This window comes from Ambystoma mexicanum, chromosome 4p (assembly GCF_040938575.1).
Source record: "Ambystoma mexicanum isolate Mex_15411 chromosome 4p, UKY_AmexF1_1, whole genome shotgun sequence".
NCBI classification, from domain to species: domain Eukaryota; kingdom Metazoa; phylum Chordata; class Amphibia; order Caudata; family Ambystomatidae; genus Ambystoma; species Ambystoma mexicanum.
The window spans coordinates 59,956,354-60,100,532 of NC_090927.1; the positions used below are offsets into that span (position 1 = coordinate 59,956,354).

At 47.1% G+C, this 144,179-nt stretch overlaps 1 protein-coding gene across 1 annotated transcript; it reads right to left on the reverse strand.

The window, feature by feature from the left end:
• Positions 1-42,056: 42,056 nt before the first annotated feature.
• On the reverse strand, positions 42,057-105,618 carry LOC138452535 (NACHT, LRR and PYD domains-containing protein 3-like). Its single transcript, XM_069604982.1, has 4 exons — positions 104,960-105,618; positions 104,322-104,492; positions 72,405-72,575; positions 42,057-42,266 (listed from the first exon to the last, which is right to left on the reverse strand). The coding sequence occupies exons 1-4, from the start codon at positions 105,211-105,213 to the stop codon at positions 42,188-42,190; spliced, it is 675 nt and encodes a 224-aa protein (XP_069461083.1). The 5' UTR covers positions 105,214-105,618; the 3' UTR covers positions 42,057-42,187.
• Between the last annotated feature and the right edge of the window lie 38,561 nt (positions 105,619-144,179).

Here is a 144,179-nt window from a genome sequence, read left to right on the forward strand (position 1 = left end):
AACTCACTCGTAAAGTGCTTGAAAGACACTCAAAGTGCGCATTCACCTATGTTGCCCAAAATGACAAGTGACCAATAAATGACGCATCCAACGGGAAATGTGCATGTTGACAGCCCTCGGAGTAAAGTACGGTGACTCTCTAGAAATGTTATCAGGAAAAGTGCCTGAATAGAATACTGAATTATCTTACTTGAATTAGGATCTTCACAAAAAAAGCAGTCTCGGGTTGAATCCCATACGTTAGTCCAAGGAACCCGCGGCTCTCAAGAAGCGCAAAATGAAGCTTGCGGGCCGCGGGCCCTGATGTGCGGCTTGATGTGTAAACAAAACACGGCATACGTCTCTCCAAAGCATATCAGTGATGTATCCTGTGTTTGAATTAAGTAAAAACTGACCAATAGTGTAAGATTAATGTCAAGAATTAGACATCAATGACTGATAAGTGAAAGTAATCATTGCAACTTATAGTTGCATTGGAGTCAATGGCTACTTAGCCAAATTACAATATTTAACCTCTCCAATAGTAACGGATCTATTTAGTGAGTGCACCTCATGAAACAGCTCCTAGGAAATGAGCTGGATGCTCACACTAAACGTTCTTGAAACCTATAATGCATTCTCAGGACAAAACAGGAACCAAATTAGTTATTACTTAGCCTCCCAAATATAGACTCTTAACAGATGATTGACCAATAGGTGCAAATTAAGAGGTATGTACAGTGGAGTAATATTACTCCACTGCTTTTGCTGCTCCATCGGATCAATCGGGCATAGCTAGCCCGGGTCCGCTTTCACCTTTTCATATCACGTTCGATAGAGATGATATCCTTCTATGCATATCGCAAGCGAGTAACTCGGGAGCTCCTGGCCCAGATGGCCTTTCGAATAAACAACTCAAATGTTTCCCGGAAATCTGGGCCGACATTCTGTATATGGTATTTGAAACCATCAATGCAACACAGAATATTCCCTTGTCCTGGAAACAGTCAATTGTTGTTCCGATTTATAAAAAGGGCGAGCGGACTAAACCAGCAAGCTACCGCCCTATCTCGCTCCTTGATGTGCCTGGGAAGATATTTTCTCGAATTATTTTGAAGCAGTTGAAGGAGTGGGCATTTCGAGATTCCAAAATTGATCCCCTGCAATCGGGTTTTGTTAGCGGTTTAGGTACACTTCCAAACATTATAATGCTAAACATGCTCAAATCTAAATATGCAATTAGGAAACAAACCTTATACTTTGCTTTTATTGATTTTAAATCAGCGTTTGATTCTATAAGTCGTAAATTACTGTTTCATAAGTTAAAGACTCTTGGATGTCCTGCCTCCTTGTTAGCAATAATCATTCAGCTACATACTGACACCTCCATGCGTGTAAGACTCTCTATTGAGGGTCTTCTTTCTGCAGCTTTTGCCACTTCGCTTGGACTAAAACAAGGTTGCATCTTGGCATCGTTTCTATTTAATTTGTTTATTCTTGATATGGGTAACTCCTTTCGTCAAACACTCTCAGATGCACCCGAGATAGGTGGACAGCGCATCCCGTGGTTACTTTACGCTGATGATTTAGTGCTAATTTCTCAAACTCCTTTGGGTTTACAGAATTTGCTATCTGCGCTGTCCAAATATGCTCTGGAGAATCATCTATCAATAAATACTGAGAAATCGCAAATTATGATCTGTAGGCCCCTGGGAAAACGCAAACTACAAAACTCTGCATGGTACTTGCAGCAAAAACTGATGGACACAGTTTTAGAATATAAGTACCTGGGTATCTTCATTCAAAACAGCGTGAATGATCAATTTTACTCAAAAAAACTACAAACCAAACTCATATCTCTTGTATCTCAGGCAGAAATTTTAGTTTATAAGTATGGTAAATTTTCTTTAAATCATTTATTGTTATTTTATGAGCAAAAAGTATGTCCTATACTTACATACGGTGCTGAATCCAAGTTATATACCAATGATCAGATGTGGAATAAAATAGAGGCGACCTTTTGGAGAAAGGTGCTCCATTTGCCAAATTGCGTCCCTATGCCGCTCCTTCGACTCGAACTGGGTATTAAATCAATAAACAGCAGGGTCAAATGGAGCATGTGTGCTTTTTTTCGCAAATGCCTACTTGGAGTGTCTAATAATAACATATTAAGTACAGTTGCTAACTATCTAATCTCATCAAATCAGTACTTTCCCGATAAATGGCGTAATTTAGTTTTGAACACTCTATTGGGAGCTAACATCTCTCTACAGAATCTAATAGAGAACCCAACTAGAGCCAAAACAAGATACTACCAATGGGCGTGGATTCATAACTACGAAAATTGTGCAAGGTACAAAGATTTTAATATAAACATCTTTCGCTCTAACTGTCTAGGACAAATGACTAGCTATCTTCGGAGGTGTCCTTCGGCTAAAATTAGAAATCAGTTCTTACGTGTAAGACTGAACTTATGGCCAACAAGGGAAGTTCTGGTGAGACGAAAAATGATAGATGTGGAACAGATTTATTGTCGTTATTGTGAATCTGGCACCATTATAGAAACACTGCAACATCTGATAGTGACATGTCCTCACTTAAAAGCTTTACGATCAAAACAATTTACTGAACTTATAAATCTGTATGTGGACCGAGATGAAGAGGAGATATGGAGTATCCTAGTAAACAGTCCTAGATTCTCAATCATGAAATCAATGGTACATTTCCTGGAAACTATTTTACAAACAGAAATACATCTCTAAACTGGTATGACTAAATTTTACACAATGTATCTAATTCTATTTTGCCATAATATGGGAGAATGAAATCATTATGGGTTCGCATCGAGAAGATTTTATATAAACATGTGATTATTTGAAATTCAACGTATATATGTAATTTTAAATTGCTCGCATGTCCTTTTTTATATTTTGTACCAATGTGAATTTTGTACCAAACAATGAACCCTGTATTTATTTGTAACATTCCATTTTATTAATTTTGTATAAATATGTAAATTTGAAAAGTTGATTGAATTCAGCTAAATCAAATCAAATAAAAAAAAAAAAAAAAAAAAGAGGTATGTACATTCCATTCAAATTATGGGTTGGGCATTGCCCTAAATCAGATAAGGCGAGAAGACTAATGACCTGATATATAAGGCCGGGATCAATCTACAATTGCTGATAGAATGACATGTGTCTCTGCAAGACCATAGGTAAAATAGCCATTGAAAATGTGTCAAATGATTGGCCAAGTTAACATCCTAGAACAGTGGATTCCAATAAGAAATAGGTGAGAAAGGGGCAGACAACGTCCATTGAAATTGTTAATTACCAATGGAAGTGCCACATGTAGCAAAAGAATAACCAGATTAATTTCTTAGCTAATTAGGTCATATCCGACAATATAGTCTCTTTAGACAAGTAAAGTCCTTTAGGGTTGCACATCGCCATGGAATGTCCCGGTTGACAGAGTCGTGTTACAGTAATGAGATGAAACAGAATGTATGCTACAGGTTAACACTCTTTATAGGAACACATTCATCTCATGGTCACTGTTAAGACCCTGGGTTGTACATCTAAGGAAGCAACTAAGTTTCGATTCAGCCTGTCTCAATTTCAATTAAATGTCCCCCCTCTTTTGCTCTCCCCCCCCCCCGATTTTCATAACTCCAACGAATCTCAAATCCTCCTTGTTGGCAAGCTGGTGTTCCTCTTGCGAAAGTGTGGCCAGTGGCAATTTCGGGTCAGAACGTTTAAGGCTTGCCAGATGTTCCCTGATCCGCACTCACAATTGCCTTATTGTGCTGCCCACATACAGCTTGCCACATATACAAATGATAGCATAGACAACAAAACAAGTCTTGCAGTTGATGAAATCATGAATTTTTACAGTAACACCTGAGCTGGCAGTACATGATTGACAGTTCCGATATGCATATTTACAGAAATTGCAATTACCACATTTAATGAAACCTTTCGCAGTATCAGGCCAACTAGTTATGCCAGGTTTGGAACAATTAAAAAATGATGGACTAATTTGCTGTTTAATAGTTCGAGCTTTTGTAAAAGTGAATTTAGGTTTGTCCGAGATGTATGGTAATAGATCTTTGTCAAGTTTAAGAAGATGACAATGCTTCAAAGCGAAACAATATAAAAGTGGTGAATCCCTGGAATATTAGGTGACAATGGCTATGTGTTCTGGATGGTTAGACTCTTTGCAACTTACTCCGAGCAAATCCTGTTGGTTCATGTTGGCATATTTGTTCCAGGCTTTGTGAATTGTTGCTGGTTGATAACCTCTGTTCAAAAACCTCAATTTTGAAATATGACATTCATTAGCAAAATCATGTGTCGGCTGTACCCCTGCACCAATGTGTGGAATAAACCATATTGCTGACATTTCAGAACTGTTTCAGACTACATATTGCTTATACTTTTCAATTACCAATCAGTTCGCGTGTGCCCGCCCCAACTTTCAAATCATTTTGTTTTCAATTGCTTCAGATCACTGTGGGTGGTCTGTGGGGAGTGAACACATGCTGCCGATATAGAATTATACATGCACTTTGAACCTCAAAGGTGGTAAATAGCGCATAGGCGTACTCATCGATCCCACTGATTTCAATTCATTGGGCCTCATTATGAGTCAGCCGGTCTGGAAAGAACAGTGGTGGTAAATCTGCCACCACCGTTCTTTCCGGACCGGCTGATTAAGAGTCCTGCAGGCAGGAGGTGCCACTCCTGCCAGGTCTGGCCTGGCGGGTTTAACACCACCCGCCTGTAGGCGGACATGGAAACACTGGTACCATTACAGCATGGTGCGGGTGTTTCCACTTCCCCATTCCCATGGGAATGGGGATTAACAGAATTCCGCCTACGGAATTACCGGGTCATCAGGGTTGTAATGCCTTGGTCATTCCGGCAATCACGGAGTCGTAATGGTAATATGAGTCAGGCGGTAACCTGCCGGAATTTCCGGCACGGTTACTGCCGGACTCGTAATGAGGCCCATTGTCTTATAACCTGGTCCGAGTCCGCAAGGGCGACGAATGGAAGACCGTGTTTTGCACACGACGAGGACTCTATGAATATATGGTCATGCCGTTCGGTCTGTGCAACGCGCCCGCCACGTTCCAGCGGTTTATGAACGATATCTTTAGCGACATCTTGGACGCCTTCATGATTGTCTATTTGGACGATTTTCTTCCCGTCCATACAGGAACATGTTGCACATGTTCGGTAGGTGCTTTTTCGACTCCAAACCCATGCCCTCTTCGCAAAGCCCGACAAATGCCTGTTTCACGTTAATGAAGTCGACTTCTTGGGATTCCATAAATCTCCTGGGGCTTGTCCATGAATGCTTCCAAAGTCTGTGCAGTCCTAGACTGGCCAGTCCTGACATCCGTAAAAGCCCTTCAGTCATTCCTGGGCTTCGCCAACTTTTACAGGCTGTTTATCTCTGGGTTCTCAACTATTACCGCTTCTCTCACCTCCCTTACTAGCCCTCAGAACCCATTCATCTGGACGTCCGTGCAACAAAAGGCCTTCGACATGCTGAAAACAGCGTTCACTTCTGCACCACTGCTACAACATCCCAACCCTGACCTTCCATTCCTAGTGGAGGCTGATGCCTCTTCCTATGCGTTGGGGACTGTACTCCCACAAACTTGTTCGACTACAGACCATTTGCACCCCATAGCCTTCCACTCACGCAAATTTACGGCAACTGAGATAGACTACACAGTCACAGAGAAGAAACTCCTAGCCATAAAAGAAGCCTTCCAGGTGTGGAGGCATCATCTCCTGGGGGCCAAACACCAAACCACAGTATATACTGACCACTGCAACCTGCAAGACCTGGCCTCCCTGAAATGTGCCAATAGTCGCCAAGTACTCTGGCACCTGTTCTTCTCTGCATACGATTTTGTGGTTAAACACAGGCCGGGGGTCACGCATGGGAAGGCCGATGCCCTGTCCCGTTCACCAGCGGGGTTCTCCCTTCCTATATATCCCGAATCACTGCTCAATAAGAAGCACGTGGTTATGTCCATGCACTCCCCCGACGAGTCTACTGACTTCCGTCCAGCAATGGGCAGCCCGTCATCCAGAACACTTGTCAGAATGGGATCCGGTTTTCCATGACGGCCTGCCATTTGTACAGGACAAACTGTTCCTACCCACACCAGACACACGTAGTCAGGCCTTGGAATAGTCCCTTGATGCCCCTGTCAACGGCCATCCGGGCCAAAAACGCACCTTATCGTTACTTCAACATTGGTGTTGGGGGCCTTCTATGCGAAGAGATGTCAACACCTACGTTAAAACCTGTTTGATTTGTGCGCAATGTAAAACCAGGAAAGGCCACCCTTTAGGTCTGCTTCAGCCCTTACCCGTTCCACCCAGGCCCTGGCACATGGTCACTATGGGTTTTGTTACTGATTTACCCAAGGTACAAGATTTTGATATGGTTTGGGTGGTCGTGGATTCATTCACCAAAAATGCCTGGTTCATCCCATGCTCAGGGATACCCTCAGCTCCCACTTTAGCGGGTTTGTTCTTCCGGGCTGTCTTCTGTCTCTTTGGGTTACCCAAAGTTCTCATCTCAGATTGAGGCTTTCAATTCACCTCCAAATTCTGGCGGGCTCTCAACAAGTTGCTCGGCATCGATGCCCGGTTCTCGTCTTCCTACCATCCTGAGACGGATGGGCAAACCGAGCGCGTCAACCAAGCAAAGGAGCAGTCTCTACGCTGTTTGTCCCTTCAAAACCAGCAGTCCTGGTACCAGTTAATGCATCTCGCAGAATTTGCGTACAATAACGCCCCACATTCCTCCACTGGTTCTTCCCCTTTTCATTCCCTGTATGGGCAACACCCACGTACCCTTCCATTCCCTGATCTTCCTAAATCCAGGACACCTGCTGCCTCTACCTATTTTAGGGATCTTTCACTCGTCCAAGCTCAAACTCTCACTCAACTCCACAAGGCTCAGGTGGGTATGCGGTGCGCTGCTGACAAGAAGCGTTCCCCTGCACCTTCCTATGCCCTCGGGGACAGAGTGTGACTTTCTACCAGACACCTCTGCTTGCCTGGCTGCCGCAAGCTGCTTCCTCGGTTCATTGGTCCGTATAGAATCACCAAGGTAGTGAACCCCGTGGCTTTCCGTCTTTCCCTCCCGCCTGCCTGGTGCATCCACCCTGTTTTCCCCACTTCCCTGCTCTAACCATGCCCCGCTTCCACGAGAGTGTTTCTGCCTCCCGCTCATGTTGTGCAGGGTACCTCCGACGAGTATGAGGTCAGTGCCATTCTTGGTTGCCGTGTTAATAAGGGGCGCTTGTATTATCTGGTTGACTGGTTAGGGTTTGGCCCTGAGGAGAGGTCCTGGGAGCCCGCTAGTGCAGTCACGCCCCACTCCTCGTTTGCCGGTTTCATCGGGATAATCCATCCAGCCCACGGTGTAGTGGGCCCTTGGGGGGTCTCTGTCATGCACTCACTGTCCCAGAATGCATCCCACCTGCTCCCAACACCACAGAACACGCCCACTCACAGGTTCCGCCCTACCACATTGTAGTAGCAGGTTTACGCTCTGTGGGGCCTTGGCAAACAGGCCCGTACTCACAAAGGGCTCAACATGGGACGCAATGTTCAGGGTAACTTCGGCCCTCCTGCAGTGGCAATTGCCTTGGCGTTTGACAACACGCTCATCAAGAGGCCGCGTTTCCATGACACCACAGCACCGTGTCTGTCACGTGATTCAGAAGCAACGATCATGTGACCCGGTATCCTTGGCAACACTATAAACAACTGCTGTTCGCGCCTTACCGCGCTCTCAGCTATTGTTTCACTCAGTGTTTGGCGTTCCGTCTTCAGACCTTGTTGTACTTTCGGATATTTGACCTCAGACTACGCATTCCCGGATTACCTTTGCCTCGCCCCTTTGCCTTGTTGTTTGTTTTCTGCTTCACGCCTGGAACTGCCTTGACTTCGGACCCGGATCAACGAACTGCTTTGGATTGCCCTTTTTGTACTGTGCTTCGGACTGCTAACCTGGTATCTACGGTCTTGTTTTACGTACTTGGAGTCTGTTGTTCATTCACCTTGTTGACATCCACTCGGACAGGGGCTGCTTGTCCTTCCCTGTCACTCAGGTGCATCCAGTGAGTATATACCTTGCCTTGAGTTGCTGTCACGGACGCCCCTTGCTGCTGCAACTCTGGTCACTGAGGGTACAGATACACCGGCCTGGGGGGATTCTGAAGTCAGATTTCTGTTTCTCTGTCTTCCCTTCCATCCAGCCTCCATCTATCACCCTGGTAGGTATCAGTCTTGTTACTTTGCTCTGTTGTCACGCTATCACTTGGGTCCTGCTGTATACACTGCTTAACTTGCCTGTTTCATTTTACAGTCACTTGGAGGACCCAGTGTTCCTGTTCCTGCCACCTGTGGCCCTAATAACCTAACAGCAAGTTACTTGTATCCCTCTGTTGGGTGCTTAGGGATGGAGGTATACCTAATCTACACGATTCACAAATCTTAACAGTTTTATTAACTTGGAACACGATTATTCGTGAAATTCTCTAGCCGACTGCTGTCCGGCTATCAAGGAAGCCCCATCCCTGTTCAAAAGGCTACTTCCGCAGCTGGTAAGTTTGTGCCTTTTTACCACAATATCACTACTGCGACTAAACCCCAGGAAAGCGCTTGCTTTTAGCCAATCATTGCGTGGCAATGCGTGGCAATCGGCTTGTGGCTGTGTGAATGTTGCAACTGGGACTGCGTGCCTTTCAATTAGAGTCCGACTGCAGCTTTCGGCTATGGGGTGATGGGGAGATGTTCATGCTTTGCTAATGTAAAATAATAGCGATCATGTGGTCATCAATATAAATACGCTCTACATTTTTCTAATTACTGTTAAATGCAGTTGGGTTTGAGTAAAAGTATATGGCTATGTTAGTCTACAAAGGTATATTTTGGCTTTGTTAAAGTGTAGCTACTTGTGCTCTGTTGGCCTAAGCATGAAGCCTTTTGCTAAATGGGGCTGCCTGTTTTGTCGCAGCGCACTTGTCTCACAGTACTTTCACAGTTTATATTTTCAGCAGGTTTGAGAAATTGAATTGTGGGATGTTTTTACCCATGCATCCGAGCCCTACCACAAAAACTGTGCAGTACTGGCATTGAAAACATTATGATGGCCAGAGCTTCCCAGAAAATGCCCAGGGAAATGCATGAAGAATAGGATGCCACCCATTTTTGCCGATGTTATGGGCACAAAAGGGCACTGCCTAAAACCACCATTGGACTACCCACACAGTAGCCTGAAACCATTGGGAATGGCAATGCTGATTGCCAAAAGCAACCTAGAACTGTGGGGAATTCATTTTCTTAAATCCCAAAAATGGTTGCATTACCAGTACTCACCACTATCAGAAAGCCGGCGTTTTAAAACCACCAGACTTTTGTGTAAAACTGAATAAATGAACCCAAAGCAGGCCAAAGAAAGACTTACTGAGAGGTGGATACAATGTAAAGTTATATTCTGAAGTGACTTGAATGTTCATAACAAGACTGGCTGAGCTCTGCAGGTCTGCAGCAGCCTAACTGAAACTGGATTTAAAACTACCAAAAATCGAAAATATTTAAATTAACTGAGTTAGGTATCATTAACTGATATATGCCCCAAAATAATATCACAAGGATGGAGACAAGAAACATACAGGCCAATTCATGGAATAATTAGCGCGGCGCAAGTGGGCAAAAACGTGCGAATCGCAGTGGAATTGCGAAAATCGCAGTGCAAGTGCGTAAATCGTACGAAAAGCAGCGCACATTGATTCATGGAAGGGCGTGCGCGAAAAAAACATCTGATGTGCGCTAAAAAAGTGCAAAGCGCACGTTGGCGCACAGGCCATCTAACGGCGTGCGCCAGGTCACAGCGAAAATCGCACAGGCCACAGCGAAAATCGCACATAGCGCGGCGCACGCAACAAAAGTAGGTGGAACACGGGGCGTAACACTCGGAATGGGGAACAACTTGACGAAATGTGGGCGTCACGGGGGAAGTACAGGGTGCAAGTGCGCGGAACGCCCACACGCTCGCCTACAACACGTATTCATGGAATCGAATAGGGCAAAACAGTGCACAGTCAAACCAGCGCACAGGCACAAACACGACTGCCACAAGAAAGCAGGCGGTAGCGTCCCTGCGCCTGTAAAAAATGTGCGCCAAAAGGTGCGCCAACAAATAGCACCTATATACAGCTATGATGAATGTCCTATAATGTGGCCCTCCAGGACAAATGACGTGCAAAGGGGTATCCACAAACACGGACACCCGCTGACTGAAAAATAACGTGTGCGTGTATTTCGGGGTGCACGGGAAGTTTCACACGCGAATTGGCTGGGTACGTGGATTCCAGGGGTGCACGGGAAGTTCCACACGCGATTTGGCTGGGTGCGTGGATTTGAGGGGTGCGCGGGAAGTTCCACACGCGATTTGGCCGGGTACGTGGATTTCAGGGGTGCTCGGGAAGTTCAACACGCGATTTGGCTGGGTACGTGGATTTCAGGGGAGCGCGGGAAGTTTCACACGCAAATTGGCTGGTTACGTGGAATCCAGGGGTGCGCGGGAAGTTTCACACGCGATTTGGCTGGGTACGTGTATTTCGGTGTTGCGGGGGAATGCTACACGTGATATGGCCATGTGGGTCCCCCCAGGTGTTCCCTCTACACCCTCCACGGCCCCTGCAGGCAGCCCACACCACAGGGTACTACCCTGCACCCCTGCTCATGTCCCACAGGCAACCCATCCACCATGGCCATGCCCACCAGCCAACCCACATGTCACCTTGCACCACTGATCACCAACACATGTCTCCCACCACCCCCACCCCCCAGCCACCAGGGGCAGCCTCCACCAGGCCCCCACTCATGTCTCCCACCACCCCCTACCCCCCAGCCACCAGGAGCAGCCTCCACCAGGCCCCCACTCATGTCTCCCACCACCCCCACCCCCCAGCCACCAGGGGCAGCCTCCACCAGGCCCCCACCCATGTCTCCCACCACCCCCTACCCCCCAGCAGTCAGGGGCAGCCTCCGCCAGGCCCCCACTCATGTCTCCCACCACCCCCACCCCCCAGCCACCAGGGGCAGCCTCCACCAGGCCCCCACTCATGTCTCCCACCACCCCCACCCCCCAGCCGTGTAATTTGCCTGGGTACGTGTACTTCGTGGTGCGCGTGAAGTTCCACACGCGATTGTACGTGTACTTCGGGGTGCGCGTGAACTTCCACACGCGATTTGCCTGGGTACGTGTATTACTGGGGGTGCGCGTGAACTTCCACACGCGATTGGGCCTGTGAGAGTGGGTCACATGTATTCCAGGGGTGGGCGGGGATATTTACCCGCGACTGTGCTTGTGAGAGCGTGCTACGTGTATTCCTGGTGTGGGCGGGAAGATTCACACGTTCGCCTACGACGTGCGAAAAAGGGTCCAATCCTGACACACGTACGCCAGCATAGAAGTGCGTGAAAACCACAAACAAGCTCATACGCCAGGATGAATATACCATTCCTAGCAGCAGTGGCCGTGGGTTACCAAAGGAGGAGGAGGAGGATAGTGAGGGCCCGAATTTTCACTCCCAGAACAAGCCTTTTTGGGATGCCTGATGACCAGGTGTATGGGAGGTACAGGTTTCCCCCACACATAATACTGGACCTGGTCAGTGAGTGGGAGGATGACCTCACATCACCCACCCTGTGCTCCCAAGCACTCAGCCCCCTGGAGAAGGTCCTCAATGTACTGCACTTCTTGGCCACAGGATCATTTCAGCGGACAAGTGCCATAGTGGGTGGGGTGTCACAGGCCACGCAGTCACGCTGCCTACACCAGGTCTTGAACATCATCACTGCACGCCCATCAGTCCGTAGGCACATATACCTGCCCAGGACACCTGCAGAAAGGCAGGCTGCCACCCTCGATTTCTACAGTGTGGCACAATTTCCAAAAGTGCTAGGTGCCATTGACTGCACCCATGTGGCACCACGTCCCCCCAGGGCATCTGAGCACATCTATAGGAACCGCAAGCACTGGCATTCCATCAACGTGCAGGTAGTATGTAATGCTAAGGGAATCATCACCTCAATATATGCCAACTATCCAGGGTCCACCCACGACAGCTTCATTTACCGAATGTCTACCCTAAGCCGGGATCTCGAAGCTGGGCGGCATGGTGATACATGGCTGCTTGGTGAGTATGAATGCCACTGCACATGCATGCATGTCAGATGCAGAGTTATGTCACTACCCCACTAATGATACCCATCACCTCCTCACCAGGGGACAGTGCCTACCCTCTGAGCACCCACATGATGACGCCAATTCGGAACCCCATCACGCCTCCAGAGGTAAGATACAAAACAGCCCATATTGCAACCCGGGGCATAGTGGAGTGCACATTTGGAGTGCTCAAGTCACGCTTTCGCTCCCTTGACCGGTCTGGCGGGCAGCTGTTATATGCGCCCCCAGTAGTGTGCAGGATCATAGTGACAGCATGTGTCCTGCACAATGTTGCAACACGCCGGGGCCTGGCCGTGGACATGGTGGTGCCCCCACATCCCCAACCACATGCACGCCCGCTGCGCATGGGAGGGGAGAGGACACAGGGTGAGGCAGCCCGTACGCAGCTGGTGGCTAATTACTTCACATAGAAATCACACCCCAGTGGAGTGCACACAGGCCTGGCACATACCACCTGATAAGCAATGATGACTCGACCTGACAATTAAGACGAACAAAGGGACTGTCAACTGTCAGAACCCTAGCAGCCTGAGATTGTTCATGTGGAAGTGTCACAATGTGTGCATCCCTACCTACACAAACACCACCAATGCAGTGTCATGAAAAGACACTTCCATGCTGCAGAAATGAATACCCACTTGCAAAATACTACATGAAAACAGTGCCATGTCACCCACCCCCTCCACGGCACGGCCACACAACACACCATGGCATGTCATGCAATGTGAGAGGAAATAAATGAATCCCCACAACATGCCCCAAGTGTCAGCAGCTACAGTGTCCCTAATGGAAACCTGTCCACACATGAAATGCTCACAGTAATGCAGGACCTACAGCCCACATTACCAAATACTTACCAATAATACCAATCACCTACACAACCTCCAACCCACCTTAACATGACATTACAGACTTAAAAATGAGCTAGCCTCACCACCTGATGATGACAGCGCTCCGAACACTTGCAAGTATACAGTGTTAGCGCTACGCAAGAGTGTAGGTGCACTGCTTACAACATGGACTCCAGTTCCAAGGTGGACCGCATTGTGAAGACATGAGGAATGGACCTGCAAATATGGAGGATGAGATGGATGCAGAGGCACATATAAATACACCATGCAGTGTACAATACAACAACAATATGCACTATGAATGTATACATAGTATTGACTACAGACTGCCCACACAGCTCATGGGAGTCCAATGTCACCATGTACGTCAATGTCACTTGGGCACACCCTTTGCAAGCCCATGGAAACGGGAAGCAGGAGGGGTGTGTGTGACAAAAACCCAAGCATCTGAACCAAATCCATGACAAGCCTGCATGTGCCCAGCCACAATGCAGCGTATGCCCACGGGAGCCACACAAGGCAACACACTGTCCCAAAAAAAATAAAAAAATAAAAAATAAAAAATAATTAAAAAAAATTAAAAATGGCCATTAATGGGCCCGGGGGGGTTGCGGAGGCCACTCAGGAGGTCCGAGGACAGGGTGCACACCAAAACTCACCTGTGTGGATCTTGCGAAAAAAAACACCTCCATGGGCTCATGGCCCACACGGCTACCCTATTGTGGGAGTATCACTGCTTTCGCTATTCTCACCCTGTGCAGCTGCATCCAGAGGTGGTGGCACTATGGGAGGCAGCCCACACAAGGCCCTAGTCTGTTCCTCCATGGCTGCAAGCATGCGGGTGTGGTAGGTCTCGTTCTGGAGGATGGGTTTGCGGAGGTCCCCATGCAACAACTCACGGGATGCCCGGACCTCCGCCCTAGTTGCCTGCATCTCAGCTGAGAGCGTACGGGTGAGACGCTCCAGCTGCTGTTCTGTCCTTCGGTTTGTTGAAGCCTCAAGCTCAACAAGAGTCGTCCTGAGGTGAAGGAGTTCCAGCCTCAGGGCTTCCCTGTGGCCCTGGGACTCTATGGAGATGGCTTCCTGCAGAGTCGCCAGTGCCGCCCGCCTGTCCCTGTTGGACGCCAACATGTCCTCCCTGTGTGACTGGCAGATGGAGTCGGTTGCCTGCTGTAGTCGCTCCATCAGCCTTTCGGGGGGGACAATGGAAGTGGCCACCCTATCCATGGCCTGAGCCATCATCTCTGATGATGCTGCCTGTTGGGTTGCCATACCGTAAATGGATTGCTCCCACGCGGTATTGCCAGGTGGCGTACGGCCACCACGTCGGCGGGCACCACACCTGTCTGGGGCAAGGCGAACTGCGCCTTGCTGTGCCGGCACTGCCTGAGGCTGCAGGACTGCATTCCCCCTCTGGTCTGCTGGCCCAGGAACAGGATCAGATGTCGCGGAGTGTGACCCTGCATCCGTAACCACCAAAGGCGTAGCTGCCAACACTGACATCCCCATTGAGGGTTCTAACCCTGGTGCAGGTGGGTCGGACAGAACAGAATCCCTCCCAGGAACACTCACCTGCGACGGCACGTAGGTCTCATCATCCGAATCAACACCTGAGTACAGCTCGGGGGAGGTGCAGCCAGAGACACCCCTTGAGAGCACGACCTGCAGCAGTTGTGGGTTCTCACCCACCACCACACCACGTCCCTCACTGGTGGTCGGTCGGCCCTCAGACCCCTCCTGGGTCTGCACCATCTCCACAACCCCAGCAGTATCAGGTGCGACTTCCCCTGCAAAGACATAAAAGAAAACAAATGGAAACAGGCATTAGCACCATGGCACACAATGAGGGCTGAGAGGCTACAGGAACAGTACTTGATTGACACATGCCCCACATGACTAAAACACTCCCATGCATGCACCGTCACTGCGTGTGATGGGGAGGCAGATGCCACACATTGATGACACCAAGATGGAAGATGAACACACATGCTGCAAGTCTCTCGTAACCAGGACTAATGTCTGGCAGAGGGACTCCCAGGACCCCCCTTGTTAATCTGCTGCCTAGCAGTGCCATCACACATTGGCCAGTGATTGGCAGGTCAAATACACATGCCATCACACAGATGGCATGTACCCTAGCCATGAATTGAAGAGGGAGAGGAGGTCACCAATTGTTCATTCAGTCCAGTTTGTTCATGTGATTGATTATTTTCATTGTAATGGTTCTAATGTTTGACATGCAGCTGCCAGTCAAAAATGGTCCTATAGCACAGGCACATGTCCAAACTAATCATGTCCATGAAACTGAGCCAGTCCACTGTACCATAGAAATCCCGAGTAAAAGTCGTGGTATGCAAACAATCTGCCTGAATAAGCAGAGGTAAATAAGTAACAGTGTAGTGGCAAGATGACACTCCAAGGGCAACTGGCGTGGTGTTGGGCTGGATGTCTAATGTTGGCCGAAGGGATGCTGCTATACCCAAATGCTGGTGCCAAGAATGTTCAGGAAGAGGCACATGGGTGAGCCGAACCACTCAGGCACACACACCCTCCCCTGGCACACAAACAGAAGCCCTCCCACACACAACATGCACATGGATGACACACACATGCATGTGCACTCACCGGACAATGCCTCGTAATCTGCCACTACTCCCACGCCTTGGATCTGTTCCTCCGTGACGTAGGTCCCAGCAACCTGCTCATGTGGAGTGAGTTCTATGTCGTCTGCTGGAGACCCACCTCCAGTCACTAGAGTTGCGGCATGACTTGAGGCCAGCTTATTCTTTGCCCTGCGCTTCAGGTCATTCCAGCGCTTGTAGCAATCATTAGCTGTGCGCCTCACGATTCCAAGGGCACTTATGATGTCCGCAATGGTCTGCCAGTGTGCCTGACGTTGTGCAGGTGTGGTCTTGGATCCTGCAACAATCACCATTTCGCGGTCATGTGCGGACACATACTCTACAAGTGCATTCAGTTCGGCCTCATTGAAGCTGGGCTTCCTTGACGGGCCGGACTGTGTAGCCGTGTCTGGGGCATCAGCCTCTACTGGACAAGCACTCTTCCTCTTCCGCTTGGAAGGTGGTGGGGATCCGGAGTGTCATGCGCCGCTCTGGACACTAGGGGCAGGAGCGTGGGATTGCACAGTCAGCATGGGAGTTGGTGCAGGCATTATCTCAAGTGTGATGGTGTCAGGGGGATGTCAGCATGATGGACTTGGACCGACACTGTCCTGGCTGGGTGTGTGAGAGGTGGGGTGGATGGAGCCGCAGCTGCCCCTGCAGCCTCCCCAGCCTGCCTACGCGGGGCAGCAGATGACCTAGCTGCCCCTGATCCACGTGGCCTGATGACACCAACGTTCACCGGCGCACTTGGCCTAGACCTGCTGACCTGGAAGTCAGCCATGGAGTCACCCTGTGCCAGGTCTGGTTCCACAGTGGGCTGGTCCAACAAGGGCTGAGCATGGATGGTGTCAGCCACGGTAACCTCAACCGGGGGGGCATGGGTGTCCCCGACTGCTCCTCCACACATGGGGGGCTAGGGGCACCTTGCAAGTCACGGCCACGTCCCCTACCGGATCCACCACGGCCACCACTTGGGGCTCGGCCACCTTTGCCACCCTTACGGCTTGTTCGCCTCCCAGCCATGGCACTGATGTTATTGTGCGTATGGGGGTTGATGTGAACTATTGTCCTGGGCAATTGGGGGTCAAAGGGCTTGGGTACCAGATGGTAATCATACCCTAGTGCTCTAGCAAGGCTGTATGTCACCCCTGGGGAAAGATGACGGGTCACGCAACGCACAGGCAGCCCAAAAAAGGGAAGTAAGGTGCACGCAACCCCTCCTAGACCACGTGCGTGGAAAAAAAAACCTGCACTACGCTGTGGCACCCAGGAACACAAGAATGAACGTATGCGTGTCACACACAGCCTAGAATGACCTCTGAAGGGGTACGCGACACACGGGGCAAGCACAGATGTTAGATGCGTGCGCGACTCACCGTCTGCCAGGAACAAAAGCAACACCCCCGCCAAAAGAAGAATTGTACGCTGTCTGAGGAGACAGGACAACAGTAGTAGGGAAGCTGTTTGAGGAAACAGGCCCAGGAAAAAGAGGAAAAGAGAAAAAACTGTCAGAGGTAACAGGGAGTACGAACTGGAAACGCTGTGAAGTAAATCGTGTGTGAACCGACAAGAAGTACAGATTTCATCCACTCGCTCTCCACAAAAAGCACGTACAAGGAAATGGCGTCCTACACGTACCTTTTATACACATGTCACAGACGCGCATACGCAATGAGGCCATTTCCACCAATTACGCGCTTTGACACTCGGACGTGTATCTCTTCATTTTTACACGCACCATTCTCTACGGCCATGCGCGTGACATCACAGCTGCGCATGGTGGCCTTTGGGCCAATGAAATGAAACTGCACGTCCGAGTGTCATCGCGTGTAATCGGAGGGAAGTGAGCGTACACGCGATTGGCCTGGGTACGTGTATTTCTGGGGTGCGCAGGAAGTTCCACACGCGATTGGTGGAAATCCACGTGTGCTCTGTCATCACGTGTAATGAGGGAAACACCCGCGCGCCTCACGTCACAGACGCGCTCACGCACTAAGGGCCTTTGGTCCAATGAAATCGCATATGCGTGCTGACTTGCATACGCGCTAAGGGCCTTTCCTCGATTTACACGCAGACGTGCAGGATTTTCACGTGCCAAATCACTCCGTATCAAGCTGGCCACGCGTAAGCACACGGAAGACCACGCTCCGGCCCAAAAGGCCGAATTACTGCCCCCCAGAGCCCTGAGCAGCCTCCCACGAGCCATCTGCTGCTGCCTGCCTGCCTGCTGCCACTATGCCCTGCCATTCGGTGCCTGCACATCAGCCATCTGCAGGGGTCCATTTGCTGTGTCCACCCCTGCTGGAACAGAAGACTCCCGACTGGGATACCATCACTCCACAGCCCAGCCCCAGGACCCAGTTGCCCACCCACTCCTGCCTCTGGGGTTGAGATGTCAGGCACTGCTACATCTGGCACCACTGGCAACCCCCGGCCAGAGAGGCAGAGGGGCACCAGCTTCAGTGCCACCGAAGTTGGTGTCCTGGTGGAGCAAGTCCTGGGGCAGTGTGATGCCCTCTTCGGAAGTAAGCGCGCCAACAAGGAAGGACGGGCTCGGATCTGGACGGACATCGTGACTGCCATCAACGCGGAGGGGGTGGCAGTCCGCGACTACCAACATGTCAAGAAGCGCTGGGATGACTGCAGGTCCAGGACCCTCTTGAAGGCCCGGCGCCTCGTGGAGGGGGGCCGGGGCCGCATGAGTACCATCCAGATGAGGGTCCTGGAGCGCGTAGGCCCAGCGCTCCACGGCCAGATCCTTGAGAGGCAGACCCGTCTGGAGTTGAGCGGTAAGTGGCCAAGCATTGCTGTGTGAGACAGGGTGTGTCGCAGTGTGCTGGTTGTCTGATACTTGCCTGTATGTGTGACATAGCCCATGTACGCATGTGTGTGTGCAGGGACGTCATGCATGTGAGACCAGTAATGTGTGAACCACACGGTTGGTGCATGTGTTCAAATGCAACATGGGTTGCCCTATGCGGAATGGCCACATGAAAGCATGCCAGTCTCTGTTCCTGGACATGGGTGAGGGATGGGTGCTGATGCCATGTACATATATGCTGTCCATGTCTGTGTGTCTGACCAGCGTGTCTGTGACTTGTGAATGCCTGGGATGCATGACACATGTCTGTCGCAATGTTCCGGTTCACTGATGCAGCCTAGTCTTCCTTGTATCCACTGTGTCTGTGGTGTACGAGGCCAGATGGATGAAACTAGGGTGAAGTGTGTGCATGTGATAGGCATGGCACATGATGCATGTGAGTTCCAAAACAACAGTGTATGTTTCAAGAATCACTTGGACATGTATGCTAATGTCCATAGCATGCGCCATGCCTGTTACCGCATGTGTTTTACCTGCACTGAGCCATGTGTTGTGGAGGGACATGATGGAAGTGATCTTTGACAGTGCCACTCATCTGCTATTGCTTCCTGTCTAGGGGACCATTGTACAGTACCCTGATGCTTGTGTTCTATGTCTCCCTCTACACAGCGCCACGTGAAGAAGAGGGCGGAGACGGCTCTGTGGAGCAAAGCGGCAGGGATGCCCCCACGGCTGCAGCGGAAGGGGTGGGTGAGCCCCCACAGGGGCTTGCAACGGCAGAAGACGGGGTGGAGCCATCCAGGTTGGTAGTTTCCACAGAGGAGGAGGAGGCTGCTACTGAGGCGCACATGGGGCCTGGTGGGGGCATCCCTGCTGGTGCAAGTGTTGCAGTCCAGGGGCAGGAGGCAGCACAGGTCGCCGTGGAGGGGCCTGTGAATGTCACTGTCCCTGACACTGTGACTGTACCACCATGCACCAGCAGGGATGCCCCATCCCAGGCCCGTCTGCAGGTAGGGGGGATGTCCATGTCATCTGACTCCCCTCCACCTGCGTACGAGGGGACCCCTGGTCGTATGGAGAAGGTCCTGATTGGTGTCGCGTTGCGCACAGGTGCAATTCGTGATGAGGTGCGTGCTTCCCTGGAGGAGCATGCACGTCATCACGGAGAGCACCGTGCCGACTTGGCCCAGTTGGGAACGGCCATGGTCGGGGGTTTCCTACATGTGTCGGCCAATCTGGCGACCCTCTCCTCCTCTGTGGAGACTATGCATCAGTAGTTCTCCATGCCGTCTTCCGGCCCAGATGCCACCAGGGCCCCCTGTGGACCTGCCCCGACCAATGCAGCCGGCTCAGTGGGGATCCCATCCCTGCCACAGTCGGGAGTCGGAGGTCCAGCAGGGGTGGACACACCAGCAACTGGACCCCAGCAGATGGAGGATGTGACGGCATCATCGGGCAGGGCACGTGCACGACGGCGTCGGTGGATACCATCAGCCTGGATGCCGTCGTGCTGGCACAGGCAGTTGCGTCGGAGGCAGCGGCAGGCTCGACGTGGGAGGCATCATGGCTCGGGGCCATCAACATCAGGGGTGCAGGCATCGGCCGGAGGGCAGGAGAACCCTGGAATGGGAGTGGCTTCCGTGTGGGAGCGGTTGGGCCAGCGGATAGGTGCGGAGCGGCAGCGGGCAGAGGAGGAACGGCTCACAATGGTCAGGGCGGAGAACTCCATGCGGAGGGCGCTGAGGCGGGCTGAGTGCCTCGAGGGTCTTCGCAGGGAGTTGGAGCTGGACACTGCTTTATCCCTGCAAGACCTCGGGGCCAGGGAACATGCCCGCCTCCAAGCCATTGAACAGGAGTTCGATGATGCCCTGGCCCATGACAACATCCAGTGAGCCGTTGGACTAGCCCGCTGCCCATGTACATAGTTATGTAGTTAGTGTTAGGTTTCCTTTGTTTTTGCTTTTTCTTTGGACCTTTTGGACAATGGGCCACATTTTTGTATATAGTTATTTTTTATTAGGTAGTGTCGTTAGATAGGTTTAATTTCTTTTGTTGGGATCATGGACCCTGGCTTGTTCACCTGTACATAGTTCACTGTTGGATTTTCTTTTCTTTTTACTATTTACCCATGGAGCAATGGCTTTCTATTATAATTTCACATTGGATTTTCTTTTCTGGACTGTGACTTTGGACACCATTCCTTTGGATTCTGATTTTTGGTTTTGCATTTTTTCATCGACATGCTTCTTTTTACTTTTTTACATTCCCATTTCTGTTAGATTATTTTTGATTCAAATCTTGTTTTCTTTAATACATATTTTTAGATCAAACTTCAATGTGAAGTATCATCTCATTGGTTTCATGCATATCATGATACGGGTTTGGAGATTCACTGACACCCATTGGGTGTATGTGAGGGACATGTGTTTGTTTCCAAACTTGTAATTGCAGTTCTATCATGTTATTTCCATTTCTGAGTGGGTGGATGCAATACTCGGGTGGGTGTTTTGCATTTGGAGGCTGACCATGGGGACCGGGGATCTAGATTGTGATGACATGTTGGCTGGGGAACATGAGTTGGACATGAGTGGGGGCCTGCTGGCAGGTGCCTCACGGCGCTGGGGGGGGTGGGGGTGCAGGGGAACATGAGTTGGACATGAGTGGGGGCCTGCTGGCAGGTGCCCCACGGTGCTGGGGGGTGGGGGCGCAGGGGAACATGAGTTGGACATGAGTGGGGGCCTGCTGGCAGGTGCCCCACGGTGCTGGGGGGTGGGGGTGCAGGGGAACATGAGTTGGACATGAGTGGGGGCCTGCTGGCAGGTGCCCCACGGTACTGGGGGGTGGGGGTGCAGGGGAACATGAGTTGGACATGAGTGGGGGCCTGCTGGCAGGTGCCCCACGGTGCTGGGGGGTGGGGGTGCAGGGGAACATGAGTTGGACATGAGTGGGGGCCTGCTGGCAGGAGCCCCACGGTGCTGCGGGGTGGCGGTGCAGAGGAACATGAGTTGGACATGAGTGGGGGCCTGCTGGCAGGGGGGTGGGGGTGGTGGGAGACATGAGTGGGGGCCTGGTGGAGGCTGCCCCTGCACTGCTGGGGGGTGGGGTTGCAGGGGGACATGAGTGGGGGCCTGGTGGAATCTGCCCATGGTGGCTGGGGGGTGGGGGTGGTGGGAGACATGAGTGGGGGCCTGTTGGAGGCTGCCCCTGCACTGCTAGGGGGTGGGGGTAATGGGGGACATGAGTGGGGGCCTGTTGGAGGCTGCCCCTGCACTGCTGGGGGGTGGGGGTAATAGGGGACATGAGTGGGGGCCTGTTGGAGGCTGCCCCTGCACTGCTGGGGGGTGGGGGTAATAGGGGACATGAGTGGGGGCCTGTTGGAGGCTGCCCCTGCACTGCTGGGGGGTGGGGGTGGTGGGAGACATGAGTGGGGGCCTGTTGGAGGCTGCCCCTGCACTGCTGGGGGGTGGGGGTAATGGGGGACATGAGTGGGGGCCTGTTGGAGGCTGCCCCTGCAATGCTGGGGGGTGGGGGTAATAGGGGACATGAGTGGGGGCCTGTTGGAGGATGCCCCTGCACTGCTGGGGGGTGGGGGTGGTGGGAGACATGAGTGGGGGCCTGGTGGTATCTGCCCCTGGTGGCTGGGGGGTGGGGGTGGTGGGAGACATGAGTGGGGGCCTGGTGGAGGCTGCCCCTGCACTGCTGGGGGTGGGGTTGCAGGGGGACATGAGTGGGGGCCTGGTGGAATCTGCCCCTGGTGGCTGGGGAGTGGGGGTGGTGGTAGACATGGGTGGGGGCCTGGTGGAGGCTGCCCCTGGTGGCTGGGGGGTGGGGGTGGTGGTAGACATGGGTGGGGGCCTGGTGGTGGCTGCCCGTGCACTGCTGGGGGGTGGGGGTGGTGGGAGACATGAGTGGGGGACTGTTGGAGGCTGCCCTTGCACTGCTGGGGGGTGGGGGTAATGGGGGACATGAGTGGGGGCCTGTTGGAGGCTGCCCTTGCACTGCTGGGGGGTGGGGGTAATAGGGGACATGAGTGGGGGCCTGTTGGAGGCTGCCCCTGCCCTGCTGGGGCGTGGGGGTGGTGGGAGACATGAGTGGGGGCCTGGTGGTATCTGCCCCGGGTGGCTGGGGGGTGGGGGTGGTGGGAGACATGAGTGGGGGCCTGGTGGAGGCTGCCCCTGCACTGCTGGGGGGTGGGGTTGCAGGGGGACATGAGTGGGGGCCTGGTGGAATCTGCCCCTGGTGGCTGGGGGGTGGGGGTGGTGGTAGACATGGGTGGGGGCCTGGTGGAGGCTGCCCCTGGTGGCTGGGGGGTGGGGGTGGTGGTAGACATGGGTGGGGGCCTGGTGGTGGCTGCCCTTGCACTGCTGGGGGGTGGGGGTGGTAGGAGACATGAGTGGGGGCCTGTTGGAGGCTGCCCCTGCACTTCTGGGGGGTGGAGGTAATGGGGGACATGAGTGGGGGCCTGTTGGAGGCTGCGCCTGCACTGCTGGGGGTGGGGGTAATAGGGGACATGAGTGGGGGCCTGTTGGAGGCTGCCCCTGCACTGCTGGGGGGGTGGGGGTAATAGGGGACATGAGTGGGGGCCTGTTGGAGGCTGCCCCTGCACTGCTGGGGGGTGGGGGCAGTGGGAGACATGAGTGGGGGCCTGTTGGAGGCTGCCCCTGCACTCCTGGGGGGTGGGGGTAATAGGGGACATGAGTGGGGGCCTGTTGGAGGCTGCCCCTGCACTGCTGGGGGGTGGGGGTAATAGGGGACATGAGTGGGGGCCTGTTGGAGGCTGCCCCTGCACTGCTGGGGGGGTGGGCGTAATAGGGGACATGAGTGGGGGCCTGTTGGAGGCTGCCCCTGCACTGCTGGGGGGTGGGGGTGGTGGGAGACATGAGTGGGGGCCTGTTGGAGGCTGCCCCTGCACTGCTGGGGGGGTGGGTGTAATGGGGGACATGAGTGGGGGCCTGTTGGAGGCTGCCCCTGCACTGCTGGGGGGTGGGGGTAATAGGGGACATGAGTGGGGGCCTGTTGGAGGCTGCCCCTGCAATGCTGGGGGCTGGGGGTGGTGGGAGACATGAGTGGGGGCCTGGTGGTATCTGCCCCTGGTGGCTGGGGGGTGGGGGTGGTGGGAGACATGAGTGGGGGCCTGGTGGAGGCTGCCCCTGCAATGCTGGGGGTGGGGTTGCAGGGGGACATGAGTGGGGGCCTGGTGGAATCTGCCCCTGGTGGCTGGGGGGTGGGGGTGGTGGTAGACATGGGTGGGGGCCTGGTGGAGGCTGCCCCTGGTGGCTGGGGGGTGGGGGTGGTGGTAGACATGAGTGGGGGGCTGTTGGAGGCTGCCCCTGCACTGCTGGGGGGTGGGGGTAATGGGGGACATGAGTGGGGGCCTGTTGGAGGCTGCCCCTGCACTGCTGGGGGGTGGGGGTAATAGGGGACATGAGTGGGGGCCTGTTGGAGGCTGCCCCTGCACTGCTGGGGGGTGGGGGTAATAAGGGACATGAGTGGGGGCCTGTTGGAGGCTGCCCCTGCACTGCTGGGGGGTGGGGGTGGTGGGAGACATGAGTGGGGGCCTGTTGGAGGCTGCCCCTGCACTGCTGGGGGGTGGGGGTAATAGGGGACACGAGTGGGGGCCTGTTGGAGGCTGCCCCTGCACTGCTGGAGGGTGGGGGTAATAGGGGACATGAGTGGGGGCCTGTTGGAGGCTGCCCCTGCACTGCTGGGGGGTGGGGGTGGTGGGAGACATGAGTGGGGGCCTGGTGGAGGCTGCCCCTGGTGGCTGGGGGGTGGGGGTGGTGGGAGACATGGGTGGGGGCCTGTTGGAGGCTGCCCCTGCACTGCTGGGGGGTGGGAGTAATGGGGGACATGAGTGGGGGCCTGTTGGAGGCTGCCCCTGCACTGCTGGGGGGTGGGGGTAATAGGGGACATGAGTGGGGGCCTGGTGGTGGCTGCCCCTGCACTGCTGGGGGTGGGGGTGGTGGGAGACATGAGTGGGGGCCTGTTGGAGGCTGCCCCTGCACTGCTGGGGGGTGGGGGTAATGGGGGACATGAGTGGGGGCCTGTTGGAGGCTGCCCCTGCACTGCTGGGGGGTGGGGGTAATAGGGGACATGAGTGGGGGCCTGTTGGAGGCTGCCCCTGCACTGCTGGGGGGTGGGGGTAATAGGGGACATGAGTGGGGTCCTGTTGGAGGCTGCCCCTGCACTGCTGGGGGGTGGGGGTGGTGGGAGACATGAGTGGGGGCCTGTTGGAGGCTGCCCCTGCACTGCTGGGGGGTGGGGGTAATAGGGGACATGGGTGGGGGCCTGTTGGAGGCTGCCCCTGCACTGCTGGGGGGTGGGGGTAATAGGGGACATGAGTGGGGGCCTGTTGGAGGCTGCCCCTGCACTGCTGGGGGGTGGGGGTGGTGGGAGACATGAGTGGGGGCCTGGTGGAGGCTGCCCCTGGTGGCTGGGGGGTGGGGGTGGTGGTAGACATGGGTGGGGGCCTGGTGGAAGCTGCCCCTGCACTGCTGGGGGGTGGGGGTGGTGGGAGACATGCATTGTTGATCAGTAGTGCAAGGTGACATGTGGGTTGGCTGGGGGGCATGCCCATGGTGGATGGGCTGCGTGCGGGACATGAGCAGGGGTGCAGGGTAGTCCCCCGTGGTGTGGGCTGCCTGCAGGGGCCGTGGAGGTTGTAGAGCGAACACCTGGGAGGACCCACACGGCCAATTCACGTGTAGTACTCCCCAGAACCACTGAAATACACGTACCCTGCTGAAATCGCATGTGGAACTTCCCGCGCACCCCTAAAATACACGTACCCTGCTCGCACGGGGCCAATCGCGTGTGGAACTTCCCTCGCACCTCTGAAATACACGTACCCTGCTGAAATCGCGTGTGGAACTTCCCGCGCACCCCTGGAATACACGTACCCTGCTGGAATCGCGTGTGGGACTTCCCGCGCACCCCTGAAATACACGTGCCCTGCTCGCACGGGGCCAATCGCGTGTGGAACTTCCCGCGCACCCCTGAAATACACGTACCCTGCTCGCACGGGGCCAATCGCGTGTGGAACTTCCCTCGCACCCCTGAAATACACGTACCCTGCGGAAATCGCATGTGGAACTTCCCGCGCACCCCTGGAATACACGTACCCTGCTGGAATCGCGTGTGGAACTTCCCGCGCACCCCTGAAATACACGTACCCTGCTCGCACGGGGCCAATCACGTGTGGAACTTCCCGCGCACCCCTGAAATACACATACCCTGCTCGCACGGGGCCAATCGCGTGTGGAACTTCCCTCGCACCCCTGAAATACACATACCCTGCTGAAATCGCGTGTGGAACTTCCCGCGCACCCCTGGAATACACGTACCCTGCTCGCACTGGGCCAATCGCGTGTGGAACTTCCCGCGCACCCCTGAAATACACATACCCTGCTGAAATCGCGTGTGGAACTTCCCGCGCACCCCTGAAATACACGTACCCTGCTGGAATCGTGTGTGATACTTCCCACAAACCCCTGTAATACACGTTCCCCGCTTGGCGTTTGCTGTTTGCCAGCCCTGTGAACTGGTCCTGGGTTAGTGCAGCCCTTTGCGATTATTTGAGGATTTTGAAGGCTTTTCCTTGCGCGAGGGCGTTCTTGGGGGCGTAACTGGCGCTGCTGCAGGGTCGCTGCGCCACGCTGCGCCACGGCTGGTTTTGGATGCGAAAATCCATGAATAAGCTGTGCGCGGAAATCGATTTTAGCGCACGCGGCTGGCGCAGACATTCGCACGGGCATGCTGTGCGCCAGTCGCGTGCGCCACTTTTGTGCGATTTTCTATGAATTACCCTGTAAATTCGGCAGAAGTTGGTTAACCAACATGGCATCCACAAAGTAAACAGTGTCATCCAGTCGCCTACTTTTGCAAGCCCTCCTTCCTTTTCCATGTCCAATGTCATCTGGGCCATTTGCTTGATTGCTACGGTTAATGTTCAATTTTCTGCATCATTGGGAGGGTGCGTAGGTGAAGTAGGTGCAGCAGGAGCTGCCGATCGTCTTGCAGACCCCTCACTCCATTGCTGTTATCGGGTCGAGCACCATGTGGTTTTGGAGTGCTACAAGCTTGAATGCACAAAGTTCCTTGCGCATGGCATTCAAACCGCATGTGAGATAAGCCCACAAATATAACACAAGTCATTTACCTGGGCCCTACTGAACATTTTCATACGATTGTATCACGTATTTGTGCCATCTGAGTATTGTTCGTCTAACACTACATTTACTTCTGCGCTTACTTGTCTTCTATGCCTAATCATAACGTTATTCCAGAATGCGAATACATTTTCTATTTGTGTGCCATTTTGCCTAGTACCTCTATACCCTAATCTTAGTAGTTCTGTTAAAAGGATAGAAAGGAGAGCGAAATACAGACAACATACCCCTATCAACATATTTTACCTATTTCTACGACTATTTTCTTTAGCTTCTTGCATATTTATAGTTGCACTTGTTTTGCTATGCCCAAAAGGCCTCAGTTTCATCTTATATTTGTTTTTATAATCAGTAAATACATTCAACTTTCATGGTTTATTTCCGCTGGTGGAGATCGTTGTTCATCAGAGTTGAGGTGAAGTGCTTGTGTCTTTTCGCAGGTCAGTTAGATGCACTCAGGCAGAAACATTTTTTAGCTTTGCAGCCGTTGAGGTTGAGTACACCACCTCATGTGGTCCGGTGAACTTGGGCTTCCACCATTTACGTAGGTGCTGTCTTGCATACAATTTATCACCAAATTGTAGCTGAAGAGGCACCTCTGTTGAGATGCCTAGTTGACCCATTGAAGACCGTTTTTCTGTTATGCCGTTTATCTGTGAAGAAATTAACTTTGCTCAGGTTGGCATGTTCTTGAGATACACATGGCATTCTACTAACAAATTTGAACTGCAATGCTCATCTGACACTGTTTGTGGAGGTACTGCTGGGGCAAACATTATCCTGCCTGTTACCAAGGTGCACTGCTGATTGCCATTTTGAGGTCCTTGAATCATTCTGGCATTTCCTCTTTCAATACAACTGTTCTCTTAATCTTATGGGCCTGCAATAGGGATCTAACATGTGTTGAAAAATCAAACACCCAAGTGTGGCAATAATTGCACAATCCTAGAAATTGCTGCATCTCTCTAATTGTGTTTGGCTGTGGTGTGTTTCTCACTGCTGTGGCTCTGTCTGGGCTTATTTTCCTTCCTGTTGCAGATATGATCTGACACAATTATATCACTTCTTTCTGGCAGTATTGCAACTTATCTCTGCCCATCTTGTACCCTTTGTCTGCTAGTGTTCTCAGGATGTGTATTGTGTTTTTCTGCACTGTTCTTCTGTGATGCTACACACTAACAAGTCGTCTACATACTGCAAAATGGTATTGTCCAGGTTGATGTTCCCTAAGTCCACCTGGATGATCCTGTTAAAGACAGTGGGGGATTCACAGTATCCCTGGGGGAACCTAGTGTGTTGGAATCTCTGTGGTATGAAAAGGCTGTCAAGTACTGTGAGTTTGGGTGTAATGGTATGGTGAAGAATGCATTTTTGAGGTCTACTACAGAGAAGTAGACTGCATTCACAGTTATATTGCATAATATGGATGCAGGGTTTGCTACTAGCGGATATTTTGCTTCCACTATGTCGTTCAGAGGGCAGAGATTCTGAGTGAATCGCCATCATCCCCCTTTGCTTTCTACAATGGGTACATAGCTGTGTTGCATGGTGTGTTTAAAGGCACTATGATGCCTTGGTCAAGTAATGCTTTGATTGTGTCGTAAATGCCCTCATCTGCTTCCTTGGGCAGAGCTTATTGATTCACTTTAGGGAGTATGGTTTGAGTTTGATTTTAACTGTCTCTATGCTGGTCAGTCGCCCTACATCATGTGGGTTGCTTGTCCACAGTCGACTGGGCACTTCTGCTAAGTCTTCATGTGCGTGTGTTGGTGGTGTGGTTGCTGTCTGTGGAACTTCCCTATGTTGTATTACCAAATGGCAAGGTATGTCGATTTCAAAGACTATTTCCCCATCCGTGGCCAGAATAGCTGGTCATCAGTAATTTCTTTCAATGGTAGTGTGGGGTCTATGCACAGTACACGTCTCCACTGCATCCTGTCTTTATCTGTGCCTCTTACAATGATTGTGTCTTTCCTCCTAATCACTGCATCAATGTGTAAGGTGAAAATTGTTCCTGGCACTTCCCCATGTGGTACTGCTGCTCTAATCATCATAACTTTATTTCACCTACAAGCCATAAAGGTTTCACAAATACAACAACCAACATTATACAAAAAACATCACTTAATAAAATAAATAACACTTGAACATTGCTGGTAATGCATACCAGCAATCTATGCAGGGACAATACAAATAACTATACGTTTTTATTGTTCTCAATGGACAGTAAACCTTGTTGTTCTAAATAGAGGGGACTTGCTTGGGGGCCTTTTCCCAGATATGGCAGCATTGGCTCCTGTAAGCGCAAACCAATGGGGAATGTTGTCGCAGGGCAAATGGCTCAGTACTATAGTAGAGTTTAATTGGCGACCACACAACCTAATGAAATTTAATACGCCCTCTGCTAACTGATAATTTCTAAGGTCAGTTCTGATGGAATCAAGAAAGTTAACCCATTGATGTTGAATCCTGGTACAACACATGATTTGTTCCAGGTTGACAAATGAGCATCCCCTCACAACCCAAAGCTAATAGAGACATGTATTATTGGGTTCATGATAGGTTAGAGCAAGCTTGTGGACATTGTGGACCCCCTGTCTGTAAGGCCAATGGCCTGTTGTCAATCAGATGATCTGGTTGGGGTATGGCCTATCCTAATCGATGCCTGTCCTTGCATATTGGTTACTCCCATTGCCCTAGCTACTTCACAACCCAGGGGATAAGTCGGTGAGTGCTGGGGAAGACAGTGACTGTCCCCACTGGATATATAGTTATTTGGAGCTGTATTGGGCATTACCTTCACTTCCACTAAGCCAGGTGGACCGGGGGCATTGGGTTCGGCCGTATTCATAAAGTCTCTATCACTCTGGTTAGTGTCAATTGAAATAACAGCAACAGAGCTAATTTCAGGCGCAGGTACAGGTAGACCACCCTCCACTTGGTTTGCTTGAGCCTCTCCTTTAGCCACCCGATCACTCAGGAGGCCCTCCTTAATCGTGCCTTTATTTACCAGTTCAATCAGATGTGGGACTAGGTTCTTGAGTTGGGAAATCTCGGTCAAGGCGTTGCTACATTGACCGACAATGGACGAAGGTCCTTTCGCGTCTGGATGATTTAATATTTTTGTTATCCAATCTCTCACATAAAATTGGGGGGCCACATGGATTATTAACTTGCGGCAAATCACCAGAGGATCACTGAGTCCCCCGTTCTTCAGTGCCTCTGCTTACAATCACAGGTAGGATAGTACCCTGCAATCGCCCCTTGGGAAGCCCCTGCTGCCATGATGTGTCATTGCAAGGACTATCAAAACAGGGAAAGACATTGGGTGTGAGCATCACAGGTATTACATTAACCCCAACCACCTATGATAAAATACAGGGTGCAGGGAGGGCAGGGAGGTCGTTAGAACAGCACAGAACTGAGGCATCTGGGACATCTGAGGCTGAGGAAATGGTGGTCGCAATGCAAGTGGTGGGTGCAGGCAAACCGGTAACGAAAGCAGGATTGGATGCTTCAATCCCCATGGCCATCTGTAGATGGTGGGAATGGTACGGGCCTATACGTTCGGGCAAGGCAATATTTCTGGAATGGCTGAAGCCGAAGGCAGAAAAGTCAATACTGTCACAAGTTACAGCACGCTCCCCCGGCAGCCACGTCCCCCCACCCCTGCAAATCCGAACTATCAGGGGGAGCAATCTAAGGCCCAGATGAGCCCAGGAAGTTGTTAATTCCATTCATCAAAAAATGGGCTTCACGAAAAGATCTTTCCCCAGTCTTGTGAGGGTCCTAACTGCTGTTGCGCATCTGTGGGGCTTGTCACTACTGCTCCCTCCATACTGACTTTCACTAGTTTATTTTGTATTAGTTTGGTTTCTGCTTGCTGCACTTCCTCTTCTGCTGCTCTCACCCTTGCGCTTGCAAAAGTGCACTATATTCACCTGTATTTCTCCACAGGCCTTCGTTTCCATGCCCACAATTCTGTCTAGCTCTGTTTTGTACTTCAGTGTGTAAGCCTTTCCTTAGTACATGGTTCCCACATTTCCTATGACTCCTCACACCACATTTCCTGAATGGACTGAATATATAATGTAGGGTCTTCGTCATGCTTCATTGTTCGTGCCATTAAATCACCTACATAAGGTCTATCAGGGTACCCCATTCTCAATGCATCCCATACATGGGCTCAGCAGTTATTAAATGTGCATTACTCTCTAATCAGACACCTGGGTAACCAGCTCAATCCCAAATTGTGTTTGTCTGATCTCCTATTATACTGGCTAACAAGCTCTTCATGTCCCCGATTTCATGGATAGCCCCTGTTGTATGCTGTTCTACTTCACTAATCCATTTACCCACACCTGCTGTAAGAGGTGGTAACATCTTGATCAAATTATTCTTGTCCATATGTGGTGTAGGGAAGGCATGGTATCCCAAGTATGACACTGACACAATGGATACAATTTGTAAACCCTTTATCGAAAATGTCTTGACCATCAAACAATAAACATAACAGTCCTAGTGGAGTCCATCATATCAAAATGGCCTATGCTAACAAAATCCTAATGCCTGCCCTATCTCTTGTACAAAAAGTGTAAAAAGGAAAAATCAGTGTTTAAAAGAATAAAGGTAGTTAACCCAGCTCTCCTCCTCATGTTAAACCTCATTCAGTAAGGCTGTCTTTGTAGGCAGGATGACACACTCTGGCTCAGTTTCTAACACTATAAGCAGTTCCAAACCGTGGATCAAGGCCTGCCTGGCCTTCCACGTTAAATTCTTGTTTTTGACTCAAAATTGTATTGCAGCATAAAGTTCACAAAGGTCCCCCTCTGCCGGGCTCAGACCTTATAGTACACAGTTCACGTAGGTCCCCCTCTGCCGGGCTCAGACCTCTCATGTCACAGTTCAACACAAACTTGCCGGGACTCCCTTCTCCAAGCCTATCGTACTTTGGGTTTCCCTCCATCGGACTCTGACCCCTTTCGGATGTAGAAGACTTCAAAATGTATGTGGTTCTTACAGACCACTGCAGGACCACTTTGATTCAAAGTTCACATTTACTCTTGCTTAATTCACTTTCACTTTACAGCTTCAAACAATGTACCTTTTACAGAGACTTTCGAATGGGCTACTTCCCTTCGCCGGACAACTCCTCTACTTGGTATTGCTGATAGAACAGCTGCCTTTTACTTCAAAGTTCATTCACAGGTCTGCCTTTCTTTGCATCTCATCCACACACGTGTAGCCTTCACTTGTGATATGATATTGCATCCTTGAAAAACAATGCAATCTTCACTTGTGGAATCTAGCTTTCTCCACTTGTCTTTCGCGGTCTGGAGGCAACGACCTCCAATAGGAAACCCTTGGGGTTTTTCGGGCCGCTGCTCTCGTCCCATGGTCTATTGCTCTGCTCCAGTAGGTGTTCCTTTATCTCTGAGGTTCTGTTTGTACTCATGTTCCGCCTTGCTCAGAGTGTGTCTTGAGGTGTTGCCTTTTATATGTGTGAGGAGATCTAACTGTTAACAGGTGTACACATTTAGGGTAAGGTGCCTGACTTTGCCTGGCCCAATTAACGGGACATGTCCAGTACGATGGGGAGAGTTATTCTGGTTACTCTCAGTCACCCTCTTCCTTGGCCCAGTGTTTGTGTAAAAAGTGTAGATGAACAAAAAAGGGGGAATATCGAATCCCACCATCAGCGGTCTCACCCCCACTCCCTGAATACCCCTCACCCAGGTGATCCTCCTGCACTGGTCCACCCTCAGGAACTGGATCCAAAAGTGATGGCCATGTCTTGGCCACCTGTATGACAAGTCCCTGAGGACTAGCGGGTGAGACACCCTTTGGTTTCTCACAGTGGCCATGGAACATATTGTGTTCTACCCACTCCTTTCTTTATCAATGGGAACTGCCTTCCCTGCATTTTACTACGCAGTTTCCGACCCTTCTTCTTCCCCCTAACCACTGCCACTGTTCTATGATGCAGTCTTAGTAGCTTACCCCATGGAGTTCTCTCTTCCTGGACCTCCTCTGTTTCCAATTCTCTTCACCTCCCTCTGGTTCACTCACACTTTACATTTCATCTGTCTCATAGTCTCAAAGGAAACAATTGGTTACAGCTTTCTTCAATCATGGATTGGTGTGAGTTATAGTATATGTGCTTCCATACATTACACAACTTCATTGGCCTAGTCTAAACATGTGGTAACAGTGACGTACATGCTAGTTAGCTCATGTCCAGTGAAGTCATCCTCCTCACGCTCCCTAATTGGATAACGAGTGTAAAAAATGTAACGTCTGAATCAGTTCTCTATTGGCTGTTCCAGGAGGAGTGAGTAAACAGAGAATTCTCAACCAATCATAATACGAGTTGTAACAGTGTGACGCAGAATTATAACATTTAAGTTCCTTCCTAAATTATTTAATTGGTTGGCACCAGAATACCGTTCCCATCTTTATGAACTATCAGTTTATTTTGCGATACTCTTGGTGGAAAGGCTACTTGCATGTCCTTCCCGATTCTCACAAGTTCATCAGTTTTGATGTGCTCGGGCCTAGTTGCTGACAAAAATTGTCTTTATTTTGCTAGTATACTCAAGCAGTGTGGCTTATATGTGAACTGCTATACTGACCTCAGGTTCCTGGTAAATACTGTAGTAAGAATAATATTGCCCATGTGTGGTGTAGCTTCCTACATTGTCAATATCATTGTTGCATTCACACGATGTGAGCTTTGTGTAATCTTCTGTGTCGTTCACTAATTCCTAATTGGGGCTACCCAGCAGGAAATGGAGCTCTGTCTAACCGTTTCTCAAAAGAAGAGAGTTCTGTAGATGTGATTTATCCTACAGAGGGCACTGTTGTGCTACAAACAGTCTCTCTATAAACATGTTTTTTCATGTTTTACTGTTTTACTTCTGCCAATGTGTGAGCTTCATTAAACTTTGTTTAATTATTCTGCCTAGGGACACAAGTTGTTATATTTCTAAGGGACCTATCTAAGGGAAACTGGCAACCTGACTGTGTCTGGCCAATCAGGGCACAGTGTCTTGTCAACAAGCTCTGGGGCCTGGTATTTTCTATTGCTCTTCCATGATCTAACAACAGCGACTAAACCCTGGGAAAGTGAATAAATCCTCTTGCTTTTAGCCAATCATTGTGCAGCATTCGGCTTGTGGCTGTGTTAATGTTGCAACTGGGACTGTGTGCCTTTCAGCGAGTGTCTGACTGCAGCTTTTGGGTATGATGTGATGTGTGATGTTCATGCTTCAGAACGACTAACTAAATTTGTAGTCCTACGTGTAGTGCATTCAGCTAATGTAAAATAATAGCGATCATGTAGCCACCAATATAAATACTTTTCTACATTTCTCTACTGTTGAATGCAGTTGGGTTTGTACATAGCTATGTTAGTCTACAAAGTGTATATTATGGCTCGGTTTAAGTATAGCTGTTAGTGCTCTGTTGGCCTAAGCATAAAGCCTTTTTGCTAAATGGGGCGGTTTACTTTTTTGCAGCACACTTTTCTCACAGTGACTTACGCAGTTTATATTTTCGTGCAGGTTTGGGATGTTGAATAAATGTTCCCATATTCTCATACTCTCCTACATTCTTCTTTACAAAACGTTCAACCACAATGCAGTAATTTCTTCCCAGTCCACTAACCTGCCAGGACTACCACTAAAAGGTCCCTTTTCTAGTAAACTCGCCTGCCAGGACAAAAGCTCCTAACTTGCACCTTGAAACACATTGTGCATTGGCGCAATATAAAAAAACAATAAATAAAATAACACTACTACAAGTACTCTGTGGTGAGGTTTACTATAAACCTTTTTTAAAAGTCTTAAACTTTCAACAACATCAACATTCACAACTTCTTCTGAGAAAACATGAGGCCCATTGGTGCTGTTTGTTCCACTGTTGTATTGGCCACAAGCCATGTAGGTTTTTCTCCTCTACGCCTTGATACCTTCTATCAGGAGAGCTTCTCTCCTGCAACTCCTGTTTTTTACACTTTTACATTAAACAACTGTTGACAATGATTTTGTATTAGCTTGGCTTAGACAATACTTCTTGATATCTTTCTTAACTATTGCCTCTTCTTTACTCTGGCAATAATGGTTACAATTAGCTGTCTTCAGTATTGCCCTCTCTTGGCTTTGCCAATATGTGTTTCTGTTTTGGTTTAATATTGCCCTTTCTTTGTTTTGACAATATTCTTAGCTTGGTTGATAGTAAATGCAACCTTTCCTCTTGTTCTTTAGCTAACATTGTTATAACTTAAATATGATTCTCTTTCAGTTCGATAATCAAAATAAGGGAAATTAGAAAGTTGCTGACTACTATGGAGAATTCTGAAAACTCCAGAGAGAGACCAGAGACAATCACTAAGGATAGTGAAAGAGAAATTGATGTTCTACGGTGTAAAAGCTGATGGTGGCTTGAGGAAGACTAGCACACAGTCACAAGAGTCAATGCGTCAGTGTAGTCTCTTTGCTAGGGCTACTACGACGCTGTTTATGACTACCTTTTGGAGCGTAAACCGGTTACATGGGTTGCAATTTCAATTGGCTTTGAACCAAATTTTCATAACTTTGCTGAGAAAAAATTGCCAGTGATTGGTCAGAATTGGCATGAACATTCAGGATGGAGAGGGTTTTGGAAAGGAATAGAGGTTCAGCACAAAATCCCTGCAGATAAATAGTGTCTCAAGAACTGTATATAATAGAAATCTTTTATTTAAAAATAATTTTATTGAATAAATCAACTTTTCCATTTTTAGTTTTACATAAATACATTTACAGAACAGACAAGTTAAGACTAAAAATACATGGAACTATGAAAATCTAAGTAATACATTAGAATTGCAATCACAAAATTTAAATAAAACAATTAAAATCAACTTACTAACCATAAGAAAATAATCTCATTACAAGCTCATGTGTGTTAATCGTCATCTTTTCAGTGACATTCACGTTATGATGAAACATTTTAAATATATAAGAAAAAGAAGCAAATATTATTAACTTATTTGTTTCAATTGTCTCAAATCATCATTGACATCAACGGATTGTCTTATTAATATCCACATTTCATCGACATAGAATTCATCATAATAATTGAACTTGTTAATAATTGATGTCATCAGATGAAATTATCTAGTTAATTGTTATATACTTCAGAGAATATGCATTAAGTGATCCAAAGGAAAGGGGGGGAAGCATGGTTTAACACCAAGGCCATGACGTAACCATCTAATCAACACACAACATGTCTAGATGTTAGAAGCAAGTCAAAAAGCCGTTCATATGCTATCGAGTATTAGAGAATCTGTGAACAACGCATTTCAGTAGTTCATGGTAGCTATTCTAAGACTGGTATTCAAGGTGCAAACAATTAAGAGTCATGAGCTTTCAGCATTGGTTTTTCCAAGATGATCACAGTGTTTGAAAAAATGTTTGATCCTTAAAGTGGAAAGAGCTAGACAGTCTGTTATAAGATGTCGTAGGGTCGCTCTCTGTTCTTTTTTGATGCAATAACGACAAAAATTGCTTTCTTTACTGATGATGTCTAAGCAAGTATGGTTCAATTGAGCAGTGTTTTTTTCTTTCCGAATGGATTCTCTCTGAAGTCTTTGCACTGAATACACAGTCTACGCGTAGCTATCCAGTCCGTTAGATATAGCTTTATTTTGGCCCTCTTTGGCTCTAAGATGAGAGTGTCTATAGTGACGTCAGCTCTGGCTAGGATTTCATAAACGGACATTCTCCATTGGAGTGCACATTTGTGATTAGACAGGAGCATATATTCTGAGAGTATCTTGAGCAGTGTGTTTGAATTTCCTGCCAAAAGGCACTTCCTAAACAATGCACAAAGGCGCCAATTGTACAATACATGGAGTGAAATCAGTCCTAGTTCATACCTCAGCCATGCTGTTGGTATTCACTGTGGTAATCTTAGAGTCTGTTTACAATATTTTACTTCCGTCTTTTGGAAGAGCGTATTTGTTACTATTTCTCGAATTTCCATACCATATAGTAGAACAGGAGAGATTTTCTGGTTGTAATAAGTAATGGCTGGTTTTAAGGAAAATGTGCCATATTTGGCCAGGATGATCTTGGTTTGAGAAATGACAGTTGCAAGTTTTGTTTTTACCATTTGCAGATTACATTTATTGTGGGGTTGTTTGTCAATGACCATAGCTAGGTAGGTGTAGTGAGTAACTACCTCTATCCTGGCGTTATGCAGAGTCCATGAGGGTTTGCTCCAAACATAGCGCTTACTGCGACAAGACATTTTAGTTTGTTGCAGATTTATAATCAGTTGATTGGAATCTATGTATTGTGACAAGGCATCAAGCAGTCTTTGAAGGCCCATTGTGGTCTTAGAGATTAAGACCAAATCGTCTGTATATAATAGGGCAGACAATGTTTTGGGGCCTAACTTTGGTGCATCAGCAACGATATTATGAAATGCATACTTCATAATCAAAGATGGCAGAAGCAAGTATGCAACCTTGCTTCATACCTCTGGTTGTCTGGACAGGAACAGATAGTAGACCCTCAGTTGTCAGACACATTTGAATTGAGGTATCTGAATTAAGGGCACCAACAATCTCAATCAATGTGGAAGGGCAACCAGCGTGGTGTAACTTGTTCAGTAGAAGCCTTCTCGATATAGAGTCGAAGGCTGTGTGGAAATCTACGAATGCAAGGAAAATCGGTTGTTTGGTGTATGAGGCTTGAGACTTAATTGCATTAAGGAATGTCAAGTTAACAGCAGTCCCCAGGCCGGCTACGAACCCTGTTTGGTTCAGGTCCCTCTTTTGTTGTGACAGAGTCCAGTCGTTGAAACTACGAAGTACAAAACGTGCAAAGATCTTTCCCAAAGCATCTAGCAATGCTATCGGCCTGTAAATTATGGCCTGGGAACGATTGCTTTTTTTAAATATTGAAGCTATGACTGATTGTGTCCAAGAGTGTGGTATACTGCGACTTTTAATAATCTCAGCAAATATATTATTCAGGATAGTGGATCAGATTTTAGGTTGAGCTTTTAACATTACGTTGCTCAGCCAGGGACTCTTGACCCACTAGATGTTTTTATGAACTGCTCTATGTCTGTTTCAGATGTTTCTAATTGCCATGGCTGATGGGCAAAAGGGCTAATCGAGACAGTAGAGAAAGTAAGATCAAAGTATAGGCTCGCAAAGTGCTTGCGCCACTGCAGCTCAGTAACCCCATTAATTTGCACAAGTAATTGGGATGCATGCTTGGCTTGATTTAAAAGACTCCAGATTTGAGCAGAGTTTTTGTTTTGTCATAGAGAGTAACATGGTCTCTCCATCTCGTTGGTACATTAAAGCTTGTCTATCACGAGTCCAGTTTCTATAAGTGCATTTTGCTTTTTTTAGAGCTAACAACCTTTCTGCTTCTGGCAATTGATATAGGGGCCTTTTCAAACGTTGAAAGGCAGTTTTCTTTCGCGTTAGGTCCGGGTCAAAAGTGTGCCTGTTTTTGTGCAAAGGTAGCGATGAGCCTGTGAGTGAGACTTTGAAAGGAATCAGTGCAGCCGTGTATTGAGAGTTATTGTCAATTTTCTGATTCTGTAAGATCAGGTGATTCAGTTGCCACAAATTGGCCTCGGTCCAGCAAAAACGGTTTCTGGCATTATTGACTATTAATGAAGTTTTGAATTGTTGATTAATAACTTTCATTCTTCTAGAATTCCTTGTCCAGTAAAGAATGAGCATGGAATGATCACTAAGTGATTGCTTGATGATCTGAAATGTTTCAGCTTCAGGATAAAGATGCTTATCCAAATAGATGTAGTCAATGATGCTCTGCGTTCAGCCTCTGGACCAAGTGTGATGTGGAGGCACATCTCCCGGTAGGGACCCATTAGTCATGTAGAGTTGTCTTTCTTTCATTAAGTTGTCCATCTTGCAACAGCATTATTGCCGGACAAGCTGTGTAAAGGGAGGTAATGTAAATCAAGGATCCCCTTGACAGTGGTGTTAGTAATACTAGGGTCATTCATGACGATATATAATTGTTCTAGGTCTTTAAAAAAGCGATCGTCAGAGATGCCAGCTGAATTTCTGTAGATATTTAACAAAGCAATTGCGCGACCACAACTTTGAAATTTTACTAGTTTTAAAAAAGAAATCGGAGCTTTCCATGGCTGGATGGTTAGTCCAGCACTGGTTTTGACTGCCACTAATAGGCCCAAACTGGGTCGTCCTTTCTGAGAAGGTTTAGCTGGCAGTAACACTTGGAAGATATTCATAATGCTGGTCCTGCAAAGGTCAAAAGAGGCATACGGGCGCGGATTGACATTTCCTTATTAAAGAATGATGTGAATGCTACTTCTTGCATTTCGTTGTATGGAGGTTAAGTCTTTGCGTTAAGGTATCTGTGTAGGTAAGAAGCTGTTTGTTGATGAAAGTAGGTCGCGTGGGCATCAATTTTTTCAAATGTGTCGTGTTGCAGGGAATTATGAAGGGCCTGTGTTGTAGGGAGCATTATCTGCTTTTGGCCATGCTCACATAGATTTGTGGGTGGTGTTTGCACGAGGGCTAGCGTGCCAGTCTCTGTTGTGGCGACATTTGTTTTTGGCTGAGTAGATAAATATTGGTCGACAGCTTTCCTGATTAGAAAGCACTGCTGTTCAAGAGATAGATCAACTACTGATGGAGGGAGCTGTTTAGATTGAATCTTGCTTTCTTTATGCGTCTCCCTATTTGCTTTGGAATTGTTAGTCTTACCGGCAGATTGTTCTGCCAGGACTGAAATGAGCTCATCCCGTGGCAGGTGATTTAAAGGATCAGCTTTCTTCTGGGGATGTGGTTCTTTTGTGCCTCTGACTAGGTTTTTATATTTCTTAGTGATGCCAGACACCTTGAGTTGGGTTTGGAATACCCAAAAAGTTGGTTTTAGAGTAATTTATTTTGAGTGTGGGTAAGTTGGGCGAGTCATCTCCATCAGAGTGGATAGCACGCGAAAATATAGGTAAAGCTGTATCTTTTGGAACACTTCGAGTAACTTGTGAGGGACGTTCAAAATCTAGGTTTGGGTTAAGTTGTAGATGGTTCAAAGAGGAGGGGCGAGTAATCGTTTTGTAAGGCTAGGAATGGCCATATCCATTGCTGAAAGAGTAATTGCTAGCATTGAGTTGGACTCTGGATGATTTTTTTGTAGCAGAATTGGTTTGAGTAGAGTGGGGTTAGTGTATGAATCAGATAAAGCAGAAATATCGGATGAGCCATGAATAAATGAATCAGGAGATTGTGATAGGTTCGAGACAATGTTAGCTGACAATGTAAGCTGGCATGCAGGGAGATGTTCGAGTGAGAAACCGCACTGCAAGCTTTATCGTAGTCAAAGCCAATCGATGGATGCGGAATGCACTATGAGGTTATATTTGTGCTCGTGGATAAAAGAGTGTGGTTGGATATGATTTATCCAAGAACATTTGGCAATATAGGAGAGATTGATGTCAGGCGCTCAAGTTCAGCTTGAGATGTAGAGTGATTAGTCTCAAAATTGTCTATGGTACGATTGTCTCGCTCAATAGGATGAGAGTCATGTATGAAGGATGGTGACTCAAAATGAACATGTGTTTATGGTAGACACAGTCGAGCAACGAGAGTAGTCGAAGTTGCATTCGGGTTTATTTCTAAGTTGTTGGCGGAAGTAGCTGTTACACCACGGTTTCATAAATGACAAAACCCACGGATGTCTGCTGTCATGTATTTATGGTTTTGTATAGATACAGGAGACAAACAAATTGCTTTCCTGTTAAACACGTGTGGGTGTAAGAGGACTTGTGCGTGCAGTGTTTTTCAGTGCAATGATATCTGACGGCATGTTTGTTTTCAACGTGTAGGTGCATACAGACATACAGAAACAAGGGAGTAAGTGTTCACAGCTTTGCTGTAGGAATCTGGCCTGCACATCCCTACGAAGGAGAATAGATCATAGAAGTGCTGGGGAAGAACCTGGCGCCTGCTGCTCGCTGTGCGGCGAAGCGGCAAAGCAGTACTTCCCAGGTACTTCCTCCTGGTGCGCGTGGGTGACAGAGATGAAGGCTGTGTCACGGAGTGGGTGGAGCCAAGTAATTGAGCATGTAAACTTTGTTAAAACAGCAATTCAGGTAGCAGGAGTAAAGTCCAAAGCAATAGTCCACAGAGATTAACGCGGTAAGCAGTACTTCCCAGGTACTTCCTCCAAATGGGCTCCAGCAGAGTACTTTTTTTAAAAATAGTTTTTAATTTTAACAAATTAAACAATCAAAACAAACCAAACAATAAACACGTCATAGGTGCAATATTAAAATGATAAGTCCACTGCTGTCTCGATCCTCCTTCTTTCCTCCTGGACCTACCCCACTTCATCATTCTCTCTCGTCTCCACTGGGGGTGCACAACGGTCTGCATCTGTCGAGGAGTTCTCCTCTCCGGAGACGATTTCAAACAGAGTCGCCATTAGGAGCCTCTAAGCCATTAATGACCCATCTAGGTCACCCCCCCATACACACTGCTTCCCCCATACCAGTGTCTCCGCTTCCACCCATTTCTGAAGGTCGCGCCACCACACCTCCACCCTCGGTCTATTATTTGCTTTCCAACCTATTGCGATTCTACGCTTGGCCAGATAGGCCAAGTCCTTAAGTTTGCCCACATGCTTTATCTTGCGTGGCCTGGGAAAACCCTCCCACCATGCAAGCCCACAAGGATTCCACCTCTAGTTTAATCCCTTCTCATTCAACCGGTGGGCCACCTCCCCCCAGAATCTCCCTATTTCAGGGCAAGCCTAAAACATTTGTACCATTCCCGCATTTACTTCTCCACACTTAGGGCATGTTTGTACTCCGGCATTCTTAAATCGTGCTATCCTCTGAGGAGTCATATACACCCTGTGGGTAATACACAGCTGTATTTGCTGCAATCTCGCATTTCTAGACCCCTTTTTGTGGCACCTCTGAGCTCTCACCCACAACCCGTCACTCATAGATTCTCGAGCTTCCTCCTCCCAGTCCCGTCTGAACTGGAGCACCTCTTTACCCACCTCGGACATCAGCAGTGGTTCTACAAGAGTACTTCCTCCCAATGGGTTCTACCAAACTAGCACAGAAGGGAGCTTCAGAGATTGCCATGGAGGATTCTGATGCAGGCTCAAATTGTCACATTAGAAGTAGCTTTACATGTCCAATTTCACTGTAAAACCAATGCTCTTTCAGTTGCTGTAGCTGATCAAGAGTGACTTTTTCCCAAACATTTTCTTAAATTCTTTGTCAAAATGCAATTCAGTTAGTCAGTTTGCTCTCAGTAAAAATATACAGGGAATTCTTTCATCAACAAATGAATGACAGGTCACATTGGGAAAAATGGGTTTGGATTTGGAAACGATTTTTTACATTCACATTTAACTGGAATTAATCTCTTGGTTAGGAAGAAGATTGACTTGTAGTAAGAGCAGAGGGTACTTCTTCTGAACCTGAATCTGTTCTAAAGGAGTCTGTCAACCTGCAAGAGACACAAGAAACAGCAATTAGTACAGAAACTACTGCAGTTCATACAAACACATCCCACGTCATCTCTGACGCAAGCATCACTACAGCTTCAAGCTGATACAGCTCTCATTTACACTTAAGACTACAGACCTCAAGCTCTGCGTTCAGCAATGGTGTCGTAGAAACACTTTAAAAAATGTTTTGGTACCTGAAAGGCCTAATCTGGGTCACTGGGTTAGTCCCCTGGCTTACTGATCTTTTTAGCCTCAGTGAGTCTTCATCCAATGTTTCATTGACTATATGTAATGTGTTCTTTGGGAGTCCCCAAACATCGATGACAAGGTGACCCAAAGGTACCCTATAGACTTCTCTCCCAGCAGGGACCCCAATGCTGTGTAGCTAACTGGCTGGTTGCAGCTTTTTGTGTGTTTTAGTGGCTGTACGAGGCTGCAGCCATTTTCATTTTTTAGGAATGAAAGACATGCTCCTGATTCTCCATCTAGAGCCGCTCTCTAATTGTAATTCTATACAAACCTATTAGAAAATAATTCCCCTCCCTACAGTAGCCTGAACACTCACTTTACCCTCCTGCTTTTTCAAACGCCTTCCCCAGACTGTTTCGGAATCACAAACCAGGTGCTTTGTGATAGGTGCAAGGTTCAACTAGTTCGTGCCTTTTTTACCTACACCGCAAATAAGATTTGAGATGTTTCCTTGTGTATATATAGCATTTGGGTCCCATTCGAGCCGATTCAAATGGAGAGGCCAGGAGCCCTCTCTCCTCTCAACACGTGCTGTAGGAGCAGCTTCTGCCAGCCCGAAACAAGCCCCCAGCTCACACGGAGCCCACGAAGGAGCATCGGCTCTGACAGCATGTATTCTTGAGTGCAACTGAAATCTAATGCCCACACTCCTTCCATCTTCAGCCCACAGGGTATGAGTTAAACTACCTTGCCTGGAGCAGCAGAGTCATGTACTTGCTAATCGCACTCGCTCTCACCAGCATTCCAAGATGGCCAGTGCCATAGCGGGCTGTATTGTGTTTATCTGCGCTGCCTAGCAACAAGCCCTTTAATATCCAATCCACTCTGCCGGCAGGCAGAAGCCAGCCCACATGACGAAGGCCAACTGAAAAAGGCCCTGTCTGATCCTGTCTGGCCCGTCGGAGCCAAGGGGCCATACACGTACCATTTGTGTGGTTCCATTTCCTAGCACCTCCCTCCCTCTTTAACTTGACTAACACGTGCCGAAATCATGAACTATTCTATGGGGTCCAGCACTGAGACTCCGAACCAATGCCGCCTTTCTACTGCCTAGGCTGCCGCGGTAAGCAAGATCTTGGGCCTCATTACAAATCGCCTGGTATGGAAACAACGGTGGCGGTAAACCCGCCGCCACCGTTGTTTCCATGCCGGCTGATCACAACTCCTGCAGGCGGGAGGTGATGTTCCCGCCAGGTCTGACCTGGCGGGTTTAACACCGCCCGCCTGCAGGCGGACGAGGAAACACCGGCAGCATTACGAGATGCTGCTGGTGTTTCCATGATCCCCATTCCCATTGAGTCCTATAGGACTCAATGGGAATGGGGATAAACACCATTCCACCTCCGTGATTCCCGGCAAACCGGGGTTGTAATGCCCCGGTAATTCCGGGAATCACGGAGGCGGGCTGGTAATACGAGTCCGGCGGTAACCAGGCGGTTTTATCACTGTGGTTACTGCCGGACTCGTAATGAGGCCCCTTGTGTCTAATGTTACGCAGTTTATCACCATCTGTGTTTCTGCAAATAGTGCCTAGTGACCACCGCCTTTTTGGCACCTGGAATTTGTTCCTTTCTTAGTTGCGTCCTCCTTTTGGCAAATGTGCAATGTATTCGCTCCCAGCCTAGATCCTGTGATGCCCCCTTATACTACGCTGACTATTGATCGCCATTTTGGCAAATGTGCAATTTATTCGCTGCTAGCCTAGAGCCTGTGATCCCCCTTGATACTACGCTGACTATTGATCGCCATTTTGGCAAATGTGCAATTTATTTGCTGCTAGCCTAGATCCTGTGATATCACATTAAGCATTGCTCGCCACTTCTGACAAATGTGTAATTTATTCCTTGCTAGCATATATTCCCGGAACACCAAATAGACCACTGTACGCCACTCACTATCTATCTCAGCTTATGCCTGTTAACTCATGCACCCACACACCTGCATAACCACATGCATACTGTTTGCATTTAGTGCCTTCTCATTGCTCATAATGTTACCACCTGCCTTAGTTGTTACTGCCAATACAGTGATGCATCATACTCAGCAGGTCACCAACACCCTCCGCTCCAGGCCTAGCATACCTAGTATCTCTCTAAGAATGTCCACAACATTACCACCTTCAAATACTGTATCAACTACCAAATTCCTGCCATCTCTCCTGTTACAGTCAACTAAACACAATACTACTCCAGGTGCATCAGTAAATAGTTCCCTCCTGCTCACACCTCTTCAATGGATCCAGCTATATGCAACTCAACCCTTACCTAATCAACCTAGTTCGACAAAAATTAGGAACACCAGAGTAGGCTCAATACTTAAATATGCCCGCCGACCACCACCTAACTACAGAAGTAAAATCATCACTAAAACCCTGCAGAAAATAGAAATAATCAAACCAGACTACGACAATAAGAACAATTACTCAACCACATCAGCAAACACCTCCCTAACTACAAGCATCCCTAACAGTAATACGCCTCACATCAAGGGAGCACTTAAAAATGCTAGATCCTTGTCAGCTCACGCCCTTGACATTGCGGACCTTATCATCTTGAACAAGCTTGACTTCCTAGCTATAACCAAGACGTGGCTTCATGAGGCATAAGGTCCAGCACTCACAATAGCCATACCGGACAATTATACTATTAGACTTGACAGAGAATCCTCTAGAGGTGGCGGAGTCACCTTTATTGCCAAGACCCAGCTTGGCTTAAGAGCTATACCTAACCAACCTTTCCCTTGAGGAGAACCCATGTCCATCAAATGACCTCTAACGGCATCTTGAACAGTAACCATCCACCTCTTATATAGACCTCCAGGCCCCATATCTACCTTCGAGGAAGCTATCACACACCTACTCAAATTATGCTAATGGGAGACCTTAATCTCAGACTCCATGATATAAATAATGATAACTACTATACTTATTAATGCGGTAAAACCCGACCTATCTACCAAGAAATGTCTCAACATTGCTAGGGCCACCATAGGCGCAAAACTGGACTATTGCAATGTCCTCCTACTAGGCACATCTGCAAAAAACATCAACAGATTACAAATCACACAGAACAATGCGCTTAGAGCAGCTCTCAGTATCTCCAGGAGAGAACACATCTCTCAGGCAAGACAAGAAGCCCACTGGCTCCCGATCAAAGAGCGCATACTGTTTAAGACACTCACAATCACCTACAGATGCCTATCTCAAGCACAACCCCCCTACCTAGTGGAACAAATACACCAAGCTCAAACACTCAGACCTAAAAGTGACATATACTCACACCAACTCACAATTCCTGCCTTCAACAGAGCCAAAGCCGGTGGTTCCAGCTTTGAAGTATTAGCACCAAAATCCTGGAACTCACTACCACTCCAACTTAGAACAGAAACCTCCCTCATGGCCTTCGAGAGGCATTGAAAACCAAACTATTCAAGTAAACCGTACCCACTCAGCTGTTCCCCTGTAACCATGGAACATTGTACTGTATGTGACTCAACCATTGTACCTGCAACAAAACATTGTACCTATGCTCAACCTGTATCCAAGTGAATATTCCGTAACAGCGCCTTGATGCCCGAGGGCAGTTTTGCGCTTTATAAATGGAAATAAATAAATAAAAATTTTAAAAAAATAATGCCCTAGGCTTAGCAATACGATTACAGAATCAGGTTTCTCACACCGCGTAACCAACCCCACACACAGTACAGGGAGAACACTGGACTTGATTGACGACCTTAACTGTGACACTATGATTCTCTCCAATGCACCCTGTGCCTGGTCCGACCATGACATCATCTCATTTACCGTACAGAACAGTCCCCGCCCCAACCACTGCAACTCACTTGCCCCACCAACACTCACTAGAAACAATCACAATATCACAGTAGAGAAACTATTGCTGTTACTACAACCCTTCATCAACTATCCGTACTCTAACACAGACCCTTCGGCATTTGTGGAGCTATACAACCGAACACTACATCAAGCTATCGACACATTAGCACCATTGAAAATGCGAAAAGCTAAGCCACGCACTCAAACTCCTGATTCACTCCTGACCTCAACACCTCACGTAATAATAAAAGAAATTCTGAAATTTTATAGAAAAATCACCCCACAGCACAGAACAAAGAAAAACTCCTAAAAGCCTCTAACAGATATAAAACGGCTATCCACCAGACTAAAAGTAACATTTACAATGATAGCATCAATAAAGCTAACTCAAGCACGAGAGAACTATTTATCATACCCAGAGAACTAGAATCCCCCCTGCCACCACCAGAAGACCTGGTGCACCAACATACAAAAAGCGCTGCTTGACAAAATAGCACTCCTACAAGCACTCCTACAAGCAAAACTCGAAGCAAAAAAACTGAGTATCACCCCTGACTCACTCCAACTGGAGACTAAGGATTACTCCTCCAAACCATGCAACCTGTTTAAGGTTTCCCCTCTCACTACTAACGAGGTAGAAGACATAATACCCAGCCTCAAACCATCAAGATGCCAGCGGGACATCTGCCCTGCAACTATTTTCAAAGAGGCAGCTAGGGATCTTGCGCCTTTCATCACCACACTAATAAACGCATCCGTTGAAACCAGCACGGCCCCAACCAATCTGAAAGATGCTTGGGTCCTCCCACTACTAAAAAAAACCTAACCTTGATCCCAACATTCCTACTAATTATAGACCGCTAACTACAGTATCTATTCTTTTGAAAAAATTAGACAGGGCAGCATACCTACAGATATAGAACATCTAGAAACTAACGATCTTCTAGGCCTGTGACAATCAGGCTTTAAACAGAGACATGGCACTGAAACAGCCTTGATAGACCTGAAAGCACAGATGAATGACATAAAAGATAAAGGTAATTTAGCCCTCCTCCTTTTACTTGACTTATCAGCCGCATTCATTTTAGTCAATCACAAAGTCCTATGCAAACACCTCATCAGCGGCCAATTTCTTAGCCAAAGCTACCACTTGGATACAATCATTCCTGGACAACAGAACCATGAGGATGGTGGCACCGTCTGCGTCAGCTGAGCCAGCTCTGGTCTCCTGAGGAGTACCTCAGGGCTCATGCGTATTGCTTCCACTCTACCACATTTTTACGAAGCCCCTCTTCGATGACATTGACGATTTGGGTGTCACCTACACTAACTACACAGATGACACCCAAATCCTTATCTCTATCACTGGGGACTACAACACTGACTGACTCGAAACTGTTAACAAAATGTACCTAAGTATTCAAGCATGGATGGCCACACATGGCCTCTGCCTTAATGATGATAAAACTGAGTTACTGCTCATCGGTTCTCAGACCAAACTAAACAAACTAGACAGCCAGTTTGAATCCTTTAATATAGATGGCATTAACATAAATGTCTCTAAGGAAGTGAAAACACTTGGAATCTATTTTGACTCTTCACTGACCCTGACTAGACAAGTCAATGCGACAGCCTCTGTCACAGCCTACACATACAAACTAATTAACGCTTGCAGACACTTCCTGTCAATAGTAAGCTGTACATCCCTGTCAAGCTTGTATTACTTGATCTCTCAGCTGCATTCGACCTGGTGGATCACAAGGTCCTCTGCAGGCACCTGGACTCAGCAGCCCATTTTTCCATAGATGCTATCAAATGGATAGAATCATTCCTGAGTGATAGAACTATGAGAGTGTTATCCCCATCGGCAGTGGCGGACCCCACCCCGATCCTGTGCAGGGTACCTCAGGGCTCATACGTGTCTCTGACTCTATACAATATATCCACCAAATCTTTGTTTGATGATTTGGACATTCTGGGTATCACCTACACTAACTATGCAGATGACACACAGATTCTCCTCCCGCTTGCTTTCTGAGGATCATGGCAAGGACCTGGCGCTGGTGAATAGGGTCTATCTCATTATTCAGGCATGGATGGCCACCCACGGTCTCTGCCTGAATGATGACAAGACAGAGCTAATAATTCTAGGTACCCCCTCTAACATTACTAAACTGGGTCATGAATACGCATCATCCATTATTGATGGAAATAACACTATAGTATCTAAGGAGGTAATAATCCTGGGTTTCTACCTGGATTCAATGATGTCCTTCAACAAACAAGTGAAATCCCTGGCCTCTACCACAGCCTACACGTGCAAGCTTATCCGAGCTGGTAAGCCTTTCCTCTCAAGTGACAGCTGCATTATCCTGGCCAGAGCATTCATTCTCTCTAAGTTAGACTATTGTAATGCTCTCTACAGTGAGGCCAACAAGCCAGTATCCAGAGATTACAAATCCTACAAAATAACGCTCTTAGAGACGCACTAGGCATTAACAAAAGAGCACACATGACCTCGACTAGACGTCAATACAAAAGGCTTTCTACCCATAATAAAATACAGCAAAAAAATAGCCTCCTTGACACATAAAGCATTAAACAATGCTGCCCCTACAAGGCCTACAAGAGTTAGTAACACAAATTGTCTTGTGGTACGGAGATTTGGACTTACCAAGATTGGTGGTGACAGTTTTCCTGTGAAGGCTGCCAAACTCTGGAACTCCTTGCCCTACGAGCTGAGAATTGACCAACCCTATCTACACTTTGGAAAGAGATATATCACTTATCCCAACCTGACTGAAGGCTAGTTTGAACTGACAATTGCCTACACCATGCTGCCCATTATTGTAAATTATTGTACATTATATTTGGAACTGAACTGTATATATTGGAATTGTATTTTATCTGAACCTGTATATCTACACTCTGTCTTGTATTTAATTTCACTTGTACATTCATGATGTTATACTGTCAACCACTTTGAAACTTTGTAAGCCGTGCACCTTCTCATTGCTGCGCCCTGTTACCCCTGGGTTTGGTGCGCATTAGAAATAAAGAAACAAACAAACAAAGAGCGCTTAGACTTTCTAAACTAGATTATTGTAATGCCCTGTACATAGGAACTAACAAGCAAAATCTAGAAAAATTGCAAATACTAAATAACGCGCTAAGAACTGCGCTTAACATCCCTAGAACCCACCATACATCGACGGCAAGACTAAATATCCGCTGGCTATCAGTCAATGACAGAATCACATTCAAAACCTTAGCACTTGCTCATAAATGCCTTTTCTAATTCAGCTCCCGATATCTAGCTTGCATATTCACAAGATACTTATCTGAACAACCTACCAGGTCCCAACATCTACACTGCCTCAAGATCCCTAGATTCAAGCTCCAGAAAGCAGGGGGCAGCAGCTTCCCAGTACTAGTGGCGGAATTATGGAACACCCTGCTTATAGCCTTTAGAGCAGAAACTTCTTACTATTGCTTTAGGAAAAATTTAAAAACATGGCTCCTCACACAGGAGGTACCAGAAACATCTTGTCTATCCTGTTAACTGCTACATGTCTCCAATGTACTGTCATTATTTGACCTTACTGTTTCCTACCTGTCTTCCGCGATGCACTTCCAATAACTTCCTTGTACTGTTTATTACCTGTCTGCTAAGTAATTCAATCTGTAATCTTACGCAATGCGCCCAGATACCTGAGGGTTAGGTGCGCTTTATAAATGAACAAATAAATAAATATTATATATATAAATTGTGATGCTGGAAATGCCTTTCGGAGGGACAGGGCCTCCCAGTCCTTGTCCTACCACTTCTCAGTGTGTTTTCTGTATGTTTTATGTCCCTGAGGTCGAGTCTGGATCTCTGGCAGTGCAGCTCTATATTTTTCCCTTTGGTGGACAACACCTGTAGGAAACCCTTATGGCACCCATGGGTGGGGCTACAACCTTGTATTCCTAGTGTCTGTTTTGGGGTATCTGTGTGTTGCCCACAGAGCAGGATATGGGCTGGTGGCAGCTAAATGTTGACTTGACAGTGGCTCCATGTGTCCTCCATTTTAGGGACACCCACGCTCTGCCATAGGAATCAATGGATTCTTGGACAGGGCAAGATGGCCACTGTAGCCTCTTGGTTTCTATTGCATTTACCCCTTGTTTCCCAAAGTTCTGAGAAGCCCTAACTCTGTCCCCTGCCCCATGAATGGCTGTTGGGTGGAAGGACCATTTATGGCTGTGAGGCTGCCTCCTGTCAGACTGACTGGAGCCTTCCCAGGGGCTGTGTGTTGTGGGTAGACCCTTGGGGTTGGACCTTTACTTTACTTTAATTTATTTGTATGTGGTGCAGCCAAACGGCCCGGAGGAATACAGGCACCACAACCAAAGGTCTCAAGACACAGATGGCAAAGACAAACAAACACTACTCTACTCTCCCTACATTGTCAGAACGAGATATGAGACCTCCTATTCAAATAAGTGAGTTGTGAGCTTTTTCTTAAACATTTCAAGATACTCACAACTTCTAAGGTCAAAGGACATTGCATTCCAGCTTTTGGGTGCAGCTGCCTAGACTGCGCAGCTCATGACTGTGATGCTGGAAATACATCGGAGGGACAGGGCCTCCGTAGCCTTGTCCTTTACTGCTTTTTATCGTGTGTTCTGTCGTGTTTTCCACGCAGGACTTCGTGTGAGACTCCTGGCGGTGCAGCTCTCTCATTTGGTTTGGTGAACAGACCCATGGGATACCCCTATGGCACCCATGGGTAGGGGTGCAACCCTGTGCCCCTAGTGTATGTTTTTGGGAACCTGTGTGTGACCCACAGAGCAGGGTACGGGCTGGTGGCAGCTCTGTGCTGAAATGACTGGTGCCCTGAGCGTCCTCCATTTTGGGATGCCCAGGCCCCGTCATTGGAATCGGTAGATTCCTGATGGAAACAAAATGGCCCCATGGCCTCTTGCCTTCCATCACCTGTTACCTTGATCTTCCTGAAGTCCCGGGAAGCCCTGACTATGTCCCTTCCCCATGACTGGCTGTTGGGTGGAAGTTCCATATATGGTAGTGTGGGGAAGTGCCAACCAGACTGGCTGGAGCCTTCTCAACAACCGTATGTTGTGGGTACGCCTGTGGGTGGGACCTGGGTGAATGGAGTGTGTGACGAATACGCATTCTATGTTGTGGGTGTCTAGTATCTGGTGTTTGACACAATGACTGAGACAGCCCTGCCCGAAACCAGTATGAATGCAGTGTGGAGTGTTGAATGGCTGGGTACTTGTCCCAATACACATAACTTGTTGTGAGTGTCTGGAGAGAAGTGAATGGCCTGAATGCACTGTGTGCCTGATTGGCTGCCTGCCTGCATGAATGCCCTTAGTCATGATTGGATGCTTGAGTGTGACCCAGCGGAATGAATGGGAGATCATCATTATATCTGGGGACCTCTCACTGCTAGGAATCGTGTTCAGAAGCTGAAGTCCACTACGACGAGTAACTGGAGTAACTGAAGCTTGACCTTGAAGCCCTGCTGGACGAGAAGAATTGCTGTTACTCTCCTTCGCAATCTGAAAGCTGTTGTGCCTCCAAGAACTGACCCAGCGAGGACCTGGAAAGGCGCCCTCTTCCCGAGCTACGAGGGACCATTGTGCACCAGCTGATCTTTGCCAAAGCTCCCTGGTAGACAGACCTTCGACAGGCTGCCGACCCGAGACGGGGACTGCTGCGGAAATCCAAGGAGAAGCGCCCGGACTGTTGTCCGCCACTGTCAACGACCGCCGTCGCCGACTGGAGCCGACGTGCGCCCGTTTTGCCTATGAACTTTCAAATCCAAGGACGCTCTCATCCGCATCATCGCTGCTGTATCTTGCTGGAGAAGGCCTGACCGTCGACGCGCCGAGGAGCATCCACCGGTGGGTTTCCCGCCACCCAAAGACCACAGAGACAACAACGACTCGACGCCCTTGCTGGGCCACAGTTCTTCAAACTCTTTGCGGTCCAGAAATATCGACACCGAGGTGCCCCGCACGCCTCGTCCTGGCAGGACGTTTACGCTTCACCGTTAACAAGCACCGCTAGGAACCAAGCGGCCACTTCACCGCCATAGCTCGACCTGTTCTCCGTCAGACCTTCGACGACTCGTGACTCCTGCCTTAAAGGGAGGGCACTCAAGAAGGGCCATCGATTCCCCAACGAGGAACGCTACAACGCCAGGTACATTGGGGTTGCAGAACTATTGGGAAGGCTGTTCCTTCCTCTCTCTACTGCTGGTTTCCTCTTTATTTGATCTGTGTGTCATTCTGACCGTATGCACTTTAATGAGATCTGATAATATTTGCGGGAACCATATTTACCATTGTTGATTTCGGAGCACAAAGTGAGTTATTGTGATAGTGTATATGACGTTGAATATTAATTATATAAAGACTGTGTTTTAACCAATACAGTGTGCGGGCATTCCATTGTGGGTGCTTGGGGACTACACTGTATTTAAGAACCAGACTGCAACACCTCCTGAGAAGCTAGGCCTAGTATTGCTCGACCACGCACCAATAATAGAGAATCTTGGCAGGGGTCCTTTGTGTCTCTCCTGTACCATATAGAGAGAGCAGAAGTACAGACTACCCCACTCCGGCGTTTCTTTACAATGACAAAGACTGAGTTGGTGGTGGGAATGGAGTTTGTATGTATAGAGTTTGGAGTCCACTCACATTCTGTGTTATGGGTGTCTGCTTTCGGTGTGTTTGACACAATGCCACAGGGCCATCCCTGACTGAAACTGTTATGAATGCATTGTGGTGCTCTGAAAGGCTGAGTGCTTACTTCAATCCACATTCTGTGTTATGGGCGTTAGGTGAATGGCCTGAATACCTGTGAGCCTGATTGGCTGACAGTCTGCATGAATGCCCTTGTGTGTGATTGGCTGAGTAATTGGGGACCAAATGTGTATATGAAGGTACCCCTCACTCACCAAATTGTTCTTCTCTGGAAGCTGAAGCTGAAACCGAAGTCTGTATCCTGGGTCCAGTTGGAGGAAGAAGTCTGCAGATGCATCGCTTCACGAAATCCAAAGACTGCTGTGCTGACCCGAGGACAGAATCAAGAGAGGATGTGGATAGGAGATCTCTTCCCAAGCTACGAGGGTTCATCGTGCAACCTATTGCTCTCCGTCAGAAGTACCCTGGAAGCCAGTCCTGTGTGCCTGCTGTCTGGAGAAGGGGTCTCGCTGAGTCCAGAAGAGGAGTGCCTGGACATCTTGCGCCGAAGATGTCCAATGGTGTCCCCAAGAGACCGGAGGAGTGTTCGTGACTGCATGAAGCTTGATGGCAGTGTAGCGCCCAGAAGAGGGAATACCCTGGCATAGTGCTGCTTGAAACCCGGAGCTGCAAAAGTTCCAAACTGCTGAAGAATACTTTAAAAGACATCCTTGCAATCACCATTGAACACATTTCCACGCAGAGAAGACACAGGTGCTCGTTGGGTGCAGAGGAATGTCCACCGGTGAGTTTCCCGCCACCAGAATCCAACAAAGATGTCCCGAAGGGCCAGCTTGGTGAGGGTCCGTGGTCCAGCCTAGTGATGAAACCCAGGTTTCCAGAAGTCATCCAGAAGTCCGTGCTGCAGCACCGAAGATCCAAAAGACAGTGAAATGCTAAATCCTGAAACCCGACACCAGTCGCCGCCAAAAGTCATCCAAGGCCCCCAAGGGTTGTATCTTCACCTGCCAGGCCATTTCAGAGTCCACAGCAAGTTTCACCTTCCTAGGACGTCCACAGTCGGAGTAACCACCATCCAACGGAGTCCACTGCGAAGACCAAAACTGCTGCCTTTCTGAAGGTGCTTGGGTCCTTCTTTTCTTCGGACCTCGACAACCCTGTGACTCCTTCCTGTAGAGGGGGTCCATCCTCGAGGAGTACCGTCGAGTACAGCCAAGAAACTCTACCACACCTCCTGCCAGGTTACCAGTGGTACTGTGATGAGGAAGAGCCTTGTACAGCCTCAGGGCTTGTCCATGGTTCCCAGAGTCATTTTGGCTCCTGTTCCCCTGTGGCATCTCAGGTATATTGGGGCAGTAGAACTTTTAAAAAGAAAGCAGAGCATTATTGAACCTTTTTGGATTGGGCTGTAAAAGACAAGATAAGGTACTCCCTAACTTTTCCATTACAGGTAGCCCAGGTGGGTGGGCATCCTCACACAGTATTACTATTTATGATATGATATGATATGGCATGTATAACGCGCCTGTACACAAGTGTTTGAGTCTCGCTAACGTATACTGCCTATGTTCTGACACTAACCTGCCTTTCTTCCCTTAATCTATAAGTGTACACCTTACTTGAGAATTCACATGCCTGTTAAACTGTCCTTGGTTGGTGTATTATTACCGAATTTAAGTCTAGTGTGGTACAACATAAAGTGTATATATTATTGCAATTTTTGAATTGTGTTGCCAAAGTACAAAGGGTTATTATTTATATGTATGTATTTTGCTGAACCCTATTTTCTATAAAGAAGCTGTGTTCTCACTTAATATATTGTGTGGACATTCCTTTGTGGGGGATTGGGGAAACACTGTGCTTAAGAACCAGCCCGCATCACCTCCTGAGAGCTTAAGCCGTGGTTGCTCGTCCATTGCTACCACATAGAGAACTAGAGAACCTAGGCTGGGGTGCTCTGTGTCTCTGTCCCAACCATATAGAGGGCAGAAGTACAGATACCCCCCTCCAGGCTATATATATATATATATATATATATGTATATATATATATATATATTGATATATATATATATATAGGCTTGTGGATCTGCTTAGAATCACATGCTTTGGCTTTGCATAGGTCAACATCTAGTGGCAAGTTGTTCTTTCGTGGAGTACATAGCTTGACCTACTTCGTGAGTTAAAACTTATCCAAAACTCGTCTGTCGTTTGCATTTCGATGCACTAATTCAACGGCTGTTTCCCTTGAACATCTCAACAGCTTATTCCGGCTTCACAAACAGACGTTCTGTTCCGACGACAGGCTTTATTTTAATTTTTTTATTATTTATTTATATTATATATAATATAGACAGGCTTTAGCCTACACTGGGCTTCGGCCTAACCAGTAGGGAGAGTTGGGGGGGGGTCTGATCCTTCTTTGTTAAAGAATGTATCCCCCCATTTCCTGCCCCTACCTTTGTCCTGCTGCCTCTGTGTCCGCCTTCCACTATGGAGCGCACCCCCTTTAAGTTCTGTGAAAGAGTATTACGACCTCTGCTACGGACTTCACCAGGATAGCAAACAATACCACCTTGCTTGCCAGCTACAGCAGCACCCAGTGGGATGAGGCCGCTCCCACCTTCTCAAGATCACCACCGAAGGCAAACAGGTTTTCCAAAACATCCTCACAAATTGCCTTGGATGCCGCAGACACTTCTGGAAGGGTTATTGCAGAGGGTACACTCTTAAAAAGACATTCCTAGCTCAGAGACTCAGGATTTAAGCCAGAGACCAGTCGGCTTTAATCAACATGCCCATCAAGGAGGGTTTCCTCTTTGGAAAGCTGTCGACCAGCTGGAGACAGCAAAAAATGTGCATGAGACAATCTAGACCCTTGGTCAGATCTCCAACATGCCTTTCATTCCTAGAGGAGCGTTTAACACAGACTAACTTTCGGGTGCAAGGCTCGGGAAAACAAGGCCAAGCCGGAGCAAGCACGTCTGGTGCCTCCTTTTACAGCCCCCATGTTCAGTGATCCTACCAATACCAGCAGCGTGGGTTTTGCCGCGGGAAAGCAAGAGGTAGAGCTGCAGTATCTATGTGCCACCAAATGATGTCCCATTCCATGTTTCCTCCCATGCATCCCCAGTCGGGGGTCACATAACACTCTTCGGCCAGCAATGGGAGGGAATAACGTCAGACCACTAGGTCCTCGATACTATGGCCAAAGGATACTAAGTTGAGTTCCTCGAAACACCTTGCCACCATCCACCGCGTGTAGGTTGAATGTCCTCCGAACACCTCCACATCCTCAGAGGGGATCCAAATCCTATTACAGAAAGGAGCCATCGAGCTGGTCCCCTTCATGGAACAAAAGCAAGGTATGTATTCAATGTACTTCCTTGTTCCAAAGGAAGATCACCGCCCTGCAAACACGTATGTCAAACCTCAAAAATTCAGGATGACAACGCTGCAGGAAGTCATCCCACTATTGAAAATAGGGGATTACATGGCAACATTGGGCATGAAAGATGCATACTTTCATATTTCAATGTTACCAGCGCACAGAAAATACCTCAGATTCAAAATGGGAAACAAGCACTACCAATTCAAGGTTCTACCATTCGGCATTGCGTCTGCCCCCAGGGTATTCACAAAGGTCCTGGCAGTGGTGGCCGCTCACTTGCGAAGGCAGTCCATTCCAGAGTGGCTAGTGAAACAATGGTCACAAGCAAGCGGTTTGTGGGACAATCTAGTGCTGGTTTCGCAACCTCTGGTTCAGTCGCTACTGTGATGGAACAGAGACAATCTGCTAAAGGGACAGCCTTTCCACACACCAGCGATCAAGGCCACTCTCACTACAGCGACTGGGTGGGGCGTTCATTTCCTGCATCAGACTGCTTACTGTCTGTGGACCCAGGAACTAACTAGGAAGCACATCAACCTTCTCAAACTACTAGCGATTCTCAAAGCACTTCAAGCCTTCAAGACTCAGCCTGCACACACAACAGTCCTAGTCCTGCCGGACTGTACCACAGCCATGATTTATATAAACAAACAGGGGGGTACACATTCTCCAGTGCTGTTGAAAGTAGCTCAGAACACCGGGCGATGGGCAATACATCACATGTTCCTAGTGGCACTCAATTCTCTGGCAGACGTACCAAGCAGGAGTATAATGCTACCCTTAGAGCACAAATGGCAACTAAACACAGATGTGCTAAACGATGTCCTCTCAAACTAGGGGTTCTCAGAGATGGACCTTTTTGCAACCCTTGAAAACGTGCAATACCAAGATTACGCGTCCAGGTTTCCCCAGACAGAATCCAAGGGGAATGCACTTCTGATTAACTGTCAAGGTAATTTGCATGCACCACCCGCCCCAACACCTCTGTTCACCAAAATAGTCCACAAGCTACACCGGATACAAGTAACACTGATCCTAATAGCCCAATGTGGGCCCACCAGACCTGGTTCTCATACCTACAAATGATGTTCCTGTGTCCTCCCATGGAACTACCCTGCATGGACAACCTGTTGACCCAGGATCAGGGAACAGCGCTACACCCATGCCCTCAGAGGCTGAACTTAGCAGCCTGGCTCCTGAGGTCATAGAATATGGTCACCTTAACCTAGACCAATGGTGCATGGAAATACTCACGGAGGCATGCAAGCCTAACACACAGCACTGCTATTTTAACAAATGGAAATGCTGTGTGTTATGTTGCAGGACACAGTCTTTCAATCCAACCAACTGTTCACTGACCAATATAGTCAACTACCGGCTCTACCTACTTGACTCAGGATTAGTCTTTAACTCACTCAAAGTACAACTAGCAGCTCTCTCTGCTTACACCACGTCTCAGAATAAAATATTGTGGTGGCAGGTGCCCGTAGTTAAAGGTTTTGTGGAGGGTGTCAAAAAGCTCTACCCTCCCATCTCTAATCCTACTCTCGGCTGTGACCTCAATGTCGTACTCACAACGCTCATGGGGGCCCCCTTCTAGCCTATGCACAAAGTCAGCCTTAATCACCTTACATACAAAACGGCCTTCCTAACAGCCGTTACTTCTATCAGAAGGGTTAGTGAACCGCAAGCTCTGTCAGTACAAGACCCCTTCGTAGTTGTACACAAGGACAAGGCGGTGCTACACACACATCCTCGTTTCTCACCCAAATTAATATCAAAATTCCATGTCAATGAAAATATATATGCCTTTAGATGCCATTTGCAAGGCTGCCACATGGAGCTCAGTACACACCTTCACCCAACATTACTGTCTGGACACACAACCTAGGGGTGATACACTGGTGGGACAAGCAGTGCTGAAACATCTCTCTGTAGCGCTACCTTCTATTAACCCACCCCCTTCTACCTTCTACTAGCACTGCCCGCTAATCTATGCAAAGCATGTGATTCTAAGCAGAACCACAAGCCTCAGAAGGGATACATTACGTGAGCTATGTATCCTATATATATTATCAATGTATAGTCCCTGCATTTCCTTTTTCTCTTGGCCAGTAGAGGGGCTTGTGAAGATCCAACTATGCTTTCCTTATGATGCTGTATACAAATCCTGAGTTATTACTCTAAGCATTGTAACCACACTACTTGTCCCTACATGTGGCCATGTTTGGTGTACATGTGATAACTAGCCACCTGTATCATTATTTTGTTAGGGCTGCTATTCTTAGCTCATCCGGGTCAAAGTCGGGCGATTCAGTTATGGCCCAAATGAGTTTGCCCACAACTAGGGAAAATGAGTGCATTGCCACAAAAGCAGAAACATATTTCACAAAGATTCAGACAATTGAACACAGAAGGTGGTCGTAGATATTACCTCATCAGATAGATTGAAGAGAATCTAGTGGTATAGTGGTCGGCCTTGAACAATATGTAATGACAGATAGACGCAGTCACTTTAACAGGGTTTGAAATTGAGGGGAGCTGGGAGCTATTTAGCTTATATCCTAGAAGAGCATAGAGGTTATCTTAAAACCAACAATTACTAGGAGCTACATATGGCTCCCCAGTCCAACTGATGCCAAACAAACAGCTCTGTGAATTTAACTCTCTGCATTTGGGACAATCTATAAATAGAGTTTAGGACACAGCTATATGACATTTAAAACATGCGGTTATAAATAATGGACACAATTACATGTTTGCATTTTATGTGGAAGTTAGATTTGAATAATGTTATGTACGAGCTCCTCGTTCCCCAGTGATAGCTCCTGGTGACCAGTTACTACTTGTAGCTTCTGCGTATTGAATCCTAATTTCGCATTCTGCTTTAATGTAAAGACGCGGACCAGTGGAGCCCCATTGGTGACTGTAGATTTTTTAATATGAGTTCTGGGTTGCTGTTCATCAGTTATTCAGTGTAATCCTCTCATTAGTTTACCTCTGTAAGGAGTGCTGCATGAACATTATATCCCATAGAAACAGTACTTTGGCTGAGCAAGTAGTTGTTTACGGTGGCATCTAATGTCAGCTCTGCAGGCGTTAAGCTAATGGTTTCCCATGGAATCCGTCTCTTTGTTAGCACTTGATAAAAGCAGGCGTGAAATGGTGTCTGCAACAGCTTGATTCGCAAGATATTTCCCTTCTTTACAAAACGGAGAGTAGATGTGTAGACTCGAGGTGGTTTCACCTGGCTTTTTGCTTCACTTTTTAAACTCCTTTTTGGAAATGTTTTTAAATTGCATGCAGGCGACACCACATATTTAGAGAGATGGAATCCAAGATGAAATGTATTTATTGGATATGTATTAGCTATTTGTAAGGCGCCTAGTCAACAAATGGTGTTTCAAGGCGCCACAAGACAAAAGGGGGGAGGGCGATAAGGGAGAAGATACAGTCCTACTAGGCCTTGTGACATTTGGATCATGCAAGTGCAGAACAAGAAGTGCAAGGGGGGGGCAGGTCTGCGTGAAATGCAAAGTGCCATTGTAGGAAGGGAAGTGGAGGAGAGAGTGCAAGTGAAGGGTGGAGAAGGTAACGGGCAAGTGCTAAGGGGAGGCCAGGAGGGCAAGTGTCAGGGATTGCATGGGTGGGGGTCCAAATGCTAAGTGCGAGGAGACCGGGGTGGACTGGGACTGGGGGGGGGGGTGCACTGTAGAACTCAGAGGGAACCAGGCAGCCAGTCATGGAGGCGGACGGAGCGGGAGCGGGAGAGGGAAGGGAGAAAAGAAAAAGAGGGTCTTTAGGAGCTTCCGGAACTTAAGGAGATCCGGCTGAAGCCTGAGAGGGGCAGGGAGACCATTCGAGAGGGAGGCTCCAGCGGAAGAGAACGATCCACCCACACTTTCTGCTTCGAGAAGTATCTAATCTGCAGAGAGCTGGATCTAGAAGATCAACGAGGTCTAGCAGGGAGGTATTAAAGGAGAGAGAGTTGGATGTAGTGGGGCCCCAAAAAACCTTGTGGATGATGCAGAGGGTCTTGTACTTCATCCTAGCAGCAACCAGGAGTCAGTGGAGAGATTTTAGGGCTGGAGAGATGTGGTCCCTGGGCTTAAAGCCAAGAATAAGTCTTGCATTCATATTCTGTATTAGTTGAAGGGGGCTAAAGGAGAATACAGGAAGATTGAGGAAAAGGCTGTTGCAGCAGTCCAGCCTAGAGAAGACCATAGCACTGGAGAAATTGAGTTTCGGGGGAAATGTGAGGATAGGTAGAATGCCTCTGAGGAGGTGAAGCTGATAGTGGGCCTTCTTGGCAACGTCTGCGGGTATGCAGTAATAAAATTGCGGCAAAAATATTGCCTTTAGAAAAAATCGCGGCAAAAATGCTGTGGTTTGACCCGGTAAAGGTGTACCCCATTATACCATTTAAAGGGAGCAAGGGTTGCGGGGTGTCCCCAGCTCCCCTCACATGGTATAATGGGTCTGAGGGTTGCGGGGGTGTCCCCTGCATCCTTTACATGGATTGCGGCGGCAAAACCACTGCCTTTTTGCTGCAATTTGTTTTGTGTAAACAGACATTTTTGCCGCGATTTTAACACATGGAACCTGTCTGCGATGTGAGAAGAGAAGGAGAGGAGACAAAGGTGACAGCAAGGTTTTTTGCCTCACAAGAGGGTGAGGGGAGGGGACCCATAGAGGGTGGCTAGAGGGTAGGAGGGACAGTGAGAGCTGGGGTCCCAATGAGAAGGATCTCACTCTTACAGGAATTAAGGAGGAGATCATTGGCGGCACACCAAGCCTGAATAGCAGTCAGACAGTCAGGGATGAGAGAGGAGGAAGAGGAGGCAGTAGAGGGAAGTTTGAAGGAGAGCGCGTGTCATCTGCATAACACTGGAAGTGAAGAGAGAAAGAGGAGATCAGGTGGGCCAGAGGGGCAATGTAGATGTTGAAGAGCCAAGGCGAGTGGATAGAGACTTGAGGGACACAGCAGGTGGAGAGTGTGATAGGAGAGCGAAAAGGGCCCAGTTGAACCCGTGAGGGTCAGTCGGAGAGGAATGAAGTCAACCAGTCCAATGCCAGGCCGTGATGCCAAGGCTGTCACAGAGCTGATTTGTCGGGGTGGCATGGTTGACAGTGTCGAAGGCAGAGGAAAGATCCAGAAGGGTAAGAATGGAAGCAGAGTTGGAATCAAGTTTTCAGGGGTGTTTAGTAGAATAGTTTCCATGCCTCTGGCTGCTCTGAGGCCAGACTGGAAGTAGTTGAGACAACCGACAGATTCAGTGTGTAGGCACAGTTGGGAGATGTCCAGCTTCTCAAGGTGTTTGACCAGGGAAAGCAGTAATGGAGATAGGGTGGTCGTTAGCAGGGCAGGAGGGGTCAGCAGAGGGCTTTGTGAGCTGAGGATGCACAAGGAGGTGCTTGAGGGGTAGCAGGAAGGAGCTAATGGCCAAGGAGTGATTACAGAAATCTGCCATGGCTGGCGTAAGGGAGGCAGTGTTGTCCTTGATAGTTTTAGAGGACCTGGGGAGCACCTGTTTGGTGGAGATTTTCATAGAGAGGACTTGTCTAGAGACTTCATCCGGTGATATGGATGAAAAAGAGTAGAGTAGGAGGAAAGGGGAGATGGGGCCAAGGGAGTCCTGAGAGCTGGGGAGTAGGGAGGGGATTAGAGTAGAGGAGAGCGAGGACAGGATATCCTGGGTTTTGGTTAAGAAGTAGGAGACCAGAGAAGTACAGAGGGATAGAGATGGGAGGGGAGAAGTGGAGACTGCAGTAGGATCGGCGAGTTCCTTGCAGATTTTAAGCAGTTTGCCCGTGTTGTTAGTGGCCCCAGTGATGCGGCCTTGGATATGGAACCTCTTCTGCGAGCGGGTGGGGTGTCTGTATTGCCTTTGGAGCAGGTGGCAGCCCAGTCTGTCAGAGTATGTGCCAGATGCTTGCCACTTCCACTCAGCAACTCAGCACTTGCATTTCAGAGAGGCGAGGTCAGAGTCATACCAGGAATTACACTTGGGGGCAGGCTTTATGCAGATCTTCAACTAGTTAAATGCTTGTGCTGCAAACCTACATTACACCACACATGGCTACCAGGAAGCAGGGGAATAGTAGGCCACCAGTTAGCATTCAAACCACAGCGCTCACTCGCAACAAACCACCAACAGATGTCAACTAGATATATAAAACCAGTGGGTGGACCCACTAGAGTATTCAAGAGTGCAGATGATCAGGAGTGGAGTGGGAGTCACGAACTAGATGGTTGAGGAGTAGTATAGCATTTGGCGATTATGTGAGAGGGAAAGAGACAGGAAGGGGGTGATGGAGAGCAAGAGAAACAAAAAGTACGTGGTGAAGCAAAAGAATCAGTAAGGAAGCAAAGGAGGTTGAAAGGAGCTTTAAGGAGCAGATGAGGAATAACTAACAAAGAAGGAATAGAGGAGTGACGAGGAGAGTAATAGTGAGCAGGATGTGGCAAGTCCATTAAGCAAAAGGAATGCGAAGAAGACTGAGCTAAGACAAGGAAACAAGACAAATGTAGGTAAAGGTGTTAAATAGAGGATATGGGAAGGTGGTGGCGATATGGAGTGCTAGGAAGAAGGTAAATATGGGAAAGCCAGGGGTAAAGTAGATCGGGAGGAGGGCATGACAAATCATTCAGGGGGAAACATGGAGGAAGATAACCAAGGGGAGAGAGGAGGCGAAGATTCAAAAGAAGGAAGAGGAGGTGGTGTTCAAGGCATGGGACAGTAAAGTAGACGGGTGCATGGAGAGACTGGCATGGTCTGAGATCAGAAGGGGATAAGACTGACGACCCCAGGGCCTACATTGAACGTTGCTAGGAACTTGAAGATTCTGATACCTGGCCTAGCCTTAGATGACCTAGGGCATTAGGCCGGGAAGTGCAGAGAACAGCAATAGCCTGAGAACTTCTACAAAAGCCAAGCATCCAATTTCAATAATCCCAAAACACTATGTGAATTTTTCCCCAACTGGTAGTACAGTCTCTCAATGAAGAGAGGTAAGGAGTTAAGGACCACAGTTCCATAGAGAAAGCTTAATTTGTTTATGTTCTTAATTTCTCATAATGTGAGAATTCCTTAGCTTTTATTTTTTGTTTAATAAAGATGTGAGCCTAGCTGTCTGCAGTAACTTTGCTCATGGCATGTATCGGTATTACTTTAGGTTAATGTCATTCATGGTGTATTAAGGGTTTCCCAACCACTCCCTGTTCCAAAGGTTTGCTGGGGACACTTTGCCATCAATTCCCTTGCAGCACTGAGGAGATTTGAATCAGATGGGGTTTATCACTTTGCTCTGCAAATTTGTCAACCCTATATATAGGCCCTGTCAGGGGAAGGAGAGAGCCCAACTCGAGACACCCCAATGGGTGCAGGATTGCTTGTGGTTAGGGACCATCCCAGCCGTCCTTACTGATTCAGAGTGTGGCGTAGCAGCAGCGGGACCCTGAAGCCACCATCGCAGGCCCAGCAAGAGAGCCCTGTTACAGCAAGTGGCGAACAGACACGAGCGTGGTTTCGGCTAGCAGACGGCCAGAGCGTGCAATTTCAAGAATGAAGTCCACTAGCCCACCAGAGATTGTATTATTAAAAATAGGCCTACAAGAAGTACACAGTAACAGTCCCCTGCAGCCCAGGGTAGTAATTGTGCCATAACCACGGCCGTACCGTGTGGAAAGTGTGGCAAGTCTTGCAAGCCCTTTTTTATCCATCCCTTCAGCCCTCCCCTGTCACAGGTGAAGTCAATGGCAGGTAGAGCTGGTCAATCCGCAAGGGCTATTTAGAAAGCAAGCTAGAAACAGTCTAGAGTGAGTTGTAGATTGGTGAGGACATCCAAGAGACCAGAGGAGGAGAGTGTGGTAGGAGTGTGAAGGTTATTAGAGAGAGGGTCTGTGGAGTGGTTGTGAATGTGGGGTGAGGAGGGAGTTTGTTCAGAGTACGAGGTCGTAGTAGTTGTAGCAGGAAGAAATGGTAGTAGTGGAGTAGTGGTAAGAGCAAAAGCTGGTAGCAGTAGGCAGTGGTAGTAGTAGTGGTAACAGAGGGTGGCAGTGAAACTAGCTTTAGTAGGGAAGTAGTAGCAGTAGAGGGGAGTAGCAGTAATAGGAGGTGGTAGTGGAGTAGGAGTAGCGGGGGGTAGTAGTGACCAGGAGACTGAGTAGTGTGGGAGTAACAGATAACAGGGAGGGCGTACTAGAGTGGAAGCTGTAAGTAGCAGTGAGATAAGGAGGAAGAAGAGACGTAACATCAAAGGGTGGCAATAGGAAGGCAGAGTGTAACATCGAAGGGATAGAGTTGTGGGGAGGAGAACATCGTGGGACCCAGTGTGGGAGAGGGTCAGGGGAGACTGTGCGTGTAGAGCGGGTGGTGCTGTGTGGAGGAAGGCACCATCCCTATAACTCCCCTAGAATACTAAACGTTACAATGCCCCTATGGAGGAGCCTGCCAGCAGCTTAGAGAATGCACCTGCAGCCTAAGTTAGAGAAAGACAGTCAGGTGGCACTGAGCACTAGAGCTAACCCTGTTAGGGATGCCTGGGCTAGGGAGGGGGGAAAGCCCACGGAAGTCGAGAGAGATGGAGAGGAAAGGCCCTAACGCCAAACCCCCGGAGGATCCTGTTTGGCCTTAATCTTCCTGAGAATCCCTTGATCAGACTATTTGAAACATCTTCAATAAACACCCTTAGAGGGGTTATTTGTGGCAGACACCCTGTCACACAAAATGGTGTATTTCGATTGGGATGGCACTCCATAATAGAGGAACGAGGACAGAGAACATCTGACTTTCTCTGTAATTAACCTAGATTCTACAGTGGATATAAATGGGCTGAGTGAAGTGTTCTCATTGGATGAGCAAGTTGAAGCTCTGAAGCCACGTGAGGTCAGGAAAAGGCCATGAGCACACTTAAAAGTAAGACAAACAACCTTGAATTAAACCAGCTAGTGACTGGCAGTCAGTACTAACAGCAGCAAAGGGAGAGATGTTGCCTCATTCGTTAAGCCCAAAAATGAGGTTTGCAAACTGCATTCTGCACACGCTCAAGGCATGACAGCTGGCACCCCTGTATACATGGAATTAACATAATCAACCCTGGAGGTCATCGTAGAAACCACCGCTCTTTCTTGTAGCTCTTTGGGAGTGAGGAAATGTGCCCTCCATGAAAGACTACTGAGCTCAGTTTGGATTCCCATTGAATTGCTGGCATGAGGACAAATCCAGCCAATATGCTAAGCTTGACAGGTGTAAGGTTGGGGTTGAGGGCCATATGGTCCGGACCTTATTTATATATTTATTTATTTATATAGCGCTCCTAACCCAAAAGGTATCACCTTGCAATGCTACTTCTATTTGAGGTGTTTTGGAAGTGGTGTAGCCTTCGGGGCTACACCGATCCATCTCTGTTTCCATTACAGGTGTGTGCCAATTTCTACCAGTAATAGAAACATCTCAATCCAGGTCCAGGTCAGGCTGAGGGTGCCTGGCCTCAAGGCATTCTGAGGCTCGGCTTGGTAGGGTGCCAAGCTTTTCTTTCTCACTCCACCCACAGAGGCAAGAGCGAGTCTGTCCTTGCTGTCTACGTGACTCTCCGTGGATTGGCTATGGTAATACCATGTGCATTTAATACAGACATGGCTGCCGACAGTGCATCGGTAGGGCACAGCGGGAACGTGCCTCCCGCGCTGAAGTCGCGCTTAAGTCAAGCCCGTCTGTGCCTGTCCAGGCTAAGGACGGGTCGTGCGGGCTGACAAGTGAGACTATTGATTTGGTACCTCTGAGCCTGTAAAGGAGACTGGTAAGGCATTGGGTAATGAAGCGCTGCATCTTATGCTGCTGAATTTGAGCTCCCTCACTACACATTGTGCTTATATTTAGGATTTGCTGGAAGTTCATTCTCCTGACCTACTCTGTATAACAGAGCCTGGGCTCCCACTCTCATTGCAGCTCTCCCTATGTGGTATAATGTTATTCATCTTGATATGTAGGCTTCCCACCCTGGGGGAGGGTTGCAATCATTTTTAAATCGCAGCTTAACAATACTTAAAAAGTGGAAGCTCTCCTGGTGCGCTTTAAAATCTCTCCCTCCTACACTTTGCTCTTTTTAGCTGTGTATCTATTACCCTCCCAGCCCGTTTTTATGGTTTTATGGACACCTTTGCCAATCTCATTGCAGGCCTCCAATGAGATTTTTCAAACATATTAGTCCTAGGTGACTTTAATATCAGATTTAACTTTCCCCAGGCCACTCGTTACACTCAGTTTTTTTAGTCCTGGGCTGATCTAGGACTGGCTCAGCTGGTAACTGAGCCCACTCATCTCCATGGAGGCATTTTGGACCTCATTTTTTCTACTGAGGCTATTGTTCACATCCAAGCTATCAACCCAGTTTTCTGGTTTGATCATCACCTTGTTTCTTTTACTTTGCTGACTTGCAGTTATGCTTCTAAACTATATCCTGCCGCCACATACCGTCGTAACTGGTGGGCTGCTGACCATAATGCACTAATTTCTAGTATTACTAAGGACTGTTTGGCATTACCTAATCCTAATCTCTCGTCACTAGCTCGGTTTTTGGAGCAAGCTGCTGACTCAGTTGCTCTGCTCAAGCTCCTTCGGTCCTGCAAGCGCCCCTCTGCGCCATGGTTCTCAGTGGAACTAAAAGCTGCTTGTCTAAAGGTCAGGCAAGCAGAACGTAAGTGGCGAAATTCCTATGGCTTGTTGGAAACAGATGTCTTTTACAGGTAGGGACTTGTAGGACGTCTGAAGAGTTGTTCGTGGTGGTAAAGCCCTTCTCATCCACAGCCCAAAAAGCACCCAGAGTGACATCTCAAACCTTGTGTGACTCGTTGGCTAACTTCTTCATGACCAAAGTCATGGACATTTGAGACCACATACAGTTAAATGTCTGACTGGCTGAACGCGACAATGCTAGTAAGCAGACCCAGCATTCCTGGTCCTGTTTCCTAGAATTCTCCACTGCTGAAGTCGATATGGAGATCAGCTTGCTGAAATCTGCTGCCCCTTCAGACCCAATCCCAGTGGTAGTCTTACAGGAGATTCTTCCTGCAGTAATCACCTTGGGGTTACAACTGCAGTAAACACCTCCTGTAAACTAGGTACCATCCCGCAAGAGCTTCAGCATGCTACTGTTCACCCCCTCTTGAAAAAGCCCTCTCTTGACCCCCTTATTCTTGCTAACAACTAGAGACCTATTGCTCTGCTTCCCTTTTTCATGAAACTTCTGGAGACTCTGGTGACACCAATCACCTGGCCTTGATCCTTTTCAATCAGGCTTCCGTCCGGGGTGAGGTACAGAGAGTGTCCTGTTGTCGGTACTCAACGATCTTAATATGCTGGTTAATCAAGGTGGTGTGGGTGCCCTGATACTGCTTGATCTATCGGCAGCTTTCGATACCGTCGACCACACCATCCTTCTTGCCCGGTTTGCCGCAGCAGGCATCAAGGGAACCGTCCTGGACTGGTTTTCCTCCTTTCTATCTGACCGTCGCCAGACACTCTCTTTACCTCCTTTTCTCTCTGGCTCGCACTCCATATCCTGCGGTGTTCCCCAAGGCTCTGCCCTGTCCCCCTTGTTGTTTAATCTCTATGTTCAGCCGCTATTTGCTCTCATCCACTCCCGTGGCTTCAGATTCTATGCCTATGCCAACGACAGCCACATTCTAGTTAGGTTTGACTAAGATCAGACTGAGGGGTCAGCACGGCTGGGGGAGTGTCTGGCGGCCGTAAGGTCACTCCCTGTGGCTCTTCCTCCTGGCCACCTGTTCTTGGGGACTTTCCTACTCCGGCGTCCAGCTTAAGAACTTGGGTGTCTATCTTTCCTCCTCCCTGTCAATGGTCACCCAGGTAAGTGCGGTCTGTGAGATGGGCTTCTACTCCCTGAGGGTGCTCCAGAGAATACTTCCTTTTCACCCGGTTAATCTTCGCCCCCAGGTAGTGGCGTCCCTGATTACTAGCTGCATTGACTACTGCAATGCTCTCTATCTAGGCCAGCCGAAGGGTCTGATCCAGAGACTGCAGCGGCTGCAAAACATGGCCGCATGGGCGGACACAGGCTCTCCCTATGGAGCTCCCATCAGCCCAGTCCTTCGCTCCCTTCATTTGCTGCCAGTGGCCAAAAGGCTTCATGACAAATCCCTCTGCCTGGTAAACCGGGCCTTCTATTGTCAAGGGGCAGAATACTGTTAAGACGGATTTCTGAACTCTGACCTGGTGGGCAGAGGTTCAGAAGGCCAGCCTAGTTTCTTGAAACAGGGTAACCTCTGGACAAGCCAGACCAATCAAGGTAGCTATGCCAGGGGGTCAAGACTAAGGGCCTCATTGCGAGTTTGGAGGCAGCCATGCCCTTATTAAGGGCATGGCTGCCTCCAAACTCGGGTCCGGGTTCCTTGAATGAGGAATTACTGGGCCATTCCAACCTTGGAGGACTCAGTAATTCCTCATTCAAAAAACCCATCCCCATTCCCATTCGAGCCCCAATATGGCTCAATGGGAATGGGGAGGGAGCTAATAACGGGCCCCTTAGTAACGGGACCATTATTAGCTCCCTGGTCCCCTTGCGGGACCCGCAAAGGACGCATGGTCTGACCAGACGTTCAGAGCGGATCCCGCAAGTGAACCTTGTAAAAGGGCGGAATGGGTTTACCGGCACCATTACCGGCGCCGTTAAACCCATTCCGCCCACCTCGTAATGAGGCCCTAAGTCTCAGGAGGGGTGAGGGTGACTGAAAGACCTCAATGAGCACATAGAGCAAGGACACCTAAAAAATTACTCCCAGACAGGTGTATATATCAAACATATAAACACATTTATTACAAGGCCTTTGTAACTCAACACACAGTAAATGAATCACAGCAATCATACTAAACCAATGCAACACAATCAATACAAGATATATACAAGACCATTGGGGTCTAAAGGGTTAAAGGCATGAAATATGTTCACAACATAGGCAGTGCAGACAGTCTTTAGTCCCCTTCAACATCCAACACACACCTAACTAAGAGGCAGTCCAAACCCTAAGAAGAGAGGAGCATTATGCTCAATAGTACATGCAGTGCAGGCGCACGAGGTTGTTCCAAAGGGCAAAACGGGGTTTCTTCAGGGGTCTCTAGCAGCTCAGGAAAGGTGGGTGAGGTGATGAAGAATAGATTCCCACTATTCCAGGTGGGCCTCCACTTGAAGGCAGAGGTGATTCCAAGGTTTGGGAATAGACCGCTAGTTCGCACTAGCAGTGGAAAGGAGAGGGACCCCCAGGGGCCATTCGTGCGTAAAAACAGATGGAGGCGCTGGGGGCCACCAGTTAAGGTTAGGGTTACTCACCGGCCCCAGGCGCAGTCCAGACCAAACTTCGCCAGTTGAGTCCACTCTGGCTGCAGGTTCATATGCGACAAAAAGGACGTCTCTGCGGCTTTCAGTTCTGGCGATACAGCGATGATTACCAAATGGGACAGTGGCGATTTCTCCGCTCCTGATAGATGGACCAGGCCAGTTTCACTGCAGCAGGCTTCAGGGGCAAGAGGGTCACAAATGCACAAATGAAGGCATACTTGCAGGTTTTGTCGAAGGTGCCGAGAATAGTTGGTCCCACTATTCTAATGGGTCGAAGCGTCTTCGCAGACCTTCTAGAATGACCAGATGCAGAATGGTCCCACGGGACGACAGCCAGCTCAGGGTGCCAAACCTTCCAGCGGTTCACCAGCGGTTCCTCGACTCGGCTTCTTAGTTTCAGGGTACTTGGATCCTATCCTTCGTTCAGTGAGAACTCCAGAGATCGACATGGTATGGGTGTTTTTGGCCTCCTCTTATCCAAAGTTCCCTTCGCGCCAAAACGGAGAGGACGCAGTGGGAGATCTGCTCACAAACACACACTCCATATGTGGACCAATCACGGTCCATGGTGGTCCTAGGCATTCACAGCACTCCATACTCTCTGGCACTCAGGATGTGTATTGGGGACAGACAACCCCGTCCACATCCTGGAGGCACACACACAAGGCATGCAGAAGTCTGCGAAAGCTTGGCAATCACGGGAAACTGCATGAGCAAATAAGGACTGAACCGGGTCGGTTCAACCTGGGGAAACGAAAGAGGCAAGATGGCCAAAGGACAGGACAAAGAACGTATTTTGGAGCAAGGCCACCTCTTTGTGCCAAACGCGGTTAACACGGTTTAAATGGCAGGAAAGGGTTAAAATTATATGAAAAGATAAACTGCCACCAACCCTGTCCATGACACATCTGCACATCTCCCAAAAAGTCCTACAGGAGTATCTAGGGTCTTTGGAAATGACTATGAGACCCAAGTGCACTGTACTGTAAGTTACCTTGCACTCTTGTTACATGTTGCACAAAAGTTGCAACATGAGGAAAGGACTAAGGGAAACAAAGTCTCCCTGTACTGACTGTCTTAAGGGCAAGTCAGTTTCCCCATAAAAAGTGAGCGAAAGCCCAGAGGATTGCAACAGAAGTCTGTGCGCCCCTGGCAAAGTCAGACTAAGGGCCTCATTACACGGATGGCGGTGAACCATGGTGCTATTAGCGCCATGGTTCATGCCGGTAAAATACCGGCACCGCCTTGGTGGAAAGGGGAATTACCACCCTATTCCAAGATTGGCTGGGCGGTAATTCCCCCTTCCACCATTGCCCTTCCCCGTTCCCATTTTTGCCCCATAGGGCTCTATGGGAATGGGGAAGGCGCTAATTACGGTACCGCAAATTGCGGTACCGTAATTAGCTCCCTGGTCCCTTTGCGGGTTGGTTTTTAACACCTGCAAAAAGAAGGCGTTAAATTCCTCAACCCGCAAAGGGACCTCGTAGTAAGGCGGTAAGAATTTACCGGTACCGGTAAAATACCGGTACCGGTAAACCCTTACTGCCATCCATGTAATGAGGCCCTAAGTGTTTAAACAGCAGCAAAAAGTTTGGGGGTGTACAACTGGAGGGAAAATTACATATAAAATGAGGAAAGGGTTTTTTTGCTCCCGGTTATCTTGGTTATAAAGATTAGAAATGATATCCATAACACTTTGGTTAGTACAAAGTGATTCGTTTATTTGTGGTCAGCCGACACGTGTTTCGACCCTTACGGTCTTTCTCAAGGCTAGTCTGTTTGCTGATTGCCCTCAGTGGGGTGTTTGTTCAATATGGAAACTGTCCTTACGGCAGTCCTGGCTCCTATTGGGCCCTTTGTATTCTGTCTGCGTTCCAGGGCCGCAGACAGAATACAAAGGGCCCAATAGGAGCCAGGACTGCCGTAAGGACAGTTTCCATATTGAACAAACACCCCACTGAGGGCAATCAGCAAACAGACTAGCCTTGAGAAAGACCGTACGGGTCGAAACACGTGTCGGCTGACCACAAATAAACGAATCACTTTGTACTAACCAAAGTGTTATGGATATCATTTCTAATCTTTATAACCAAGATAACCGGGAGCAAAAAAACCCTTTCCACGTACCAAACAGGGGCTCAGGCTTAACCCCAAATCGGCACCTGTGATCTTGCCTAAACTCACAAACTAAATATAACTGTTGCACAGCACAGGCAGGTTCCATTCCTAGAAGCCTCAACCCACAGTACATATAAAATGAATTCTTTCCTAACAAATACCTGCAAGCGAAGTTTTGCCGTTTACATTTCAGCCCATCTGCTGCCTCTTTGGAACAATCTACCTACTGCTCTGTGGAGCACAGAGAATCATCTGCAATATCTCTGCATCATAAAGACTCTCCCCTTCTAGAATATGTTGGTCCGACCTTAGTATCCTAGCGCCATGATACCTTTTGGTGAAAATAAGAACTCTTAACATAAAATCACATTTGAAATCTGTTGCAAGCATGTTGGATACCTTCTCTTTCAGCTGCTTTTTGGTGATGGAGCCCAGACATTATAAGTTCATACCTTTGAAACCAGGAGTTACTCACCCCAGAGTGCGCACTCTGCAGCCAGGGTGCTTGAGCGCTTCAGAGAGAAGTATCAATCCCTGGCAACCCAGTTCGTTCTCACCAAGGTCCAAGACAGTCAGGGAAGAGTTTGCAGACAGAGCCATGGCCAGACTTCCGCAACAGGCAGCTGTGAAGGAGCACCTGGACAATCTAAGGAGACAAAGACATCAGATCTCTGCAAACCCGCTTTCTTATCATCACTCCGAGAAGGGGCCTGGTGGCAACATGCAGAGTGCCACCCAGAGCAGACATGAAGTCTCTGGTTCAGAGATGGCTCCTAACATAATGTTTAACATATGAGGCCCTCATTACATGGGAAAGCACCATCACAGGCCACCTGCATGAAAATTGATGCGCATAAGTTGCTAAATCCAAATGATATACATCCAATGAAATGCCCCACCTCAGCACGGGCAACTTGTTTTATAGGCACTCAGAGTTATGTACTTTTCCAGTAGGTTTTCATTTATGTATTTCGGGTCTTTCACATAGTGCAAAATAGAGCCCCCAAGCAACACTCTTATATTTACACATTGGGTTAGTGACTGCACATTTTATATATTTATATACATTTATATTTATATACAGGGAGGAACAATGCTCTGTTGATCACAAAAGAATGTACAACAGATAAGAAATCAGATTTGACTGGAAGCAGTGAGCTTCTTACAGTAGCAATCAACACAGCACCACTTGGTCAGTTTCTAGTCTATATTTCTATTCATGTATCTATGTCTCTTTATATGCATGTCTATATTTGCAGCTATGTATATATTCCTCTATTTGTGTGTCTGAATGTCTGTCTCTTTCAATTCATCCTATCAATATAATCTGTCTATTTTCAGTCTAGCTGTAGGCCTCTCTGCATTCCTGGGTGTTTCAATCTATCGGTCTGCCATCATTTGTGCCTGCCTTTCTTTCTATATTGGTATCTGTGTTTGTCTATTGGTCTGTCTACCAATGTATGTGTCCGTCTATCTGTCCCTATCACCGTTTGCTTTTCTATTGGGGTATCTTTGTGTATTATGATGCAGCAGACACCCAGAATCAAGGAGGAAGTCCATACCAATCCCTGTTATCAGGGACGCGTAAACAAATGGGGCTAAACTCAAATGGAAACGTGGGGTTTCATCAACAGGATGGGCTACTCCCAATCTCTCTCTCCCTTTCTCTCTATATCGCTCTCATTCTCACTCCCTCTTTTTGCACACTGTTGGGAAGGAAATTAATCTATCCCCCAGTATGCAGGGCCTGGTTGCCAATGAAAGGAAGTCCACCGTATGAGGCTGCAGTGAAAAGGGAGAATGAGAGTATGCGTATGGGGAGTTTGTTACTGTAGAAGTAACGAAAGGGGGGAATGTTGGGAAGGAAATTAACCTATCCCACCCCTCCTAGATGCTTTAGGGTGAGGCAAATCCCATGTAGAAACCTGTGATGTGCCAGGGACGAGGGTTTGGTGTGCTAAGCAACACTGCACGGACATATTATGCACGGAGGAACAGAAGATGCTTAGACATAGTGCTGGCATATAAACAAGTGCCATTTTGTATATATGGCAGAAACATATGGCCTGCATGGCAGCACGGTAGAGACAGGCCGCAAACCTGGTGAAGAAACCTGAGTAGGTTCAAAGTTCCACAGAAACCCTCCTTTGTTCTAAAACTGTTGCCAATAGGTTTATCCCGGGAAAGAATGTATCCTGCAAGGCCATGAGACGGTGCTAGGTGCCTCATTGCATGTGTTATCACAACCAGGCCAGAGCAAACCTCCGACCCCCACCCAGCCTACTACACGTTGTAGCCCCTACAACTGTCCGAGTCCCAAGACCCCTGAATTCCAAGATACCTGCAGACCCCAGGCCACCGACCATAAACCAGACAACCATAAAAGATCTAAAAGAATGGTCCTTGTAAAGCTGTACTTTACAATGGCATGATTTGTAATGCGAGGTGCGAGCGGGATGAATTATAGTTCAAAAGCGAGGGTGGAAGCTTTGGACACCGGATGACGCAGTTGGGATGAGTGAAATGTGCGCGGGTCACAGTGACCTCGAGCCTCCTCCTGTACCAGTCCATGATCATACAAGGTGCCCTGTGTAGTTATAGAGTAGCATTGTTAGAATGACACATTTAATTGTATTTTTCACCTTGGTTCCCTGGAGACGATGAGCCCAGCTGACCCCATGTGATGGAAGACAGATGGACAGGGCTGTGTCCAATGGAATGGCATCCCCTATGGAGTAGGCTGACCATGCATAGGGTTGTTACCACCGCATTTAAGGGCTACAGCCCAACTCGTGATGAGGCCCTCTGTCTTTCTCAATCTCATGTGAGTGGTTAAGTCTTCAGGCCTTTGTAGCAACAGTTCTAGTCTGTAATTAACGTTTAAGAGAACCATTGTAATACCTAAATAAACAACACAGATTGGCAAAGCCAAAAGTTTTAGCTTTTGTGCATGCATGGGATAGATATTTTACAGGCATTGCTATGAACCTCTTAATCCTATGTTCTGAGTCCCTATGTCTAACTAAATGTCCCTATATTTGCTAATTGGCCCTCTCTACAGGTAAGGGGAACGCCCTCAGTGCTTACTAATATTACACCTGTCAAGGGTACACAAAAGGAGGTGAAGTCTATCCCTATCCTTGCTCACTACTTTCCTGTCTGGTAAATTATTGCACACATCATCAAGGTCGATATTTTTACTTTATTGTCATCTACTGGGATCTGTGTGGCTTACAGTACTCAAAGCCTTGATTTTACTAATCAAGGAATTTCTAAAACCAAAAAACAGCTATCAATCTTGTTGGAGCTGCTCATCTTAAAAAAATGCTACTATGTCTGTGTCGTGTCTACCACTTCCGTTTGTATCGAACACAGGATATAGGTCATCACTCCTGGATCTGTTGTCTACCAGTTTCAGCGGTATCTCATTACTTCCCGCTTTCTTCAGGACATATACTGATTTTAGCGTTACTGGTCTCAATTATTAATAACAGAACAGCAGAGCAGAAAAACAGCAACAAGAATGGTGATGACGGGGTCCCTGGGCTCAGGGGCTAGCAGAGCCACTTCGGGCCTCTCTCCAGTGGCTCCACCTTGGTACTTTCTCACTAAAGGCGGGGGAGCCGGGCGAACTAGGGGCTGGACGCACTGGGCTCGAGGACAATTGAACATTTCCCGCTCAGGTGAAGAAAGCACAGAACTTCACTGGGAAGAGCCCAGCAGAACAGTGCAGGGGGAGCCATATGGCTAAGGGCAACAAGAGGCAATCCTGTTTGCCTTTCTCCAAGAAGGACTAAGCAATGGGTGTGAGAAGATGTCGGCCCCCCTGCGAAGCCCCTGACAGACAGGTGAGGCCCCTGTGAGGAACTCCAACTTCAGAGCTCCTTCTGGTGCTGGCAGAGATGCGGTCGGGGTTAGCGCGATATAGGGCGGGATGGCATATAAGTTCGACCAAATGCAAGAGCGCATTGAGAAGGAGAGTGGACGAATATCCGAGGTGGAGCACCGATTAGGGTCCATGGAGGATACTAGTGGAGAAGTGGCACAAGCAATCCGCCCACTCCACAGGGAAGTCTCAGCCATCAGGGATAAGAATGAAAATTTGGAGGCAAGATCCCAGAGGAACAATATCCGGGTGGTGGGTATGCTGTAGTCTGTCCCGCAGCGAAATATGGAGGTCTTCATGGAAAAGTGTATAAAGGAAGTTCTGCAAGAGCCCTCTTTGTCAACACAATTCCTGGTTGAGAGGGCCCATCACGTGTTGCAGGCCCCCCCAAGCCGGGCCAGAGCACCCGCCCAATTATAGCTCATCTGTTGAACTATAGAGACCGGAAATACCATTCTCTGCTGAGCTCGAGAGTTGGGGGACCTCACCTATCAGAACGCCAGGATCTCTTTCTATCCGGACTTCACTCAGTCTGTTCAGAAGGCTTGCCTCTTCATCCTGGCAGCAATGCAGGCCCTCCTCGACCGGGTCTTCAGTACACCATGTAGTACCCGTCCAAACTGCGTGTACAGCAGGAGGCCAAGCACATTTCTTCACAGATCCTGGGGCGGTGCACAACTTCCTTGAAACGCTGCCGAAGTGATGGGTGTTGACTAGAGACTGGGCAGAGCACCCGCATGAGAGCTTCTTGGTGGGGGCGGCCCTCTGGCTTGTCATAGCTGTTAAAGGTCCTAGGCGCCCCGATGTTCAGCACACAAAGTTTTTCCTGGTGGGATATATGTATATATATATATATATATATATATATATATATATATATATATATATATATATATATATATATATATATATATATATATATTACATGGCCACGGTAGTGGCCATGTAGTTATGGTTAAGTTGCTGTTTCCATAGGAAGAGCACTTTTTGGGCGGCTTATAACTTCGCTCTCCCTGGACGGATACTCACCAAACTTTGCAAAAGAAGTAATTGGGTCACTCTGAACATTTTTGCAAAGTTTGGTGAGGATTCGTCCAGGGGGGTCAAAGTTATAGGGGGGGTCCCAAATTCTTTTTTTTTCCCATAGACATAATGGGAAAAAACTTTGCGCACGGCTACAGCCCCAACCGCTGGACGGATTTACACCAAATTTGCGGCAGGAGCGGCGGCCTGGTCCCAAAAGCGTGCTTTTGTAAATTTGGTGTAAATCTGTCCAGTAGTTTTTTAAAAAATGACTAAAATGTAAGGCAAAAAAATTAGTGATATCTGCGTTCGCGTCGCGGACAGACTTCCCTGTTCGCTCCGCGGACAGCACCCCGATTGGCCCGTGGGCTTGCGTCATGTCCGCAGACATGCGACGTGTTTGCTAATTGGACGGCGAGGGGCGTGGAGCGCGTCAGATTTTCCGTGGCGCCCGCCATCTTGTATTCGCAGTCGACCGCGTACAGCGCAGTGAAACGTGGATAAAAAATTGTATTTAGTGCCGTGTGTTGGTGTGTAAGAGTGTTTGGAGAGGGTGGGGGAGTACGAGATAGGTTCAATGCTTTGTTTTTTTATGTGCTAGACATTTTTGTTGCGTTCGATTTGTCCATGGAGAACACGGCTTTTCTGACATTTTGTAAATAAACTAAATGGTGGGGTGTTTAGAGGACGGAGTATGTGTCATTTTTGTTCACAAGGAAGGTAAAAAAGAGCTATGAACACTCGCGGTGTACTTAATTGTTCGTAATTAGACAAACTGGGGGTGTCCTCAGGACGCTGTCCATATTGTAATTTGTCTAGTTGAATGTGTTCTAAGAACACTCGCAGTGTCCCGAAATGGTTGCAATTACACAAAATGGGGGTGTTCTGAGAAGGTTGTTTGTATTGTTCGTTGTGAGGGTGAAAGTGTTTTAAGAGCACTCCTTTTGTCCGCTAATAGTACAATTTCCTAGGGGCGTCAACCGACTTTTTGTCCACTAAAGAAACGATAAATCCGGCTGGTGTGCGTCGACATTATGTGATAATCCTATGACTGGCGCTATTGACCTGGCTGACTTGCTTTTGCGACACTAAACCATATCTCCCGCCACTAAGCCTGATATTATCAAAGCATTCATATTCCCCGCCTCTCTCCGTGACGTTACAGGGTGCGTCATGAAACGCACCCAGTCGTCTCCAGTACTACGCGACTTTACACAGAACCCGGAAGACAACACACATTATGTCACAACACAGCGCGCCACAATTCAGAATATGAAACTGTGATTTAAAAGCAAAGAGCAAGATTGTAAATGTTGTAAAGTACATTTATTTGACATCAAATGTTTAGAGAATATTCAGCAATTTGCATTTGTCTTTGTTGTCGATCCGCAAAAGTTCATGTTGAGACACGCGATGTTCCTTTGCGGTACAGAGAGTGTTAGATCAGGTTACAACTCAGTGCGTCACAATTCGGAATATGAAACTGTGGTTTAAAAGTAAACAGCAGGATTGTACACTTGGTAAAGTACATTTATTTCACATGAAATGTTTAGTGAATATTCAGCGATTTGCTATTGTCTGTGCTGTCGATCAGCAAACGTTTATTTGCAGCCGCGCGTTGTTCCTTTGCGGTAGATAGGCTGTTGGTTTATGATAAAAGCAGTAAATGGTCTCCCTGATAATCGGAAGGTTGCTCCAAAAACGAGCCATTAGACCACCGTATTGGTTGGTATGTTGTTTGTAGCCGCTAGTACTGCGTAAGGGAATATTGGTCCTTGGCGATTGTCCCATAAAATGGTTTAGGGTCATGAAGTTGCATATTTGGACTTGCGCCTGGCAGTTGAAGACCCCATCCGCTGGAGTCTGTAAATCGTGACATAGACAAAACGGGGCCACGTACCTGTTTTAAAAAACATAAATTAGTCTCACCAGCCGATCTTCATTAAAAATCATCATTTTATTTATTAGGGCGTGAAACTATTTGCTATCGAGGATAGTGCAACAGAGTATGTTAATAATAAAAAAATAATATTTTCCCATTCATATAGCGCTAAGAAATGTGAGGTATCTAAGCGGTGCTTATTATTAACCACGGTGTGTGGTGCTCATTTATCGACCACGGAAGGATGAAAGGCTGAGTTTGGGCTTGCCTGGATTCGAACTTGCGTTAGCAAGCTGTGCACGGATGTCAAAGCGAGCGATGTACTCGCTGTGCCACTTGACAGGCTACAGTAAAGTGGCACAGCGAGTAGAGCATTTGACCGCCTATAGACCGGTTAAATTATTTCAATTAACCCACTCTGTGTCGTCTGCCTTTTTCAGAGCCCTCTAAAAGACAGGGGATCAATTCGGCGGTGATAATACGCTGTAGAAAACATTATGCCACTTTCAACGAACAAGTTCAACTTCAGCGGTCTTTAATGCTACGCTATTGTAATTATATTTGGTATAAAGTAATGTACAGTACAATTGCAATTTCCATTGTCTACGAGTGGTGCAGTCCGAAAATACGACTCCGCGTGTGCCAACGATCTTTCGCATAGTGATATAATATGTAAAAGTGGTTTCGTTTCAGAAATTTCATCTTTATCTTCTCTTACGTTTTAGCCACACTCCTTCAAGAGAAGTCTTTCATCACAATCTCTGTCTGTCAAGGTCAAAACACAATACAACCTTATAGTCTGCTTCGTGAGCTTCTCCGGGGCCCGAGAAAAAAATGAAGCAGCTGACCTTCACTGTGAACGAGCATAAATTCTTACTTTGCAACATTCTGCGTAAAGCCATCTGTAGAAGTTGGTTGTTGCAAGCCATGTTTGTATATTGTTTGCGTGATATTAAAAAAAGTTTGTTTAAAGGACGTTATGGTTCTAAGTACAGCCGAAAGACCCCTGAAAATAGCAAGTTATGGTAAGCTATGTAAAATAACTCGCGCCAACACCATGCACTGCTAAGACTAACACCCAGGACATCGAAGATGACATCACAAATGTCATTGATGACATAACTGATGACATCACATGTGTATGTACTTTTCATGGAATTTGTGTACTAGGGATTTTCATTATAATGTTCCGAAAAAAGTGTCAAGGATATTGCAATAAATATCATACCGTTATTAGTGCTTTGCACAATGCATTTATATCAATAAATAGCATTGTATTATGGGATTCTATGTAGTATACTGAGCTGCTAATGGAGAAAGATAGCATTGTGTGCAGAGTACAAGATAAAAGTATAATATTTGTAATGTTAATATGTAGAAAATTCACAAAATGGGGGTGTTCTGAGGACGTTATTCGTATTGTGTGATTGCTTAGCTGTATGCAATGAGGGAATGGTACAGAGAGTAAAGTGGACGCCGTCCTGGACACCGCCGCTGTTCGTGGACAGGGCGTGGTAAATCCGGGTTTTCCAGGAAATCCAACATGGAAAGAAGACTGTACGGATCAGCCAATCAGATGTCGAGGTTGTGGATTTGTGTTGAAAGAGACTGTGTGTGGTGAAGATGGCAGAAGTGGAGAAAGTCAGGGTGTTGGTGCTCGGAGATATGTTTGTGTATGGTTTACAATAAACTTAAGAGAGACTAGAGATAATATTTCCTATGACCGATAGTGAATAGCCCTCTATAAACAGAACTCTTAAACAATACACAATGTTGACTCGGTCCCTTGCTTCCCCAAGTCCATATTTGGTTGAACCTTACTGTATGAGGTTAATAGCCATTAAATTCTCATACTACACCACATTGTATCAAAAAATAGTATTTTATTTTTCATATTTCAACAGTAAAAAACTTTTTTTCTTTTATCTTTTCTTCTTCACAGTTCCAATTTTTTAATCTTTTTTAAAAAGGAGTATTTCTGATAGTATGCAAATCACAATATCTGCACCATTACCATGCAATATCGTTGTGTACATTTAATCTCATGTAACAGTTGACCATTTAACAATTAGCAAAAATTCATCTCTTAACCTGGACCTACAAGTTGCTCACCCCTATCGTTGAGACAAGCAACCCAGTCCGTAAAAACCTTTCACTTATTCTTCCTAAAAATCATGCTTACTTTCATACCACATCCATACCATACCCGACATGTTTCATTCCTTACACACTTACACACTATTGACAAGGAAATTTTTCAGGGGTAAAATTTACACAACATTCAATTAAATGCACAATCGTATCAGTCTTCTTGTAGACTTAATTTCTTGCGGGGTCAGCTTTCAATGAGATCCCATCGCACTTTTCTTTAGGGTCCAACCTTCAAAAACGAATACACTTCTACAGGCTGACTTCTTCTTATGTGTCTTCTTGGGGGGTCCCCCTCGATTTACAATCCTCTTCCTAGTTAAAGTCTGTCTGATGTTGGGGTGTGCTTGGCTCTCAACTGGATACCACTATCTGCGATCACTGGGAGGCATTCCTAGCGTGATTACTTTGTGGATTCCTGTTCTATTTAATAGTTGACTTTATCCCGTGCCGCTCCTCATTTAGATAAATCTTTTAAAATTTCTCACGTGGGATGGGACGACTCTCTATATATCGTTTTCTTTAACAAGCTTGCCTTTGCTGCCTTGTACGGGGTTACAGCCGCTGCTCACATGTGGATGTCCTCTCTCTCAAGTCACACTCCTATCTCCGCCTGGTGTCCGTTTCTGTGCATGGTTTACAGCAGTACGCTGAATGCAGGCATGTTGCAAAGAACTTTGATGACAAAGGAGTGGAGGTGGTGTGGAGCACTGTGCCTGATTGCAATGTACAGGAAATTGTACAAGTTTGTGCGGATATGGCCACGATGAACAGTCCGCATGTGGTAGTTTTGCACTATGGTGCTTTCCATTTGGGCTTTGTTGGCTGATTTGGAATGCTTGGTTCAAGCCGTAGTGAAGATCCTTCCAAATGCGAAAGTAATTTTTTCTGGATTACTACCTAGGGCAATATGGGAGAATAGTTCAGTTTTTTGTCCTCAGCAAAACATTGCTAGGTGTGTCATCAACCGAGGCATGTGTGCCTTCATGCTTAGAGCTGGTATGTTCTTCTGTAACAATGAGAATATTGATGCCAGTAATGCTGTTAATTTTAAAGAAGATGGCATTTCTTTATCTTTTACCGGAAATGCCTTTTTATTTTGGAATGTAAGGGTTGCTTTGGAGAAGGTTATGTGAAGATTTTAGGAGTAAAGTAAGAAAAAAAACCAAGAAAAAAAATATAAAATAACAGGTGTCTGTCAAGCATCTGTAAAAAATAAAAAAACGGCTCTTTTCAGAGCCAACTTCAAAGGGGAAATGGGGCACACTATTTAAATGTACATTCACCACGCTCAGATTTTCGATGTGTCCCCGGACATGGCGGTAGTCCGTGGACATGAAAATCACTACGAGGGGGTTAGTATGTTCTATGTTACATGTCAGGGATATTATGGTTAAGTTGTGTTACTAAAAACCTATGAAATTCAGTGAAAAAACTTTGTTAAGGGACGTTATGGTTCCAAGTAAAACCAAAAAACCCTTGAAATTCGACAGTTATGGTAAGCTAAGCAACCATAACTCGCGCCACCGTGCACTGCTAACACTAACACCCAGGACATCAAAGATGACATCACAAATGTCATTGATGACATCACTGATGACATCACATGTGCATTTACTTATCATAAAAACTCTGTACAAGGGATTCTTATAATGCTGACCAAAAACTGTCAAGGATCATTCGGATAAATATCATGAGCTTATTAATGCATTAAGCAATGCATTGATATAAATAGCATTCTATTATGAAGTTCTGTCCAGTACACTAAGCTACTCATGCAGAAACATAGGCAGTGTGTGCAGCATACATGATGAAGTTGCCATATTCATAATCTTGCCATGTTGAATACTGAAATGATAACTGCTCTCTTATTAGAGTTTTGCGTACTGTGAAACATGTAATAAGTAGATAATAAAACCCACTTAATACACAATTATTACAGACAAAACACAAAGAGACAACAACACATACAAATATGACTATTTACAGGGACAGTGAAGTAAACAAAAAAGCAGAAGTAGCAGCAGAAAGAGTTCATATTCTAACTGATTGTCTTTATGCAGAGAAACTATTGCTCTGTTTCAAAGCTGCTACTTACCATATGTATGTGTATCACATGATGTGACTGCACCCAAAGGAAAGGAGAGTGAGTATAATGTATACAAATATGAGCATATACAGGGAAGGTAGAGTAATAAAAATAAAACTATGAGAAAGTGCTGATAACCCTAATGATTATCTTCATGCACAGAAAGGATTGCTCTCTTTCAAGCCTGTGTCTTCCGCTACGTATATGTTTCATATGATGTGACTTGACCCTAAGTCTACAAATATAGTACCTTTTCAATTTTTACTTCCTGACTGTTACTGAAGAAAACTATGTGGCTTCGATATGTCAGTAAATGATAAAAAGGGAGAGCCAGCCATGTGATGTCATCAGTGATGTCATCAATGACATTTGTGATGTCATCTTTGATGTCCTGGGTGTTAGTGTTAGCAGTGCACGGTGGCGCGAGTTATGGTTGCTTAGCTTACCATAACTGGCGAATTTCAAGGGTTTTTCGGTTTTACTTGGAACCATAACGTCCCTTTAACAACGTTTTTTCACTGAATTTCATAGGTTTTTAGTAGCACAACTTAACCATAACGTCCCTTTAACAAAGTTTTTTCACTGAATATATATATATATATATATATATATATATATATATATATATATATATATATATATATATATATATATATATATATTTATTTTTTTACACAGCCAGTTATGGTTAAGTTGCTGTTTCCATAGGAAGAGCACTTTTTGGGCGGCTTATAACTCTGCTCCACTTAGACGAATCCTCACCATACTTTGCAAAAAAATATATGGCCCACTGAATTTTTTTGCAAAGTTTGGAGATGTTTGGTCCAGGGGGGGCAAAGTTATTGGGAGGGTCCCAAAACGTCTTTTTTTCCCATAGACTGAATGGGGGAAAACTTTGCGCACGGTTACAGGCCAAACCGCTGGATGGATTTGCACCAAATTTGCAGGAGTAGCATGGGCTCGGTCGCGAAAGCGTGCTTTTTAAATTTTGTGACAATCCATCCAGTAGTTTCCTTAAAAACGATCAAAAAGTATGTCTCTAAAAATTAGTGATATCTATGTCCGCTCCGCGGTCACACTTCCCTGTTCGCTCCGTGGAGAAGATTGCAATTGGCTATTCCTGGCGTGCTGTCCGCGACCATGTTGCGCTTTCACCGATTGGTTGTGGCACAGCGTGAAGTGCGTCTTAATGTTTCGATACGTCTGCCATGTTTACTTTGTTTTCTGTTGAACGCAGACATCGCCGCTAACATACCTAAACGAAGAAGACACCAATGCACTGGTTACACTTATGGAACACTATTTCGAAAGGTGAGCGTTAATGAGACGTGGTAGTAGAAAGTCAAACATTGAAGTATTCTTGTTAGCGCCGTCATACGGTACAGTGAAACTTGCTACTCATTGTACGAAATGAACTTACTGCGTCCATTTTACAATACATAAACATTACTGCAGTCAGGCTGGCGTCCTACTGTTTGAAATCTAAGGCAGCCACCTGCACTATTTCGTACACACAGCACTTCCGCACATGTATGGGAGTAGCGGTTCTCATGAATAGCCGCTGATATGTTGCTGCAAAATGAGAATGTATTTGCATTCGAAGTGAAGGCCACTTAATTTTCTGTTTTCAATATGAGCTCAGTACGGCTGCATATTTGTCGACACCCATAAGGGTCAGTTGTTTTTTAACCTTGAGGTACAGGGAAAGAGCAGAAAGAATGCAGTGAGTAACAGTTAGAAAAACATATAGTTTGATAAGGTTATGCTTCAAAAACGTTTGCACCAACCATGAAATATTAGTTCCCGAATAGGCACTCTTCCACATACACTACTGTCTGACTGCAGCGAACGCAATGGAGGCGGTCCACATCATGTAGGTGTATTTTTCCCGCCTATATACTGAATGGACATTACATTTTTACTTTGGGAAAAAAATATATATTTTTCCTAATGAATTACAAGGTTTATGTGCCGCTGCATTTTTCTTCCCCATTATGGACATTGCACATTGTCGCCGTTTGTAGGGTGCCACTACATTTCCCCAAATTAAATTAATATTTAGTAAAAAAAAGTATGTGTTACAACTTTGTTTTGTGCTTAGGTTGCGTATTGATACACGTTTTATTTCCCCTTTATCCGCTCAGCTACTTCCAAGCAAAATGTTATTTTTGACAACAGCAGTCTCTACCTTCTCTTCCTGCTGCAGTCTTTTTACAGTGCTAGTGGTTAAAACCCCCAGCATTCACGCGGAGCGGCACGCGGAGTTGGCTCGCTGAGGTGCGAGCAGTCAACAGCAGTCTCTACCTTCTCTTCCTGCTGCAGTCTTTCTACAGTGCTAGTGGTTAAAACCCCCAGCATTCACGCGGAGTGGCATGCTGAGTTGGCTCGCTGAGGTGTGAGCAGTCAACAGCAGTCCACAGAGGCTCGGAGGAAAGGAGCCATGGACCCGCAAGAAGATCCCGGAGCGCCGTTACTCCCCATAACGACAGACTATATTACTGAAAACGCGGCTCACCAGCCCCAGCTGAAAAGCCCTTCTGGCAGGGTGCTGAGGAGCAAGTATTCTCGATTGGTGAACCGGAAAGGACTTGGACCCAGCCATAATACCAGTTCCGTAGTGCAAAGAAAGGCGGCGACCGCAGCTTCATCAGCCTCGTCAATCTCCAACTCTGCGGTCGCCTGCCTCTCTGTGGGAGAAGGCGTTGGCGATGAAAGCGCCGCCATTCAGCGTGGCGCGTTGCCTCTAAACTTGGAGGTAAGCGCTGAGGAAGCCTTTGTCTCTTCGCCCACTACACCCTCCCTCCCTGATGCAACGCCACCCCGTCCCCATTTGTTCCACATGTACCTGCGGGGGTGTTGGGCACGACTGGAGGGGCGGTTCTGTAGCCGTCAGTAATGGACCTCGCTAATGTCGACTGCATGCGACCGGCAAGCCGCCGCGGCAAGTGGGGCTGTCCCCTGCGGATTCGAAGGATGCCGTGGGGCTGACCCCAGCTTGCCGGCCGTAGATCGACCAATCAGCGGCGAGTCTCACAAGCTCTCCATCTGTGCCGCTCCACGGCGTGATGACGACGGTGTTCTGTTAATTAATGTTGTTCAAAACAGATCGATGCCAACAGTGGGGCAAGACGCTTTGGAGTACCCAACCCCACGATCTACCACCCAAGTGGAAATCCACACCAGACCAACCCCTAAAATGCAGGACACTTGCGACGGAGGAACAGAAGTGTCACCTCTTGCCTTCTCGCAACCCCCATCATCCAATAAAACTACAGATCACCTGCTAAATGCCCACCGGTCAGATGGAGGTGGCGCATAGAGATATGGCCCAAGATGGTGAAACATTACCCACTACACCTAATGACTCTGCCAGTGAACTCTATGCACAAAAAAGAGAAACAGCAATGGCAATATTCAAAAAAAGAGCCCTCACGAAGAAGGCATTTAAGGACCAGGGTGAGTCAATATACCAAGGCTGCCAGCAAAAAAAAGCAGCCCGAGCAACAGCAAAGAAAGGAGAATCAGGAAAGTCAACTTTCCCAAATCCCTTGATGTCTCACGCTTTGAAGGACATTTTTTCTAAACAAACGAAGAGGAAATTGGAAGCAGAGGCAGAGCTTTCTGATGCAGAAATTTTAGACGCAGTCCTAGAAGCACCTTCAGTTCCCAAACAAAGGAAAACTACAGAAGACATCTGTCAAAACGCCCCTGCAGGGGCCTCGACTACACAGGTTAATCCTCTACGCAAAGACGTTCCGGGAAATCGACTTCAACTTACTTCCATCGCGATTGTCTCCTGTTTCACTTAACTTGCTCGACAAAGATGTCCCACTACACCGATCCGAGAAGTGTGGACTGGGAAAAGACTTATTAATACCGTCAGTTAACAGCATTTCAACTAATGGAACTGAACAAAGGAGCAAAACCCATACACTACTGTCCCAACCCATGTCGATGCATACTGGGCAAAAAACGAATTTGTCGAGCTTCCAATAATGAGATCACCATCTCACAACGACCTGCCGAAAGATACCTTGACACCGGCTAGAAATAGAAGGTCTAGTGACATGTTTGTGAATCCACCAAAAGACACTCCAGTTAAGACACCGGACCTTGTAACAATTATGTCAGCTATCACGGTGGGACTTGCTGTAAGGTTGTATGAGTCAATTAACGATACAATGAAGGACTCGCTCACACTAACAGCAATGACTAATACAAAAGTAACCTTCTTGGAGGGCTTCATTACAACTTTAGGCCAACAAAACATCGAGAAAGACAATGGGAACTAAAAATTGCTCGACTAGAAGCCCTAATCGGAACCAGAAATTCCCCTAATACTGCTCGAGGTTATCACGATTAACGATACAATGAAGGACTCGCTCACACTAACAGCAATGACTAATACAAAAGTAACCTTCTTGGAGGGCTTCATTACAACTTTAGGCCAACAAAACATCGAGAAAGACAATGGGAACTAAAAATTGCTCGACTAGAAGCCCTAATCGGAACCAGAAATTCCCCTAATACTGCTCGAGGTTATCAGTGAAGCTCCCAAACAGAATTTGCCCCTCCATTGGATACAAGCCTGTCAAAAATTGAAACTGAAAATGAAGCTCCTATTGGACAGACTCTGCGGCCAGACCTCAAACTCCAAAACAGCAAAACAAATAAAGAGACAGCAAAAGTCGCCACAATTTTTAAAATTGCAAAATCAGCTGTAACAGCACAAACTAAAGTAGCAACACCTTCAGTAGTGTCTCATGGATTTGTTTCTAGCAACATATCGCAGTCGGAGCAAACGATAATTGAACTAGACAACTCTCGTTCCAGTGAAGCAGAGTCGTTAGTGAACTCTTCACTTCTGGACTTAATGGTCCATTTGGACCAAGAAGGGGTTATTGAACCCCCTGATAACACTCAACAAAGCCTAGTTCTGAAGCCTAACGCTGGTGACAAAATTGTTTCTCATAAAGAAAACAAGAAATCAACCTTGGCCACAACCGTATCAGTAACACATCGAGTTGAAGCTGTTGTCCTGGAAGGGGAGAGTGGAGCATCGATTGAGATAAAATCTAATAGAACACAATCTAACCACAAGGAAACTCCAGAGTATCACAAAAACATCCCCGAGACGCGAAAAAAAAAAAACAGATCAAAGACTCAGCACGACCTAGGTCCACAGAAGACATAAAAACAAGATCCATCTGAATTTTTAAGATATAACAACTGATAGCTGGGACAAACTTCATAGTTTTAAACAGGAAGACGGTCTTGATTCTAACTAAAGTCCCAAACCTGAAAACGTTGAACACGTCACATTTCGTACTGATTGAGCCCTATCATATGGAAAAAAGAGCGAAAGGTACCTTCACGTTAAAAACGCAGCGATCCACGATCTAAAAGAAGATGTGAACTCGGTCTTGAAACAAATGGGTTTTGCCCTCGCAGAAATTCCATCGTCATTACCCCTTGCATCTAATACGCTTTCCTCAAGTAAAATGGCCGAAAAGGGTCCCGAATACCGACCTAAAACCGAAGATCTGAACAAAAACAAAAGAAGGGAGGCCTACAAAGAGGAAGGCGGAGTACGCCGTGGGAGATTTCAATCCAGATACTACCCAGTAAACGAGAGTACAAACTATACAAGACCACATCACGAAGAAAACCTAAGAAAACACTTAAGATCAGAGAAAAACTATAGATATGACCCTGCTACCAAAAACAAAGTTTAGGACAGGCGCAAACTAAAAAATGAGAGCCGTCAGGTCCATGGAGATGGTTGAAAAATGTGCTAAATCCAAATCCTTAAAATTAACAACGAAAAGGAGCAACTACAGCACCTCTCAACCAGCGACCCAAACTCCCGCTGGAGGATCTAACAAAAGCAACAACGATGTGCTCTTGGAACACGAGGGGACATGATAATTTGACCATACCAGACGCACTAGATCTAGCCCTATTTGATATAATATGTCTTCAGGAGACCTGGTTGATGGAAAAACCAGTGCTCGACGGATACGAAACCCACATTTCCCCTGCGTTAAAAGGCATTTTTGGCAGACCAACGTCAGGCCCCCTAACCGCAGTCCGGCTCGGCTTTGGTATCTCCATCAAAAAGAAGGTAGCTGAATCTTATGGCATCTTGGCACTTCAAATGGAGTGGCACCAGCCAAAGGAGGCTTCAAGGGGTAGAACTAAAACCAATTTAGCCATCTTAAACGTCTACTGGAACCCGCAAAGAACAAATAACATCGACTTCTGTGACTCTGTCGCGGAAATCTTAGACAAATGTACAACTGAAATGGCAACCGACCCCATCATCATTTGTGGGGACCTAAACGCTAAGTGTGATCAATCTTCCCGCACTACTCCTATTTCAGCATCCTCGGAACGGGGTGTGCTATGATCAGACCTCATGGACACCAGAAACTTCCATAATGTGGCAATAGCCCGAGGCCAGCTACCTGTTTTTCCTACATGGGAAAGAGCTGAAACTGCAGCGACGTTGGACCACATCTTCATCTCGCACTCCCTTCTACCTTTCGTAGATTTTTTTGAGGTCTAGAGAACGAAAGCCAGTGATCACAACTTACTGACAATGAGCTTCGAAACAACAACCATGTCCAAAGAAGCATACGCAGCTGACATAGAGTTGTCAATCAAGTCAACACAAATCAAATGGCAGAAAACATTAACAAAATCACAAAGAAATTCCACGAAGACAGTAGCAACATCACGGACCCGCATACTAGGCTGAATTACCTCCCCTTTTTCTTGATTCATAGGATAAAACAAGGTAAACGAATCTCAACAAAGGAAAATGGAGTTCACGAGTACGACATCCAACTAGTCATGAAAAGCAGAGAACTGCGTAAATTAAGGCGTATAGCTAGAACATCTGATAACGTGGAGCAAAAAGACATTTTAAATGCTGCAACAAATTCATATAGAACATGGTTGAAACACCACAAAGCTGTTATGTATCAAAATGATGCAGAGCAAATGCTCAAAACCTTAACTTCAAAAAATACAAGAGATTTCTGGGCCTTCATTAAGAATAACAGTGAGACGCATAATCAACTGACTAACGTCATACCAGAATTGACGTGTACAACCTTCTTTGCAACTCAATTCGCATTGCTTCCTCTATCTGCAACCAACTTCACACTCCCTATAGGAACCACCTGGGTAGATCTCGTAGAACAAGGAGATTTTGTCTACGATCTTGAAACTGAAAACATCAAGGGCCCCCGGTCCTGACGGCCTAACCAATATAGATTTAAAGCAACATCCACAGGAATGGTCGGTCCTAATAACAAAATTTTTCAAGCAATGCCAAGCCGCCAAACAAATCCCAAAGACTTGGACTGAAGCAGTGATAGTCCCTTTATTCAAAAGGGGAAATAGAGACAACCCGGCCAATTACCATCCCATAGCCCTCCTAGACATCATGGGCAAAATCTTTGCCACCCTTCTCTTAACTAGATTCCACAGATGTGCAAGAACATCACCATGCCTAGATCAACTACAAACGGGCTTCGTCAAGAACGCGAGCACCAGTATCAACATTATGATCTTGAATATCATAAAAGAAAATGTAAAGAATGGTGCGCCGAAAGTATATATAGCATTCATAGACTCGTCGCAAGCTTTTGACAAAATCAGTCGTCAAAAGCTTTGGTCCAAACTTACCAACTGGAATTGCCCTTTGGAAATCCTAGAGCCCGTGATCGCACTTCACACCAATACAAAAATCAGAGTCCGTCTAAACAGGCAAGGCATGCTGTCGGACCAGTTTACGTCGGAACGCGGTGTGAAACAAGGATGTCCGCTTGCTCCGGCTCTCTTTATTGCCTTTTTAGGAGATACACACCAACCATCGGTCAGATCGTTTCCACCTAAAGTTGGCAACAACTCAATATCTAGATTCTTCTACGCGGATGACTTGATCCTGATGGACCAAACACAAATAGGCCTCCAGTGCCAATTAACCAACTTGGCCGAATGCATACACGAAAACGATCTTGAGATCAACACTGCAAAATCCAAAATCTTGATCATGGGGAAAAATCGACCAAAAATGACAGTAAACAGCAGCTGGTTACTGAACAACATGAAGATAGAGACTGTCACCAACATAAAATATTTAGGAATAATGATTGACTCAACAAGATCGGAAAAGTCAACGCACCTGGCTCTATGGAGTAAAATGAAATCATTGACAGTCCAGACAAGGCTAGTGGACCGCAAATACAGGAAATGTTCCCTACTACCTGCAATTCAATTTTACAAACAAAAAGTTGTACCATCTGTAATCTATAGAATGGACGTGGCCCTAAATATTCAGGAAACTATATGGCCGAAATTGGAAGGTGTCTTTGGAAAGCTGTATTGGGGCTTCCCAAATCAACATCAATCTCAGCTATTAGACGTGAACTAGGTCTATTATTGTTGGCAGCGTCGGTTGAACAAAGTCAGATGAGACTCCTGCAGAAAATCATCGCGCCCGATACACTGTCGATCTACAAAATGATCCAGGAGGAACTCAGCCAAGGACGCTGTAAAGCCTTGAACAGGTGGGAACAGAAGCTCATAAAGAAGCTTACAGATTTGGCCAGCAACGCTTGACGGTCTATTGCAAAATCCTGAAAAGATAAAAACCAAAATAGCTCAAGAAGAATGGATTCATACCTGTGAAATAGCAACGGCCAACAAACTATTACGCCATCTACCACCAACGACAAACAAGTTGAGATTACCACTGAATTATTGTATAAAATTCCCTAATAAGAGACTGCAAATAACTTATGAAAATGAGACTAAACCAAATGCCAACTCAAGAAATCAGAGCTATCTGCTCCGAACTACTTCCAAAAACCTGCAGACTATGTGCAGATGCTGAATCGGTGGAAACCGCAAGACATTTACTATTGAATTGCGCTAAAACAGCTCACTTGAGGCAAGCTTTCTTGGTACCCTTAATGTATGATGCCACACTTCGTGAGGAGGACACCTGGTGGTGCCGTCTGGTCGCTGGTGAAAAAACAAAATGGTCAACGGCGGCAGTTAGTATACTAGAAGCCGCATTGAAATTGGCAACAGAGACTGCAAATCCAGCCAGTATTAACTAATAGAGATCTATTTTTGGAAAATGTTACGATCTTTTACATCTGTTTTCTGCCTCTTCTTCTTCATTTCTTTTATCTCGCTTCATTTTCTTCTCTACTTTTTCTTACGAAATGACTTCTTGTAAAAGTCAAAATTTTGTTTTGATTATAAACAATAAAAAAAAATTTATTAATAATAAAGGCTTTCCAGCTTTCTGTGCCGTTCGATTTTTTTTCTCCCATTATGGACATTGCACATTGTCCCCGTCCATAGGGTCCCACTACATTTCCTCCTATTGAATAACATTTTTACTGAAAATGTTAAATATTACAACTTTGGTTTATCCAAAGGTTGCGTATTAATAGATGTTTTATTTCCCCTTTCCCCCTCAGATACTTCCTTCCCTATTGTGATTGTCACGGATTACAGCTGCCGAGTCACAGCTTTTTTAACCGTCAAATGCAACAGTTCATCACCGGTTGTCTGTGAGTTATAATTCACTGGGATTACCGTGTCGGACCTCTGTGTCCTTATGCTGCTGTCGCTATAAGCAGTAACATTCCATCCTTTCTGTGGTGTAGATCACAGCAGTTCACGTCGTCTTGCACATCAATGTGGGAGGAAAAAGACTACTGTGGCGGCAACGCTTACTTTCTGTGTGTGAAAAAAACCAACGTGGCCATTAACATTTTCATTGTTGACCAAAGAGACAATCTTACTACTTCTATGGAAATGTGAATAGGGCGATCATTTTGCACAGTTCATTGTGAAACACAACTACTTTACTAATTGCATAGGGCAATGATTTCGCTCAGTGTATTGTGAAATAAAACTACTGTACTAATTCTTAAATGTTAGTGTTTTCTTTACAAATCTACTCTCTGTTTTCACAATGTGGCATGCTACGTTGCAGGTCGTAATGTGTTCTTTTGTAGGTGCTACATCACGGCACGTACGTCCATATGGACACTTTTGTTTAAGCTGCCAAGGAAAGTTATGGAGAAAAGTACTGCATACCACTTGCTTTGGCTACGGGAGGGTCAAGCCCATCTCATAAGCTTTAGTGCCGTCAGGCCAATTTCTGTCACCGTCAGGCCAATTTCTGTCACCCAGAAAAAACATCACATGTCTGCCTCACTTATTTTGGTGCATTGAAAAATCTAGGCCAGGTGGTTTTATTCATTGACAATCACAATATAAAAATTGAAAAGGTGCTGTATATCAAAACGGTAACCTTGTCGTGTGTTCTAAAAGTACTTTCCTTGGGGTCTGGTCTGAGCTCATGATGCACATGCATGGGGCAATAGCAAGCCTCAAACACACAATTAATTTGTATACAGGAAGATAAACTTTCTGATGATGCTGTTTTTTTCTTCCTTACTTGAGTTTCCCTGTATGCGCCTCTGATTTATATGCATTGGGTCTTCATATGTATTGTTTGTACTAGCACAAGTGTGTATTAAGCCTTGAATTGTTAGCTAGTTATTACATGTTTAACATTACACAATCACCCCTGACATCTTGCTACCAACATAATATGTCATCAGTTATGTCATATTTGTGATGTCATTTTTGATCATATATATATATAGGGCAGGGAACGAAAACAAAGGGGCTAAACATGTGATGTCATCAGTGACATTTGAGATGACATCTTTCATGTTCTGGGTGTTAGTGTTAGCAGTGCACAGTGGTGATGGCAAGTATGGGGGCTCAGTCCACCATATCTGGCGAATTTCAGGGGTTTTTCGGTTTTAATTTGAACCATAATGGGGAGGGCGAACATTTATTTTTTAGTGAAGTGCACAGGTTTTTCGTAGGGCAACTTAACCATAACGTCCCCTCAACAAAGTTTTTTTTGTAGTGAATATATATATATGTAAAATTGCTTTATACCACGGTATAAAGTTAAACGGAGTGCACTCTGAAAAGCAGTCCAGTGAGACTGTGCCACACCAAACAGAGTCCAAGAGCCAAGAGTCTCCAAGCAGCCAAAAATATACTTTTATTAGATAAATGCCATGGACAAAAGAAGGGTAACACGAAAACGACGCGTTTCGCGGCAAACTGGCCGCTTGTTCGCATTTCGATATATATATATACTGATCCATGTAGCGAGTCAGACCAGTGGCTGTGCAGTGTTGTTTCTGTAAGAGCCTCCCCCTGCGGGTGAGATCGGTGGGTGGGCACATGGGCAGCAGTGTCTGGTTCCCCCATGGTAACTTACTGGTTGGGGAACGACGGTAGGGTGGGACAATTCACTGCTAGTTGGGGCTGGGCAGTGTGGGCGGGGGAGCAGGTGGGGTGTTCTGGGGATTCTGCAGGGTTGGGGCTGGCGGAGGGGGTTGGGGAACTTGGGTGTTATTTCAAAATGATTCATGTCTCTTACGTTCAGACAGCAGCTGGTGTGAGATAGGAGTGAGTGCGACAGCAGGGCTGAGCTACTCGAAACGATTCTGGGTCCATGGCAAGCTTTAAGGTGATCAGCTGGAATGTACAGGGACTTAATAACCAGCGGAAGGGCCGTAAGGTGATCCAGTACTGTGAGTGGCACACTGCTAAGGTAGCCCTTTTACAACAAACCCACTTGGTAGGAAGGGGGAATGAGGGAGTCGCTAGGTCCTGGGGGGACTGTAAACATTACACCTCCTACGCCACATAACCGGCTGGGGTTATGAGACTTGTGCACAAGTCAGTCAGATTCTGCACTAAGGAAACAGTGATTGACCCAGAGGGGAGGTATGTGATTGTCTAGGGATGCTGGGGATCCACACTGATGAAGTTTGTTAATATATATGCAGGCCAAACGTGGACAACCCCTCTTTGAGTCCTTACTCTGTAGATGCTATAAGTACCTCCACACCAACATTGTATGGGTGGGAGATCTTAATATCGCTTTAGACCCGGAAGAAGACAGGGCAGTTGGGGGTGCACGCTCGCAATTCCGGGCAGAGGTGCAGAGAAGCCAGCACAAGTTGGATTTGGGGGATGTATGGAGGTTGCTAAGACCGGAAGAGAGGGGATACTCGTTCCACTCGTCGGTCAATGGTACCTACGCACATCTGGATTATATCTTGGCAATCCCGGCCCTCGTACATAGAACAACTGGCTGCGTACTTCTCCCCAGAACGCTGTCCAATCATTCGCCAGTGCTCTGGTCCCTGAACCCGCGTCTGGAAGGGGTTTCTTGACCCTTCTGGAGATTTAAAGCCATGGCCCTGTCGGACCTGGTAATTAAACCGCACTGGACCACTTTAATAATCTCAACGAGCACGAAGTCAAATACCTGGCACGCCTGGCCATGGGCCAGCAGTATGGGGAGGAGGGCAAGCGGGGTAAATTACTAGCAACAATGATCAGACGTGAAAGAGGGAAAACGGACATTGCCGCCGTGCGGACAGCAGGTGGCAATGTGGTAGTAAAGCCAGAGGATATACTGGATGCCTTGCCCCACTACTATGAGCGGTTATACGCATCTACAGGCTCAACACTGGCTCTAGACCTGGAGGGATATGCGAGGGAAGCGTCCATGCCGGTACCGCAGCGGGGTGCGCTTGAAGCACTAGCTGAACCCATTACGGTAAATGACATCCTGCTTACAATACAAACTTACCCTTCACCAAAGCGCTCGGCACGTATGGAATAATGACCAAATTCCATAAAGAGCTTGGCCCCAAGGTAGCTCAGCATCGGCTGTCGGTGTGGGAGGAGGGGGTGAATGTGGGTCGGCTCCCCCCAACTATGCGGGAGGCTGTGGTCACGCTGATCCTAAACCAGAGAAGGAACCCCTGGATTGTTCCTCATATCGCCCCATCTCCCTGCTGAACCTAGATACTAAAATCTTTGCTACAGTGTTGGCAGACCGGTTGCTCCGTAACCTCGAGCATTATCCATACAGACAAATCTGGCTTTATACCCAGAAGGTCGATCTCACTTAACCAGTGTAGGCTATTTGCAATCCTGGTTCAGAGCGACCCCAAAGTGCAGGCAGTGGTGGCGCTACTCGGCATAGAAAAGGTTTTTTGAGGTGCTCAGACAGGTGGGCATCCCAGAGTACTATCTGAAGGCAGTGTGCCTGCTGTATGCTGGGGCAAACGCTCTAATCGGGCTTGGCGGCATGCGTTCTCAGGCTTTCGACTTGGCTCGAGGGACCAGATAGGGATGTCCACAGTCGCCATTACTCTTTGAAATTGCGTGCTAGCCGCTCGCGGCCCGGCTTTGGAAATTCCACAGGGCATGAGACCTGGCATTGGGAGGGGCCAGCGAGTTGGTGTCACTGTATGCGGATGATACTGTCCTACATTTCAAAGACCCTGCATCCTATTTGCGACTGCTATCACAAGAGGTTGCAAGGTTTGGGCAGTCCTCGGGACTTAAGGTTAATTGGTCAAAGTCTATTTTATTTCCGCTAAATGAGGCAACAGTTGAGCCCCTAAGCACTGAAGGGCACAGATGGGAACAGAAATCGTTTAGGTATCTGGGAGTACAGGTCAGTCGCGACACCTAAACTTTTCTAGAAGAGAACCAAATGGCGTACATGAACACTCTGAAGCCCAGGTTGGAGTGGTGGTGTAAACTTCCCCTTTCATTGCTGGGCAGGCTAGCAATTGCTAAAATGCTGGTGGTCCCCAAGCTACTTTACATTTTCCAGAACATCCCGGTGTGGCCAGGAGTAGGGGTGTCACGGTATTAGTTTTATGACGGTACGATAACCTTCTTGCAAAATGACGGTATATCATGGTTATCGCGGTATAGCAGGTGGAGTTAACCAATCTTAACAAATATTTTATAAAAAGGTCATAAATTGTCAGATTTATCATCACAAACAAAACCCGGCACCCAGAGTCAGATTTGGGCTTTTCAACATACTTTTCACTGAAATGCCACCCCTTGCTTCCGCCAAACACAAACATGTGTGGAGAGGAGGAGGGGGAGAGCCCTGCTGCGACTGGCAAAGCAAACTGAATAGCTTTTCTTAAGTGGTCATTTAGGCTTTTAGCTCCCCCACTGGCTACTGGTGAAGATGAACATGTTGCCATATTTATAACATGCATGCCCCAGATCAATGGAGGCTGATGGTAGTATAAGCTTGTGCGCATACTCACACACGCACACGCATGCTCTCTTTACGTTACAGCCTTTAGTTTACTTGTGGGCCAAAAGGTGTTCAGTAATCAAGGACATGTCACCCTTTGGTATGGCAGCAGGGAATACCCACAGAGATGAGTGAATTTCGCAGTGTGACTTATCATATGTTAATTAGAACCAGGGACATCCCCCATTGTCATACGTTTAGCAAACATTATACATTATAAATATATAAACCCCAAAGCAGCCAACCCAAAGTAAACCCTTTTCCTTCTTAGCACTGTATTTATTCTTCCTATTGCTAACATATTGATTTTGTGTCAGACACGTGTAGTTTATGGAATGGCATTAAAAACTGCTCCAACTGAAACTACTTGGCAGATGGCACATCCAACAGTGCAAGACCAAGACTGCGCAGCACTTGCTTACTGCAGCTTTCCAAATCAGATTGAAAAGCACACTTAACGGTATACACGGTATGCCGGTATGAACAATGCGACGGTTATCATTGTTCAATTGAGTGGTTCGCGGTATCTTTAACGGTATACCGTTATACCGTTACATCCCTAGCCAGGAGTCAGTTACTTTGCAGAGGTGAAAGCACAGCTGGTCAGGCTCACCTGGCACCAGCGAATCCTGCGTGTTGGGTGGGATACCGTGGTTCTCCCCTGGGAAAGTGGAGATGTTGGTGCACCGGACGTTGAATTGTATTTCCTTCCGGCACAACTACACTTCACACCCTTCTGGATGCCGGGGGCCCAATTTTATCCACACGTGCCCATAGAAAGATGCTTGGTGCATCGGTTCACTCTGCAGGCAGTCTTGGTGTCTAGGAGAAAGCCGGACAAATATAAATTTGTCCAAGTAGCAGGCCCAGTACACGCGTGGAAACGGGTCCTTCAAATTCCCTTTGACCCAGGGCTTCAGTTGTGGCACATAGAGTGCCTGCCGCCAACATGCAACAAAGCCATTGTCGTGGAGGGGAGTCGGGATTGAACACTTGTCAGACCTATATCCGGGGGGAACGTTCATTTCTCAGGAGCTATTCTCGGAAAAATGGGAGGGGGTTCCGACGCACACTGCAGTATTTCAGAATCTGTGCTGCCTTTAAGGAGTCGTCCCCATCGTTCCCTGGCATGCCACCTGCAATCCCTGTGTATTGTACAGGCTAATCCAACGTGACTCCCCCAGGGAGACCATGACGTGTAGGCAGAGATGGGAGGAGGAAGCGGGGGCCCCCTTCAAGCACAAACAATGGGCACTGCTTTGTGAGCGTACACATAGTGGGTCAATCAATACTCACCTACAGTTGATTATATTTAAGACCTTACATAGAGTGTACCTATCCCCAGATCGCAGACACCTGTTTGATAGCACCAGGAGGGATAGCTGTCTGAAATGAAATACTGTACCACCAGACTTTCTCCATATGATGTGGGCCTGCCCCAAGCTGAGAGACTTCTGGGAAGGGGTGGGCGAGGTTGTTTCCAAAATGTTGGGTGTAACGTACCTTGTGAACTCATCTGTTGTATGTTTTGTTGGTTTCCTGTTATCCCCGAACAAAGCTGGAAGCGTCTCACGACATGCATGATTGTTGCTAGTTGCTGTATCCTGATGAAATGGACTGGCTCATCCTCCCCGGGCATAAGGACGTGGCTCAAGGATTTGATTTGGCTTAGTGACACTGACAAAGAATATGGCTATTTATGCGGCCAGCAGAACAGGCCGAGGAGTATATGGGGTCCCTTCGCAACCTACCTAATATCCCGTTCCCGGACTCTGTCACCTAAGTTATGGAGCCTAAACCCCTGAGAAGCAGACTAGCCCCTATTGCATGCAGGGATTCGCACCACTGTGTCGAAGGATGATCTATGGTAATGCATTGCCCTTCTATGCCACCTCCTCCCGGGGAAGACTTGCTGACAGCTTGCTACCGAATTAGATATGCTATGTTATTGTTATTGTGCCTCACTCTGATACTGTATTGTTGAAACACCTTGAAACGTGAACCAATCATTAAAGAAAGTTAAAAAAATTATTTTAAAAAAAATCAACAGTGACCTTTAGGATGTGGGATTTGTAGGACTAAACACCTCTTATCACCAAGAGAAACTAGGGCATGGGTTTGCAACCTGAGGCTCTGAAGATGTTTTTGAATACAAGCCCAAGATTGTACAAACGGCTCCCTTTACTCACTGAGTTCAATGCTTAGTTGGTTGGAAATTGTAGGCTAAAAGTAGAGATGCACAGCTGTTGACAGTGGCTACAGTTCAGTCAGAGTCTTGTACTCTGCTCCCAATACCATCATACAATAGAGATAAAGTGCAAACACTGAAACAAAAACAAACAAAGAAGTCATTCACTCTCAGAAGATTGCTAAGAAACAACACACAGCTAGGTCAAAGATGCAAGGAGCTCAAACAGATCCCAGGATGGTGTGTATTGAGCAGGGAGGGGCAGATAATGCGTGGGAATGACCATAAGGATTTTTTAAAAAAATTTTTTATATAGCACCAAACACTGCAGGCATCAGGGCGCAATAAACATAGACACGCAGACAATATCACTAGGGCCAGGCAGGACATAAACAGTTAAAAGGCTGCGGTAAGATAGGCAGATGGAGGATTTCAGTTGCTTCCTAAACGCTAAGTGGCATTTCTCTGCGCGCAACATCTGAGGGAGTGTGTTCCATGCCTGAGGCGTCAGCACTTCGAAAGAGCGCCCCCATCCTCTGAATTTCTTTTGCTTGTGGTACTTCCAGTTGTCCTTGGGTACCTGATTGTAGGTGCCTGGAAGGACTATATGGGGATATGCGTTTCTTAAGATAACTGGGAGCTTTTCCGTATATGCATTGGTGACTCACAGAGAGAATCCTGAAACTTGCTCTGGCTGACACTGGTAGCCAGTGTAATCTTCTTGCTCCACAGATATGATCCCTCTTAGGAATATCAAAAATGATCTCCACTGCTTCATTTTGAATCATCTGTAGATTAATGTTACATTGTTAATCTGCCCCGAGAAGAAGCGCGTTACAGTAGTCAGCCTTGTCATGATGATGACTGGGACATGTACTTCACGTTTATTTTGTGATATGAAGGGTTTGGCGAGTCTTAGCACTCTAAGGTGGTAAAGCGAGGTGCTAACAACACCATGCACATGGCCCTTAGAACTGAGGGAAGCTTCAATATAAATGCCAAGTGTTTGACTTTCTCAAGGATGTCTATACAGTTTCCTTCCAGAGTCCTGGATTTGTATTTAGGGCTTAGTTTAGCCCTTGCTTGCGTAGATCCAAAGATCATAGGTTCTGTCTTCGCAGGATTGAGCCACATCCAATTCCTGCACATCCACTCTTTTATCGAGTCAGAGATGTAGTTGACCAGCTCCAAATCACTCTTTTGATCCCTCAATAGCCCGACCACTAGCTGGGTGTCGTCAGAACAGTTAGCAAAGTACACACCCATGCTGGATAACAAGTCACAAAATGATTTCATACATGGGTTGAAGAGAGCAAGTGATAAACAAGCTCCCTGTGGGACACCGTATAGTATTTTCTCTGAATCGGAGCATACTCGCCCCAACTCTAGATTCCCTGTTGCTCAAGAAGGACTGGATCCAATCTCTGGCCTCTTTAGAGCATTTCCCAGTCATGATCAAGACGTCTAGTAAGCGATCATGATCAAGCAAATCAAATGCAGCAGATAAGTCTTAAAGTTCCAAGAAGTTGAGCATGTGCAACTGCTGGTTCAATAGGGCGCTTTCTGTACCATGAGGACGAAAACCTGATTGCATGGGGTGTAGAATGCTCATCTGTTCCAAGTGTTGTTGTTATTGGGCAGAAGCGACTTTGTCAACCACCTTTAAGAGAAAGAGTGAATTTGTAATGGGACGTAGATTGTAGGGATCCTTTAGGTTAAGGTTCGGTTTCTTTAACAGGGATGTAATTGCTACCTGTTTAATTGAGTGCGGGGCCACACCGTGATAAAAAGAGGAGCTAACAAATCGAACCAAAAAAGGAGCAAAAATCTTAGCGTTGCTTAAGACGAATTTAGCGGCAGAATTTCTCTATGACAGGAGGTAGGACAGATATTTTCAAGGAAAGCACACATATCAGTGATTGCTATTGGTTGGAATTGAAAGGAGCCCGCAGGTTCCTCTCTTTTTTCAGGATTAGGGTTTCTGCCTCTTCATTCTCTGGTATTTCCGAAATGTTAGCCCTAGCTAAAGTGATTTATTTTTGCAAACGCTTGTTGTACCTCGTTGCAATCTTCTCTAGACGTTTTATAGGCCTTTGGTTGAAGTAGAGGTTTTTCCAAGTTGCAATATATTTCAAACAGTTTTTTGGGTTTATTCTCTGCTTTTTCTATTTCTTTATTGCAGAATGATTGTTTTGCTTCTAGAATGTTCTTTTTGTATCTTGTTTGTAGCATTTTCCAAGATGTCTTATTTTCTTCCGTTTGATTTTTTTCCCAAAGGCGTTCTGTTTGCCTTTTGTTCCTTTTCAGTGATATCAAGTCATTTGAGAACCATACTTGCTTGCAGTTTTTGTCACTGACCATCTTGTTTTTCATTGGGGCATCACTGTCTAGAAGGTTGGTTAATTGTTTATTGTATGTATTAGCTAGAGCTAGAGCTTCTGGGGGGCCTATGTCCGAGGTAGTCTCCATTACCCGTGCTAATCATTGAAGCAGGTCGTTAGAGACAATCCTTTTTCAGATTCCTATTGATGACTGTTTTAGGTAGATTGTGGGTCTTACTGGCATTGTTAGGATATTGAATAGGTCCTTCTACGAACAGGTGATCCGACCAAACACGTGGTCTAGTCTTGGTGATGTTCAAAGTAATATCCCTGCAAGCAATCCAATCCAGGATGTTTCCCCTGCATGTGTGGGTTCTGTATTTAGCAAGTGAAAGTTTTGATTTTCTAGATGTTTTACCAGTTCTTTAGCATCCTTGTCTTCGGGATTGGCCAACTATCCGTTCAAGTCTCTTAGCAGGATGGTGGTACTGTTGGGTTTATTCCGAGGAGCCAGGATATGTATTAGTTCTTCATTAAACTCTAACATCCTAACTGGTGGTTGATATATCAGGATGAAGTTAACGCAGAAGTTAGCGTTTGGGAGGAATTTAAGATGAATGATCTCACTTCCTGCACAAACAATGGGTTCCTCAAAGATTTCTGATTTGGCCAGGAGAGCCACCCCTCCGCCTATCCCTTGCTCGTGGTACTTACCATAAAAGCTGTAGCCAGATGGAATAGCTAGACTAACATTCGGACCACTAGAGTCCTTGAGCCAGGTTTTCGTTATACACATGACATCAGGTTTCTATCTGTATATAGTCATGCACATTAATTGCATGTTTGCTCAAAGAGCTAGTGTTAAGTAGGGACAACTTAATAGTGGGCCTGTCCTGGATAAAGTGTTCTTTCGGGTGAGAAGATGAGGACTTATCCCCCTCCCCATTATCATTATCAATCTAGGACGTTATGATTGTAAGGTGCTGTGGTTCTAAAGAAACCTTCGTTTTGCGACACCTGCTATTATTAAGTAAGTCTGTAGTTACAGCCACTAGAGGCTGTACTTGGGACTTGGGATTAGCATGGCCATGGATGGTGAAGGGTTGGGTAATATTCCAACAACACCCACAAGCTGCGTGTCCCTCCCACATTCCTTCTAGAACCTATTTGAATGTATTTGTGGGATTTGTAAAGTATAAACCTGGCTGGGATAGGAAGCCACTGAGCACTCTACTGAGCAGAGGGAGTTACACGTAATTATGTCGGGCGCAGAGGAGATGCCATGGCTAGGAGGAGCAGGGTAGTGATAGGGAAAGAACTGATGTTGAGTGGAGTGATCAGCAATTGGCAAGATGTTCCTTGATGATTGGGGTCTCGTGGCCCTGTCGTATCAGCCTGGGTAGCTTGTTCCAAAGACAGATTGCATGGCATTAAAAGGCATGTTTCCATATTTCTCCCTCTTTCAGCTCCCTGTTCCCAACCTGTCGAGGCGGCTTCTGGTGATGCGCTGGCCTTCATAGGTGCTGAGTTTCTAGACCTGGTTTGCAGGGGACGCAGGCTGCCTTGAACAGGATGCGTGCATGAAGGGGTAGCCAGCACAGCTCCTCAAGGTTGGGGTGATGTGGTCACATTTTCTTAGTCCTGTGATGTAGTGCTTTCAAAGGGCAAAAGGGGCATCTTGGACGCCCACAAGTAGGGCATTGCCACCGTCCAGGTGGGGATGACCAAAGCTTGGAAAAACATTTGGAGACTTGTGTCAGGGATGCAAGACTTAAATTGGCGAAGGAGCACAGGCTGCGGTCAGGCTGCTTGGATCTTCACAGCAATGTATCTTTAGAATGAGAGGTTGCAGTCTATGGTGAAGCTGAGAGATGTTGCACTGCATTAGAGTTGAGGGGTGACATCATCAAGCTTCATGGCAGTCAGCCGATTCTGCACTTGCACATACTTTGTGTGGCTTCCTAGGAGAATGCATCCAGGAATGGATAAAGGACTGGCAGTGCCAGTTCATGGATGCCTTTGCTCTTTAGATAAAACTGTGAGACATCTGCGTATTGGTGTATGATGAAGTCAGTGTTGACAAGGAGTAGAGAAGAAGACAGGTGACAAAAGTGGACGGCTGTTCACTGGCCGGTGCTGGGATCTGTTGGGCCCATCTGGGTGAGTTGGTCTCTATTGAAAACGTTTGAGGCAAACCACTGTAAGACTGTTCCATCAAGGCCCAAAAGTGTAGCAAGGATCTTGAGGAGCTTCATGGTCACAAATATCAAAGGTGGCACAGAGGACAAGCATGACAAGTAGGCAGGGGTCTCCTTTGTCCAGGAGGTATAGCGTGTCGTCAATAACGTGTATAGTGGCGGTCTATGAGCTGCATCATGGTCTGGAATCAGATTGATAGTCAAGTAGCCGGATGTGCCGATAGCTTCTTTCGTGCAAGCAGATGGCAACTTTCTTATTACTCACTTTGCTGATGAATTGTAGATGTGTGATAGGGTGATATTTGGTTGTACTGCTATGACAATAGCTTCAGCTCAGGCCGCAGGCTCCCAGGCCTGAGCCGTGACCACTAAAAAGCCACAGCTCAGGCTTGGGAGGGGGACATGATATTACAAATAGAACTAGAATAAATATTGTACAGCTGCTGCTTACCTCAGGGTCTGCATTTTGCATTTTGGATGGCGTAGTCCTTCGCACAGCTGTATCATTCCAGAATCTCCCAGGCTATCATGATACAGCTGGATCTCTGTGAGAAACTGGCTTGTACTTAAAACAGAGGCAAGTTCTGAACAGCTGGAACCAGTAAGCGAGCAGCTAGCCACCCTGAAGGGATGTGATGAAGAAAAAAGAATAAATTACATTAGAAATGCAAGTTTACAAACAGTAGTGAATACATTTTGTTTTGTGTTTTCTGGCAGCAGAATGTCATAGGTCCGGTACATCCCAATGTTATAAACATGTTCTAAAAACGGTATGAAAGGGACACAGACTTATCAAAAATAAAATCTTATCAAAGATTTCTTTCTGTCATTTACCCAGTTTAATGTTATTTCCAGGTTTTATTGTTGGTTTATGCAAGCATTTGCCTACCCAGGCTCCCCTCATTTTGTAAAATGCCTTGAACACCTGAAACAGGAAGTGACATCTGAAGAAGAGAGGAAGTGAAACTTGCTTTACCTTTGTGCACATCATTTAGATGCCTGGATATGGGAGAGCACAAAGGGACGACGTAATGGCGTGAAGATGTACACAAGGATATCTGAGCAGAGCAACCACTTGTTGTGACTTACAGTAATGTCTGTATTCTGCAGCCTGGGTGTTTCAGTCCTGTGCACAGTTGCCTGAAGCCGCAATCCCCCAGGTCATTCCAACTCAGGTTCAGCTCAGTGAGGGAGCGATTAACGGTGAGGACGCTGGCCAGATCCGAGCAGCACGCAGCTGTAAGGGAGCAGGAAGCAATCCTGCGGCAAACAGATATCAGAATCCAAGTGCCATACATCGCAAGATACTCATAGACACAGAGATCATCAAGGAAGGTGAACATTGCCAGACCTCTCTAGAGCACCAGGTTCCCTACCTCCTGCTCAGTCAATCAATCGCCAGCTTCCAGATGACTCACCTTGGCCTGTTCCAGTGTCACCATTACCTCCAGAGTTTTGGTGTACAATTACTTTGGCAGAATGCATGTATTATAAATATGAATCATGTGTTTGTATTAGGGGTTTAAACAGTGCCCTGAGCCAGGAAGCAAGATGGGGATGTACATGACACTCATGGCTTGCTCAGTTCCTCAGTGCATTGGTGATGATGCCTTGGGAAAGGAAGGCATTGGTTTTCTTGGACAGAGGAATGCCTTGGGAAAGGAAGGCATTGGTTTTCTTGGACAGAGGGATGAGAGGTCATCTGGAGCAGTGTTCGATCTTGGTATGGCCACGTTGGGGGTGGGTGAGAAGTTCTGGTGATGTTGATTTGGTCTCTGGTCTTGAACATTTCTGTGCATTTCGTTGAGTTGGTGACTGGGGCATTTGAGAGGAGGTAAATACTCTGTTTTCAGTTTTACGAAGTGATCATATCAGTGGACTTTGCTTGCAACATTCTTTCTCCTATTTGTGAATGAGGAGTTTCTTGGTGGTGGCTTTCTGTGCGTTCCAAGGTGTGGGTGCTTAAGCTTGTGGTTTTCAGAGTGTGGTTGATTGTATGCACAGGTTGTGTTGACATTTTTGATGAAGATGGGGCAGTGAGGCCAGGTGTTGCTTAAGTGCTTTGACGGAGAAGTGCTTGAAGAGGCGCCATTGTTTTATTGCTGGATTGGGGTGAATGAAGTGGGTAAGGTGTGATGTGATGGATGTTGTTGGGTTGGAAAATGTCCTCTTCAGTCCCATAACGGGAATGTGGTGGTGCAAACATGCAAGTTGGGATGTGTGACCCTCCCATGTGTATTGGCCTTTTAAGGGGATGTGCCCCTTCCATGGTGCTGGGCCCCCCACCACCAGCGAGGCCAGACGTGTGACTGCCGCCAGCCTCACAATTCAAGTGTGAGGCTGGAAAAGAGCCAGTTGTTTATAAGGGCTGTAACCCCAGTGTCACGCTACGGATCCTAGCTAGACAGTGAAATATCACGAAAGACACAAGGCTGTCCCTCTCACAGCACTGCCTTAAGGCTCTGGTGTTAGCAACAAACAAAGTATTGGCACTACAAGAATCCTCACTCTACGGAAAAAGAAGGAACATTCATACTTTGTTGAGCAGTGAACGAGGTAAGCCGCATCAAAACTTGTAAAACACACCTTATGGCAAAATGTATAACACATGTGTGGCAAAAGGTAAGAAAAAGAAAATGTATATGTGTTTACATTGGTCAAGTTACTTTTCTTAATGTAAGAGGGTCTAGCTACACACAAATGTGTGGTGGGGGGGATTCCAAAGTGGAATATACAAACAACTATATTGTTCTATCAATGACTTATTAAACTGCAGATTATTGTGAGATATTTTTTTGGCCCCAGACATAACTCCCTTATTTTGATTAGTGGGTTGTACATTTTGGCCAACACCTGTAAATATTGTGCTTAGTTTAAAAAAATGGAAACACAAAATCCTTCTAGGATGTAATATGGGAGTAGAATAGGCCCTTATAGCACCACCTAGTAGCCACCCCTGTATAGGTCAGAGGCACACAGCAATGCACTGTGGGCATGCACCCTTGCATGAAAGTGTTGTCAGTCATTGGTTGATATGGCAGCACTACTTCGTGCTTTAGAAGCTCCAGATCCACATCTCTCAAGGAAGTTGGGGGCCGTCACAGTGAAATAGTTGACACCCTTTTGATTGGTTTACCCTGTATGACAATGCATTACTTACCGTAAAAGCATTTCTGATGGTTGTATCTGCTTAGATTCACATGCTATGCATAGTCCGACATCCAGTGGTCACTGCGGAGTATTGCATTTTGTTTTTCGTAGTCGAAAAGGGGACGTCGACAAGGCGTGTCTGTAACACTATCCCTATAGTGACGTGCAGTGTACCCACAATCCCTCTGTTTGTATTTTTTCTGCCATGAGGGAGCCTTCTATACGTGAGTGAGTACAGAAAAGAGAGAGAGATGTAGAAAGATGTCTATGTTCCTTCCATCCGAGCGGGGAGGAAGGGTGGGCGCATGTGAATCTAAGCAGATACAACCATCAGAAATGCTTTTACGGTAAGTAATGCATTGTCTTCTGATGTTTGTTAATCTGCTTAGAATCACATGCTGTGCATAGACTAGCGAGCAGTACCCGGAGTTGGAGGTGGGTTGTGAGAAGGAACAGTAGAGAAAAGATGTATTAATACTGCTTGTCCCACCTGGGAATCAGATCTAGAGTGAGCATCTAGACAGTAGTGTTTTGTAAAGGTGTGTACAGAACTCTAGGTTGCCGCTTTGCAAATGGACTCAAGGGGAACGTTTGCAATGAATGCTATGGATGCCCCAGTGCCTCGAGTAGTGTGTGCTCTTGGCTTGAAGGGTAGTTCTCTCTTAGCAAGAGTGTAACAGAGAGTGATGCATTGAACAATCTATCAGGATATAGTGGAGTTTGAGACTGCATCTCCTTCTCTTCCTGCTGCCACCGAGACAAAGAACTGATTAGTCTTTCTCAGTGGCCTAGTTCTTTCCATATAAAACATGACAGCTCTGCGCACATCGAGTGTATGCAGGCTCTTTTCTCCCAAATTGGAAGGGTTTTGAAAGAACGTTGGTAGTTCTATTGACTGGTTGACATGGAATTTCGATATGAATTTCGGTGCAAACCTTGGGTGTGTGCGTAGAACCACCTTATCTTTGTGAACTGTTACGAAGGGGTCTAGAATAGAAAGAGCCTGTAGTTCACTTACTCTCCTAATGGAAGTGATAGCTATTAGGAAAGCAGTCTTAAGAGTGAGGTGCTTAAGAGTTGCCTTGTGCATGGGTTCAGAGGGTGAGCCCATGAGCCTGGTAAGTACTACATTAAGGTCCCAGCTGGGAGCTGGGTTTGCTATCGAAGGGTGTATTCTCTTTACCCCCTCCATGAAGGCTTTGATAACTGGGACTTTCCACCATGACACCTTAAGTTGAGAGGTGGTGTATGCAGAAAGTGCCTCTAGATGGACTTTAATAGAATTGAACTCTAGACCTGAGTCCAGTAAATGGGTCAGGTAAAGGACAATTTGTGTGGGAGAGCAGTGAACTGGGTTGATGCTCTTACCTCTACACCAGATGACAAATCTCTTCCACTTGCTAGAATAGCAGTGGCGAGTGTTGGGTTTTCTTGCTTCTCTTAGAATGTCCATGCATCTCTGAGGGAGTTGTAAATGGCCAAATTCTATGACCTCAGGAGCCAGGCTGCTAAATGCATGTTCTGTGGGCATGGGTGTAGTGTCTTGCCCTTGTCCTGTGACAGCAAGTTGTACGGGCAGGGCAGTTTCACTGGTGGGGACAAGGACATCTCCATCAGGTGCGCAAACCATGGTTGGCGGGCCCACATCGGGGCTATCAGTATCATGGTGACTGGTTCCTAGTGCATCTTGTGCACTATCTTGTTCAGCAGAGGAGTCGGGGGAAAAGCGTAAACAAATTTCCCTGACCATGGTATCCAGAGACCGTTCCCCTTGGAGCGGTTCTGTGGGTATCTGGAGGTGTAATCTAGTCATTGTGAGTTCTCCAGAGTTGCAAACAGGTCTATTTCTGAGAAGCCCCATTGTGTGAAGACATCGAACGATGTCTTCCTGTAACTGCCATTCGTACTCTGAGGGCAGAGGGAAGTCTCTGCTGAGTTCGTCTGCTAGCAGATTGAGTTCCCCTGGTACATGTTGTGACAATAGGAACATGTTGTGTCTGAGAGCTCACTTCCAGATGTTCTGGGACAGCTTGGACAGTCCTGGAGAGTGAGTGCCCCCTTGCTTGTTGAGGTAGTACATGGCTGGGGTGCTGTCCGTGAGGACCATCACTGTCTTCCCTTGTAGGTGTGTCTGGAAGGCTTTTAGTGCCTTGAACACCGCAAGTAGCTCTAATAAGTTTATGTGCTTGGAAGCTACGCTCAGAGTCCAAACTCCGTGAGCAGTCTGATGGGATAGGTGAGCCCCCCATCCTGTGAGGGAAACGTCTGTGGTTAGAGTGGCTTCCACTGCAGGGGTGGCGAATGGTTTCCCTATTACCAGGTTTTCCTTCGACCACCACCGTAGCGAGAGAACCAAGGCCTGCGAGACCAACACTAGATCGTCCCATTGTACGTTGGCCAGACACCACTGGCTGTTGAGCCACTCTTGCATTGGGCGCATGCGCAGGCGCGCGTGAGGTACCATATAAATACATGACGCCATCATTCCTAGCAAGCCCATTGCTTTGCCTACCGTCACCTCTCGACCGGCCACATATTGAGGGATCTGAAACAGCATATTTTGGACCCTCTCGTTGGAGGGGAAGACGAGGCCATCCTTTGTTCGAATTAGAGCCCCTAGGAATTGTTTGATTTGGCTGGGGTCTAAGCTGGACATTTCTACTCGTTGATGGAGAAGCCCAGTTGGAACAAAAGGTCTACTGTCTTCTGGGTGTTTGAGAAGCATGTCTCGTAGGACTCCCCTGTTATGAGCCAATCGTCGAGGTAAGGGTATACCGGTATGGACAACCTGCGCAGGTGGGCCGCTGCCACTGCCAGTACCTTCGTGAATACCCTCGGTGCAGACGCTATGCCGAAGGGTAGCACTCTGAACTGGTAGTGTTTGCCCTCTATCATGAACCTGAGGTATTTTCTGTGTGCTGGCAACATCAAAATATGAAAGTATGCATCTTTCATGTCTAGTGTTGTCATGTAGTCCCCCTGAGATAGCAGGGGAATTACCTCCTATAATGTTACCATACAAAATTTTTGTGGTTTTACAAATTTGTTCGCTGGGCGCAGATCTAGCACAGGGCGCATGGTTAGGTCCTTTTTGGGTACAAGGAAGTACACTGAATAAATACCTTCCATTACCTGAGATAGGGGCACGACCTCTATTGCTCCTTTCTGTAGCAGCTGTTCTACTTCTTGCAGGAGGATGACGAGGTGTTCTGGTGACAGGCGTCATCCCCTTGGAGGTCTGTAGGTGGGGGACCGATTGAACTCTATACAGTACCTGTGGGCTACGGTTGACAATACCCACCGGTCTGATGTTATTCCCTCCCATGCTGATAGGAACGATGTTATCCGGCCCCCAACCGGAGACGCATGGGAGGGGACCCGAACCTTCGGGTCATTTGGTGTTACTTGCTGGGGTGCCTCTGGGGCTAGAGCCCCGGCCTCTGCCCTGCCACGGCGTTGTCCTCGTTGGTTATACTGGTTACTGGTACCCTGATTAGAGGGCCAGTTGCCCGCAGTGTAATGCTGTTGCTGCTGCTGCTGTTGGCGTTGGCCACGAAAAAAGTGCTTGTTCCTAAATCCCCGCCTGTTTGGAGGCTTTGAGATTTGGTCTAAGGTCTTTATGGTGTCGAATTCTTTCTTCGCATTTTCCAGTGCATCGTCCACTGCCCTTCCAAAGAGATTTGACTCTTCTATTTGCTTATTAATGAGTGTCGCCTGCGTTTCTGCCTTGAAACTGGAATTGCGAAGCCAGACGTGACGCTTCAGCAGAATTCCCTGCACCAAAGAACGGCCAGCAGTTTCTGCCGCATCAAGAGTGTTCTTAATGATGCTCTGGTTGACCAGAGCTCCTTCTGTAACTGTAGCCAATAAGCGAGTTCTTAGAGGTTCAGGGGCTTCTTCGATGTCCTGCTTAAGCTTTCCCCATTGAACATCAGCATAGCTTGCCAACAATGTATTATTATTGGCAATCCTAATTGAAAACGCTGCCGAGGCGGAAATTCTTTTGCCCAAGGCATAAAGCTTTTTCCCTTCTTTATCTGGGGTGCCTCGCTGGTTGACAGTGGAACCCCAGCCCTCTTCCTTGTGTTAGTCACCACTAAGGAGTCCGGGACTGAGTGACCCCTGATATATAATGGGTCTGACTGAGAGGGTGAGAACAATTTCTCGATTCTTGGATTGACCCCTCTTACCAGCGCGGGGGTGGACAGCGATGGGATGAGTCGTCTCTTAACCGAGGCGAGGATAGGAATAGTTTGACTAGTGGGAGGTTTTTCTTTAATAATCCTTTCGACGAAATCAGTATCTGGGGTGACCTCCCCAGTTTCAACTTCAAAATGCGCTGCTGCCTTCCTTAGTAGCGCATTGAAGGTGGGCTGATCGTCTAATGGAGATGGGTTCCTGACCGGTGTGGTCTGAGGAGAAGAAATGTCTATAATGTCGGGGTCTGTAGACCCTGATGGCGACTGCCAGGGCTGTGAGCCACCTTCACCTGGGTCCTCCTCGTAGCCCTCCTCACCTATGTTAGTGTCATCATGAAAACCTTCTTTCTCTTGTTGGTCTTCATTATTCACAAACTCATCCTCTTCCTGGAAGTGAGAGTCCTCTTCAGTGAGGTCGTAAGAGTTCATGTCTTCCTGTAGGGGGTTAAAGAGCTTCAGGTATTTAGCCCATGGCCCCTCCTGGAGTACCTCCCTTGGCCTCTTGGGTGTCCTATTTTCTGGGATGGCCATGAACCTGTCTAGCTTGTCCATACATGACCGGAACCTCTCTACAGTCCAGTAAGGTAGGCCAGAGCGGTCTGGGAGTGAAAAGGGTGTTTCCTCTCTCTGTAGTTGCTTAGTTCTGTCCCATAGCGTTGAAGATAGAGTCCCTTTGCCTTCTGAGAAACCTTCTCACTGGGTAGGGTCTTCTGTCGATGGTGGGAGCTGTCCCAGCCTACCCTCCGGCGTCCTCGGCGTTTCTTTGGCCTTGTGAGCGGTTTTCGACGTGTCACCTGCCGTCCGTCTCTGGCCGTCTTTAGAAGCTATACGCGCGAGGCTTTCGGCGATCAGCTTGTCCGTCGAGGGATCGCTCGCCGTCGCGCTACGCAGTGCCGAGTTTTTACTGGCAACGTACGCACTCTTGCGAGGTGCATCGCCTGAGGATTTGGAGTTAGCTCCCTTATTTACAGAAAGCCCAGTCGCCGGTCGCGGAAGCGGTGGCGGGGAGGGCTTGCGACCCTTACGGTCGGCGGAAGACGCCGGTGGACCCGACGCCTCCGTTGACGCTATGGCTGCCTTCGTCTTCGACGAATGCGTGCCATGGGGTATGTGCTTATGTGTTTTTCTGTGTTCGTCCTTGTCGCCGGGGTGTTCATCCCCATAAGCGGGGCGTGAGCTGGGCTTGTCAGGGCCGGGGACGGACGACGAGGAGCGGGAACAACTGTCCTCATCACATTCGGCGGCGGCGGCAGCTGGCAAGGAGTCAGACCTAGACATCGCATAGGCTGCCCACCTTTTGACCCTGCGGTCCTTTAACGTTTTGGGTTTGAGTAACTTACAGGCCGCACACCGTCCTCTTTGTGATCGAGGGGCAAGCAACGGTTACACCGTTTATGCTTGTCCTTCCAGGTAAACTTGCCCTTGCAACACGGGCAAAACCTAAAGGGCGTCCTCTCCATAGCTGAGGGCATGAAATGTGATTACGACCTCGAAAGAGAGGGAGGGGAAAGAGAAAGGCATTCTCAGAGTGAAACAAAGAAATGACCAACAACCCCACTCTCCCTACTGTGTTCGGCCGGCGAGGCCTGGCCACGTGTTCGGCAGCCGCGAAGGATCTCCTCCGCTCGTCCCTCCGTCGAAGATCTTGCTCGGTGGAGAACAGCTTGGCAGCTGCGTCAAGGGAGGGTTATATGTGATAGTTAATAATAATAAACGACCAAGGGTCGAGGAAATGATTTCGCAATGTCTCTCGAGGAGCTCTGCATAAAGGCGACCAATAACTGGGTGGAAAAAACCAATCTGAGGGACCTCGACGCGTGAGGGGTTGTGGGTACACTGCACGTCACTATAGGGATAGTGTTACAGACACGCCTTGTCGACGTCCCCTTTTCGACTACGAAAAACAAAATGCAATACTCCGCAGTGACCACTGGATGTCGGACTATGCACAGCATGTGATTCTAAGCAGAATAACAAACATCAGAAATATTGTTACTTTGTGGAGGCGCTTTAGGGAATGTGTAAGAATGGCATCTTCAGTGCTTTTGGTAACAGGAAGATGTTTTACACATTACATTATCTTCAGGCGAGCCCCCCCAATATTGGTTTCAATTTGGTTCTGGTTAACACTACAGCTGCAAGGACGTGCTCGGGTATGAGACGTGTTGACTGCATGAAGTAAACCTGCTATGAACCCTGGAGGCGTTTAGCAGTGCCTGCTTCCTTTTCTCGCACTGCTATTATTCCCAGGGATATAATGCATGGGGCAAGAGCCTGTGCTGGAGGGATGCCCTCCTCTTGTGTTCATTCTATCTTTCAGCATGTCTCTCTCCTTTCTCTGGCAACTTCTTCTTGGACCTATATAGACCCCGCAAAATGCACATGTTTAATACCATTTATTTGACTAACAGAAAATAGTATGCAGTGATCATACAATGCATTCAATTTTAAAATCCCAACACCTTCATGGAGGTGGAGGGTGCAGCTGGTAGTGTGACTTGTCAAAGATGTGAGTAGAGAAGGAAAGTGTGGAGTCGAAGATAACACCAAGGTTCTTCGCCTCATAGGAAGGTGCGGGTAGAGGGCCCCGGGTGGGCGGCCAGAGTGAAAGAGGGAAAGTGGGAGCAGGGGTCCCAATGAGAAGGATCTCAGTCTTACTGGCATTAAGGCAGAGATTGTTGGAGGCACACCATTCCGGAATCACGGATAGAAAGTCAGGTATGAGCGAGAGAGCACAGGAGGCTGAGGGGAGCCTGAAGGAGAGCCGAGTGTCATACGCATAACACTGAAAGTTGGAACAGAAGGTAGAGATGAGGTGGGCCAGAGGTGCCAAGTAATGGTTGAAGACTCAGGGTGGGAGGCTAGAACCCTCTCACCCTGAGGTGAGGCTTTTCCATCTGCAGTCAGCCTTATCCGATTGTCTTATTGCTGTCTGTATGACTGATGTAGCCCCTCATTCCTTGAGGCGAGGCGAGTCCTGTCTGCAGTCAGTCTTACCTGATTGACTTATTGCTGCCTGTATGACTGATGTAGCCCCTCATTCTTTGAGGCGAGGCGAGTCCTGTCTGCAGTCAGCCTCCCCTGATTGTCTTATTGCTGTCTGTATGACTGATGTAGCCCCTCATTCTTTGAGGCGAGGCGAGTCCTGTCTGCAGTCGGCCTTCCCCGATTGTCTTATTGCTGTCTGTATGACTGATGTAGCCCCTCATTCCTTGAGGCGAGGCGAGTCCTGTCTGCAGTCAGTCTTACCCGATTGACTTATTGCTGCCTGTATGACTGATGTAGCCCCTCATTCTTTGAGGCGAGGCGTGTCCTGTCTGCAGTCAGCCTTAACTGATTGTCTTATTGCTGTCTGTATGACTGATGTAGCCCCTCATTCCTTGAGGCGAGGCGAGTCCTGTCTGCAGTCAGCCTTCCCTGATTGTCTTATTGCTGCCTGTATGACTGATGTAGCCCCTCATTCTTTGAGGCGAGGCGAGTCCTGTCTGCAGTCAGCCTTCCCTGATTATCTTATTGCTGCCTGTATGACTGACGTAGCCCCTCATTCCTTGAGGCGAGGCGAGTCCTGTCTGCAGTCAGTCTTACCTGATTGACTTATTGCTGCCTGTATGACTGACGTAGCCCCTCATTCTTTGAGGCGAGTCCTGTCTGCAGTCAGCCTTCCCTGATTGTCTTATTGCTGTCTGTATGACTGATGTAGCCCCTCATTCCTTGAGGCGAGGCGAGTCCTGTCTGCAGTCAGCCTTCCCTGATTGTCTTATTGCTGTCTGTATGACTGATGTAGCCCCTCTTTCCTTGAGGCGAGGCAAGTCCTGTCTGCAGTCAGCCTTCCCTGATTGTCTTATTGCTGCCTGTATGACTGATGTAGCCCCTCATTCCTTGAGGCGAGGCGAGTCCTGTCTGCAGTCAGCCTTCCCTGATTGTCTTATTGCTGTCTGTATGACTGATGTAGCCCCTCATTCCTTGAGGCGAGGCGAGTAATGTCTGCAGTCAGCCTTCCCTGATTGTCTTATTGCTGCCTGTATGACTGATGTAGCCCCTCATTCTTTGAGGCGAGGCGAGTCCTGTCTGCAGTCAGCCTTCCCTGATTATCTTATTGCTGCCTGTATGACTGACGTAGCCCCTCATTCCTTGAGGCGAGGCGAGTCCTGTCTGCAGTCAGTCTTACCTGATTGACTTATTGCTGCCTGTATGACTGACGTAGCCCCTCATTCTTTGAGGCGAGTCCTGTCTGCAGTCAGCCTTCCCTGATTGTCTTATTGCTGCCTGTATGACTGATGTAGCCCCTCATTCCTTGAGGCGAGGCGAGTCCTGTCTGCAGTCAGCCTTCCCTGATTGTCTTATTGCTGTCTGTAAGACTGATGTAGCCCCTCATTCCTTGAGGCGAGGCGAGTCCTGTCTGCAGTCAGCCTTCCCTGATTGTCTTATTGCTGCCTGTATGACTGATGTAGCCCCTCATTCCTTGAGGCGAGGCGAGTCCTGTCTGCAGTCAGCCTTCCCTGATTGTCTTATTGCTGTCTGTATGACTGATGTAGCCCCTCATTCCTTGAGGCGAGGTGAGTCCTGTCTGCAGTCAGCCTTCCCTGATTGTCTTATTACTGATGTAGCCCCTCATTCCTTGAGGCGAGGCGAGTCCTGTCTGCAGTCAGCCTTCCCTGATTGTCTTATTGCTGCCTGTATGACTGATGTAGCCCCTCATTCCTTGAGGCGAGGCGAGTCCTGTCTGCAGTCAGCCTTCCCCGATAGTCTTATTGCTGTCTGTATGACTGATGTAGCCCCTCATTCCTTGAGGCGAGGCGAGTCCTGTCTGCAGTCAGCCTTTCCCGATTGTCTTATTGCTGTCGTATGACTGATGTAGCCCCTCATTCCTTGAGGCGAGGCGAGTCCTGTCTGCAGTCAGCCTTCCCTGATTGTCTTATTGCTGTCTGTATGACTGATGTAGCCCCTCATTCCTTGAGGCGAGGCGAGTCCTGTCTGCAGTCAGCCTTCCCTGATTGTCTTATTGCTGTCTGTATGACTGATGTAGCCCCTCATTCCTTGAGGCGAGGCGAGTCCTGTCTGCAGTCAGTCTTACCTGATTGACTTATTGCTGCCTGTATGACTGACGTAGCCCCTCATTCTTTGAGGCGAGTCCTGTCTGCAGTCAGCCTTCCCTGATTGTCTTATTGCTGTCTGTATGACTGATGTAGCCCCTCATTTGCAGTCAGCCTTCCCTGATTGTCGTATTGCTGTCTGTATGACTGATGTAGCCCCTCATTTGCAGTCAGCCTTCCCTGATTGTCTTATTGCTGCCTGTATGACTGATGTAGCCCCTCATTCTTTGAGGCGAGGCGAGTCCTGTCTGCAGTCAGCCTTAACTGATTGTCTTATTGCTGTCTGTATGACTGATGTAGCCCCTCATTCCTTGAGGCGAGGCAAGTCCTGTCTGCAGTCAGCCTTCCCTGATTGTCTTATTGCTGTCTGTATGACTGATGTAGCCCCTCATTCCTTGAGGCGAGGCGAGTCCTGTCTGCAGTCAGCCTTACCTGATTGACTTATTGCTGCCTGTATGACTGATGTAGCCCCTCATTCTTTGAGGCGAGGCGAGTCCTGTCTGCAGTCAGCCTTCCCTGATTGTCTTATTGCTGCCTGTATGACTGATGTAGCCCCTCATTCCTTGAGGCGAGGCGAGTCCTGTCTGCAGTCAGCCTTCCCTGATTGTCTTATTGCTGTCTGTATGACTGATGTAGCCCCTCATTCCTTGAGGCGAGACGAGTCCTGTCTGAAGTCATCCTTCCCTGATTGTCTTATTGCTGTCTGTATGACTGATGTAGCCCCTCATTCCTTGAGGCGAGGCCTGTCTGCAGTCAGCCTTTCCCGATTGTCTTATTGCTGTCGTATGACTGATGTAGCCCCTCATTCCTTGAGGCGAGGCGAGTCCTGTCTGCAGTCAGCCTTCCCCGATTGTCTTATTGCTGTTTGTATGACTGATGTAGCACCTCATTCCTTGAGGCGAGGCGAGTCCTGTCTGCAGTCAGCCTTCCCCGATTGTCTTATTGCTGTCTGTATGACTGATGTAGCCCCTCATTCCTTGAGGCGAGACGAGTCCTGTCTGAAGTCATCCTTCCCTGATTGTCTTATTGCTGTCTGTATGACTGATGTAGGCCCTCATTCCTTGAGGCGAGGCGAGTCCTGTCTGCAGTCAGCCTTCCCTGATTGTCTTATTGCTGTCTGTATGACTGATGTAGCCCCTCATTCCTTGAGGCGAGGCGAGTCCTGTCTGCAGTCAGCCTTCCCTGATTGTCTTATTGCTGTCTGTATGACTGATGTAGCCCCTCATTCCTTGAGGCGAGGCGAGTCCTGTCTGCAGTCAGCCTTCCCTGATTGTCTTATTGCTGTCTGTATGACTGATGTAGCCCCTCATTCCTTGAGGCGAGGCGAGTCCTGTCTGCAGTCAGTCTTACCTGATTGACTTATTGCTGCCTGTATGACTGACGTAGCCCCTCATTCTTTGAGGCGAGTCCTGTCTGCAGTCAGCCTTCCCTGATTGTCTTATTGCTGTCTGTATGACTGATGTAGCCCCTCATTTGCAGTCAGCCTTCCCTGATTGTCGTATTGCTGTCTGTATGACTGATGTAGCCCCTCATTTGCAGTCAGCCTTCCCTGATTGTCTTATTGCTGCCTATATGACTGATGTAGCCCCTCATTCTTTGAGGCGAGGCGAGTCCTGTCTGCAGTCAGCCTTAACTGATTGTCTTATTGCTGTCTGTATGACTGATGTAGCCCCTCATTCCTTGAGGCGAGGCAAGTCCTGTCTGCAGTCAGCCTTCCCTGATTGTCTTATTGCTGTCTGTATGACTGATGTAGCCCCTCATTCCTTGAGGCGAGGCGAGTCCTGTCTGCAGTCAGCCTTACCTGATTGACTTATTGCTGCCTGTATGACTGATGTAGCCCCTCATTCTTTGAGGCGAGGCGAGTCCTGTCTGCAGTCAGCCTTCCCTGATTGTCTTATTGCTGCCTGTATGACTGATGTAGCCCCTCATTCCTTGAGGCGAGGCGAGTCCTGTCTGCAGTCAGCCTTCCCTGATTGTCTTATTGCTGTCTGTATGACTGATGTAGCCCCTCATTCCTTGAGGCGAGGCGAGTCCTGTCTGCAGTCAGCCTTCCCTGATTGTCTTATTGCTGCCTGTATGACTGATGTAGCCCCTCATTCCTTGAGGCGAGTCCTGTCTGCAGTCAGCCTTCCCTGATTGTCTTATTGCTGTCTGTATGACTGATGTAGCCCCTCATTCCTTGAGGCGAGGCGAGTCCTGTCTGCAGTCAGCCTTCCCTGATTGTCTTATTGCTGCCTGTATGACTGATGCAGCCCCTCATTCCTTGAGGCGAGGCGAGTCCTGTCTGCAGTCAGCCTTCCCTGATTGTCTTATTGCTGCCTGTATGACTGATGCAGCCCCTCATTCCTTGAGGCGAGGCGAGTCCTGTCTGCAGTCAGCCTTCCCTGATTGTCTTATTGCTGCCTGTATGACTGATGCAGCCCCTCATTCCTTGAGGCGAGGCGAGTCCTGTCTGCAGTCAGCCTTCCCTGATTGTCTTATTGCTGCCTGTATGACTGATGCAGCCCCTCATTCCTTGAGGCGAGGCGAGTCCTGTCTGCAGTCAGCCTTTCCCGATAGTCTTATTGCTGTCTGTATGACTGATGTAGCCCCTCATTCCTTGAGGCGAGGCGAGTCCTGTCTGCAGTCAGCCTTCCCCGATAGTCTTATTGCTGTCTGTATGACTGATGTAGCCCCTCATTCCTTGAGGCGAGGCGAGTCCTGTCTGCAGTCAGCCTTCCCCGATTGTCTTATTGCTGTCTGTATGACTGATGTAGCCCCTCATTCCTTGAGGCGAGGCGAGTCCTGTCTGAAGTCATCCTTCCCCGATTGTCTTATTGCTGTCTGTATGACTGATGTAGGCCCTCATTCCTTGAAGCGAGGCGAGTCCTGTCTGCAGTCAGCCTTACCCGATTGTCTTATTGCTGTCTGTATGACTGATGAAGCCCCTCATTCCTTGAGGCGAGGCGAGTCCTGTCTGCAGTCAGCCTTCCCTGATTGTCTTATTGCTGTCTGTATGACTGATGTAGCCCCTCATTCCTTGAGGCGAGGCGAGTCCTGTCTGCAGTCAGCCTTCCCTGATTGTCTTATTGCTGTCTGTATGACTGATGTAGCCCCTCATTCCTTGAGGCGAGGCGAGTCCTGTCTGAAGTCATCCTTCCCCGATTGTCTTATTGCTGTCTGTATGACTGATGTAGGCCCTCATTCCTTGAAGCGAGGCGAGTCCTGTCTGCAGTCAGCCTTACCCGATTGTCTTATTGCTGCCTGTATGACTGATGAAGCCCCTCATTCCTTGAGGCGAGGCGAGTCCTGTCTGCAGTCAGCCTTCCCTGATTGTCTTATTGCTGTCTGTATGACTGATGTAGCCCCTCATTCCTTGAGGCGAGGCGAGTCCTGTCTGCAGTCAGCCTTCCCTGATTGTCTTATTGCTGTCTGTATGACTGATGTAGCCCCTCATTCCTTGAGGCGAGGCGAGTCCTGTCTGCAGTCAGCCTTCCCTGATTGTCTTATTGCTGTCTGTATGACTGATGTAGCCCCTCATTCCTTGAGGCGAGGCAAGTCCTGTCTGCAGTCAGCCTTACCCGATTGTCTTAACTGCATTTTGGTTCTCTTACCTGTCATGCATTGTACCTCTCATTTTCTCCCTAACTCATCACTTCCCTTCCTCACCCTATACCCCTTTTTTCATGTTCAAGCACTTTCACCTTCTAAATCGTCTTCCGACCTAGTCAGAGTGTTTAGTTTGTCTCTCCTCTCTTCCTCCCCATTCCTGCACTTCAACTCCTCCCTATTCCCCTTCCCTCTTGATATAGCACTTGCATGTTCCGAAGGTTAAGACCGTTTAAGAACATTTTTGTTTTATACCTTCTTCATCCCTTTCCCCTCCACCCTTGTCTTGATGTGTCTTGAAACACAATTTTGCTGTATAGTGGGCACTGTGCAATAAAGGGGGATCTGCTGGCATATCTGACATGGAAGTGTGGGGAGAAATACTCTCAAACAGACTATTTGATTTTGTCAGCTCGTCTATTTAATGTGTGTAAAGAGGTGAGAGTGTTAGAGACCTCCCTCAGTGATCACATTTGGGTGGGCTGTGTGCCACGGTTAACCATAATGTGTTTTTGTATTTGGAGGCTACTTCTGGTGGGAATCAATTGGCAGAAAGGATAAGGAATCTTGTGAAGTTCAATAATGGGATTCATAAATTCTATGATATGACCACATTGGACCAAAAGATTGAGATATGATATGATATGGCATTTATAAAGTGTTTCAAGGCGCAACATAAGTATGCTTAGTACAGTAAAGTTTCAGAATTATATTGAGAAATTTGACACCACATATCAGTGCCTCTCGCAACAGCTAAAGGCAGTATTGCATACTTATGATTGTGACATTCAAGCAAAAAAAAAGATCTTAAGGAGGGACATAAAAGCACTCTGCAAAAGGGAGACTCTGGGTGTTGAATACCAGGAGGGAGTTGGACGGTTAAAACAAACATCAAAACTGGTTAAAGAGTTACAAATGTATGCAGTTGGAAATCAAGGGTGAAAAGATGTTGAGGATCTTAGTGGAGAAAAACTCCCACAACCTCTGGGCGGTATAATACTATTAAACCCCAAGAATACTTGCAGGCCATTCCAATATCTGAAGTGAGGTGGGAGGTGCACTTTAAAGCTCTTAATAGAGAATAATTGCAATCGATCTCATACACGCATCCGGATATGGTTTGGTCACTGCCTTTTATAATCCTGAGTAAATCCTCTAGCTCGCGTAATGGCTTGAGTAATGCGTTGTTGAAGAAAGGTCCAGCGTTTTGGGCTAAGGTATTATGTATCCTCATCCTCTCTGCGATTGTTGGCATGGGCTGTGTGAGCAGGTCGTCTAAAGAAATATCAGACCGGATTCCAGAAAAACCTTTCCACTACCCTTAATGGTTATGTTGTTAGATGTTTGCAGGAGAAGATGTGGGAAAGAGGAGCTGTTCCCATTTATGCTGCCACAATATACTATTCCCAGGCATTCGATTCTGTTAATCGAGCGTTTCTTTGGTCTAAGTTGAGGGAATGTAAGATCCCATCGCCCCTTCTGTGCATTCTTGTCTATTTACACAGGGACAGTTCATTACAGGTGAGATTGAACAGGCTCGGACCATTGACGGGTAGATTCACAACATTTAGAGGCAGGGATGTGTCCTCGCTCTGTGCCTGTTCAATCTTTACCCTACGAACCTGGGGGATTTTTTGCAGTTATCTAGTTTTGTTCCACCTAAGATTCTGAATTTGACTGTTCCATTTCTTACGTATGCGGACGCCGTAATACTACTGGACAAACCCCAGGTAGGCCTGCAGAGGCAGCTGGATTCTATGCAGCGGTACTCGCAACACAATGAGTTAATAATCAATGGGAAGAAGTCCAGTGCAATACGATGCTATAGTAATGCAAGTAAAAAGATGTGTTTTGAGTGGAAATCAGCTGGTCAAGCTCTGATACCCAAATCCACCATCATGTACCTAGGTTTTCACCTGAATTCCACGCTAAACAAAGGAGCTTTACTTTAACGTTGTATGGCTAAGGCTGATCAGGTGATATGATGTTGACCGGATTAGTATTGCCGGTCTACTGGAAGGACCTATGTGGGAAACCCACTGCGTTATCTTAAAAATATCCGTGAGTTATCAAAGTATGTTGAAAAAAGTTCTTGGATTCGATGAAGTAACATATATATGTATTTATTGTTGATACATCATCTTTGTAAGGCCGTTTGCAATAGTCAAGCTTTGCCTCCCCGTGAGGGGATTCTTACCTGTGATTGGGCAGTATTGTTACAACTTAGATTGCGTACTAAGGTGCGAGCATGTACTGCTGTAGCATGTTCCCATGTACGATCGGAAGGCCCATAACCCTTCCAATCGATAAAGTATTGCAATGATCCCTGGTAATATCTGGAGTCACTGATGCCTGCAACCTCATATTCAGGCTGGAGTATCGATTGGTGGAGGAATGGAGGTTTGTCTTCTTTTAAATCTGTCCATTACATGTGTTTCCAATTGAGAAACATGAAATACATTGTGTATTCAGTGCCAGGACTTGGGTAGCTGAATGCAGTAAGCCACTTCTCCGATTGCCTTGAGTATTTTGAATCGTGCAAAATACTTTGGTGATAATTTAGCCGGTTCTACAACCACTTTGTTCAAGTAGGCCATCAAGAACATTCTGATTACTTTGCAGAGGCTCTTAACTCCTGTCAGGAGTGTGCTTTGCAATTTCAGCTTCCTCTTTACTCCTCTATCTTTCTTTTATATTATTGAATCTATGAGTAAACACTGTTTAATTTCTACTTTTTTAAAGGCTGCTTCAAAAGTAATTGCCAAAACAATCTTCTTCATTACGCCAACATAAGAACAACTGCAAAATGCAGAAGTAAAACACCTCCTTTTACTCTGCAGTTCAACAGCTTCGTGTGATTGATGAGAGATGCGTGGCTCACAGCTCACCAGGCAACTAGGACAGACAATCATGTAAATCTCTCTGCTTTCACATCACCTTTCATATTGTGGTATAAATGGTGCTCTGCTAATTCAGGCAAGAAGGGTCCTCCAATATATCAGCCAACCTTGAATTATTAGTGTCAATGCGATTACTTTTCAAAATAACTGTACTGACAGACATGCTTTTTGCCCACGCTGCAATAGCAGTAAATGGCTTCAGCACTTGTTTGCTACTAATTTCATGACCAAGGGTTATCCAAACAAATGTTGTTACACCGGCCATAAACATGTAGGCTAGTGAGTCGATAAGAAAACTTGTATGCATCACAATCTCTTTGGGTGAGCATTTTGATGCCAACACTGAGAGATTTCTGACTCAAAGTTGCATCCACTGACATATTAGTTGAAACCTCATTGGCATAGCATTTTCTTCTTTGTTTTAGTAGGCTGTAACATAACAAGCAGCCATTATTGTGTTATCGCTTGCATATTGCACATCAAAGTTAGCATTACACGGGGGCGTGGCCAGCATGCGAGCAGCAAGGACGTGAGTCCCGTGAGCTCCCTCTGGCCACACCGCAATATCCTGTTTAAATATCCTTTGGACGGATCGAACCGGCCTGGAAAGACACCCGAGCTGGCCTAAAGCGGTATAGCACCCCTGGAAGAAATCCTGACTCCGGACGAAATCCGCTCAGCATCTACTTCGACAGACCCGGAGGCCCCCTGGGCGTGAGGAAATGCCTGCCAAAATGGCCGCCGCGGCCAACGACTGAGGAGGACACGGGCCGCCGAAGCACTACGAGGAGGGGAGGGGGGACCCAGAGCCAGCTCCTCCGTGCGGGCCTGCGGAACACAAGCGTGCACTGACCCGGCAGGACCCTAGATTGCCAAATGGACCTCCGCAGTGCCGAAGACACAAGCACGACTGTGTCGAGGGGTGCGAAAAGTGCTGGTGCCCCGGACACATCCTGCTGCACCGCGACCTTGTAAGGTGCTTCCCCACCGTGTGAGACGAGCAGGGGGCACCATGGGCAAAGATAAAACAAAACGGGGTACCACACAAAGCACCATGGACCAATACGCAACTAGCACCCCCACCACTGCAATGGAGGTGGAACCACCGACGGCCTCCCCGCCTGAGGCTGGAGACCTGACGTTAAAAGATGTGATGGACGCCATCGCTACTTCTCGCTCCTCAATGGAGAAAAAAATGGACGGCATCTCAGCAGAGGTCTCGTTCCACCGACACGACCTCCAAAAGCTGTCCTCTCGCACAGGGGAAGTAGAACAGAGAGTCTCAAATGTGGAGGATGATCTTGGCGGGGTCCACCTGCAACTATCACAGGCAATCACACGTCTAAAATCTCTGGAGGCACGAGTGGAGGAGGGAGAGGGCAGATCACGCCGCAACAATATTCACATTTTGGGACTGCCGGAAGGAGCAGAAGGTCCCAGTATGGAGCTCTTCCTCGAGCAATTGCTAGCGGACCTGGCGGCACCAAAATCCTTCTCCAATTTCTTTTCAATAGAGAGAGCCCACCGAGTACCATCAGGGCGTCCAATACCTGGGCCACCCCCGAGGACCGTCATCGCAAAGCTATTGAACTACCGAGACAGAGACGCGATACTGCAGATGACCCGATCCGGAAGCCCGACTACATACAACGGCTCCAGAATCGCGTTCTTCCCGGACTACACCCGGGAAGTGCAAAAAGCCAGGCAATCCTTTGAACATCTAAAGAGGAAACTGCACTCTATGAACGTCAAATATGGACTGCTTTTCCCGGCACAACTCAAGATCCAGCATAACGGCACCACGGTGCACTTTACGGACCCAAAAGAGGCCTGGAAATGGACCGAGACACACATCGCTGGAAATTGGGATTCGGGGATCCCGGACCCTGGGGGCAGGCCCAGACTCCCGGGAGACAGAGGGCGACGAGGGCGGCTACCCCTCGACCGGAACCGAATGCTCCAGCTCAAGGAATAGAAAATTGACGCACTAAACCAGGTAGGACAACCGATGTACACCCAGCGAGACTACACCAGGGCATGCGCCAGACACGTATGCAAGGGTACTGTGAAATCCTGTTCACAATTGGCCGTAAATCCGTCAAAGGGACATGATGGCATGATGTAAGCAGAGGGCCCCTACGAGCCACCACATACGATCCCGAACTCTGTGTGGACTGTGAACAATTTGGGTGGTGTGGCAGAACGAGTAGAGAAAAGAACATTAGGTAATAGTTATTAGTTAATGAGTTGACTGTCCTTTTGACAGTGTGTTGAATTTGTTATACTGGGCGACAGATGCTTCAAGTTGGGTTGAGTATGGGGTGGGGGGTTCAAAGTTGTAATGTTAAACACCGCACCAGTTCCGACACACGCATGGCAACAGCTTCCTTACTAATAAGCCACGCAAAACACAGGAGTACATGTGTCCCGGCAGATAACCACCTTACGCACAACCATGACCAATCCCTGAACGGGCCGCTGTATCACGCAGCATCTCTAGACACCCAACAGAGCGTCACTCTAGTCATACAGCTCAAATGGCAGGGACCTCCAACATGAACAGAAATAGAACCATCCGGCTGATGACATGGAATGTAAACGGGTTTGGTAATAGCATCAAAAGGCGACTGGTCCTGCAGGCACTTAACCGAAACAGAGACACATCTCGCTGGTACAAAGTGCACACTATTTAAACGCTCGAATTATAGATTGGCATTACACGCCGGTTTCATGATGGGATCGCGAGGGGTATTAATCCTAGTACACAAAAGACTTCCATATATACCCATCACTGTTACACAGGACACGGGAGGCAGATTCGTACACACAATAGGAAGCCTCCGGGAACGCACTATATCCATGACTGCTGTATATGCACCACCCAATCTGCTAACCTCTCAGACCAATGACATTACGCCCCTACTTGCTACCAACTCTGCAGATCTCACACTAATTGGGGGAGACTTCAATGAAGTAATGAATATAGACATTGATAGAACACATGTAAGGTCCAGAAACCCAGAAACGCGCACTAAGCTCGCCACATTCACTAATGCTCTGGGGCTGCAAGACGTATGGAGATCATTGCATCCCAACGAAAGAGAATATTTGTATCACTCTGGAGCACATGCCTCACTGTCCCGGTTAGATTATTTCTTCCTACCATTAAGCAATATACATGAAGCATGTGAGGCACACCTACTCACCAGAGGCATATCGGATCACTCTCCACTTGCAATAACGATTAAGACCAACAGATCAACTCCCCCACCCAGTTGGAGATTAAATGGTTACTACCTAGGATTCCCAGAACTGGTAGAACATATTCAAAAGGTCACCAAATCGTACTTTGAATTGAATATTGGCTCTGTAGATAGCCCGGTAACACTATGGGAGGCTCTAAAGATGGTATTAAGAGATGAGATCATAGCCTGGACCTCAGCCCACAAAAAGAAACATCTCGAAGCAATACGCGAAGCCGAAATAAAGGTACAGAATGCTGAAGTTGAGCATATAACCCACGACCAACCCGCGACGCACCGTACGCTACAATTGGCGCAAAAACACCTGCAACACATAACTTTAGATAACGCTAAACAAGCACACGCAGCGATGCGAGCAAGGGTATACGAGACAGGGGACAAGGCCGGGAAAATACTAGCATGGCTAGAACGTAGGGAGCTGGGCCTTACCCAAGTCAGGAAACTGATGGCGGAAGGACCAGATCCACTGGTAACAGACCAGGACATAGCCGAGGGGTTCGCAAAGTACTATACAGAACTGTACAGAGCACCATCCTCACCGCTATCGACTGACATTCTGGATGAAATCACTCTCCCTACTTTGAATGTGCAACAGCTCAACATATTAGAACAAGAAATCACTGAGGAAGAAATAACCCAGGCAATGTCAGAACTCCAATCAGGGAAAACCCCAGGTCCAAATGGCTTCCCAGTCGAAATATGGAAGAAAATTGGAGCAAATGTAATCTCCCCGCACCTGCTACGCCTTTTTCAACACTCACATTCACTGGGTTGCCTCCCCCCAGACCTTAGAAAAGCCACGATAATAGTTTTACCAAAAGCGGATAAGCCACCTGACAAGTGCAGCTCCTACAGACCCATCTTCCTAATAAACTGCGAGGCCAAGATACTTGCAAAGGTACTGGCCAACCGACTACAGCAAGTTATACACACACTGGTACACCCAGACCAGTGCAGGTTCATGCCGGAGAGATCCACTAGACAGAATATATACAGATTACATACGGCACTGGAAAAAGTACCTGGGCTGCAGAGCCCCCTGGCCTTGCTTGCCATAGACTTTGAAAAGGCTTTTGACTCTGTTCATTGGGAAGCAATTTGGGCGATTATGCAACGAATGGGCATAGGACCGTACTTCATAAGTTGGGTCAAGCTACTATATCACCTTCCTGAAGCGGTAACCAAGGTAAACGGGCATGTCTCAAATCCTTTCCGGCTGGGTCAGGGCACAAGACAGGGTTGCCCCCTGTCAGATTTGGTATTCGCATTAGCGATCGAACCTTTAGCAATCCTACTAAGATCCACACAAACATGGCGTGGATTCAGATGGGCAGAAGACTGGGAGGACAAGGTGTCCTTATACGCAGATGACCTACTTATATACCTACAGGACCCACGTGACTCTTGCCCTATCGTGACGCAATTGCTAAAAAGATACGGCAGGTTCAGCGGCCTTCGTGTCAACTGGTCTAAATCCATACTGTTCCCAGTGAGGCAGATAGACAACGCAGTACCAGACGAATGCCCATACCGCATAGAAAGGGAACAATTTAGATACCTAGGCATACAAATTACACATAAATTGACAGACTATGTGCCCAAGAACTTACTCCCTATAACGTTAAAGTTCAAAGATGAAGTCCAACATTGGATGTCCTTACCACTTACACTATTAGGACGCGCTGCACTTTTCAAAATGATGGCCCTCCCCCGCTTTCTTTATATATTACAAAATGCTCCACTGCCTGTTGCGACCAGTGAGTTTTCTAGAATAGATCAAATACTCAGGAAATTGCTATGAAAAGGGGGATGCCCACGTCTGGCACTCACGACCCTACAAAGATCCATATGGGAAGGCGGAATCGGACTCCCCCGACTGCAAACATATTACTGGGCCAGTCAAATGGCAATAATAAATGATAAACTACACGGGGACACCACACTACCGCACAACAGAATGCCGGATTCCAACCCACAAGAAAGACCCATCATGAAATACCTCTACTGCCAAAAAGACCGGGCTGCAGCCCCATCCATGCAGACACATATAACTCTAATATGGTCAGATACTCATAAATACTTAGGCTGGGACGGGAAGCTAACCCCAGCACAACCACTGTGGAATAATAAACACCTTCCAGAAGTGAACAAGCTCCCTAAATGGCGCTCCTGGTCCCAGCGAGGAATTACGAAAATTGGGGACATAGTGAGAGAAAACGAAATAATACCATTTGAAGCTTTAGCCACCACTTTTACGCTTCCCCCCAATGAACAATACCACTATATGCAACTTAAACATGCGCTACAGGTCCATCTCCCCGATATGATAGACATGCCAGACTACTGCCCGCTGGAACGCAACCTGTTCCCAGAAATGATTAGACACAAAGTCACGTCTACCTTATATAGTGCCATAACTTCCTTCGCCACGAAAGAACTATCAGGTTTGAAGGCCAAATGGGAGAGGGATGTGGGCGCCATACTTCCTGAGGACTGGGTGGCTGCATTAATGTTCCTCAGAGAGGTGGCTATCTCGTCCAGGTTCAGGTTAATACAACTGAAGGTACTGCACAGAATTTATTACACGAGGGTAGCACTATTCAACTGGGGGAAAACCACCGACCCGCACTGCCTGAGAAGTAAAAGGGAGGAAGGCTCCTACTATCACATACTGTGGGAATGTGCCGTCATCCAACGATACTGGCAGCAATGCTGCAGCGAACTGTCAAGGGTAATGGGCAAAAGAATTCACATGAGCCCCAAACAACTACTGTTGGGAATAGAAGAGGATATTGAGCTAACACGTTATGAAAAAGCGTTTCTATCTACCACCTCTGCAATACTGAAAAGAAATATAGCGCAACTCTGGGGCTCTGCAACAGCACCGACTTATGAGCAATGGTTAACAGATGTGGACATTTGTATTGCGATGGAAAAAAGAGTGTATACAGCCCGGGGATGTCCTGAGAAAGCTCCGAAAATATGGCAAAAATGGGAAGATGCACACTGAACAGTAACCTGTATGGACAGACTGTGCTAAAACCCAAGGACTCGTAAGGGAACCAGTTTGCGCAATATTAAGGTGGTTAAATGTCCGGTTCTACCAAGCTCCTCTGTATGTGGAACAAGATGTGGAACTACGAATGGGCAGGAAAGGGAAATATTGGTTACCCCGTTGTTCGGGGCTGTATGTTTTCTTTGTGTTTAAAAAGCAATAAAATGTTATATTAAATTTAAAAGAAAGTTAGCATTACAGAGCATAGCAATAACAGAACTGCAATCTTCAATAAAGGGAGTGTGTGATTCTCTTTTTGGATTCTTGGGTGATTTGCCACTGACATTGTGATGGACAGAAGCACACTGTTGGCCTGCCCAGCAGTACACATGCATAAAATGTGCCTTTCCTCCTAGATTTTCAATGGCTGTATTTGCAACATTTGTGGGTCCTGGATACTAATAAGTTTGCCAATAACCCTTTGTTATGCGTTTCTGTGGGTGCATGTGCCATGCTTTTGTATTATTATTAATTCCAAACAAGGCCTGTCATGGTCTTTTACAAACTTTGAAGCACCGTTTGGTCACAACAGCGTGTGCAATTCCACAAGCGTGATATTCTTTGCTCTGAACTTAAGGGAGAATGTTCTTTACTGCAAATAAGGTGCATCATGTCTATGAATCGAGGGTGAAAGAGAGAGTCCATGGCAAACAGTTCAGTGGTGTCCTTCTTTATTGGGATTACTTTCATAAATGAAATCTGTAAGAACCCCCAACCACACTCTGCACAACTTGAAGTCAAAACCAATTGGGAGTGCCCACGCTTCTCAGCATAAACCGGACCTCTGGAAGTTATTTTGGATTCTAATGTCTGATCCTGTTCTTTTGACCTTTTGAATGATATCACTGCACGTAGAGTATTATTTTGGAAATGCGTGGCTGGCTTAAGAGTGTGAGCCACTGAAAATCAGATAGTACAAAATGTGCTTTCATCAAGTCAGTGTAAAATGTATAGTGCTTATACAAACTATTATTTACAGTTGTGGGAAATCATTGAAATTGCCATTCTGTTCTTGAGAAATCTTTTCTACATTTTGCATATCTGATGTTCTTTTTACTTTCCTACTATCAAGAGGATCCTGATGCATTTCCTCTCTTGTGTGGCTTCTACATTCAGCAACACACAAAGAACCTTGCAGTTGGCATTTCACACCCCGTTTCTTTAAACGTTCTTTCAATTTCTTCCATTTCAAGTGCCCATGTTTCCCTTTGCTCCTTAAAAGCTCTTCACCAGGCAACCTTGAGGATCTTCTTTCTAGTCGAGCACCTGGAAAAGATGAATGGTCTGCAGAGTATCATCTAAAAATGTGCAGGTTTCAAAGAGCTGCAGGAATAATAGCACATTATTCATTTATTTTAACAATATTTACACATTGTGTCTGTTTCATTATGATCTAAATGTTCTTCTATACCTTGGGTAAGGGTGCAGAAGTGCAAGCCTGACACAGTGGTGGTATGCTTGTTGGTACAAACTTATATATAAAAGTAAAAGAAAAAAGGAAAAAAACATACCTTTCCCTATGAAGGGTTGCCCTACCTTTTCAAAAATACAAAGGACTCTATCAAGATGTCCCATAAAATACAGTGTCCCCCATCCTGTGTCCAAACCTTTTTCAGTCCCTTACACTCTACACTAACGATGGAAAACAACTGGATGTCTTCTTGATCCAGATGGAGGCGCCTCTTTTCTGGATATAGGTTCAAACGTTCATCTCTGGATGAAAAACAGAATTAGTGGTTCTTTAACTTAAACGTTCTTGACGTTGGATGCTCCTCCACATGTAGATAAAAAGAAACACAACAGGATTAAACAGGAAGTGTCTTCGCTCTTCTTTCTTTGCCGGTTCTATCTATTACAAAAAAAGAACACAGTTCCCAAGTATCAACGAGGGAGAGAGGGGGAGTCACTTTCCCCTCTTCTTTCAACAAAGTAACACCAACTCTGGTTTACTGTCCTGTCAGACTTGACTGTAGGCTTCTTACGACAAAACAGTTTCCAAATATATTGGGAGGGTGACATCTCTTCCCCTGTTCTTTCTCCAGCTCAAAATGCAGCGTCAAGTCTAGTTCACTATCCTGCCAGACTTGACTGTAGACCTTATCACAAAACACAATTCCCAAGTATCAAGGGGGGAGAATCTTGCCCTATTCTTTCACAAACGCAGTGTTAAGTGAAGTCGGGTTCACTATACTGGCCGACTTGACTGCAGATCTTCTTACCATGAAACACAGTTCCCAAGTATCTGGGGAGAGGGAGCCTCTTCCCCCGTTCTTTTCTCCAGCTCACAAATGTAGTGCCAAACCTGGTCCACTATCCTGTCAGACTTAACTGTAGATCTTAGAATTATAAAATGTGTCTCTTCCTTTGGCAATGGGTGTCTGATCCCTTATTCTAGCTTCCTGCTCTTCACTTTATCTCTTATGTTGGTTCCAAACCCCTGGGCTGTATCTGGATCTCCCCCTGACTTGTGCTGAAGCTTGTTTCTCTTTTGTGTGGATTCCAGACCCCTTTATATTATCTCATTATCTCCCTGACTTGCTCTTGGCACAGTCCCTTGACTGTCTTCTTCTTTAACTTCCTGGGGTCCCAGTCCCTGGTCTGCTGTTCTGGCGGGCTTCTCTGACTTCATATGGGTCCCAGAGCCGGGTGTTCTGCTTTTGCGGGCTCTCTGCCCCTGCTTCACTCAATGTCAAATTGAACATACCTGGTGTACTCTCCTGCCAGCTACTGTTCCACATAGGATATTTTGTAAAGTCTGTAACAGTTCCCTCTCTATCCCTTTTTGCCTCTCGGGATATTGGTACATGTCTCGTTGGTCTATTTGACCCCCTCTGTGCCCCACCAGCCTGCCTGACCCTTTCCCTACCTTCGGGAAGTGACAACTTCTAAGGAATTATTAATGTAAAGTGTGCTTTCCCTCTGATAGTTGTGCTGTCGCTTGGGCTGAAGCATCCGTTCCTTTGTTGGAACATTTTAAATACAAGAAAATTAAAAATACATTATTAAACAGAAAACTTTAGGAAGCTTAATTAACCAAAAAGCAACACTATGTAAACACTGTTACTTTGGAAAGGCAAAATGATTGTCAACAGCTTATTAATTTCAGGCTCCGGTAATATTAAAAGAAAAAAAAGATATTCTGAACTTAAAACACAAGCAGCTCTAAATATTACGAGGAACAGTAAGACATATGATTAAAATGCTTGCTAAGCTAATGAAGATTGCTAAAGTCTACAGCATAGGTAGTCTTGATGCTATTAAAGACACAGAGGCGAGCATTATGCCTAGCTTCTTTAATTACTGCTTTCAACAGTTCTTCAAAACTCTTAATGTTTTTTTTTTTTGTTTACTTCAGCCATTCATTGGCTGCATGTTAGGGAGAATTCTCTGTAAAGGCTAATTTCCCAAACCTAGTGAGTCCCCCAGCAGCTTTGCTGGATTTTTGGGGTTTATTTTTTCTCATGCTAAGAGTGAGGCACTTTTTACTCCCACTCTTAGACATGATTTGAGGTGTTCCTTTATCTTTGCATGTGTTTTATGGGCTATGGGGTCTTTGTCTCCATAGGGTCTCATGTGTTGTTTTTGTGGGTTACACAGCACCCTCCGTCCCGTAACCCAGGGGTGTCGTAGCGACCCCCCAACATAGACTCCATACCCTGGGACTGACTACTGTCTCGCAGGGCATGTTGTTTAAGAGTTCTCTGTAAGCATAAGAACCTCCTAACTAAGGGCAAGAAAATGGAGCTAATAGAAAGGTTGTTAGCAAACCAAAGTCTGGATGGTGGTTCAGAGGAACCTACCACTCCAGCAACTGTAGATAACAGCAATGATATTGCTATGAATGTTAGTATTGATAACTTTGAGTCAGAAGCAGAAGAGGAGGTGGAAGATGTTAGAGTTGTCTCCCCTGGGCCTCTACCTGCCCTGTCAGCTGTACCTACTGGACCTTTACCAGGTCCCACACTTAATCCTCAATATATGGAACTAGAAAAAATTAAGCTTGAATTAGAATTCAAAAGAATTGATGCTCAAACAGAACAACGGCACCAAGACCTAAGTCTCAGAGAAATGGAGCTCAACCATGAGCTAGAAATGAAAAAATGGTCTGTGCAAAGTGCTTCTCTCTCCAAATCCTCTAGGAGTTCCAGTCCCAAAAGACCCCGGATGCCTAAGGAGTTGGTGGGTATGTATGAGCCTAAGTTGGATGTGTTGGACTGGTTGAGTTTGTTTGAATATAATCATGGCCTCCAGAACATTACAGGAAATGAGTTACTTTCCTGGTCGTTCTCTAGGCTCCCCCCTGTTGCAACTGATGTGGTAATGGAGTTGGGGGAGGAGGATAGGAAGGATTATGAATGTGTGAAGCTAGCTTTGATAGCTAGATTTGGGAAGACCCCTTCCCAGTACCTTAAGAGGTTTAGGACCCTCAAAAAGAATGATGGTAACCCTTGGGCTACCTGGGTGAGTGAGTGTTTGAAAAACTTAGAGGGATGGATTAACGGTTACAAGGTGAACACTTATGAGGGAATGAGAAATCTTGTAATGTTGGAGTCAATTTATGATGCCTGCTCTCCTGAGCTCAGACACCACTTGGCTGATTCAAAGGAATTAGATCCTAGAAGACTAGCTAAGGCTGCTGACTTGTGGGGTGCCAACAGGGCTACTCACAAGGATTCAGGGGTCACTCAGAAAAAGGATGAGGGAAAGCAGCCACCAAAAGGGAACCAAGAGATTTCTAATACCTCCCAAAGCAAAGAGGGCCCCAAACAACAAAATAACCAGGGTAAGCCCCAGGGTAAACCACAACAGGCTAGTGTACCTTCTGGTCACAAACCAGAAGGAGGTCAGGCCAAGCCACCCTTCCAGAGAGCATTTGGAACATGCTATCTCTGTGGGGCAACTGACCACATCAAGGGAGATCCCAGATGTAAGGGTAAACCTGCAGGGATCAGCACCGTCTCCTTAGCCTTCACTCCTGAGGAGGAAGTCCAAATGGCTAGTGCTCACTTTGAAGTCTTTGCTGAAGAACCTCTGGGTCTTCAAGCAAGTGTAACAGTAGAGTCCATGGGTCTGGTAAGGGATCAGAATAGGAGTGTGTACAACTCCATACCAGAAAACTCTAAAGTTTATTATATGGACAGTGTTCTTGTCAATGGCCAGGATACTCCTGCCAGGCGAGACTCTGGGGCCAGCAGAACAGTAGTGGATGAAAGCTTTTTCAGTCCTGGGGATGTTGCTAAGGCACCCAAAGGGCCCACTAAGATGTATGGAGGCCCTGTCCAAATGGTTCCAATTCTACCAGCCCTCATTCAGTGTAATGACATGACAGTGTTGATTCCTGTCAGTGTTCAGACGGAGGTGCCTGGGAGAGTTGTGTTGGGGAATGATCTAAGAACTCTCGGAGTAGTATTCAGTACCCCCAGGCCTCCCAGTATGGAGACCCAGAACCAAACCAAATTGGCTAGAGAGGCCACCTTAAGGAACCCATCTAAGCCTGTGGGAACCTCTACTGAGAACCCCACTACAAGCCCTGGTGTTGGTGAGTTGACCTCTGACCTAGGCAAATTTCAGGCTAAAATGTTAGGGAAATGGGAGCCCCAACCAAGCTCCATCATTGTTCCCCCAGTTATAGAGTCTGTGACTCCCCCTGCTTCTGAGGAAGAGGTGGATAGACCTACTGGAACCGTAATGAGGCCTAAGAGAACTGGTAATTCTCAGTGCTGGTGGAAAACCAGAAAAGAAAAGTCTAAGGCCAAAAACCTTCAGACTGTTGGACCTTCCACAGGTGACTCCAACCCAATTCCTAATCTTGGGAGTGAAACTCCTAAAGTAGGTAAAGGTAGATCTAAGAGGAAGGAGAAGCATGTACCTTGCTTATCCCCATCCCCTCCAACCAAGAGGCCTAAAACCCAACCTTCTCCCAACAGAGAGGTGGGGAGGACCCCTGGAGGCCCCTCTAGATCTAAGGGAATCCTTTATAAGGACCCCTTGAAAAAGCCTAACACAGGTTCAGAAGTTGTACCAACTTCTGAGGGACTGGTCAACCAGATCCCCTATAGTTTCAAAAAGACTGATGTTCCTCAAAGGGTTTGTAGGTCATATAGCTTACAAAGGAAATCCTTTGATTTGACCATAGAACATAGGTCAGGGTGCCACCATCAAAATGCTGATGGACTCTCTAGGATGTATGTCATCGACTAGAGGTATGAGGTTCATCCAGGAGTGGATTAAATCCTCCTGTCCCTTAGTCTGGGGGGGGCGAGTGTTAGGCAGAATTCTCTGTAAAGGCTAATTTCCCAAACCTATTGAGTCCCCCAGCAGCTTTGCTGGATTTTTGGGGTTTATTTTTTCTCCTGCTAAGAGTGAGAATCTTTTTACTCCCACTCTTAGACATGATTTGAGGTGTTCCTTTATCTTTCCATGTGTTTTATGGGCTATGGGTTTTTTTACTCCATAGGTTCTCATGTGTTTTCTTATGTGGGTTACACAGCACCCTCTGTGCCGTAACCCAGGCGTGTCGTAGCGCGACCCCCCAACATAGACTCCATAACCTGGGACTGACTACTGTCTCCCAGGGCATGTAAAGTCACCAGTGGCTTTACTAGTCCCAAATTGTGAACAGAAACCTGTACCAACCATCATATTGTGGACGTACTGGTCGGGGCAATTCGATTGCCCCGGGGTCTGTTGTTCGAGAGGGCACGTCTCCGTCCCCCCGATCGAGTTTTGGCTGGTGGCAGTGGATACTACTTTTTATATCCGACCGCAAATATATCTCTATGGGATTTTCCCATTGTTCGAGGCTACCAACTTTAATTATTTAATTTTTATAGCCTCGAACATACCGCCGGTTTATTTATTTAATATGAATTCACCGGTTGGTATTTGTTGCCAGAACTCGATTCTAAAATGGCGTTTGTGTTCTCTTCTGTGACTCCAACCCAAGTTGAGCCCTTTGTTCCACTTTTTGGCGGGCTTCTCCACAGAAGCCTCCAAAAGTGGTGCCACTCTGTCTGGGTACCACAGGGGGTGTGGGAGGGGGTTTAGGCACCCTGGACTGAGTTACCTTGGTAACTCAAGTCGCACTCTTGTGTGATTGGCCCAAGGGGTGAGCCGGCCGGCTCACCACTTAGCATATTTGATTGACAGCTAGGCTGAATGAATGGGGGTTTGCTGCATAAAAGCAGGGCTTTGGGGACTGGAACTTCAGAAGTCGCCACAGGACCTAAGAATCCGAGGAGGGAGAAGCTGAGCCGACTTGCAACGACGACACCACCGGTGGAGCCCTGCTGAACCGTCTCACCACTTTACCCGACGACAGAGGAGATCTCCAGTCCGGAGAGTCTTCTTCCTTTGACTGGTGGGGATAACCAGTTTTGCCTTCTTTTCACCTTCCTGGTGCATCTCGTGGCCACCGTGGCAACCGGAATACCACGGTTTACCACTACCGCTAAGAGGAGGGTAGTACCTTTTAACCGAAGAACTCCCCGGCTGGTTTCTTCCCTGGCAGTGCAACGACCTTCATCTTTCCTCCACGGCGAGACCTCCTCTTCCTCTGGACGAAACACCGACTTGCACCCGCTGCCAGGAACAACTGCCCCTGCTGGAGCTTCCTTCACACTCAAGGTACTGTGTCCCGCCTGGCTTCCCTTGCGACAGATCGTTCGGGGTGACAGTAAAGCCTCGACTTTCTAACCTGGGCTGGCCTGGGACAACCTAGCTAACTTTTCCTGACTTTAATTTCATCCTTTTTGTGAAAACTATCTACAAGACTCTTTGGGCATACCCCACTGTGTGAACCTGGACCCCTTCTGCTTGCTCTCTCCAAGAGTGGGCCTTGCAATTGACTTCCTTGCTCTCCAGTAGAACTTTGCCTATCCTGCCTTAGTGTGGTTCTTTTAAAAGTATTGAAACTTGTGTGCTTCCATAACTCTGCTTTTTCCCTCCCTTTTTTATAACTTATTAGAGTGCCATCTTATATTAAGCGCTCACCTGTGTCTGAAAATAAGTGGTGTTTCTCACTAAGACTTGTCTAATAAGTAATTAGGGTTGTATATATATGATAGTGACTGTGTGCTGAATTTACTTACCTCTTTTTGCTAGTGTTAATTACAAGTGTGTCTTTAAATAAATAATTATATACTTTTACACCAAAGCTCTGGTCAGTGTTTGCTTGTGCTACTGTGTCTCTGTACCTATTGTGTATACTCTATATACTGCCTAACTCTTCTTGAGGGAAGTCTGACTGCTCAACCACAGCTACCAAGTGAATCTGTGTGGTACAGACTGCTACCAAGTGGGTTTACTGCCAAACACCTGTAGTCTTAAATCTTTTGCAGTGGTCCCTAAGGGAACTGCACAGGTTTCTGCCTAACACTGCATATACAAAAAACCAACAACCAAACAAAAAGAGAGGAAAAACTACTAATCCCCATGATCCTTTTCTTCCGTGTAGTTTTGAGATCCTCTGTTCCAGTCCACCAATCAGGGCACACCTCCCCAGTACATAACACACTGTGCCTAGGTCCTTTTCTCTTCTTTTGGATGCCTCTCTTAGGTCTCTTGAACAAACAGTCTATTTAACACAAGGGAACTCCTCTCAGCGTACTCAGAACTTTGCCCATCCTTCCAACTAAACTTCTTCATCTTCTGACGATCGGTCATCTTTTGCTCCACCCGTTCAGGGTTGTTCTCAGGTGCTCTTCTGGTCATCTCCTGCATCAATAGAGAGACGTACCATTAGGGAGGGGAATACACTACCAATTTTCAAATTATACACTGTTCTGTAAATGACATGGCGTATTTGCTGGGTGGGATAATGCTCGCCTCCATGTCTTTAATAGAATCAAGACTCACTGCCCTGTCAGCTTGGGCAATCTTCATTCTAGGTCAAGACCAGAGGCGTGCATTATTCTTCTTCGAAGCTCTCTACCACCGCCGCAGCAATTGCTGAAGTCGGCTTGAAATAAAAAGTCTTGAACATAGAGTCATAGAGTCACAAGACCAATCTGCTGCTTTCATGATCTCCTGCAGCATAACTCCCGCTGCAAAAGCCTTCTAAACCAAAGCTCCGAACACTGATACATCAACCCCTGCTAGGGCCATTATCTCTCTCACCCACCTTGCTGTGGTTGCTATCGCTACTGCGTGACAAGGCTTCCTGTGAGCTTTTAGCAATTGGGTCATGCCCTGTGACCTCACTCATGCCGTAGCCGCCTTGTAAATCTTAATGCACTGGGTGACAAATAGCTTGCTATTATTTGGAAAGTAGGGGTAGGAAATAACTGAAGAACTGCTCTTGGTGTGCTGCACAATGCTGAACACTACTCCTTTGGGTAAAATATGTTCCTGTCAATCTCTAATGCTCTTACGTCTGAGATACGTCTACAAGAAACTAGACATAGTAGGGTTGGGAGCTTCCCCGATAACTGTTTAGTTGACAGAAGAGCCTTACATGACCATTGCTCAAAAACCCACAGTACTGTATTCACATCCCATAAAGATTTTGACTGTGGGGGTTTACTGACCTTCACTCCCCTAATCAATCTGCTTGATGCTCCCCTACCGGTCGACCATCTACCAATTTGTGATTGGCAGAGATAGCTGACCTGTACACTCCCACTGTCCAGAACACTCTTCCTTACTGGACAAACTCACCAGATAGTTCATCACCTGCACTAAACGGGAGGTAGACCCCTGCCCATTCACCATACCTCCCAGGCTTGACATGTGGCAACATAGCTCCTGGCGGTCGATGGAGCCCAGGATACTCCAATGAGCTATATAGCCTCCTCTGAAAGTCCAGGCAAACACCATCTGTGCCTGACACTCTGCACGCGATCAGTGCTAGATTTTTCTCCTGCACTAGAGGGTGTGCCGCCCCGGACGGATCTGTCAGGAGATCAGCCTAATACAGAATCTTCCGGGGGAAATCCAAAGAAAGTTCTATCAGAACTGGAAACCATGCCTGCAACCTGCATTCTGGTGTCACTATCACTATTCAGCTCTGTCTCTGTATACCTTTGCTAGTGCCCTCACCAGCATCGTGAAGGAGGGAAAGGTCTAATGGACGTGTCCTGCCCGGTTGTGTGGCAAGGCATCCGTCCCTAGTGCGTCCGGATCCATCCTCCAGCTGAAGTACTTTGGCAGCTGAGTGTTTAGCCTTGAAGCGAAGAGATCCATACCAAATGGTCCACACACTTGCTACAACCACACAAACATGGCTCCATGCAGCTTCCAGTCGCTTGGGTCTTGCAAATAGCGGGAGTTCTAATCCGCTACTGTGTTCTGTGCCCCCAGCAGGTATTACGCCTTGACAAAGATCCTTTTCCCTAGGCAGAAGGGCCAGAAGTCTTTGGCCAGTTCCACTAGCATCTTGTACTTTGTCCCACCAAGGTTGTTTATATATCTCACTGCTGAAATATTTTCCATTCACAGTAGAACGCAACATTGTGTTTTCTCCCTGACAAAAGCTTTCACTTCAAATGAGCCTACTAGCAGCTGTAGGCAGTTGATATGTAAGTCGAGTTCTGCCTGAGGCCATTTGCTGCCTGTCTCTAGCTGACCATACCTTGCACCCCAGCCTGATCTGCTGGCCTCAGACTCTATGATGAGCTCCGGAACATCTCTGAAAATGGCTTGGGCATTCCATGCCTCCATGGTATGGAGCCACCATAGCAGCTCTGTCCTGCTTTCTTCGTCCAGAGGCACTAGCTGATGATAGCGCATACCCTCTCAGAGGGCTTTGTTACGCTCACCTGGTCCCTGCGGAGGCGTTGGGGCACGGTTGCAGCCCTCCCTGAACTTGAATCACCCCCTTCAGGCCTCTCCCTCAGTAGAAAAGCTATGAGCGATGGTACGTGGTGATACTGCTCCTGCGTGGAGATAAGAGTGTGTGAGTGTGCCAATCTGTGATTGTTGTACCTCTCGAACCCTTCACCCCAAATTACAGTTTCTGTGAACATACACCGGCCCATAAAGCTCACCTGTGAATTATGGAAGATAAGCTCTCTGTCCTGCTACTTCTGGCAGGGGTGCGTCGAATGGGATCTAGTTCCTTCACTGATTGCTGATAAGGATTAGTTCAGTCCAGCTACGACTATGCTTCTCCTTATGATTGGTAAGTCTTTCTTGAGCTCTTGTGATGCTGTTCGTTCTGTTTAATGTCTTTATATGTTGCTCCTATTTATGCCCGCAATAATGTCTTTCTTCTGTTTCTTACCTTAGATGGAAATGCGGCCTCAATGCAGCTGTGAGACGCGAGACGCGGCCGGATGGAAGATGGATGCTACCGCAATGTTCGACAGCAGGTAAGTGATGGTTTAAGGAAAGGCGCAAAGTATGGTGAAGCGCAACCTTAAACGGACTGTTTTTTTGATGTCTAACCTTGTCTTCTGTTTTTCCTTGCAGGCGCTGCTGTTGACAATTGAGCGTGTCGTGCTGCGGTGCCAAAATGAAGATTTCAGCATTCTGGAAAGTGTAAAAATGAATATTTGGTTCACCGAAGAGATGTACAGGTAAGAACAGCTTACCCCAGTTGGTAAGTATGTGGCAGGAAACAGGATGTCCAGGAAACAGGATCTTCAAAGGTAAGTCTGACCTCAGGCGACGGTGAGCGTTACGCTGCTTGCAAGTGCAGAATAACGCAAAGCGTCTGTCTTGAAGATCGGGGCAGTTTATATAGCTGAGATCGTGGGCACGCCCATTAGGGCCGGCTTACCAGCCACACCCTGCCACTCTTAGAGTGTGAGCATGTGCGAAGGCAATCCATTAGCAGCCACACCCAACAATACACTTGGGGCTGCTTAATGGATGGAATGTTCAAGGTTAACGCATCCTGCTTAATGGATGGAATGTTCAAGGTTAATGCATCTGAAGTGCTATGTCCATAATAAAAGCTTTTTGGTGTTAAATGGATGTTCTTGTTTACTTTTGTTCATGAGCCTGGTGCCAAAGGCGCAAGGACAGTGTCCACTCAGGTCTCCTGTGCATGTGACCTCTGCATGCCTGTGCCCATGACTTCATGACCATGACAGCACTCCCCCTCAAGGCCCCTCTCAAGGGTGGTTCTCCCGCCGGTCCTGGTTTGGTGGGATTATTGCAATGGAACTGTCTGATTAAACGCGGAGCATGGACACGTTCACTGGGTTCCCAAGTTCGGTCTTGAGGTCCGTAACCTTTCCAGTCAATTAGGTAATATAATTTTGATCGAACCACCTTGGAGTCCAGGATGGATTTGACTTCATATTCTGGTTCTCCATCTATTACTTCGGGCTCTGGTGGAGAACTAAGCCATGTATTGGATTTCATTGGTTTGAGGAGAGAGACATAAAATACGGGGTGCATTTTCATGTGAGATAGTAACTTCAATTTCATGGCGACAATTCGCATTGGCTATGACTGTTCATATGGTTTAGTCTGATTCTCACGAGGTAGTACGTAAACTGACCGTCCCTCTGATCTAGCTCAATCCATTTTCCGATTCTGCAACCTATGATCGAGTTGCACCGTCAGGTCTATGTAGTCCGCACACCTCTCAGGGGGATTCACCACTTGCGCCAACACATCCTTAAGTTCTCCACGTAACCCTTGGTAAAAGAGTGTAGTCCTCTTTTCTTCTGGCCAGTTGGTCTGGGCTATGAGACGATTGAAGGTTGCAATATAGGGCAATAGATCTTGACTCCCTTGTCTGAGTGACAACAACTTGTTGTCCAGAGCTTGTCCTTGAGTATGACGGGCAAACAATTTCTCCATCTCATGTTGGAAATTCCCAAAGTTCCGCAGTAAAGGGTCATCTTGATTTACCAAAGGTTTAGACCAGTCCACCGCACTACCTCCTAAATACGAGTACAAACGCCACTTTGGCTTGGTCGTTAGGAAAGGCTCCTGGTCTGCACAAGAAATGAAGGCAACATTGGTTCATAAATACATCGAATTTGTTTGGGTCGCTGATGAAGCGTTCGGGAGGGGCTAGAGGCACTGCTCCTGGAAGAACCACCTGTACCGGTGATGATTGTTGTGGTGTGGAAGAAGGAGAAGAATGGGTCACTCTATTCTCAAAACGGTACTGAGTCACAGGTAGGGATAAAACAGACCTCTTGCTCTGTGAGTATACACTTCTATAAACAAAAAGACAGTCCGATATTTTCTTAGGTGTCACTAAACATTCTTCCCACAAGACATGGTATCAATTATCACAAAATTTTTATTAAGATTCTAAATTTCATAAAACAATCATAAAAATGATCATAGTACATAAAACATATACATTATGCTTAAAAACCACACAAGTAACAATACCATAAGTGAGTAAAGTTTGCAGATGTTTTTTAAGGATCTTCCAATGTGTGTACAACTCACACTCTGATTCCTATGTCACATTACTAATGGCCTATTTCCTATTGGTATAATACAAACAACCCGACTTGTACAAGTTTCTGTCCTTTAGATACAGCGATGTAGGACATTCTTCAGGGGAAATTGACTTGTGCCGAAATTTAAAATTCTTCTTTCCTAGGGGAGAACTCTCTCTTCCCAATAATGAATCTTGGGCTTTTTCAGTTATATGTTGCAGATTCCCGATTTCTTCAGGTATTCTAGCGTTTCCTTATCTCTCCCTTCTCTATATCCATTCAGGGTTACACTAAGATATGGCTCAACATCTTGAGTGTTCTATAATGATTCCTCCTATGTGCTGGTTAGTACCAGCCTCCACTCCCATTATAGGGTCAAATGCCTGTGCTTATGTTTTAGTTGTCCCCAAGTAGCCGCAAACAACCGTTAACCGGTTGGCGGAACTTAATGAGCAAAGGGGGTGCGGCCCGTGGCTGCCCCGAAGTGTACTGTCTGCTTCCCAAGTTCCAGGCTGAGCTTTGCTAGGGTCTGTTCCTCGGATAGGAACTTGGGAAGCAGACAGTACACTTCGGGGCAGCCACGGGCCGCACCCCCTTTGCTCATTAAGTTCCGCCAACCGGTTAACGGTTGTTTGCGGCTACTTGGGGACAACTAAAACATAAGCACAGGCATTTGACCCTATAATGGGAGTGGAGGCTGGTACTAACCAGCACATAGGAGGAATCATTATAGAACACTCAAGATGTTGAGCCATATCTTAGTGTAACCCTGAATGGATATATAGAAGGGAGAGATAAGGAAACGCTAGAATACCTGAAGAAATCGGGAATCTGCAACATATAACTGAAAAAGCCCAAGATTCATTATTGGGAAGAGAGAGTTCTCCCCTAGGAAAGAAGAATTTTAAATTTCGGCACAAGTCAATTTCCCCTGAAGAATGTCCTACATCGCTGTATCTAAAGGACAAAAACTTGTACAAGTCGGGTTGTTTGTATTATACCAATAGGAAATAGGCCATTAGTAATGTGACATAGGAATCAGAGTGTGAGTTGTACACACATTGGAAGATCCTTAAAAAACATCTGCAAACTTTACTCACTTATGGTATTGTTACTTGTGTGGTTTTTAAGCATAATGTATATGTTTTATGTACGATGATCATTTTTATGATTGTTTTATGAAATTTAGAATCTTAATAAAATTTTTGTGATAATTGATACCATGTCTTGTGGGAAGAATGTTTAGTGACACCTAAGAAAATATCGGACTGTCTTTTTGTTTATAGAAGAATGGGTCACTCCAGGCAGTGGAACCTGTGCTGCTTGTGCTTGTAGCATTTGTCTTGCCAATTCGTCACTTCTTTCTTGAGTTACAATAAGATCCCTCCGTAATGCATTGGTTTCCTGTCTTGAAGCATGTACTTCAGCCCGTAATTCCCCTAGTAAGAGGGCTAACTGATCTGTTTCTGAAGTTTTCATAACGCCCAGGCAGAGAGTAGTAGAGGCTTTGCGTTCTGTTACGCTCACCTGGTCTCTGCAGAGGCGTTGGGGCATGGTTGCAGCCCTCCCTGAACTTGAATCACCCCCTTCAGGCCTCTCCCTCAGTAGAAAAGCTGTGAGCGGTGGTACAGGATGTCCAGGAAGCAGGATCTTCAAAGGTAAGTCTGACCTCAGGCGACGGTGAGCGTTACGCTGCTTGCAAGTGCAGA

Coding starts and splice junctions, on each gene's coding strand:
- LOC138452535 (XM_069604982.1), bottom strand. CDS start 105,213: ATGTTCACCTTCCTTGATGATCTCTGTGTCTATGAGTATCTTGCGATG. Junction 104,493..104,959: donor TGCAGAATACAGACATTACT/GTAAGTCACAAC, acceptor ACATCCCTTCAG/GGTGGCTAGCTGCTCGCTTA. Junction 72,576..104,321: donor TGCAAAATGCAGACCCTGAG/GTAAGCAGCAGC, acceptor TTGTCTCCTTAG/ATTGTCCAGGTGCTCCTTCA.